The sequence below is a fragment of the Bombyx mandarina genome, chromosome 03 (genome assembly GCF_030267445.1).
Source record: "Bombyx mandarina strain Sakado chromosome 03, ASM3026744v2".
NCBI classification, from domain to species: Eukaryota; Metazoa; Arthropoda; class Insecta; order Lepidoptera; family Bombycidae; genus Bombyx; species Bombyx mandarina.
Genome location: NC_143210.1, coordinates 13802149 through 13946327, shown reverse-complemented (window position 1 = coordinate 13946327; position 144179 = coordinate 13802149). Strand labels below are relative to the sequence as shown.

At 38.6% G+C, this 144179-nt stretch overlaps 1 protein-coding gene across 6 annotated transcripts; it reads right to left on the bottom strand.

Annotated features, from left to right (window-relative positions):
* Positions 1–39072: 39072 nt before the first annotated feature.
* On the bottom strand, positions 39073–136961 carry Shaw (Shaker cognate w). 6 transcript variants are annotated; one of them, XM_089740123.1, is made up of 11 exons: positions 136683–136957; positions 110279–110333; positions 91483–91534; positions 79814–79955; positions 78606–78816; positions 73670–73787; positions 60087–60281; positions 55640–56320; positions 55086–55221; positions 53469–53591; positions 39073–50771 (listed from the first exon to the last, which is right to left on the bottom strand). In XM_089740123.1, the coding sequence occupies exons 5-11, from the start codon at positions 78812–78814 to the stop codon at positions 50374–50376; spliced, it is 1860 nt and encodes a 619-aa protein (XP_089596249.1). In that variant the 5' UTR covers positions 78815–78816; positions 79814–79955; positions 91483–91534; positions 110279–110333; positions 136683–136957; the 3' UTR covers positions 39073–50373. The 6 variants fall into 6 exon arrangements, 4 of the variants coding, with proteins under 4 accessions (XP_089596249.1, XP_089596250.1, XP_089596248.1 ...); XR_016325742.1 differs by lacking the exon at positions 110279–110333 and adding an exon at positions 51346–51603 and having other exon boundaries at positions 50633–50771; positions 136683–136956; XR_016325743.1 differs by lacking the exon at positions 110279–110333 and adding an exon at positions 51124–51603 and having other exon boundaries at positions 50644–50771; positions 136683–136956.
* Between the last annotated feature and the right edge of the window lie 7218 nt (positions 136962–144179).

Genomic DNA, 144179 nt, shown 5'->3' with positions numbered 1-144179 from the left:
ACCTTAAACAACCTTAAATAACCTTACCTTAAACAAATAGTAAAGGTAGAAAAACATCACGTTCTAAAAATGCATCGCAATAAACAGAAAATCGTTTTCCGCCGTTAATGTCGGGAATATTAAACGCAAAAACTACCGTCATATTCAGTCAGAAGGCAAACGATGAAGTACACGTAATTAAATGAGTAGGGTTCGTTTCACAGTATTAATGGTTGTAAGTGTACACGGCACGGCTGCAACTGTATTAACCTTGAATACCTTTCGGGCTTTCCAGTCACTGAATATTTGGCATTTTATTATTACAATGCAAATCAATTTTGATCTAGAAAATGTTTTTTTTTTTTGGAACGATGTTCCTTATGGAACGATGCGGAGGGGCACCGGGGAAAAACTTCCGTAACGTAAGATTTTTATTAGTAATGTAATAATAATTAATATAATATAATAATATAATATTAATTATAATAATATAATATTAATTAATAACACAGAACTGGAGACCAATAGCCTGCCTGCCAACCATGTATAAACTCCTCACCTCTATAATTGCAAACGAACTATACGAACACTGCGAAACTAATGATATATTAGCTCCTGAACAAAGAGGATGTAGGCGTCGCGCTCGGGGCTGTAAGGATCATCTCATGATTAATAAAGCAATCCTGGAAGACGCCCATCAGTGTCAGAAAAATCTTAGTATGGGCTGGGTTGATTATCGAAAGGCCTTTGATAGTATTTCCCATGACTGGCTACTTAAAGTTCTTGAATTGTATAAATGCTCACCTACTATCATTGACTTTCTAAAAAAGGTTATGCCCTCATGGAAGGTGATCATGGCGGCCCGTGGCGTGAATGGCTCTGTGACAACAGACCTAATAGCTGTCCGCCGTGGTATCTTCCAAGGCGATTCGCTGTCACCACTACTGTTTTGCTTAGGTATAAATCCCTTATCATTCCTTCTGAATAAATACATACAAAAAGGGTACAAACTTAAAAACAATACAGCTATTAACCATTTATTATATATGGATGATTTAAAGTTATATGCCAACAATAAGAACAGCCTCAAAGTTTTACTTGATAGCACAGAGATTTTTACTAGAGACATAGGAATGGAATTTGGCTTAAATAAATGCAATGTGCTTCATTTAACATCTGGAAGGAGAGCTGAGCACCAGAGCGAAGGTCACATACTGTTGAGTGGCTTAAACTTCGAACATTTGAAGGAAGACGAAAATTATAAATACTTAGGTATAGATGAAACAGGCAAAATAGATCATAAAAGAATTCAGGATCAGGTGAAAAGAGAGTACTTCAAAAGAGTAAAATGCATCACTAACACACAACTTAGCGCGAGAAACCTCATAACGGCCATCAACACTTATGCCACACCATTTCTTTTATACACGTTTGGAATAATAAACTACAAAAATAGTGACTTAAACAAAATAGATATAAAGACAAGGAAGATACTCACTTTGAATAAAGCCCAACAACAAAAAGCGGATATCGAAAGACTCTATTTACCCATAGAAGAAGGAGGCAGAGGACTTATAAATATAGAAATGTTACCCAAAACTCAGATTATTAAATTTAGGCAATATTTAAACAATGAACAGGACCAAATCATAAAAGCAATAGTTAAACACGATAAACATAGAGATAAACATTCAATACACAAAGATGGTCAAAATAATGCAGTAAGAATAGAATTAACAGAAAACAGAAACTACACCGATACTGAAATTAAGAAAGCAGTAATAAAGACGGGCATCAGTAAATGGAAAGAGAAACCGCTACATGGACAATTCCGTAGGTCCGTTATAGAGAAGGGTAATATAGATCGAGAGTATTCGTTCCGCTGGCTTAAGAAACAAATCGTGTCCCCCACGTTAGAATCTTCGGTATTCGCTATACAAGATCAGGCAGTAATTACGAGACAAATAGAAAGAGATATTCTAAAGAAATCTGTCGATGGTAAGTGTCGCCTATGCCTAGCAAAAGACGAGTCCATAGAGCATATAATCTCGGGATGTGAAAAACTGGCCGGCACTTACTATGTGAACAGACATAACAACATAGTAAAGTATATTTGGTGGGCAATAGGAAGAAAACACAATTTTGAATTATACTCGCTATGGTGGAAGGTGAATTTGACTCAACCTCAGATAAAAGAAAACAGCTCCGCGAAGCTAATGTGGGAGATGCCAGTGCAGACAGACGTTACAATAAAGCACAATAGACCAGACATAATATACATAGACAAGACAGAAAATAAAACCTACTTAATAGATATAACTGTACCATCTGACTACAATATAGGACCAAAAGAACTGGAAAAACTTAGTAAATATCACCCCTTAAAAGTAGAACTAACACGACTCTGGAATACACACACAGAAACCATCCCCATAGTAATAGGCGCAACAGGCGTAGTGGCAAAAAGTATACATAGATACATAAACAAACTGGAAGCAAATATAAACATACACATAATACAAAAACAAGCAGCCATACAAACATGCACAATAATAAGTAAAGTTTTGGGTAATACAGTTTTCATAAATTCAAGGGAGTCCGAACCTCCTCTTCCCTGAAGGTTTCAGGGCGGGAGCTAGGAACTAAACCGAGTCAAGAACTCGAGAGAAAACTCCATAATATTAATTAATAATATAATATAATCTAATATATAAAATTCTCGTGTCACAGTTTTCGTTGCCATACTCCTCCGAAACGGCTTGACCGATTTTGATGAAATTTTTTGTGCTTATCCGGTATTTATGAGAATCGGTCAACATCTATTTTTCATCCCCCTAAATGTTAGGGGTAGTCCACCCCTAAATTTTTTTTTTAATTTTTTAGACAAAATTTTTAATTTCTATTTTTTTATGATAAAACATACAAAAATACATACAATCCTCAATTTTCACCCTTCTACGATCAACCCTTATTTTTTATTTGCTAATTAAAAACTTTAAATTTTTTTGCGAGAATTTTGTTTTTATTTTGTCATGACGTAGAATAAAAAAAAACATATTACTCTGAAATTTTCACCCCTCTACGATCAACCCCTATTTTTTATTTGTTAATTATAAACTTAAATTTTTTTGGCAAGATTTTCATTTTTATTTTTATTTTGTCATGAATTAAAATAAAAAATCTGATGTTACTCTCAATTTTTCATCCCTCTATGATCAACCCCTATTTTTTGTTAATTATAAACTTTAATTTTTTTGGCAAGTTTTTTATTTAGTTTTATCATGACTTAAAATAAAAAAAATCATATTACTCTCAATTTTCACTCTTATACGATCAACCCCTATTTTTCCATCCGCAATAAGGTTGCAAGATGGCAACCAAATATTATAATTGTAGTACGATAAATTCTTATTCAGAGTTTATAATTTCAAGTTCCTTTAATTATGATTTTTTTTAAATTGAATTTGATCTCCCGCGCTCGCCGGTCGACTACTGATCAACTATTAATCGATCAGCTATCCCCACCAGGTGTCACCACTGATCCAGCAAACATCACGTAGTAGGGATGGGGACGAAGCCGGTCTCCTGTCTTACTTACTCACTATACATCATAGATTATACACTTAATATATTTGAGAGCTATACAATACTATACATTTTTCAGCCATGTTTTGTTGGTTTTATTTTTGTATCAATAGTATGTTCAGTAGGTCTGAGAATCGGCTACTATCTATTTTTCATACCCCTAAGTGAAAAGGGTTGTCCACCCCAAACATTTATTTTTTATTTCAATTTTTTGGATATATTTTTTTGTTTATAATGAGGTATTATGTGGTTAAATGAGGTTTTTATTTCTACAGTAGAATTTCCCTAGAAATCTTATTTAAGGCAACACAACGTTTGCCGGGTCAGCTAGTATTAATATAATAATTAACTGTCGATTGCACCTATAATTGAGGTGACATCTGCCATGAACTTTTGTCAATTTGTCAATGTTTTGCATTGATAATCACTTTGTTGGTGCAACTTAATAAATAAATAAATAAATAAATAAATGCACACAGTGTACGACTTAACTTTATAATGACGTACAAAAAATAACATATTTTTTATCATTCATTGACCACGATCTCAAAGCGTTCGTTTGCGCAATACGCTAACTTTTATGCAAACAACCGTGAATGAAGTGTACCACAATAAGTTCGCACGTTACCGAATGACCGTGGGTTGTTGCGAAACCTCCCGTTTTATTTTATTTATACCTCAGATAGAACTTAAAATTCATATTTTTATAAAATATGGAACTTCGTTCCTATCCGGTGCCCCCCCGGTGAATACCTTCCCCCTTCAGATGTTGAAATCTAATTTATTTTATGTTATTTTTATTGCCTGGGCTCAACCGTAATCCACAATCCTCATAATGCATACAAACGTGACGTGGCGGCATGTACTTCGAGACATTAATCAGATATCTCAATTGTGTTTTAGTATGACAGCCTCAAAATGGAAAACACGATTGCTTTTAGGCAGCGATTGACATGTGGGCACACAACACGCTCCACTAATTAAACTATTTGCGAGTAAATTTTCCAGGTTTTCGTTTTGTTATACGATACTATTCCTTAATGCGTAGGGCATTCGTGAGCCGCAACGCAACATAACCGTCAGCTCAGCGTAACTTTAAATGTCCAGTCTTTATCGATTCTGCAATGCGTCACTAAAAGGCCAAATTGTGGCCGCGTGGTCCGCTGCTATAAATAGGGCGTCGCAAGGGTCGCCTTATTTCACGCATTTCTTTTTTGGTTAGGGACATTTTACTTTTACGCATTATTTAGGTATTAATTATTTCGAAATTAAAATCTTTATTTATACTAGCTGACCCGGCAGACTTCGTAGTGCCTCAATCGATAAATAAAAGAACTATACTTTATTTAATTCCGAGAATTTTCATATTTATCTACCTTTTAAACCTACCCTCGACTTCCATGATAATTCAAGACCAAAATTAGCCAAATCGGTCCAGCCGTTCTCGAGTTTTAACGAGACTAACGAACAGCAATTCATTTTTATATATTAGAGTAAAATCCGCCTACGTAAAATAATAATAAAATCTATTGTCTCACACACACATCTCTGTGTATTACGAGTATGATGTTACTATTAGTTTTTTTATAAATGCTTCAAATAGCTGTGTCTAATTCGAAATCAACCGATTTTTATTGCTTAGGTTTGTGGGTGAGCTCACGGCCCATCTGGTGTTAAGTAGTTACCGGAGCGCATAGACATCTACAACGTAAATGCGACCACCCACCTTGAGGTATGAGTTCTAAGGTCTCAAAATAGTTACAACGGCTGCCCCACCCTTCAAATCCAAATGCATCACGGCAGAAATAGGCAGGGTGGTGGTACCTACCCGTGCGGACTCACAAGAGTTCCTACCACCTATAATTACGCAAATTATAAGTTTGCGGATTTGATTTTTATTACACGATGTTATTCCTTTACCGTGAAAGTCAATCGAGAACATTTGTTAAGTACGTACGTACTTCATTAAAAAAATTGGTACTTGCCAGCGGGATTCGAACACCGGTGCATCACTAGATACGAATGCACCGGACGTCTTATCCTTTAGGCCACGACGACTTCTAATAAATAAAATAACCATTTTACTACAGTATAATGTTTATTAACTGGAAGTCATTAGAATCATTGATAACTCCCAGCGGGATTCGAACACCGGTAGAGTCGAATCGCCCGATACGAATGCACCGGGCGTCTTATGCTTTAGAGTTAGACCATAACGACTTCAAATTCCTACTTTACGAATGACTTCCACGGTGAAGGGATAACATCGTGTGATAAAATCAAACCCGCAAAAACTATAATTTTCGTAATTACTGGTGGTAGGACGTATTGTGAGTCCACACGGTTAGTTACCACCACCCTGCCAATTTCTGTCGTGAAATACTAATGCGTATCGGTTTGAATGATGGGGCAGCCGTTGTACTGTTTACAGTATGTCTATGTCTATGTTCTATGTCTCCGTTTTTAAACGGAGACATAGAACTCATGGCTCAAGACGGGTGGCATCTGAATACGGATTGGCAAAGTTGCGAGTTTCAATATCGCGTCGTTTATTCTATTAACTATTTCGATAAACCGGCACGACACGAGAACCCTCTTATCGTGGCCGCCTGTAACTACATCCCCGATCCTACGGACCGAATGGTAAACAATCGACGACGCCCAAAACACGACATTTCGGATCCTCCCGATCCACTAACGGTGCTCTTAGGTACCTCGACCACCGGTCATGGTTGGCGTCGAACCCGTCGCTTGCGACGAAGGGCTCGGCGACTAAATTAACCCACTGAGTTTCACGTCGGATCTTCTCAGTGGGTCGCGTTTCCAATCCGGTGGTAGATTCTGCGAAGCATAGCTCTTGCTAGGTTTCATGTTAGCAACAATGTCAGGTTTGAGCCTCGTGAGCTCACCTACTTGCCCGATGGCACTGATATGGTCTCTCAAGACCATCAGCATAGGGAGGGGAAAAAAACGTTTATTTAGATGGTTAGGCGTCCAAGAGTACAGCGGTTTGCTTTGCGCAAACCTATACTATCATCTTATTTGTCAATTAATTTAACAGAATCACACATTACTTACATATTAACTTGGGTCTTGTATATTTTACTGCATTTATCAAAACGCGCGCGGCAGTCTCTCTATTGTTTTAGAATCAGGTAGCCACCGAATTTCCTCCATATCGTATAAAAGTTAACGTTAACAGATCTGTATTCGGTACCTGTATGAGCTTCACTCATGTCAAATAGAACGCAATTTACAAAGCGATACCTATGAGTTACAAAAGCAGTCCGTAAGCCCTCTTATCGTAGGGCTGTCACATCAATAGTCCGGTGAGGTGTGAATGAGTTCGGTTCGCGGTCGACCCGACTGGGTCTCATCCTTTTGTGGCAGCCCCTACCGGTAATTACCCTTGATTGACGCTTTGTAAGGTACCCTTATTGGTTTTCGTAGATGTTAAGCTTTGTATGTCGGTGTTGCTATGTGATACTTTGTGTTGTAGTCCAGTTTGAAGATAGTAATTTGATGTAATCCAATATTCCTTTTCAATGCATTAAAGCATTTTTATACTTTCTTAAGTCAAAATTTTTTGTACTTCCAACCGAAACGCTTCACGGTAGAAATAAGCAGGATGGTGGTACCTACCCGTGCGGACTCACAGGTCGTTCTGCCCCCAACTAATTAGGCAATTTTTTATAATTATGCGGGTTTGATTTTTATTACACGATGCTATTCCTTCACCAAGGAAGTTATGGGTGAACATTTGCCAAGTACGTATTTAATTTTTATAAATTTTATTAAAAATTTATACCTGCTTGCGGGATTCGAACACCCGCCCAGTCGTGTCGTTCGATAAAAACGCTCCGGGCGTCTCATCCTTGAGGCCACGATGACCTACCTTCAATAGCATTATTATATGTTTAACAGTTTCAGTTTTTTTTGAAAGATTGTTTACTTAGTTCATAGGTGGCGATATTAAGTAAAATATGTGAACTTTAAAGCTTCAGCTCCGTGTTTCAAGATGTTTCGACTTGAGCAGATGCTATGTGTGCTTACCTGGAAATCTACGCTATCTTTCTATTTATGCTCCATCAAATCGTTTATTTATATTTGACTATAATATTAACTATAATATTTATATTTATGTAATTACTTAAAAAAATATTCTTTAAATATTCACTAACTCAATGTACACAAAATTTGTTTATATATTGATTTTGAATTTTACTCATAGATATTACTTAGATAAATATAGTCTCAAATGTTTACATTACAAATATAGTTAAACACATTATTTTTACAGCTGGCGACTAACTATCTTATAATAAAAATAAATTCGAATCTGTTTTGCCAAAGACCATAATGTGGCCCAAACTTAAAAAAGGAGTAAAAAGGTTTCTTTCTCCTCTTTTAAATTATGACTTAGGAAATGAATATGAGGTAAAAAAGTTTCTTTCTCCACTTTTAAATTATGGCTTAAAAGAGGAGAAAGAAACCTTTTTACAAAGAAACCTTTTATTTCTTATGGGAAATGGCAATGTTTTATACGTAGTATTTTATCCGAATCAAGTCACTGACCTCTTCGTAACTACGTCTTAATTTACGCACTTAATTTAATAGCAATTCGATTTCAGTACACACAGTCTTATTTCTCTATTAGAGATGGGCTGAGTTAGTTTTTCCTGTGGCCATTTCGCATACACAGTAACAATAGTTCGTTCGTTTAGCGTTTCCAATATCGCTACGGTTTGTTGCGAATACCCGATTCGTTTTCCAGGCTCGTTTTTTAATCAAAACTTCAGTTGAATGCTGTATACGTTCGTTGAATGCTAAAACAATTGGAACGTGGAAAATTACGTTGCTTTTTTTTCCTATCTATGCTGATAGCCTTGAGAGGCTAATTCAGCTTCTCATTTACGTCTAGGTGAGCTCACGGGGCTCAAACCGGGAGTGTTGCTAACACTGGCCCTAGCAAGAGCAGTGCTTCGCAGAATCTACCACGGGATCGTCAACGTGACTCATTGAGAAGATTCGGCGAGAAACTCAGTGGGCTGTGTCTATAAGTTAGTTCACTCGTCGAGCCCTTCGTCGCAAGGGACGGGTTCGACGAGAACGGTGACCGGTGCTTGTGGTACCTAAAAGCACCGTTAATGGATCGGTTACTTTACTGAGATGCGATGCCTGAATGCTTTATTAAAAAGTGATTCAAGAAAGATTAAATTATTATGAAACACCGAATCCAATCTTACGAGTACTGAACTTCTCAAGCAAATCCAGAATCTTGATACAATTTGAAATTTAATTTTTTGCCAAATTTTTGTTCCTAGAGTACCTAGAGAGGAGTACCTCTGGTATTGATTGTTTACATTAAATTTATATATTTATCCAACTTTATACACACTGGTACAATGGTGGAATTAGTGGCTTGGTAATTTTCTGTCAGTCAACCAAGGGTCATGTAGAGAGTCCAGTGCATTGTGAATTTTGAAGAAAATAATAATAAATTATTGTATTAATTTTTTCGAAACATTTTTTATTGTCATAACTTCAAAATCAGTCGAAGGCTTGGCAGTCTCATCCTTCAAATCGGAAGACGCGACAGCTTCGCGGCAGAAATAGAAATGCGGACCTACAGATACCCTATAACTTTTGCAGATTCGATTTTTATGACAACGAGCATGTGTTAAGTAAATATTAGTCTGGACAATCAAATCCCAGTTTGCGAGTTTCGAATGGCGGTATAGGCCTAGATAAGTTCTAAAATACATGTATCTAAGCAAATTCTCCATTATATTGCAAAAAGCTTATAGCTATCGTTCAATGGCTTCGAAGAAAAACGCATGACAATTATTTGCGGAGATTTAGGTGTCTCGCATATTAGGGCTCATATGAACCACTTGCAAACTCAAATCACTTTCCCAGTTCCATTGTTACGGAGCACGCGACCATGATAAGGTTCCGAGCGCGCTCATAGTTAACATAAAAGTCCTTCAAAGTTCTTCGGAATCGCACGAAATTAACCAGTTTAATTGGACATGATGCTTGATTCATTAATGAGATCCTTAATTGAGTGAAAACTTTTCCACGTACATAATTGATTATACAAGTTTAGGGTCTCACGTAGAATCTTTATAATGATTATTAAACGCAATATCAAAAGTTTTGTAAGCTATTTTAAAATTGTATTAACGCAGTTACTTTTTTGGTATTTTTCTTAGTTTTGTTAGGGATATACTTAAATTTTCCACCCAGAAAGACCAGATTCTAAACATTTTTGACTCATATTCAGCAATACAATAACTGCTTTTAAATCACGTCATTTGGAGCTACAAAAGCTATTCAAGAAAATGTTATGCCAACTTTCGAGATAAGTAAGTATTGAAAAACAATGAACTGTTACCAACACCTGTCTGTAGCAAAATAGTGGGCAGGCTTCAATTGAAATGGTGTATCAATTAAAAGGGCGTAAAGTACATTTGTAGCTCTACGAATTTTCAGAAGCAGCCAGAATAGGCAATAGGCTAGGCAATAGATAGGAGATAGGGGAATGGCAGTGCTGACAAAGTATTTTCAAAGCCACGTGGTAGAATCTAATGGTGGTACTACAAACAATCCACTATACAATATTCTATAATACATCATTTTCTCAGGTTCATATTTGTATAAAAAAAAATTCAATAAAATCAATAATAAATTATAGTCCCCGAAGCGAAACGAGGGCGGGTCGCTAGTTTACAATAAATCACATCTAGGTGTATATGTTCTATGTGATAATCAATTATCTATATACTTCGGCGAGTTTAGGAACTGTGTAGGTAGGTGCGATGGTAAAAACCGAAATGATGGCATCATCTTCGGCAATTCCTCAGAGCATTCTTTGTGGAGCATTCGGTATAAAAACAGGGTGAACCGAACTCCCTCCGTAGACCCAGAGCTTCCAAGCGATCCGTGAGAATTTGGCTACCGGCAATTTGAACGATCTTCCTGTACCACGCTCTGAGCGAAGTTGTGGTGGCCTATATACTATGTAAATGGGATATATCGCGCATCCCCCGTGCCTTCATCCGTATCGATTCAAAATCTATTCTATCGTTTTAATTTTATGATAGAGATGTCACTAACTTTTACCGCTATCTTCTCAGTCGTTTGCACGGCGGTGCCACACTCCAAACTGAAACATATTACTGCTTCACAGTATAAACAGAGAGAGTGGTTGTGCCTACCCGCCGCCTACTGAAAAATTTGAATATAACCAAAAGATTCGTTTATCGTACCATCAAACGATACAATGAAGACTCTAGTGTAGATGACAGGTCAAGAAGTGGTCGCCCTCGGTCTGTTAGGACTCCAGCAGTGATAAAAGCTGTGAAGGCGCGAATTCAAAGAAATCCCAAACGTAAGCAGAAACTGTTGGCCCTTCAGATGAGGTTAAGCAGAACCACGGTGAAAAGGGTGTTAAATGAAGACTTAGGGCTTCGGGCATATCGAAGAAAAACAGGACATCGTTTGAATGCTCGTCTAATGGACCTGAGACTGAAGAGATGCCGCGCTTTGTTGAAGCGGTACGCGGGAAAAAAATATCGGGAAATTCTTTTTTCGGATGAAAAAATTTTTACCGTAGAAGAGAGCTACAACAAACAAAATGATAAGGTGTACGCACACAGTAGTGAAGAAGCGAGCAACCGTATTCCGCGTGTCCAACGAGGTCATTTTCCATTCGCTCATGGTATGGTTGGGAGTTTCTTATTGGGGCTTAACAGAGGTACATTTTTGTGAGAAAGGTGTAAAAACGAATGCAGTTGTGTATCAAAATACAGTCCTGACGAACCTTGTGGAACCTGTTTCTCATATATCTCAATAACTGGCACTGGGTATTCCAATAAGATTCGGCGCCAGCTCATAGAGCGAAGAGCACACAAGACTGGTTGGCGGCGCGTGAAATCGACTTCATCCGGCACGAAGACTGGCCCTCCTCCAGTCCAGATTTGAATCCGTTAAATTACAAGATATGGCAACACTTGGAGGAAAAGGCGTGCTCAAAGCCTCATCCCAATTTGAAGTCACTAAAGACATCCTTGATTAAGGCAGCCGCCGATATTGACATGGACCTCGTTCGTGCTGCGATAGACGACTGGCCGCGCAGATTGAAGGCCTGTATTCAAAATCACGGAGGTCATTTTGAATAAACTTTAGTGTCATAAGAATCTATGTTTTGTTAAGTTCATTTTGGTATATGAATGGTTACATAATGAATAAACTTGTTTCAATTATTTTACATTAAACATGTGACAGAATTTATGACCTGACTAGGTATATATATAAAAATGAATTGCTGTTCGTTAGTCTCGCTAAAACTCGAGAACGGCTGGACCGATTTGGCTAATTTTGGTCTTGAATTTTTTGTGGAAGTCCAGAGAAGGTTTTAAAGGGAGATAAATATGAAAATGCTCGGAATTAAATAAAAATAACAATTTTCCGGACGGATTCCTTTTATTTGTTTTAAGTTTATTTTATACAAAAGCTTAGGTCTTTTATTTATCGATTGAGGCACTACGAAGTCTGCCGGGTCAGCTGGTTTTTTATATAAATCATCTTTGCAACATTTATTTTTTATTTTTTACCAGTTACATTATCTGTCTTTTAAAGTAAGATAAAATTACGTATTAATTTTGTTAATAGCAGTCAAAATATAGGTAAACTAAAAAAAAAAAAACCAAAACTAAACTACGCTCTTTTGACGGTATTTATGAGAAAAATACTGGTGATACCAAATGATACCGCATATTAACTCAATTTCGAATACTTTTAGAAAATGGACACTTTTAATGCGAAAAGACGATATGTCCGAAGAAAGTGGGAATGCGACCCTGAACGATGGAGGATAGTCGCTGCTTGAATACCGCCAAAAATTAATAAAAAAATGTATTAAAACCGTATTTCGTACCGTAGGAATTAATTGAATTTTTTTCTAAGAGATATCACCGCTCAGCAAAGTAACTCGAAGAATTTATTAAAAAAAGACGAACAACTTCAATTTTCAGAGACGAATTGCTCTAGATTTTAATCTGAATTAAAAATCACTGCCATTAACATCTGTAGATTTCATTAGATTCGAGCTTTTGGCTCCCGTATAAATTATGAAGTATTGCTTGATTTTCAAAGACGGATCGAGGTGGATTTCAGGCGTTCTCGGTTCGATATTAAGGATCGAATAACAATATTAATGAGTTCTCTTCTTGAGTGTAAATGAACAAATCGGCGCTTTTGTATAGCAGTAGCAACATTCTCTTCGTACTTATTCTGATTAATAGCTACCATTACGGTCTTTGATTAAAGTGACTTACCGCGACGCGAAGTCTTCATCTTCATTAAACGTTTTGTCTTACTTTTATTGGTATGTATTGAGCTAAATCTATCAAATTTTTTAGAACCAAGAAAATTGTTAGTAGGGTGGGGGGTAGTAGGGGATACCACTGGTGGTAGGACCTCTTGTACTGGTGGTAGGACCTCTTGTGAGTCCGCGGGGGTAGGTACCACATCCCTGCCTATTTCTGCCGTGAAGCAGTAATGCGTTTCGGTTTGAAGGGTGGGGCAGCCGTTATAATACTTGAGACGTTAGAACTTTAGAACTTATATCTCAAGGTGGGTGGCGCATTTACGTTGTGGATGTCTATGGGCTCCAGTAACCACTTAACACCAGGTGGGCTGTGAGCTCGTCCACCCATCTAAGCAATAAAAAAAAATTAAAAACGTGCAGTTTAATAATTAATAAGTGGGAACAAATCACGCACGGTAATCCGGCCCCAAATTAGGATACCCTTTGTTATGGGTTACTAGAGACAGATTTAAACACTTATACCTGTTTAAATATATACATATAGACACTCAGACACAGAGCAAACTAACCAATTCATCACATAAAGTTGCGGGAATCCAACCCAGGACCCTCGGCGCGATACCTATACTCAGAACCGCTAACTACTCCAATACCGAGTCAGTTTTAATTAAAGATTAAATTTTGATTACCAAAAACAAATTGGCAGTTAGGTTCGAAAGAGGAAATTTGCATTCATGAACTATGATAATTACAGGATTGAATTTAACTATTTGTTTTATATTGGAGTGTATCTCGTCAGAATTATCGAAGTGGTGGCAATATCCGCATAGATGAGCCTGATTATTGAATTGAGTTTTATAAAGAAATTCTTCGACTTCACTCATAAATAGACAAAAGCCTGTTTGTTCACTATATATAGTGCATCAAAGAGGAGAAATATATTAAGGGACGCAAACAATATAAGGTTGTTTGTATGTTTACCTCTCTTAGTATCTACATAGTAAGAAGAGGGATGATTGAGGACGCTGTGTCTCTCAAAGATTCCCTTTGATGTTTATTCGTGTGTCCGTAATTAAAAAAGGGCTTCAACAAAGCGTGTTGGAGGTATATTAGTTTTATAGTTAAAGTGTCATTGGATTTTGTTCGGAAGTCATGTGCCTGAGATATTTTAAATAATTTGTTAGATGCTTTTGCTTATAGTTAAGGACAATTTTAGAGCTAAACGTCCTCCTAGATCTAGTAATTCTTTTAAGTTATTGCTTATTTGTAAATCTAGATTTATTTCTCCGTCAACAGACGGCTAAGGAAAGTATTTTACGGTAGATATGTCCGTCTTTAAATGAGGCTTGTGGAAACTACTTAAGGATAGGCAGCGGCTTGGCTCTGCCCCTGGCATTGCTGAAGTCCATGGGCGACGGTAACCACTCACCATCAGGTGGGCCGTATGCTCGTCTGCCTACTACTGGGTAATAAAAAAAGAGTATTTTGGAATATAATTTGAATATTTTTTTTTTTAAAACTTTTATTTCAAGACAAAGGTCTCATATTGTGTTAGTATTACAAATAACTTACGAACTATGTTAGTATATTAGTTTGGAGAGGCTGGGACCACTTTGAGGGTGAGTGGTTACTGTCGCTCATTAAAATCAGCAGTGCTAGGGGTAGATTCAAGCTTTTGCCTGCCGTTGAGTAGTCTCCGCAAGCCTCGTTTTGAGAAGGATATATCAAAGCACGTGGAGGCGACGAGTTCATTCTGAAGCCGGATGGTACGTGACAGAAAAAATCTTTGGAAAGGCACTGTGGATGAACGCAGCGGTTCTAGGTATATGGATGAACTGTACTCCGGTGGTGGGCGGTGCAATGGGAAGAACGAGATGAGAGAGAGAGAGGGAGAGAGAGTATTCTTTATGGTACACCAAAAAATAATAAACAGTGCGATACATTAAACACAAAAAAGTACAATTGGCGGTCTTATCGCTAAGAGCGATCTCTTCCAGACAACCATCAGGTGGAAAAGAATCATTTGGAAACGAACTACGCGCGGTGTACCAATCCAGTGAAATACATATGCGTATATGTACATATACATATACACATACCTAGTCAGGTCATAAATTCTGTCACATGTTTAATGTAAAATAATTGAAACAAGTTTATTCATTATGTAACCATTCATATACCAAAATGAACTTAACAAAACATAGATTCTTATGACACTAAAGTTTATTCAAAATGACCTCCGTGATTTTGAATACAGGCCTTCAATCTGCGCGGCCAGTCGTCTATCGCAGCACGAACGAGGTCCATGTCAATATCGACGGCTGCCTTAATCAAGGATGTCTTGAGTGACTCCAAATTGGTATGAGGCTTTGAGCACGCCTTTTCCTCCAAGTGTTGCCATATCTTGTAATCTAACGGATTCAAATCTGGACTGGAGGAAGGCCAGTCTTCGTGCCGGATGAAGTCGATTTCACGCGCCGCCAGCCAGTCTTGTGTGCTCTTCGCTCTATGAGCTGGCGCCGAATCTTGTTGGTATACCCAGTGCCTGTTATTGAACATGGTACGAGAAACAGGTTCCACAAGGTTCGTCAGGACTGTATTTTGATACACAACTGCATTCGTTTTTACACCTTTCTCACAAAAATGTACCTCTGTTAAGCCCCAATAAGAAACTCCCAACCATACCATGAGCGAGGATGGAAAATGACCTCGTTGGACACGCGGAATACGGTTGCTCGCTTTTTCACTACTGTGTGCGTACACCTTATCATTTTGTTTGTTGTAGCTCTCTTCTACGGTAAAAATTTTTTCATCCGAAAAAAGAATTTCCCGATATTTTTTTCCCGCGTACCGCTTCAACAAAGCGCGGCATCTCTTCAGTCTCAGGTCCATTAGACGAGCATTCAAACGATGTCCTGTTTTTCTTCGATATGCCCGAAGCCCTAAGTCTTCATTTAACACCCTTTTCACCGTGGTTCTGCTTAACCCCATCTGAAGGGCCAACAGTTTCTGCTTACGTTTGGGATTTCTTTGAATTCGCGCCTTCACAGCTTTTATCACTGCTGGAGTCCTAACAGACCGAGGGCGACCACTTCTTGACCTGTCATCTACACTAGAGTCTTCATTGTATCGTTTGATGGTACGATAAACGAATCTTTTGGTTGTATTAAAATTTTTCAGTATGTTAAAAATTTGAATTGGCGCGTAACCGCAACGATGCAACGCAATAACTGCAACACGGTCTTCTTTAAGCGTCCACTCCATATTTAAAAATGAGTAAAAATTCTAAAAGTATACATTTTTATTTTCATGAACAATTCGAGATTCGAATTCAATAAACTTTTTTCTGGCCAGCATTCTAAAAGAAAAGTTTTTACTGTGTGACAATTACTTATGACCTGACTAGGTACATACATACATATCGACGCTTGAAAGGCAAACATGACTAAGCGACAATAACTACTTTGTACATAAATGATAGGCAATAACCATATTCGTCGCACAAAAAATATATATATCTAGGTCTATTAAAGTAATTTCAATCCTACAGCTACTAGCTAGATTCTACTACAGCTAGATTCGTTAAAATAAATTTTGTTTTCAGGTATTTCAACTTTAAATTAGTCTACTGTAAAGTTCACGCATTGTCGCTTAGTCACGTTTGCCTTTCAAGCGTCGATATATCCGTAAATATACATACAATTAATACACAATGTATCATAATATAATAATAATTGAGATGATGGTATCATCTCGAACAATTCCTCAGAGCACTCCCCATGGAACATACGGTACATGATACCTCTGAGAAGCGAAGTCCCTCCGCAGACTCAGAGATTGCAAACAATCCGTAAGAACTGTGCTCTGATGGTGGGCGGTTCGTCCTGACTCCCAATTTCTTAACTTGGTATTTAAAACAAGCAAATTAAACAAAAAGCATTTACGAAATGAACTGATATATTTCTTTTCTTTTTTTTTTATTGCTTAGATGCGTGGACGAGCTCACAGCCCACCTGGTGTTAAGTGGTCACTGGAGCCCATAGACATCTACAACGTAAATGCGTTCTGTGCACATTACTTGCTCAAAAGCTCACAAAAATAAACAAGTGTTTTTTTAAACTTCTTAAGTTATTTCAAAGGATGCCGTATATTTTGAAACCCAACAAAAAGCTGTTTACAAATAAAAGCCGAGCTTACGAAACACTTTTTCGAACTTACAGGGAGTGGGTTAAACGGGAAAAGTGAGAGTTTTTAAACTGAGCGGAGACACATGAGTAGATATTTGAAGAGACACAATCAGAAAATAATCAAAGGTACAAGAACTATGAAAAATCTCATATACCATATATTATGTATTTTGTTTTAAATGTAAATATTAAATACGTATGATATTCGAATTTTCCATAAATACCAATTAGTCGAAAAAATACAGAACACAGTAATTTTAACCAATTTTAACACATTTTAACTGTATTTGTATTGTCATTTGATAAGCCAATTAATTTACTAACTACCATAAATCTATAGTATGTGTTAACGCCTTTGCCGTACCTGCGTGTCGTCTATAATCTATATTAAGCTAACTACTCTGTAATTAAAATATAATCTGTCTCTTAACACTTTTACGAGGAACAATTCCCGCCGTTTTTCTACCTACTTAATTCAATTTATATAAGCTTCTTGCTTCTTTACTTAATTACTTCATTTAATTCATCAAATATACAAACTAAACATCTCTACTCTAAACAAATTATTGTACAAATATAAAATAAAGTCTCGTAATAGAAAACAACGGGATTTCATTGTATCATCAGATACAGTATGTTTATGTTGCTCTTAGTATTTTGTTAGTTAAAGAAATATATTATTGAATAGGGAGTGTTAATGTGTCCGGTAACTGGTAAGCCTCCGTGGATTTTTGTGATTGTCCAGATTGTTGCCACAATAAAATTGAAGATTAGGAAAGTATCTCGTAAATAAATTTTTCGCAATTCGAAGATATGGCGCCTATTTTGCCTGAGCTGAGACCCTTCAGGGGTTGACAATCAGTCAGCTTCTTGAGGTATTCGACGAGGTCGGAGTTCCAAATTCCTCACACTGTAGTACGTACACAGTAGACCGTGGGCAGCTGTCTTATCTGTTTCGTAGCCCTACACAGATGACCGTCTGTTACTTCTCAAGATTTTGTATAATTATTGTAAGCGCGACTCTAACTTTTTTTTCCTACCTAAACTGATAGCCTTGAGAGCCTATTTCAGCGTAACCTTAACTAGTAGGTGAGCTCACGGGGCTCAAACCGGAGTGATGCTAACACTGACCCTAGCAATAGCAGTGCTTCACAGAATCTACTACCGGATCGGAAACGCAACCCACTGAGAAGACCCGGTGAAAAACTGAGTGGGCTACGACACTAAAGCTAGATTGTTCGCTGGATATCTTCAGATATCGCCACAAAAGTGATGGCTTACTAACTAACTAACTACCTACCTAACTTTTTTTTTATTGCCCTTGTAGGCAGACGAGCATACGGCCCACCTGATGGTGAGTGGTTACCGTTGCCCATGGACTTCAGCAATGCCAGGGGCAGAGCCAAGCCGCTGCCTAAAAGCTTATTAAATAGCTTAACAATTTCACGGTTTGAATTCAGATCAGTTATGTTTTTAATTTCGTGATTTGGCAATATGTTCTCTGTTAAGTTACCAACTCAAACTGAACATTCGTTAAATGTTTGAGAAGTTTTTTCTATTGCGTTTTGATGGGCTTCGAAAACTTCTTTTTCACTCGCGATAATAATTTCTTACGGTTTGTGGAAGTTTTCACAAAAAAAAAAAATGTTTAGTCCCTTTTTTGGAAATGTTTTTGAACGAGCGACTTTCGAAAGAATTTGTTGGGTTTGAGATGTTGATTTCTTGTATTTGGTTAGTAAGCCTCCGTGATTATTGCTACAAGAAGTGGAGATTGGTAGATATATGTGTACATAAATCCGCCTGAAGTTGTCTATGTAGTAGGATAGTGAGGTCAGGCTGAAATTTATAAAAATTTGTGAGATTTGAGCGCCCCCTAGTACCATATTTTTTTGTGTTACTTTGAATCTCTATTTATAGACAATATATAGAGATGGCTTCGCAATTTGTTATTTTTCCTATTTTGTACTCTCTGCTACTGTTGTACTGTATTGTTTTTTCGTTGTATTTCTCTGTATAGCAAATTCGTGTAAGTTTTTAAGGCTTACAGTTTATTTTCTGGTAAATTGCTTGGTCCTATCCAAACCTAACACATGATTTACACAAGAAATAGTAAACCTTTTTTTTTATCTAAACAAAGAAATGGGAATATCAAGCTCTGGAATGGGACTTATCGAAACTTATAAACTTATCAACAAGCAATTATCAAAAAGTAAGTAATAGTTTTAATTAACGAAGCAATTGTAAAATGTTCTGCCCTAATCCTACTTCTCTAGATCAAAAGTCACGTTCGATAGCACTGTCTTACGAAGAATATAGTCAGTAAAAGAATAAATATTATCTCTGACAAGACATTTCGTCTATTTAACCGCTAAAATAGTTTTTATATTCTATTAGAACAATTTAATTTCGTCCTATATTGTGTCCGGTTTAATGCATGAGAGAAATACCCATTTGGAATGGTCGGCTAGACGTGATTCAAAATATTTTAGACTTCCGCTCCACATTTGAAGGTAAGCGGAAACAGTCACGTACTGATGTTAACGAACCTCTGTGTCTACTGAGCGAGCTACAAGGCGAGCAAATATCCTCTTTCTTCAGGAAAAGTAGAATTCATTGAATTTTTTAATTCAATTCAACTGCGGCAATCACGTTGTCATGTCTATGTCATTGGTTCACATCACGTGCAATGAAAAATAGATAGAAATCTACTGAAAAACAAAGACCTCTAATTTAAAAATTTCCAGAGTGAATGGCACAATAGACTTTGCGTTAGAATGTCAGCGCTCCTTAACTCTATAGTTTAACACATGTTTATTAAATTTACTGATTCCAAAATTTTTGATGGGTTTTCAGTGTTTCGTTATGAGTGAGTTGGAAAGGGTACTAAGCCCCTTGACGATTCTTTTTAGTGGTTTAGTAACGATGATTTAAAAGTGCATGTGAAGCGTCCCAAAAATAAAAAAGACGTGTGGTGTCGTGGGACACTTTATAGGAACGAAGTTCCTTATTATAAAAATATTAATTTTAAGTTCTATTCGAGGTATAAAGAAAATAATTATTCGGGTATACATTTTTTATTATGATTTTTTTATTGATAAACATAAAAAAAAACTACTTTACAAAGTTATCAACTTTATTTTATTCACAATGATTTATAAAAAATATATAATAAAAATATGTTATTTTTTGTACGTTATAACAAAGTTAAGTCGTACACTATGTGTGTGCATTACTAATAAAAATCTTACGTTACGGATGTTTGTTCCCGGTTAGGGCACCCCTCCACATAGTCCCATAAGGAACTTTGTTCCAAAAAAAAAAAAAGAATTTGATGTGAAATAATTCAAACGAGAACTTAATCGCTAAATCGTGTCACTTAAACTGTGTAACACGAGAAACTACTTGCAATTTGCCGCTAATTTCCCAATAGGATACAGCCTAACAATGTAGCCCTTGGTCGGTCCTTAATTAGCGTCATACTCACTTAAATATTACAGCACAGTACATTCGCAGTTTGTGTGTCCAGTTTTGTTAACTCCACTATGTAGAGGATCGCATATATTTATGACGCGTTTTAACTCGGTTTTATGTAGATTTGTTACTCATAGACTAAGCCCGCTGAGTTTCTCGCCGGATCTTCTCAGTGGGTGGCGACGCGGTAGTACATTCAGCAAAGCACTGCTCGGGCTAGTGTTAGCAAATTCTCTCAGTGTTAGCAAATCTGTGAGCTCATCTACCCATCCGGGCGTAGCTGAAATGGCCCTCTAAGTTACAAGCGTATCTTCTTCTTCTGAGTCGGTCTCTTCATTGCTGAATGTCGTAATCTGAAATGTGGACCACTCGGTGCACAATGCTTCCCCATGTCTTCCTGTTCTCGGCAGTTTTTATAGCCTCGGTTATTGGCAGGCCGGTGAGCGTCTTAACCAGATCAGACCAGCGGGTAGGTGAGCGTCCGCGTGATTTTCTCCCGTCAACCTGACCAACTACCATCAACTTCTCCAAGTTATCGGGGCCTCTACGAGCGATGTTTCCGAAGTACGCAAGAATACGTTGGAAGCAGATAGCGGACAGCTATGTGGCAATATCGAGCTCCTTCAGACTGGATAGTTTGGTCCGGCGTGCTGTCTATGGGATTCGCAACATCCGTCTCCGAATAGAATACTAGCGAATAGTTAGGGGAAGAAGTAGATTCTTATGTTACTTTCACTAACTTATTGCTTAGACGTGTAAACGTTTAAGGTCTATTACGGAAAACTGATGAAATACATTACCGATAAATTTGTATTAATAGAATTGAAAGCGAATATGTGTATATCGATTCGCAGTTGCTCGAACAAAGAGATATCTATTATCGATTGAATAGATAGGAATCGGGGCAGTACAGATAAGAATACACGTCGCATTTAATAAATTGATTCACATTTGGTATATGATGTAGGTGTGTATTTATTTTTATTACGATATTTGTTTAAGATATGAGGTTCAGTTCAATTTTTAATAAAACATTATTTCTACTGGTGGTAGAAACTCTTGTGAGTCCGAACTGGTAGGTACCATCACCCTGCCTATTTCTGCCGTGAAGCAGTAATGCGTTTCGGTTTGAAGGGCGAGGCAGCCGTTGTAACTATACTGAGACCTAAGAACTTATATCTCAAGGTGGGTGGCGCATTTACGTTGTATATGTCTATGGGTTCCAGTCACCACTTAAAATCAGGTGGGCTGTGAGCTCGTCCACCCATCTAAGCAATAAAAAAATTTAATTAATTTTGACTTTGTGTTTCAAGTTACCAAATTTTTTGGAAGCCCAGATGAGTAGGTTCCGCCTGATAAGTTTTACTGAGTCAAGCCGAAATCATTGCACTAAGGAAAGGGTATAAGAGTTCCAGGTGACACGTCTTGTGAAGTAGTAATGCGTTTCGGTTTGAAGGCTAGATACTGGTAGGCATTGGTACTGTTAAACTGAAACCTTAAGAACTTAACTCGGTGGGTGGTGACATTTACGTTGTTAAAATCTATAGGTTTCTGTGACCACATTACATCTGTTTTACAATGTAAGAAAGAGACTTAAGCCGGTTAAAAACTAAAAACGGCCGCGTCTGAACATCGAATTAGTGGTGTAAGGAAAAAAATGCTTGTGTGTTTATAAAAAAAAAGAATATGTGTGGCGTCGTGGGACACCGGATAGGAACGAGGTTCCTTATTATAAAAATATTAATTTTACTTAAAATTATTCGAGGTATAATTCTATTCGAGGTATAAAGAAAATAAAACTGGAGGTTTCGCAACAACCCACGGTCATTCGGTAACGTGCGAACTTATTATGGTGCACTTCATTCACGATTGCTTGCATAAGAGTTAGTGTATTGCGCAAACGAACGCTCTGAGATCGTGCTCAATGAATGATAAAAAAATGTTATTTTTTGTACGTGATTACAAAGTTAAGTCGTACACTGTGTGCATTACTAATAAAAATCTTACGTTACGGACGTTTTTTCCCTGTTAGGCTACCCCTCCGAATCGTTCCAAAAATACTTCACAGCAGAAACACGCAGGGCTAAGGAACAGTTTCACAAAGCAACCATTCACCGCCGTATTTATTATACGTATTTGCCTCTTACGACCCTGGATAATTATCCCATTCGTCCACGCGTCCCGAGGCTCGGAAACCTGTCAACAACTAACTATTTGTCAACATGTCTAGACGGTTTTCTTTTGAGATAAATTGTGTTTTTATTCTCACCTTGTGTTTTACGGCGCCAGGTGGAAACGTTTCTGAATAGTTGACATTTCATTTGTATTCTTTTGCGTAGTCCGTTTTCGGTGTGATTATTACCACGAAATATCACAAACACAGATTTGGTTGTACCGGTCATTCGTTACCATACCTGATAGTAGTATATTATAACTACAACTAAAAATTTTGGAACCGAAACAAGTAAAACAAACCCATTCGCATAAACCACTGACAAGCAAAGAAATAAATAAAACACGTAAGTACATTTGTGTATATTGATTATGTAATTGGGATGATTAAATAAATCCAAATATAATATGTGAAAACTATTTCGGTACAGCAATGATACCGAATGACGACCACGACTGCTCTGATAAGAATAATTTGCACGATGTCTCTTATAAGCCCTTTCGTGATGTCTATGAGCTTCAGTAAAAGCTCAACACCAGATCAGACCTAAGGTTGTTTGAGCTTCCATGCAAACAAGCAAAGGTGTTCTAATGATTTTTTATTTATTTTTTATTGCTTAGTTGGTGGACGAGCTCACAGCCCACCTGGTGTTAAGTGGTTACTGGAGCCCATAGACATCTACAACGTAAATGCGCCACCCACCTTGAGATACGTGTTCTAAGGTCTCAGTATGGTTACAACGGCTGCCCCACCCTTCAAGTCGAAACGCATTACTGCTTCATGGCAGAAATAGGCAGGGCGGTGGTACCTACCCGTGCGGACTCACAAGAGGTTCTTCCACCAGTCAATAATTGTCAATAATCATTCAAGAATACTGCTCTCTTAAATCAAATTAATGAAATACTGATATAACGAGAATCAGAGAATTATATAAGGTACGTGATCAAACAGTGTCTGTAAATTGCGTCTAAAAGCTCTAATTCTCTGTTTGCGGATGTACCCTACCACTATTACAAGCCCGGTACTGTGTGTGACACTGTACACCAATATTAGACTGGGACCACGTTATCGAGAGGAGCGGAGAGGATTTAATACTTAACCGTAATGGTTTGAAAATGTAGAGGGAAGATGCATGTGACTGGGAGATGGGTATGGAAATGGTAGTGCGAGGTAGAAGGGGATGAGGTCGACCGAAGAAGATATGGATGGAGTGCGCACGATATGAGTGAGAGAGGAGTGAGTGTTGAGATGACGGCTGATAAAACAGGATGGAAAAAAAATGCTGTGCCGATCCCACCGTATATCAGTCTTTCATTAATTTGATTTAATAGAGCAGTATTTTTGAATGATTATTGACAATTATTGACTGGTGGTAGGACCTCTTGTGAGTCCGCACGGGTAGGTACCACCACCCTGCCTATTTCTGCTATGAAGCAGTAATGAGTTTCGGCTTAAAGGGTGGGGCAGCCGTTGTAACTATACTGAGACCTTAGAACTTATACATCTCAAGGTGGATGGCGCATTTACGTTGTAGATGTCTATGGGCTCCAGTAACCACTTAGCACCAGGAAAGGCTGTGAGATCGTCCACCCATCTAAACAATAAGAAAAGGTGCCCAAATCGACCTCAGGCGATTTCGCAGATTTACCAATCGACGGGTCACTCCAGATTTTGCCAGTATACTTGTTTGTGAATTAGAACATTGTGATAGTATAATATATTTTTATATCACTTTGTGATCGCGATATCTTATCTAAGACGTCCTCACCCGATGTCTGTAACAGGCACACTCGGAGACAATTAGAGGAAACTTTCAGTTGGTTACGGTTTAACAGATGCAACGCTATCTGCAACCACAGTTTATGGACTGCACTGTACTAATAGTACCAAATAGTTAATGGAAATATTTTAGTGTCTTTATTTTATATATTTATATTCTTTCGAGCAGTGCTAATATCATGACTATTTCTAACTCCCTGGAAGTAGTCAAGCATTCCGATTTGAAGGGTGGGGGGCAGACTTTTGAAGTCGTCGTGGCCTAAAGGATAAGACGTCCGGTGCATTTGTATCTGGCGATGCAATGATGTTTGAATCCCGCAGGCGGGTACCAATTTTTCTAATGAAATACGTACTTAACAAACGTTCACGATTGACTTCTACGGCGAAGGAATTACTTCGTCCAACAAAAATAATACCCGTAAAATTATAATTTACAAAATCTTAATTGTATTGTATAAAGTTTTTTTTTATTGCTTAGATGGGTGGACGAGCTCACAGGCAACCTGGCGTTAAGTGGTTACTGGAGCCCATATACATCTACAACGTAAGTGCGCCACCCATCTTGAGATATAAGTTCTAAGGTCTCAGTATGGTTATAACGGCTGCACTACCCTTTAAACCCGCGACGCATTACTGTTTCACGACAGAAATAGGCAAGGTGGTGGTACCTACCCGTGCCGACTCACAAGAGATCCTACCACCAGTAAACAAGAGTCCCTACTAGTAAAGAAAGTTCCTAAAGTCTAGAAAGTTCCTAGTGCTCCTATCCTAATCCTAATGGTTCGGTTGCAGGTCAAAGTCATTGAAGTTTCTACTTTATGCTACAATTCCAGGTAGATCTCCAATTTTCTAATTTCAATCATGTACGATTCCCCTGTTTCCGAATTATTTATATTAGACTATTAACATCAAAAGGTCATGGCCAATTTTAACGATCATTACCTTCGGAAGGGGCTACGCACTTTCAAAACTTGTACACCGATAGTAACAAGCTCCGGGGTACAAGTAATTAGGTTCTCCGCAAATGTACATCATTATTATGTATTATCGTTATATGAAAATTACATACAAAATATTTCTATTTGCTACCAGCAACGATGTTCTAATATTTTTTCCGGCTAATGTTTATTTAATAATCAGTCTTCTGAATGTTAGGGTGTTTTTAAAGTCTTATAGACCTATATATACTGCTGGCCACCTTGAGACAGGCAAACTTGACGTCATCGAATGAGCTGGAGTAATGTCCATTGTTGTTATTAATGTTACGCGCTGGGGTTCGGGATAAATCAAAGTACAACTAAAAACTGTATTTACTACTTAGAACACCTCACAAACACTTTAAAACTCTCAATTCGCTTGTTTCGCTTCGCTTCAGGGGATCCATTCGCTGTTTCACTTCGAGTAGTTCCATTACTGGCTAACTGCGTGCCATCTCTACAACGCTTTATAGCCTAGAACCTCATCCCTAGAATTATCGAGATTATTCCACACATCTCGAGTAGTAGTTTGCGCTATCTGTCAATGGATGGCGTTGTACTTCTCGAGCGTTCTAGATCCTTCGACTATTCGGCGATAGATGGCGTTACTCTTTACATATAACATGTTTATGGGCGGTCTTAAAATCTGATAAGTGGTAGATTCTGCGACGCACGGCTCTCGCTAGGGCTAGTGTTAGCACATTCGCTCAGATTGAGCCCCGTGAGCTTACTTATCAGTCAAAGCATAGCTGAAAAAGCCCCTTAGGCTACCAACGAACAGGTAGGGGAAAAAGCATACCTTTAAGAATTCAATAAAGTTAGCGAGATAGAAAATGGATTTATATTTTCATTGAAAAGGAATATTTCTTGCTCGTTATCCTTCGAGATTCCCGGAGGATGCGGCGACAACAATTACATTAATTGGACGAACAAAGGCGATATGGATTACGCCTTATGGTTTCGCAATAACTTTTACGCTATAAGAATATCATACTCTTCTTTTTTTTATTACATTCGTAGATTTAATAATTCTCTTTATGATTCCTTCTTCAAAAGTTTTCTTGAAAATACTTATGTGGGATTAGCTCAAAGTAAATAACACTCCTTGGGAAAAGTAACAAAATTTAATAAGATAACACACGTCGTAAAATGTTCACACACCTAATTGACGTCCGATCGCCATCTTTTTCTTTTCTCCTCCGTCCCTTTCTTCTTCATACATTCATCCCTTTCACTCTAAACGTTCCGTTTCCCACACTTATGTTAAATTTATGCGAGAGACTATTATGATTTTTTGTTTTCTTTTCACGCCGGATCCGAATTAGCTAAGAAAGATTTTAGTCGTAATATGTGTGTCCATGTTCGGCATTTACAGCAAAAGTATCGATGATACAAAATATCGGGGAATGAAAGGTGAGTGATTGGTTTAAGGGACATTTTTACAACTTTACAGTAGAGCCATTTAAAGTTTAAAATTTAGAAAAAATTGTTATAAAAAAAAATATCTTTAGCTATTTCAGTGGGGTAAGCTTCATTGAAGCTTAATTAAAAACATCGAATTGTTGATACTAATACCAATAAAAATGTTCCTTTAATGCAAAGATAAATGTCCCTTAAACCAAAAAACTTTTCACCCCTCGATATGATCGAAATAACCTGTGTATTAATCGGCAGGTGCAAGGAATTACATTGTAACTGAGTTTCAGCTACTTTTTTTTTTAGTCATATTGTTTAGGTGGGTGGACGAGCTCACGGCCCACCTGGTGTTAAGTAGTTACCAGAGCCCATAGACATCTACAACATAAATGTCGCCACCCACCTTGAGATATGAGTTCTAAGGTCTCAGTATAGTTACAACGGCTGCCCCACCCTTCAAACTGAAACGCATAACTGCTTCTCGGCAGAAATAGGCGGGGTGGTGGTGCCTACCCGTGCGGACTCACAAGAGGTCCTACCACGAGTAATTACGCAAATTATAATTTTGCGGGTTTGATTGTTACTACACGATGTTATTCCTTCACTGTGGAAGTCAACCGTGAACATTTGTTAAGTACATATTTCATTAGAAAAATTGGTACTTGTCAGCGGGATTCGAGCACCGGTGCATCGCTAGACACGAATGCACCGGACGTCTTATCCTTTAGGCCACGACGACTTCTAAATATAAACATATGAGTATATACAATTTTATTCCTTGCATGTGTCGTAATATCCTATTTTTCCTTCGCATCTGATCTACGAAGTGCCTGTCATATATAATAACATCCATGTCGTAGAGGATAGGACCCACGGGTATTTCTTTTTTTCTCACCGTAAGTAACTATTGTAGATGTGTTCATTAACAGTTTCTACGGTGAGGGAATAACTTTGTGTAATACAAAAAAAAAACGCACAAAAATCTAAGTTTGAAATTTAATAGTGGAGATAATTATCGAACCATACGAGTATCCTTTATCCACCAGTATCTTGTTTGTTTTGAACTTTAGTCAGCCTTAATTATGCCATCCCATTAGTAGCGTAGTACATTAGATGCGTTTCGGTTTGAAGGGTCGGGCAGCCGTTGTACTGTTACAAGTGAGACCTTAGAACTCATATCTCAAGGTGGGTGGCGGCATTTACGTAAAAAAAAGACATTTCTTTTATTAATTTCACATTTCTCGATAACAGTTCGTTGATCTTTGACCACAAAAACCGTACTTAAAATGCGAATAACCAAAAGTTATCTATATATCAATACGTGAAGCAAAAACTTTGTATCCCTTTTTACGAAAATTGCGCGGACGGAGGAGTATGAAATGTTCCACACTTATAGAGAATATAGAGAAGAAGTGCACAATGCTAATATATTTTTAAAATAATGCATAAAAAATACATTAAATCAATAAAGAAAATATTACACACACTACATACCATGTATTTGACGCACACACGCATGCATACTATTTATTGTCAAACTTTTGTTCTTGACGTCTGTGGTCAAATTGAGAATAGATTAAATATTTCTCTTTATTAATATTTTTTTATAGTGTAGTCTTGGCGAAATTTGTGATTATAGAAGTATAACATACAATCATAATAGTGTACAAACTTACAACTCCAATTGATTATAGTCGAATTTCGACTACTGCGGGACCTCTAGTACAGTTAATTACAAAAAAAACCCACACATTTCTCATAATTTTATTTAAAGCTCGTAGCACCCTAAGAAAAGTCTGGCTTAGATTGTACGAAGTAATGTATGCTCACTGAGCTATACCGCTAGTCTTTTGGAAAGCAGATCAACCTAAATCTAAGATCATGGACGGTTATGGTCACTCATATACATCAGTAATACCAGATGCATAGCCACTGTCTACCCCTGAGTGGTTTATTGAAACAACAATCGAGAAACGCCACGTAAAGACAACGGACTCGCGGAAAGATCGAGAAAGAATTTCAGGAGCTACGCAGAAGAATCGGAAGTATATCTTTTGAATATACAAGTAAAATTCGAAAATATCAAATATAATTATTCCGTATTCTAATTGTGCATTGCAACTGCAATTTTTATTTAATTAATTTAATAATGTCATTTTGTTGTTCTTTTCGTAACATTTTTTTTTAATTCTTGTTTTTTTATATATATTTTATCTTGTTGTGTACTTGTGTTTGTTTAAATCTAGATTCCTTAAGAAGTATAACGTGTTCCAATTCTAAAAAGAAAATAATAATTTGCTCAACTCATACTCAAGTGCATAACGATTGGTCGGTCTGATGCTGGTGTGCGCGTGACTCCGCAGGTGCCGGCGGAAGATCAGCGCCGCAGTACCGATTGTTTCGTTACTGTTAGGCATTGCTGAGCCGGTAACCGTTTCCAAGCCTGGTTATTTTTGTTATCTTTTTCAATTTTTTTGTACCTAATTTATGTTTGGAATAAATGTTTATTATTATTATTTTTATTATTATAAATAAATCAAAAAGAAATGGGAACAGTCAATTTTTTGCTTAATCTTGAATACTGAACTGTGCGAATGTACAACGGACATAGATTCTCAAGGACAAAACAACTAGATATCGTTCGCTCATTCAGAGTTAATAAATAAAAGCGAAAAACCTTTTTTTCCTTTTCCAAAAGTTTCATTAAAAATTATGTTTGACTTTTATACAGCTGCAAACAGAAATGATTCGATCAATCAGCAAAGGTTTATTAACGAGCGCGGCTTAGTTTGTCGTCGAAAGTTTAATAAAATGATAGATTGATCGCGAAGATAATGTCTTTGTCTACTGAAATGGTAAAATAGATGAGTTTTTTTGTTGTTGTTTTGTTCAGAAAAACAATTAGTTTTCGTTTAGAATTACCTATAAAAAAAATTTCATAGCGCTCGGGAAACACCGTGGAGGGGAGCTCATTCCATAGCCGGATGGTGCGTGGCAAAATAGACCTCTGGAAACGCACTGTGGATGACCGCAGTGGCTCTAGGTAGTATGGATGAGCTCTACTCCGGTGGCGGGTGGGGCAATGGTAAAAACGAGATGATGGTATCATATCAAACAATATTAACTTATGTTTTTTGAGTTTCAGGCAGATACGTATAAATAGCGCAATTAGCAATGCAATATTAAATAATATTGAGCTTAAATTTAAAAACAGCTGCCCTTAACAACAAAAGCCCTTATATCTTTGTTATTACTGAGATTCAAGAGAAATAAAGAAAATTACAATTACAAGAACATAGATTTTGCTCCCAATATGTACTACTTTAGTATTTTTTTAAATGCCATCACCCTCATTTGTAACCTGTAATAAGTAGGCATTGACGATAACACGACAAAAATATAAACCTTAAGAGGCGTAGAATTTTTCTTTAAATATGACGTGCCTTGTCGAGGGCTCGACGAGTAAATTAATCCATAGACCCACTGAGTTTCTCGCCGGATCTTCTCAGTGGGTAGCGGTTCCTATCCGGTGGTAGATTCTGCGAAGCACTGCTCTTGCTGGGGCCAGTGTTAGCAACACTTCTGGTTTAAGCCCCCCTAAGCTCACCTACACGTCAAGGCGGGACTGAAATAGCCTCTCAATGCTATCAGCATAGGTAAGAAAAAAAAGTTCCATTATAAAGTACTAAAAACCTATCTATACATCTAGTAACCACTTTTTAACAAATAGACTGTAGTGATTTTTTGCTAAACAAAAACAGGAAATAGAACAGATAATCAAAGTTTCAAAATTCAATGAAAATATGTTACCGAAAAACAATCCATAATGCACCAGTTTTATCAGAACAACAGTTTTATCCGATATCCGAGGTATCAATGTAGTTGAGCACACTCGACTTATATCTGAAGTGGCTATCCGCTCCCAAGCGCCTCCCAAGCACCCTTGTTTAGTGTTAAATAACCTTATCTCATGATGAAAATTATCTTATTACGAAAGAAAAAAATTGGTTGAATTTTTTCCTAGTGAAAATATTTAAATTGATGTATTTTGACATGAAAAAAAATTATCTGTCGAAAAACATATCGCGATCGTCAAGTTTTATTTTAATTTTAATCAAAACTGCACTATCATTTCTTTAAGTACCTGGGCCACATTGTAACGGATGATTTGTCCGATGACGCAGATTTGGAGCGGGAGCGCAGGGCATTGGCGGTCCGAGGAAACATGGTTGCCCGTAGATTCGCTCGGTGCTCCTCCCCAGTAAAAATTTCTTTGTTTAAGGCATTTTGCCAATCGTTTTACGCGAGCAGTCTATGGGTGAATCATACTCAGCGGGCTGCCAGGGTCCTGCGCGTTCAATATAACAACATCTTCAGGGTGCTATTGCGGCTGCCTCCCTACTGCAGTGCGTCGCAAATGTTTGCTGATGCCCGGACGGATGGCTATCAAGCTATAATCCGAAAAAAGGTTGCCTCTTTTTTAAGACGAGTGAGAGACAGTAGTAATGGCATCCTCGGGATGATTGCTTCTCGCGCTGATTGTCCGATCCAACATAAATGGATGTGTATAATTACCGGACAAGACTGACATATCCTTATTATTACTTTACTCTTCATTATGAAATGTGTATGATTTTCTTTTTATTTTATTTTTTCTCCAAATTAATTGACTGATTGACATAATGATAGCTAATATTGACATAGAGTGGTTACTACTGTATTGATATAATTATGTGTTTCTAATTCATTTCCTTTGTATATTTAATTAATTGAATTAGTATATTGTTCATTTTCTATTTGTATTGTTGAACTGTTTGTGTGCTGACTATTGTATTATTATTATTTTATGGATTTTTTCTGAAATAAATGTTTTATTATTATTATTATTATTATTTATATATAAAAAATGATAATATGAAGTGAAATGAAATTAAGTTGATTAATATAAAACACGGCATGGCATGGCATGAAATGTAATGAAATGAAATGAGATGAGATGAGATGATATGGGATGAAATAATAATATAATATCAGTAAAACGGTGGTTATTTACAGAGAATTTTTCAGTGGACTTTTTGGAGGATCTCGAGAAGCTACGTCCAGCGGCTTTGTCTTATTTTCCCACATTTGTGCACTTTCACAGATATTAAACAGTTAATAAACCACCGTTATTACACATTTAAACCTGAAGAAACACTAAATAGACAAAATAAAACAAATCACACAATTTCACTCCTCGCGTTCCCGCCAAAAAGTCCATGTATGTAAGTAGTTCGCGAGCACGTCTTGTTAGGGATGTGTTCAATTAGAAAAAAATCGTAATCTTTGCAGAATTGTAGTCGCTTGATACACCGCTATGTTACACACCGTGTACCTAGCTAGTACGTCTGGTAAGTTAAAAAATAATACACACTGACAACCCTCGGTAAACAGCTCGAATAATTTAAAATTGCCAGAACATCACGCCAGCAATAACCCTGCAAAGTCAAATCTCATTACGAGCGCAAAATGACTCCATTACATGTTAATTCCTATCGTTTGTCACCGTTCTCTCCGGTGCCGGCTTTCGGGAATAACTTAAAGACATACGAAGCTATTTAAAAGAGTGTAATGTTTCTGGGAGGGATTTCGTAGCGTGCGTTTCAGGTTATTAGTGCTTTTGACATGACAACGTCTTATAAATCGATGGAGCCGGCTGCACGCACGAAAAAAACATGACTCATGTGGCGTTACCTCGCTCTGAGGCGTTCCATTTAAGGCTTGAAGTGCAAGCGAGAGTGCGCAACGAGCGACAAAGAGGCACAATCGGCCTTCGCGTTCGGCAGCGTTCGACATCTGTCTCTCTCCTACTTGAGTGAGCGATGCATCCGCGTGGACAGCTGCTATACAATAATACATTTGCATGTTTTCGTCAAGTATACTTGACGAAAACATGCAAATGTATACTGTGTATGTATAAATGTAACTTTATAAAGTTCAGTGAAAAGTGAATGTGGTGTCCATTGTTTATAGCAACGATAATTGCGATATTTGAAAAATGAAACCATTCCATCAGTATTTTCTTATGACGTTGTCACGTTCAACTATCGTCAGTAAACCGACTTTACAGACAACCGATTTTTTGAAACAGTTCCACCAGTCTCCTGTACAGCTTCGCTGATCATCAGGCTGGACAGCAAGCTAGAAGGTTCAGCCTGGAGGAAGCCTCCTCTTATAGTTCACAGGACATCATCCCCTAGTGATATGAAGCACGTTACATACAGATCATTGTGTCCTACTCCAGTCAATGGAATATTAGTCGATTTGTAGATCAATTAATTAGTACGTAATTATCAATTATTAATGGTGGTAGGACGTTTGTTAGTCCGCACGGTTAGGTACCGCCACCCTGCCTATTTCTGCCGTGAAGCAGTAATGCGTTTCGGTTTGAAGGGTGGGCCGGCTTTTGTAAAAATACCATAGAGGTCATATCTCAAGGTGGGTGGCGGCATTTACGTTGTAGATTTCTATGAGCTCCATTAAGCACTTAACACCAGGTGGGTCGTGCTCGTCCGCCCATCAAAGCAAAAAAAAAAAACGTAAAATCACGAATCAGTGAACAGACACGTCATGTTAAAAGTATTCTATGTATATGTTAAGCCGAGCTACATATAAATTATTTATCGAAATTTGATTGAGATACTATTTGGATGAGAGAGAGAGAGAATACACTTTATTGCACACCAAAACACAATTTACATTCAAGAAACAGTCAAAAAGCAGATCCATTTGTACAATAGGCGGTCTTATCGCTAAAAGCGATCTCTTCCAGAGACAACTGTTTATTTTACAGAAATTCTGGAAAATATAAAAATATAGCAGGTATATTGCGGTGTACCATAGACAATACATTATTATAGAAAATAAATACATACAATAAACAGTTAAATACCGTTTACGTTTTGCGTGATCCAGTAACAAATATAAAAAAAATCATATTTTTTAATATTAATGTGTATTAATTCTTTGACTGACACGGTGGTGCAGTGGTTTGCGCCCTTGACTATTGCGTTGAGGGTCGTGGGTTCGTTTCCCACATCGGGCGAACGCTGTGTGATGAACAAATATGTTTGCTTATATATTATGTACATATGTTTAAACGTATATAAGTATATTTATCAGTCTCTGGTACCCATAAAACAAGGGATCCTAAATTAAGGGCCAGATTCGTGAATTGTTCCCAATTATTTTTATTGCTATATTTCTTCTTTGTCTTATTACTTTAGTCAGAGCGGTCGTGGTTGTTATTCAGTATCATTGCAGCGGGCAGATGCTATGTACCTCACCACTTATCCCGGTTTGTGGTGAGCCTGGGGAACCCATGTGAATAGCCGTCAACTGCCTACTATTCTATCTCCACCGTGCGTCGTTTTCCTCAGTGCTGAGGGTCGTGATCTTTACGGAGCACTTTTGTTAGGACTATGTTCCTCCATTCAGTCCTGTGGATAGCGACATTGATGCTGGATTCCAAAGTCATCTTAATCTGATGGGACTAGCGCATGGGACCACGTCCCCTAGGCCTCATTCCTTCCACTTTGCCGGTGATGAGATTTTTCCTATAAAATTTTTCCTCTAGACTCTTATAAAATACAACTGAGATATCTATTGATTTCTTTAACCCATAGACACAGCCCACTGAGTTTCTCGACGGATCTTCTCAGTGGGTCGCGTTTCCGATCCAGTGGTAGATTCTGCGAAGCAAGCTCTTGCTAGAGTCAGTGTTAGCAACACTCCGGTTTGAGCCCCGTGAGCTCACCTACACACGTTAGGGTAACACTGAAATAGCTTCTCAAGACTATCAGCATAGATAGGAAAAAAATATATATATACTAGCTGACCCGGCAGACTTCGTAGTGCCGCAATCGATTAATAAAAGACCTAAACTTTTGTATAAAATAAACTTAAAACAAACAAAAGGAATACGTCCGACGAGGGACACATCAAAGGAAAAACAAAATTGTTATTTTTATTTAATTTCGAGCATTCTCATATTTATCTACCTTTTAAACCTTCTCTGGATTTCCGCAAATAATTCAAGACCAAAATTAGCCAAATCGGTCCAACCGTTCTCGAGTTTTAGCGAGACTAACGAACAGCAATTCATTTTTATATATATAGATTGATTTCTTACCAGTTCCCCTCAGTACGCCCGTGAGATCGTCTTCCCATTTACAAGTAGCTTACGCGACTAATACTATTAACTTCGAACAATTTAAAGTTAACCTTAATTTTAGTTTCGGCCTGCTCCCCAGTCGCTTAATTGTGAACTCTAAATTAAAGTCAGCGAGCGATGTTAATAACACACTTTTTGTTATAATAATTTAGGTTCAAAAGCTGTTTAGAAGCTGGGTGTTACAATCAAAGAATCAAATAAATGTTAATTGGACGTTGTTTTAGGTGGGAGCATGAATTCGCACGTTATGAACTATTGTATTGGTATATTAGAAAAGGGCACGGCGAATTAACTTTTGATTTTATTTTAGGTATTTTAATTGGTGGTATAACCTCTTGTGAATCCGCGCGGTAGACAGGTATTGATCTTATAAGTAAAAACATACTTAACACGTTTTTACGCAAAAAATTCACGCAATCCATCCCAATCTGCTGACATATACCGCCAAACTCTACGATACCCGGTCGTCGTTCGACGACCAGGACGAGAGAGTGGTACGGCAGCACGAATAAGGCAGTGATCAGACGATCCAAGCGGAGCGTCGACCACCACACTGTATCCGGCCGGATCCGTGGTCAGCAAAAGGTCCAACAAAGAAGGATCGTGCCCCTCGATATCTGGGACACGGGTGGGCTGTGTCACCAGCTGGGAGAAGCCGTAGGCCAAGGCGAAATCGTAGGCAGTCCGACCCGGGAGGTCAGTGGTTCTGGACCCCAGCCACTCTTGGTGGTGAGCGTTAAAGTTTTCAAGAACCACCACCTCCGCAGATGGGTACTGCTCAAGCACGCGGTTAGTCCCCTCTTGCACATGCTCAAACAGAGCTGAACCTGCAGTTGGCAGATGATGGTGTGTTATGAATATATCACTAGAGAACGTCCCGCGATTTCACCCGCGTAGATCCCGTTACCGTGGGAATAGCGTAGCTTTCTACAGGTGAAAGAATTTTTGATTTGGAATATTGGATAATACGAGTATATTGATGCTTGCGCATTTTTTTTTTATCGTTTTGTTGGGTGGACGAGCTCACAGCCCACCTGGTGTTAAGTGGTTACTGGAGCCCATAGACATCTACAACGTAAATGCGCCACCCGCCTTGAGATACAAGTTCTAAGGTCTCAAGTATAGTTACCACGGCTGCCCTACCCTTCAAACCGAAACACATTACTGCTTCACGCTAGAAATAGGCAGGGTGATGGTACCTAGCCGCGCGGACTCACAAGAGGTCCTTCTACCAGTAATTACGCAAATTATTATTTTGCGGGTTTCATTTTTATTACACGATGTTATTCCTTCACCGTGGAAGTCAATCGTGAACATTTGTGGAGTACGTATTTCATTAGAAAAATTGGTAACCGCCTGCGGGATTCGAACACCGGTACATCGCTTCAACACGAATGCACCAGACGTCTTATCTTTTTTTTAGGCCACGATGACTTCAGAAGATCTATTATAGATATTATATTATATATCTATACTATTATAGATCAGCGTTTAGTTTTTAATCGTCGATATGTTATTTTCTTTATTTAATTAATAATTTTGAGGTCGTGCGCCCCTTGTAACCACACGCCCCTAGGCACGTGCCTAGTTTGCCTTACGGATAATCTGCCTCTGGGTGCCAGGGTGTGTGTTTCTTATTTTATTCTAAAATTATTTATTGTTTCTATGAATGGTGTGTTTTCCTGTCATCGAGGACAATGAAAATGTCAAGAAAGATATATATACTCGGATCTCTCTCTTTAATTATAGCGTCCTTGGTTTTAAAACTAGATTCAACGTTGTTCGCCAAGTGATAACATAATGCTACTTTTTTCTGCCATATTGCGTTCGGAAATTTCTCTGTGGGACCGCCGTAATTTTTTTTTTCCCTACCTATGCTGATAGCCTTGAGAGGCTATTTCAGCTTCACCCTAACGTGTGTAGGTGAGCTTGCGGGGCTCAAACCGGAGCGTTGCTATCCCTGGCTCTAGCAAGAGCAGTGCGTGGCAGAATCTACCACCGGATCGGAAAGGCGACCCATTGACAAGATCTGGTGAGAAACTCAGTGGGCTGTGTCTATGGGATAATTTGTTCGTCGAGCCCTTCATCGCAAGCGACGGATTCGACGAGGACGGTGACCGGTGCTTGTGGTGCTTAGAAGCACTGTTAATGGATCAGGAGGATCCGTAATGACGTGCTTTGAGTGACGTCGACGGTTTACCATTCGGTCTATAGGATCGTGTATGTAGTTTCCAGCGGCCACGACAAGAGGGTTCTCATGTCGTGCCGCCTTCTCAAAGTGGCGCAGCGATGCCGACTGTAGATACTTACTGACGGAGTCGAGCTCCAGGTTATCGCGGAGGTCCACGTTCCTCAGGAACCATGGCGCTCCGACGGCTATCCTGCAGAATCGGGATTGACTAACCTGAAGGGGTTTCAAGTTGGTGCGGGCCGCGTGAGCGAACACTACGCTTGCATACGTCATGACGGGACGTATGCAAGCTTTGTAGAGAGTTACCTTATTACGGAGGGACAGTTTGCTTCATCTGCAAAGCATAGGGTAGAGTCGTCCTAGTATAAAGGCGGCACGGTCGCGTACCGTTTTAATGTGGGGACGGAGTGTCATTCCTCTGTCGAGGGTGACGCTTAGGTATTTGACCTTCGAGTAATAATACCCACGGTATGGGCTGGCCAAAGAGAGTGATGGTAAATTGAGACTTATACTTAAAGTATTTTTTTTATTGGCCTTGTAGGCCTTATTAGTACCTGATGGTTAGTTTCTACCGTCGCCCATTGATGTCAGCAATGTCAGGGTCAGGGTAACCACTAGTTTCGCGAATTAATACATTAAAATTATTATTCCAATCAGAACACATAACCAAATCGATGCCAAATTTCGTAGGGTATCAAATAAAACACATATTAAATTCACATGTTTAATGAACAATATTTCAAGTAACTCGTCATTGTATTGTTCAAAATTGTATATATATATATATATTATATGTATATTATATTAATCCAACATGTTTCATCAAGCCCTGTTTTTATTCAACGTAAGCCTTACAACTAATTTCTTCACGAGCTTAGACATTTTCCAAAGGAACACAGCTTAACAAATATTTGTAATAAAGATTCTTTAAAAACAAGATTTTCCTGATTCTGAAAAATCTTACGTATGAAACGCACCTTTAAGATATACATATAAAACCTGTAAAAGTATGTAATACAATAAATAGCTTAAAGTTGAAATTGATTTATTTCCTAAGACGGGTAGATGAGTGAGAGATTGAGCTTGAGAAGAGATTGAGGCGTCAATTCAATGACCATCGATTTGAGATTGTTTCGAGGCAGAAATAGGATTAAACACGAAACTCAATCAGAATTTTTTTTATTGCCTAGATAGGTGGACGAGCTCACAGCCCGCCTGGTGTTAAGTGGTTATTGGAGCCCATAGACAACTACAACGTAAATGCGCCACCCACCTTGAGATATAAGTTCTAAGGTCTCAGTATAGTTACAACGGCTGCCCCACCCTTCAAACCGATACGCATTACTGCTTCATGGTAGAAATAGGCAGGGTGGTGGTACCTACCCGTGCAGACTCACAAGAGGTCCTACCATCAGTAGTTACGCAAATTATAATTTTGCGGGTTTCATATTTATTACACGATTTATTACACGCATTCGCTTATGACTATCCTTTTTAATTATTAATACACATCCAATGTTCAATGCTGGCTGACAATGTCTTATGCTATTTGATGTATTGACTTTCAATGAAGAAGAACTTGGAGTCACGTGATGACGAATGGTCACCGTCGGTGTCGGGCATCAGCCCAAACGCAGCCTATCTAGCGTATTTTTGGGCGGGCGGAACTGAGACGCCAATGCTACTAATAAAAAAAGGGTGCGTGTACTTATGTACGCGCGTAAGAAGTTATACTTTATTTTTATTAATTTTTTTTTTTTTATTGAAATTTTAGCCAATTTGAAAAAAAATCGATTAAACAACATCCTCAAACACGCATATTGGACATCTTTTTTCATGACATCGTATAAATTCGGTAATTCTCGGTACGGTTCGGAAAGTTCACCTGCGGCTATATTCAGACTCGCCAAGTTACGTCGGTCGTATTGTAATGAGCGATTTAGTGGGCAATTTAATTCTGTTAATTTTGTGTCACGGTGCGCGCGCATCGTAAAATTTTACTCTCATCAATTTTTCATAACGCGCCTAAAGAAGTATAACTTCAAAACAAATGACAATAACCGACGTTTTACAAGATTTCAAATGTTTCAAAGTGAACAATGCCTTTAGTCTTTTCCCGTGTTAAGCAAACGTTCAATAGAATGTTTTCAGTTTCCTTTTAATACAAAGTACGAGCGATGGGCAGCCACTGAGAAAACTTCGTTGAAACACGAAGAGAAAGTTTAAAATTGAATTTTTTCCATTTTGAATAAGCAATTAAAACTTCCTACGGCTCGATATTTAAAGGGTGATTTTGTAGTCATGAAGTAAGTTTTTTGAACGTGGCAACTACGACGATACATGTAATTTCCAAAAATACTGACTTATGACGTCACATATTAGCCACTGGAGTACCGGTAATGTGTTAAAATTAAAACAGGTCAAGACTGGTTGTTGCAGTGTTCATAAATCAAATTGTTATTATATTACATAATCTGGCTAGAAGATCTGCATTACAAGAGTTTATTAACAGAGAAGATATGAGAACGCAATCGCGGCTAATAGCACTGTTCATTTTGCCTCAGTATTTGCATGTAATATGTTCCTCTGGTTTTTAAATTGCTTTTCCCAATACATTATCTGGTGCACAGTGTGTGGTGTAGCGTCCATAGATATGATCGTCATGCTTAACGAAGCAATCGTGAATTCCAGTTTGAAGTTTTAGGTATGTCAATTAAATTTTGGCGGGAACGCGAGGAACGAAGTCATTTTTATAAAACGGCAACTTTGGCTACGAAAAAAGCCTATTGCCATACTGAAAAAAGAAAGATGAAAAAAAGTCAATTGACAATTGAGTCGACTATTTATCAAAGCCGGCAATGTGACTTTTGGACAATTATTGGTAAATCAGAAAAACGAATTATTGACTTTGTATTCCATTGGCAGTCACAAAGCTCTTCTGAACGACATCTTAGATAAATAACAGGTTAAGTATTAACCTTTATTTAATGCAGGTTTTGAACCGTATTCTTTGAAGGAGACGATTATATTCAAATCAATCTGTATTGACATATCAATAACATTTTTTTGTCCAAATGCACAGATTGCCACCTTTGATAATAGACGACTCAATTTAAACATAATTAATCAACTCAACTTTAAGTTTTCGAAATAGTATACAGGTAATTCATATAACGGCCGTGTTCCTAAATGGAAAATAGTCTATAAAATACTAATATTAAATAAACTTAAACGATTAGTGCGCTTTTTAATTAAAAAAAATATTTACAAGTAAAGGTATTTCTTAAATAAATCGTGACAAATGGATGAGTTTGCAGGATTTTTTATGATGCAAATCTTTTGCTGATTATACACAGTATGTTTTCAATATTGCAAATAAATCTATTAAAAAGAGTTGATGCTACTCACAATGTTATTTTTGCAAAACCCATAGAAGTTAAACTTCTTCTTGATACGAGAATAAAAGCGAATAAAAGATAGTTTTATGGCTTTTTCTTGTGCTCATTTTACTACATATGTCTGTAGTATTCATCTCTCTACATTGAATCCCATACCAGGATAAGGATCCCAATAATTTTTTTATGGCTTTTAGACATGTTATGTTGTATAAATAAAATAGTATATTTCCCTAATTCCGAAGATCCAAATCAAAAATAACATTTTTCCTAGGTGTTTTAGGGTTTCAAAAAATAATAATAACTAATTGTAAATGTTGCTCATTGAATCGCGGTAAATAATTCATAATATCCTTTACCGTGTTGTGGGATATTGTGTTCCAGGCCATAATTTTAAATTTCTCACGCAAAAACTTAGAGGCCGCAATGTATTAACCACAAGACTAACAGGGCAATGACTTCATTCAAAGAAAGATAGTTGTTTGTTTGTACATTGCGTTACGTTAGTACGACGTGTTGTATGTCTGCACCAGGGTAGGTACCATTACCATGTTTATTTCTACCGCAAATCAATCGTGCATTTCAGGGTTGGAACATACATTATACTATCAAATTGGGTTATGCACCTCTTGTCAGACACCTCAGATGAATGGAGGATTATATATTTTTTATAACTGTTTCCGATAACTACTTAATATCCGGTGGGATTCAAGTATTAAAAATGAATCCGGGACAGAAAACTCTATTCGCCATTTCGCTGTAAAGTAAGTTGCTAATAAGCCGTAAAACTGTCTTTTCACTTGGTTCGACTTCTTTGACTTATTTCTGTTTAAAAAGTGATCTAAAATGTGTGAATTCGGTTTTCCGATTAGAACTATTGATTTTGTGAGTATAAATGAACGTAATGAACACAGCATCGCCGTTATTTGTACCATTAATAATACTAATCTATGGTATAGCTTGCTCACTCTAACTCTGACATGCCCCACCCTCCATCCCCAGTGGAGGGCGGAAGTCCGGCGATTTCCACGTGACCAAAAAAAAAAGGTATAGCTTGACAATATTCTGGCCATTTGATTGGAAATCCATTTTAAATTTTTATGTGTTTGTAGCGTACTCCGACGTGCCTACTTATGCTTGTATGTTTGTTGATTTACTCAATTCATTGTCGTTTCTTCGTTTTATGTATTCTTTTTATATCCCTTATACAAGTTTTGTGATGTATTTTATATTAAAATCTAGGATATTTAAAAGTTTTAGGTCGCGAACGAATTTCGTTACGAATGTTGAATCGAAGGCCCCGGGGCTTAAAGCGCTGTAATCATGAATTATTTGAAAGGGCAACGGACCAACGGTCCATTGCTATATTTATTCAACAAGAAATTCGGACCTTATATACTTCGGTCAAAGTTCAAAGTTTAGTAGACAATAGCAATTGTTCTCGTTACATTACCAATGCATGTGTGTATTACGAGATTGTGGTCGAGGAGCTGCGGAAGTCCTGTGTAAATAAGAAAGATATTGCCTTTTGTTTCATTCGTGACCCGTTCGTGTATATATTGTGTAGACATAGTCTATTAGATGAGTGCTCTAAGTAATTGTTTGAGATCATCTCTTTTTACGATACCAACGACCAGCATTAGAGCATATTTCATCTATACTATCTGGAACCACTGTGCTCATCCAAAGTCTGTTACCAGATATCTTTTGTGGTAAGAACCATTCAGCTTTGGAATGAGCCCTCCAAAACAATGTTTTCCGAGAGCTATAACATGTTCTGCTGCAAACAAAGTTTGTAAGAGTTCACAGCGGTAGGCAACTGTGCTCATACAAAATCTGTTACCAGAGATCTTTTGTGCTAAGAACTATTCAGCTTTGGAATGAGTCCTCTAAAACAGTGTTTTCCGAGCGCTATAATATGTCTTGCTGCAAGCAAAGTTTGTGAGAGTTCACAGCGGTAGGCAGCGGTTTGGTTGTGCCCCTGGTTTAACTGACGTCCGTGAGCGATGGTGACTGTTAACAATTAGATGGGTCATCCCCCTCCTTGCGTCGATAATCCGCAATGCTGAAGGTCGTGGCCTTCTCTAACACTTTCTCCTGTATTATCCTGCGCCATTCCTGTAAATCCTTGGCTGTCTAGATAGCAACTTAGACTGGAGTATTGAGAGTGGAACTTATCTGGTCTGACCAGCATATTGGACTTCTGCCTCAGGTAGTTCTTAAAATTTGCTCCTCTTGTCTTCTTGGCTTTCTAACTCTGCCTTAAAGGACTATAAAGAAAATGGTCTGCAACTCTGATGAAGTTCTCGATGCAGAAAAGAAATGCTTTGGCTAATTCCGAAACGAATAGGAACGAATAAATTAGCAACAATTTAGATCAGACTTCCGCTCCGGTATAAATTTCGGCGTAAGTAAAAATTCTATTGCTTAAATTATATTTTCTGGAGTTTTTTTTTTTTTTTCGGACCTTAGGTGAGAACCTTGTGAGGCTATTTCAGCGTAACCTTAACTAGTAGGTGAGCTCACGGAGCTCAAACCTGATGACGTTGCTAACACGAACCCTAGCAAGAGCCGTGCTTCACAGAATCTACCACCGGATCGGAAACGCGACCCTCTGAGAAGATCCGGCGAGAAACTCAGTGGAAGTGGTGAAGATGTTTTTGCTGAGTTTTGAGTTTGTGCAAGCTTTGCTTGTAAAGGTCGTTAACGCGATTCAGATTTTTGATTACATATATTGCGCTAGTGACCTAGTTATTAAAATAATAATAAAAAATGTAACTTAAATTAGATTGTTAATAAAGGCTATCTTAATCATAATACGTCACTTTGAATTTTACTGAATTAATATTTTGTGTTTATATTTTCTTGTACAACAGATTTTTAATCTTAAAGTAAATTTGTAAAACACTTTTCAAAATAACATTTGTAACAACCATGCTGTGTCCATTTTATTGCGTCAACCTTATTGTTATCACGCGGTAATTATTCACACAGCTTAGATCACGAATAAAATTTGAATTTGGGTTCGGCCATGAAAATAATAATAATAATATGTTATAATGAATATTAAATTTATAACGATATATAACAAGGTCCCAAAAGTCAGACATATTATTTGTTTGTATATTATAGCTTGGAAATGATTAAAATGCATTTTAAGGTTCATCTACATTACAATCAATTCTAATACACGTATGTACATATCTTATTTTTATTGTGAATTTTCTTCTGAGCACAAGAAAACAGAAATTATTTCAAATTATTTCGATTATGGCAACAGCACGGAAGTCAGAATAAAAGTGGATCAGTAGTACAATCTATCTCTCTCATTCGTTCACGCCTTAAAATAGTAACGTTATGGAATCATGGTTTAAGTTTTTTTTTATTTTGTATAAAACAAATCTTATACCTTTAAACGAGCAATTCTTGTATATATATAATCTGAATCTCGGAAACGGCTCCAGCGATTTTCATAAAATTTAGTGTACAGGGGATATCGGAGGCGATAAATCGATCTAGCTACGATTTATTTTCAGAAAATTTTGTTTTATTCGTGATTTCTATAATCAACTCTTCCCGACATCTATTGGCGAATAATAAAACTATTTATCTTAATTGAGGGCAACTAACCGCTTTAAAGACACAACAAGATGGCGTTATCAAAAAAAAAAACCGAATAAAGCTCGGTCGTCATGTAGTGTTTTATAAAATGATAGAAAAGTAGATTTTCCTCAGTTTTCGCTAATTCAAACTGCTTTTGCGATTTGATATTGCGTTCTTTGAATTGTTTTTAAATCGGCTTAGACGGGACTGCGACTCAAGTGTTTGTGATCAGAAGCGATTTACAAATTTTAAGTAACAATGTCTAAGTAAATTTTAATATTAAATCAGAAATGATGTAATGTAGATTAACCTTAAAACTGCCAGAGCTAAACCCTTCCTAGATAACCACCTCGTCACATATAAATAAACATTATAGCGCTTTAAAGCTTAAAGCAGACGCTGCGAAACAGCTTGTTTCTTTACAAATACGTATGTTATACCGGTAGTTTTCCAATGACAGCACAAGAGCGCATTATGCGGCATAATGCTCAACGTTGAATGTTCCAACTACAGCAACGCTTCGCACAATCGAGCACTCTCAATAGTACTGCTCTCGCGTGATACTCGCAATCGGTATCAACTCAGTGACAGAAAATTGACAAGTGTTTTTTCTTTAAGTTGGCATTGATCGAAATTTTGTTTATATTATCGTCAGTAATATTATTTAATGTTGAAAAAAATTGTAAGGCTTTCGTTTCGTCGTAGTTTCTTAGAAATAATCAATGTTAATTAAAACTGTGCTAACTTAGCGCACTCTGCTGATGCATTTGAATACTAATTCACGTTCCAATTAAGCTTCAGCATAATTCGGCATTGTGCGTCACTGAGTCGCATTATGCTCTGTAATTGAAAAACTACCATAGTGATGTTATTTAAGGAAACACGATGGTCGCTATGTGACAGCAGGTTTCATAGGAAATCAAGCTCGGGACAGTCAGCTTTATCAGCCGACTACTATTTTAGTGCTAAGCGTTATTTGTTGCTAGGCAACGTTATAAATATAGGACTTAAAACACAATATGCGTAAGTAGAATAACAATAAAGCAATTAAAAAACGTGACATATATTTTTTTTTGTTATAATGAGACGAAATTTCTAAGCTTTTTAAATAGCGTGGTATTGTAGAAACAGGGTTTTTGAGGAGAGCAGTGTTACGCAGTGGGGGGTTCGGAGCAGAATAAAAAAGTTAGGTTCCCGTGGCTTGTGACGCAGAAGTTAATGAAAATTGCTCATCTTATCTTAATCTTTATATATATATCTTTCTTCTGTGCGTGTGTTTGTCACTGAACTCCTAAGCGGCTGGACCGATTTTAATGAAATTTTCTGAGTACCTTCAGGTGGATTCGAGAATGGCTTAGATTTACAAATCAGCCCGGCAGATGGCGCTGCAGTCGGTAACTAGGTTATTTATCTTTCCTAGAAATAATTTATGTGGCAAAACAACGTTTGCCGAGCCAGCTAGTAGTACTGTATTCACCGTTTTTAAGCAAGCAAAAATTATAAGTGGCGTAATTACTGGTGGTATGGCGTCTTTTGCAACCCACAAGTAGGCACCACCACTGTCTAACACTGTCCATTCCTGCCGTGAAACAGCAATCCGTTTCGGTTTGAAGAACGGGGCAGCTTTTGTGCTATAAAACTAAGACCTAGAACTCATATCTCAAGGTGAATTAGGGCATTTACGTTGTTGATGTCCATGGGCACCAGATGAACTTTTTTTTTTGCCTTTGTAGGCAGACGAGCGTACGGCCCACCTGATGGTAAGTGGTTACCGTCGCCCATGGACTTCAGCAATGCCAGGAGCAGAGCCAAGCCGCTGCCTACTGCTAGAACTTTGAACACACCCATCCGTCTGAGCAATGAAAAAACCTAATGTCGTTTATTTTCAATACTGCACACCCCATTTAAAGTTATACCTTTATGACGTCATCACTTTAAATTGTGTAGGTATAACAAAAACTGGAGCAGCGCGGAATGACCGAAGCCACAATAATTAATGTCGTTTTAAACGGATTTGTGTTTCGGTGTATTTTAATTAAAAGTAAAGCATTCCGACGACGAGAAAGACCGCCACGAATACAGGATTATTGTGTAACGACAATCCCGCAATTATCAGACATGAATTTTAAATGGCGACGCGGCTTAATAAATACGGAATATTAAATTCGGTAATCGAATCGGCCATATCTTAGTAGTGGATTTTAGAAAGAAAAACAACGTGTTTAAATTGGATATTGTCAGTTTTCTATACTCTATACTAATATTATAAAGAGGAAAGATTTGTTTGTTTGTTTGTTTCGAATAGGCTCCGAAACTACTGGACCGATTTGAAAAATTCTTTTTCCATTAGAAGCCGACATTGTCCCTGATGAACATAGGCTACTTTTTTTATTTATTTTTTTAATTTTAATTTTTTGATTTCATGTGTGTTTTAATGTTTCCGAAGCGAAGTGAGGGCGGGTCGCTAGTAATAATATTATAAAGAGGAAAGATTTGTTTGTTTGTTTGTTTCGAATAGGCTCCGAAACTACTGGACCGATTTGAAAAATTATTTTTCCATTAGAAGCCGACATTGTCCCTGATGAACATAGGCTACTTTTTTTTTATTTTTTTTTATTTTTTTTATTTTTGGTTTCATGTGTGTTTTAATGTTTCCGAAGCGAAGCGAGGGCGGGTCGCTAGTGTTATTATAAAGATTAACAGAGAACGTTTGGTGACTTTGGGTAAAGCGATTTTTCTGCTAGCACTCATATTAAGGAACGGCGATATTACTCGCGTAAGTCGTATATTGAGCTTGCACGGGTAGATACCAATACCTATTTCTGACGCGACCTTCTCACCGGTTTGAAGGGTTGGAACAGCCGCCATACTGGACTCCGGTAACTGCTAAACACCAGGTGAGCCGTATTTGCCAATCTAATATTGAAATAAACTTGAACTAATCGATTTCATCCAATTTCACCGGAGTAGAGTTCATCCATACTACCTGGAGCCACTGCGGTCATCCACAGTGCGTTTCCAGAGATCTTTTTTGCCACGTACCATCCGGCTATGGAATGAGCTCCCCTCCACGGTGTTTCCCGAGCGCTATGACATGTCCTTCTTCAAACGAGGCTTGCGGAGAGTATTAAGCGGTAGGCAGCGGCTTGGCTCTGCCCTTTGCATTGCTGAAGTCCATGGGCGATGGTAACCACTCACCATCAGGTGGGCCGTATGCTCGTCTGCCTAGAAAGGCAATAAAAAAAAAAAATCAAATAATTTAATCTCGATCGATTCATATTCAATTCTTTTCTTCACTATGGAATCATATTGTTGTTGATAAACCACTTGTTTGCTACCGAATGCATCTTTCTTTAGGACCCGACGGTATTGTTTAGAAAATGTGACTGATTTTGAAGACTATCTATTTCCGCCGTGACGAAATTATGCGCGAATGGGAAAGCTGTTATGTTATCTCTCTCTCACTCGTTTTGGCTTCAGAAAAATAATAGAAAAATGGCGGGCTAGATGGAATAATCTTTTTACTTTTCTGTTTTTAAAATGTCTATTTAATAATATCCAAACTAGTCAGACACAGAACAAACAAAGTGATTTTACTGCAAATTTTTACTTTGAAAGTATGAAAGAAGTTTTCGCCGAACTATTGCAATACTTTTCAATGTTCGACCTTATGTTTAAAGATGGTAGCGTCTGAACTCATGTATCTGAACTTCTCTACGAACTTTTCTGCTCAAAGAGGCCCTGTCCTAACATTACCATATGACTGAACAATATTTTATTAAGCTAAATATTTCGTCCCATTAAAAATATTCACTCCGAGAAAGAACTTTGAAAATTCGATAACTCCATTCGATATTTAAGTCTCAAACTAAACATTGAATCGGTTTACGTAAGAAAAAAAAAAAACAATTCATTGTTTAGCTATTAATTACTGATTTACTTTTCTTGATAAATATATTATGCAATTATTATTTACATTTACAATTAAATAACATCAAGATTTATAGAAAGTGCTGTTGATATGTTGTACGGTGATTCGTTTGAAAGTTTTTTTTTTTTTAATTTATTTTAAATATATTGTTTAATTAATAATATATTTTGTTTATTAGTTAATAAGATATAACTGTAGATATATAAAATCGTTTTATTCTAATTGTACACAAGTATATACAGGCTTATAATATGATAGTATTTATTTGATGTGTGTGCGTTAAGTTCTTTTTAACTGAGATGTATTTTTTTTAATGAATTTCGTTTTTCAATGTTGTTCAGCCTGCGATCGGATGAGATTTTAGCGTTTACAAAGACAATTTTTGTCACGTACCTTGGGTTCTTCTTGTCTAACTGTATTTGTAAAATTCTTGGCGATAGATACAGGACTGACCGGGCTTTGTTAATGTCTGCGTATAACGATGACTGCCTTCAATGGTTGAAAATGAATTCAATTAAATTGAAACACCGATGTTTCAATTTAATTGAATTTAAATTTAGTAGAATTTGAATTTAAAGTTTAAATACTCCACTGATGGACTCGTTGAGGGACTTTTTGGCGGGAACGCGAGGAGTGAAGTTGTGTGATTTGTTTTATTTTGTCTATTTAGTGTTTCTTCGGGTTTAAATGTGTAATAATGGTGGTTTATTAACTGTTTAATATCTGTGAAAGTGCACAAAAGTGGGAAAATGAAACAAAGCCGCTGGACGTAGCTTTTTGGGTCCATAATATCATTTTTCATAAAAATATGAACAACATAAATTAAAATAAGACATGACTTAAAGGTCTCAGTTACCAGGTCATAAAATCTCTCAAAAAAAATGGACTCGTTGATATTAAAAACTCGTTAAAGACCAAACGCACACAAATCAAACAATAATCACATCTCTCACTAGTGGACTGTTAATGTTTAACTACTAACACGAATATACTGGTCAATAATGATAATTATGTATATCAAGCTGGATTAGTACTGGAACATGCTCTGGCTTTTATTATCTGGTATTTTGGGCTTTTCTCGTATGCTGGGATCAAATTCATACATACAGTAGTTAATTTGAATATAGTCTTTATTATTAATTTACAATTATGTTAATATTAGCTTTAATTTATTGGGTAATAAATAGGGTGTGAGATGTAAACATTTTTAAGAATAATAAACGGGATGTAGCTCACGATTTTAAATGTAGATTAGGACACGTGCTAAATCTTTGTCAAAATAAATCAAAGATATGAAAAGTATTTTTTGGATTATTGAGGAAGGCTTTTTTTAAGCTAATATTAATTCTTCAAGCTTAAGGATCGCATAGCATATTCTGATTAGCAGTTGGACAGAAGGTTTAAGGTCCTTGCGAAGCTACATTATCACAAAAAAAAATCTAGGTATATAGTAAATAGTCCATTAAATAATAGCATTTTCATGGTATTTAATTATTTATTTTCAAATCTTGAAAGTCTTAGTATGCATCCAATAGTGTACAACCCATTAGTTTTTTCTGTATTATTTTTTCCTTGCCTTTTATTATAAGTCTGTCTTAAAACTATTTTTGTTCACATTCCGATGTAGTTAGAAGATATTATAAATTTATAAATCGTTAACGTCTCGGAAATTTAGGGAAAGTTGTCATTGCTTTTGTATCTACACGATATCAAAATGCAGATTTCCTGTTTCTAAATGCATGTGTGTGATTCCTTAAAAGAGCATGTTCCAATAACAATCCAAAACTTAAAATCTAATTGTGATAGGCATATTATGATTAATTTATGATGTGTTTTATAAAAACATTTATCGTAAAGTGCTTTAAACACTTAGCTACATATATTATTATTAATTCTATCACGGCCTTCAATGCACTTATATGACAAAATCTAGGTATTAATAGTATCGGAGATTCGAGATCATCTTTTTATTAAATACTTTTCACCTCATGATCATTCGTCTCCGATACTATTTGCATACATTAGTATAGCACGACACATAGACATTTCAGCAACATAGTCCCTTCGAATAAAGGAAGAATTTACTATAGTTTTTCATTTCCTTAGTTATTATTGGTCACATCTTACCATTAATGTAATGTTATGTTGATGCCGATGATTTTCTTTTTTCAATTTTCGTTTCGGTTCTTAATTTAGTCTCGTCTAGAGACTCGTTCTTGTGTTCACGTAACAACGGAGTCCTGGCGTCTGATTTGTCCTCCATCTTTTCCAAATAGTTTTCGTTTTTGTAGATGTTCACGCGAATGGTGTTGTCGCTATCGACGGAGTCCTCTCTGCTCGACGACTTGCTGTCATTTTCGTTGTTGACCTCCTCGACTTTGTCGTTATGGAAGGCCATGTTGTCGAAGCACTGAACTGGGACGATGTTAACTGATTTCATCATGGGCAGAGCTATGGCCAGTGCCGGTGACATGTCCCGGGGGCTCGGCGTTAATCGAGTGGTAACTGAGAGATCCATTCCGGGCATTAGAGTTGCAACTGTTGGTGATAAACACGATTTTAATTGTTTTTATTAATGAAATATATAACTTGACGTCGACATGCAAATAGTGTGTTAATAGATTTAAAAAAAAAAACTGGATTTAGTATCAGATCACAAAAACAGAAAGTTTTAGTTTTTAATCTGAATTCAATGAAAGTACTGATTGTTTAAAAGGAAATAAAAATACTGAGCAATACAAAACAACAGTCCACAGTAAGACAAATGACACAACATCCAAAGTGCTGACGTACACATTCTTTACACTTCACATTAAAAATGCAAAAAATGAGAACTGATATATTAACATGATTAAAGTCAATGTTAGTTTCGTGTATAGCAAAAGTGTACCGCTGTAGTTGTCTGTTTTATTGATACTTCATTTGTAGGTTTACTGTTTTGAAAATTGATCGATGTGATGTAATTGCCTGCAAAGAAATCAGAAGAAATTCACTAAAAACTCATCGACAGTGACACGGAAACAAACGCAAATAATAAAACAATTCGAGGCGTTCACCACTATTCTACGACGAAGCTAGGCTGATTCAAATAGGTATATACGTGTAACCGGACCTTTGTTCCATCCGCGATGAATGGGGGACCCTATTTGATGGCTCCGTGTGCTTGAAGACGTGCAAATGATGATGATTAGTTAGTGATGACTAAGGTAGCATTCCTGTAAGCAAATCCGTATGTGCAGGCGAAATACAAAGCCCGTTCGTTCACCCCAACGGCGTCTTTGTGTTGCTTTCTAAAGCATGTTTAAATTTTTTCTTTTGCAGTTGTTTGGTGTTGTTTGGATCATAGCTTCAAGCTCGCTACGATCACCATCTGTGGAGGATTACATTGCATAAGCTACAGTTAGTATTGTGAGTTCATGTTTAACATTTGTTACTTGGATCAAGATATTTTCTGTTTTTGCTTGAGTTATTCTTCATTTTCATTACTTCGGATCACGGTTTTTCAGCTGACTGTTTTAGTTTTGCTTTGTGTCTTGGGAAGAGTGGATGGTCCCTCACAGGGAGGTCTCTAATGTAGTGGATTGATCAAATCAGGACTACAGTGGGAGGCCCTTTAAATGAGTGCAGCAGAAAAGAATTGAGCGACGCGTTAAAACTGCCTCCTCCAAGACTACGAAACGATCAGCCACTCTGTTGAGAGTGAAGGAAAAAGTTTTGCTTTGTCTTTGAGATAGTTTTAAAATCACCCTATTAATGGACAAAAATAGTTTTGATTTTTTTAAACATCTGTTTTAGTTTGGTAAACAGCATCATATGGAATAATAATGTATTTAACGCACTTTATCTCGACATGTATGACCGTCAAAATAGTAAGTGGCCACTATCACCATAGGTGTCGAAATCATCAAAGATACTCGTATTTTAAAACCACTGCGTACCAAGAATAGTACCTGCCACAGAAAAGCCTGTCTGTATTGAGAAGAACTAATTGCTCATTAGCTTAGCTCATTTGAACAAAGATATGATAATGTGGTGGTAGCACTCAAAAATACCCTGGAGAGAACTTCTTTTCTAATGCAATAATCGTCTTCAAGTATATCCGTGAAATTGTAAATAAACTTGAGGGTGGTGATATTTTCAAATAATTTCTCAAATGGACCGGAGAACTCATGGATTTCTTCAGCAAAAATAAAGACAGAGAAAAAGGAGGTATGTTCGTAGACTCGAAAGTTCCAATTTTAGGGGGATCAGCTCAGTAGGATCCGGATTATAGGCAGTTCGCACAAGTATATTTTGTGAGGATTTAAATGGACTCGTCTTTCATACCTAACGGCTTGACAGAAATTGTATCACCAGTAAATGTAACTAAAGCAATATAAAGCAAAACAGTTTCACATTATATTAAGTATTGAAAAAAGATTATACTTTTACTATTGTATAGTTTTATAAAGATTAAATACTGCTACAGAAAATATCTTTTTCAAATGTACAACCATAATCACACCTAATGCGTCGTACCTTGTTAAGTCGATTAGATGTTTAACATTTTAGTGATAACCATTTGTGTAGTGATTTGTCAATCTCTATCGTGATTTCAGCCAATTTATGTTCATTCCTTTAAAATTTTGACAAGATATTCTAAAACGTGTTATCATACACTCAGAGTGCTTATTACTACAAGTGGTTGGTTTTTGGAGACTAATCACGTTTAGCTAGGCCGCAAGCAGATGAGTGACTATATTATAATATCCGCTCACTACACCAACAATGTAAAAAATATTTAATACATTCATTACTTCACTTTGTATAGTTAATTTAAATTTAAATGAAATTGTTAAATACTTCAAGTTTGGTAGCGTTGCAAATAACCTTTATTTCGCCCATTTTCAAATACCCGTTGGTACTTCATTGGTATGTTTTAAGGGTATCTAGACGATTTAAATGTTATCTACGAGCGCCTTGGATAGTAAATTAGTCTCCAAAAGGTTTTGTTATTTAGTTATATGGTACAATCATTGCTTAGATTAATTATCACAATTTTGTTGTTGATCAGACCATGCATATTGTTAAATGAAATATTAGTTAACTTTTCCTGTAGCCTACCAACTACCCAAATTATTTTCGGAAACCGATACCCAAACGCTGTTAAAAATAAACCGTCTTGTATTCTTGTAATACTATTTAAATATCCATAGTCTGTTTCTCATAAAGCTTTTGTTTCAAACTCATCATTACCCATGTTAGGTCCCATCATATCTTTAGGATGGTTGGTCTTAATTGCGTTCATACGTCGATTGACGACTTGAGGTCCCAAGCCAGGAGCCATTGGTCCAGCTGGGGCGGTCACTCCTGGGGCACCTAAAGATAGTTTTAGTTCCAATAAGCTACTTTTTTATCTACATACTGTTATGTCATTGTTTCCAGAGCCTTCCTTATTAAATATCTCTTGAATCTTGAGGAAAACTCGAAACAAACACTTTGTATTAAATATTTTAAAACAGGGTCAAATGCAGAGGGAACGCAATATCCATTAACATCTCCACTTTAATTTTGAGTCTCGACCTCAGACTATATTTAAACTACCAGTGACTATACTTTTTATTTGTCACTACAATTTAAAATGTAAAGTTGAAATTACGGACATTTTTAATGCTATTTATGATTTATAAAAATGTATTAATTAAATAAAACAGAAATGTAGATTTCAAAACCTTAAACTATTTACTGTTAACATGTTAGTACACATAAAGCTTCTTTATTATGATTTAAATGAAATCCTTGAATTGCTACAAGATAATGCTATGTAATGACTATAGTAAATACATATGTCTATTGTTTAACTACATAGTATAAAACAAAGTCGCTTCCTCTATCCCTATATCTGTCTGTCCCTATGTATGCTTAAATCTTTAAAATCACGCAACGGATTTTGATGCGGTTTTTTTTAATAGATAGAGTGATTAAAGAGGAAGTTTTATATGTATAATAACATCCATAAAATAGTGGAGAAATCTATAATAAATTACAGTTTCCGAAGCAAAGCGAGGGCGGGTCGCTAGTTGCTTAATAAATTACGTTATGCATTTAGACGAATGATGAAGAGATTGCAATTAGATAGACAATTTTGATTGGGAACAATTGGGTACTGCCGCACGTAACACTACTGATTACAAATTTATTACTCTTCACGGGAGAAATCTGTGGTGATCGACCAAACAATTGAATGAATTTAGTCGAAGTGACGGAATTTTTGAAAAACATGTCTGTAGTCCAGGCCGTATATTGCTTAGTAAGTAATAAGTTTTTTACTTCAACAACTCCGAATTAGAATTTTCGTCTGTGTTATAGTGAACTGAAAATACTAGCACTGAAATTAATGACAAACATACTTGACAAGAAAAAAAAACCAAGGTACTCAAACTCAAGGTACACAACAAATGTTCACGATTGACTTCCACGGTGAAGGAATAACATCGTGTAATAAAAATCAAACCCGCAATATTATAATTTGCGTAATTACTGGTGGTAGGACCTCTTGTGAGTCCGCACGGGTAGGTATCACCACCCTGCCGATTTTTGCCGTGAAGCGTAATGCGTTTCGGTTTGAAGGGTGGGGTAGCCGTTGTAACTAGAGACCTTAGAACTGATATCTCAAGGTGGGTGGCGCATTTACATCGTAAATGTCTATGGGCCAGTAACCACTTAACACCAGGTGAGCTGTGAGCTCGTCCATCCACATGAGCAATAAAAAAAGTGTCGAATGAAAAATTTAACCTGTGGTATAGTAGTTAGTGTCACTTACTACTCGAGCGACGATATGATCTATATACTAATTATGGTATTTAAACTCACGGAGAGGCGGCCTGGTTGGTTCCACATTGATGACTCTTCGCCGCTTCTTCGGGAGCTTGGCCCTCGCTTGCGTGTGTGAATAATACATGGCGAAGTTCGATACTATAACTGGAACTGGGAGCGCTATCGTCAGTACCTGTTACACAAAAGGTTTCTCACATTGAAACAACTGGAAATTGCTTAACGGTTGGCAGCTCTGGACTTATAGCTTTAAATGTTGAATCTCATGTTTTTGTGTCAAACTAGACCGTATTTTCCATTGTGTTAATGAGTTTCTGACGTCACACAACATATTATAGGCCTTTAGATCTCCTGCCTGTACTCAAACCACTTATAAAAGAGCTGAAGCCATTGAAACGGTTTTAGTGTCAAACGGTAGTTTTACCTTAGGTTTATTTATGGTTGGATGTTTGGGGCAGTACCAACAATTTCCCAATCTTTCGACCCTGGGATATTTTGTGTTTTATATACAGTGTAATCACAACACATTAGGTATAATCATATCTTAGGTCTTATTACGTCTGGTATTAAATGAAGACTGCAATTAAACTTACTCCAGCTAAGGCGCAGAGCGCTCCGACGAACATTCCAACGTAGGTTTTCGGCGCCATGTCACCATATCCAACGGTAGTCATAGTCACTAGGGCCCACCATAGTCCCAGCGGTATACTATTGAAGTCATTGTGAGGATTCGTCTGTATCCTCTCCGCGTAGTACACCAGACTTGCGAAAATCACAATACCCAGTACCAAGAAAAACACTAGCAGTGTCAACTCCTTGGCAGAAGCTCTAAAAGTCTGGATGAGGATTTTGAGGCCAGACGAATGTCTAGTCAACTTAAACAGCCTCATAATCCTGATAATCGAGAAGAACTCGAGGATATCAGCGTTCTCGACGTGAGAGGCGTACTTTTGGAGAATGAGGTCGATGTAAAAGCTCATCGTAGCTATGTAGTCGATGATGTTGACCGAGGATTTGACGAATTCACATTTATTTGGAGAGGATATGAAACGGACTAGGATCTCCAATGTGAACCACGCGTTACACACACACTCGATGTAAAAGAACGCGATGTGAGCGTTTGTCTGCACTTTGTCCAGCGCCCAGCTCTGTGTTTGATTCGCAGTCGTGACTGAATAGTTTCTGATCACTGGCACTCTCATGTCTGGATGCGTTTTTAGGCAGAACGATATTATCGATACACAAATGAAAAACACTGATATAACACCGATTATCTGGAAAAAGAAGCACGGTTAGTCACATGTTGTCTTTAGTGATTGGTACTTACCACATAAAGGTGTATAAGCTACTAGTCGTAACACCAGGAAGAATGGGGTAATTTACAAATACAAAGATATTAAATATAGAGCCAGATTAGCATAGAATTTTAGTTCAGATTGAGTAACAATTTAAATGTATCAGTGATATCATAGGATAGAACTTTCTAGAAATTAGAATCGATATTATATAACATATGCTATATAACGATGTTCGAGTTCCTTGAATTAAATAATTTATTTTTTACTAGCTGACCCGGCAGATTTCGTAGTGCCACAATCGATAAATAAAAGACCTAAACTTTTGTATAAAATAAACTTAAAACAAACAAAAGGAATCCGTCCGACGGGAGACACATCAAAGGGAAAACAAAATTGTTATTTTTATTTAATTCCGAGCATTTTCATATTTGTCTACCTTTTAAACCTTCTCTGGACTTCCACAAATAATTCAAGACCAAAATTAGCCAAATCGGTTCAGCCATTCTCAAGTTTTAGCGAGACTAACGAACAGCAATTCATTTTTATATATTATAGAGACTAGCTGACCCGGCAGACTTCGTAGTGCCTCAATCGATAAATAAAAGACTGACGGGGGAGACATCTAAGGAAAAACAAAATTGTTATTTTTATTTAATTCCGAGCATTTTCATATTTGTCTACCTTTTAAACCTTCTCTGGACTTCCACAAATAATTCAAGACCAAAATTAGCCAAATCGGTTCAGCCATTCTCAAGTTTTAGCGAGACTAACGAACAGCAATTCATTTTTATATATTATAGAGACTAGCTGACCCGGCAGACTTCGTAGTGCCTCAATCGATAAATAAAAGACTGACGGGGGAGACATCTAAGGAAAAACAAAATTGTTATTTTTATTTAATTCCGAGCATTTTCATATTTATCTACCTTTTAAACCTTCTCTGGACTTCCACAAATAATTCAAGACCAAAATTAACCAAATCGGTTCAGCCGTTCTCGAGACTAACGAACAGCAATTCATTTTTATATATCTATACTAATATCTATATCTATACTAATATTATAATCTATACTTATATAATATTATAAAGAGGAAAGATTTGTTTGTTTCGAATAGGCTCCGAAACTACTGGACCGATTTGAAAAATTATTTTTCCATTAGAAGCCGACATTGTCCCTGATGAACATAGGCTACTTTTTTTTATTTTTTTTTTTATTTTTTTTTTTGGTTTCATTTGTGTTTTAATGTTTCCGAAGCGGAGCGAGGGCGGGTCGCTAGTAGAGATATATTTATGTTTTATGATATTCCTAACTTCTATTCACAAAACTGTTGCACCAACATTTAACCTTATACATGTAACCAGTTTCCTTAAGCTTGAAACGCACAAGGGATTTTACGATAATTCGTTCGTAGGTCTCACGTTCTGAGGTAAAAAAATAATAAACAAAAATGAAAAACATTTCGAATCAACACGTTCACCCTTTCGTTGAAGAAAAACAAGCAAAATAACAAGCTGAAAACGTTAATAAGAAAAGGTAATAATTTCATTCTATCTGCAGAGCGCAGAATGTTTGCTAACATTTAAATTTTAACAAAGCTAAAATATTTTCAGCGACTCTAACGTAAAGAAATTATGGAAATTATCATTTACTCGGGAAGGTTAACGAGGACTCGTATTTGTTTAATAGGTAAAAAAAAACCTTTTTTCTTTTCATCCGCTGAAGGTAAATATACCAGCAAGCGGCGTATCCTTTTGAGTCGTAACATTTACTTAGATTTGGACTTGCAACAGTTTCACGATGGTTGTTTTTTCAGGTACAGAAAACAAAAAAGAACGCGTATTCAAATTTTATTATACTTAATCCTGTCAGCAAAGTTTTCTTAAGAAAAGCAAATTATTGAGTTGGCGCGCTGTAAAACGATACTATAATAAATATATAATATACATATTTTATTTTTATTTTTATTGCTTAGATGGGTGGACGAGCTCACAGTCCACCTGGTGTGGTTACTGGATCCCATAGACATCTACAACGTAAATGCGCTACCCACCTTGAGATATAAGTTCTAAAGTCTCAGTATAGTTACAACGGCTACCCCACCCTTCAAACCGAAACGCATTACTGCTTCACGGCAGAAATAGGCGGAGTACCAACCCGTGCGGACTCACAAGAGGTCACATGATATACTAGTAACTATTCAAACTATAGTTTTAAATGTGTACAAATATTTGATAGTAAACTTCAAAGTTCAGTTTGCTCTAGTAAGTATGAAAATCTATAAACCTCACTTTGATATATGAAATCTAAATGAGGGTTGGTTTCGAAGCAAAACAGAGACAATTTCCTCGTCACGGTTAATGATGATTAAAATGTGGCCGGAGCTAAATAAAAATGCGATGAAATTGAATTAAAATTATCTACGATAACTGTTTTAGTTGACAATTTAACTGCCAATAAACTGTAAGGACTTTTCTGTACTAAACTGTGAATTCCTTTCATAAAACGATTCAGTATACGTTTTATTTAAACATTAACTTGGAGGGTATCGAGTTTAAAGATATATTCAATTTCTTCTTAGTATTTTATGATTATGGAACGTTGGCACCACTATCTACCTTACGACATGGAGTCAAAGTCCAAATTTTATTGCATAGCTACTGTTTGCGTTGCTTCGCTACAGGAAAAGCCAAGAAGGCAGTATTCATCGATGTGGGCTCACAACCCTTCCTACCAGGGAATGTCTGTTTCCGATTGTGTAAAATAAATTATTAATCTGTTTGAATATTAATCAAAATTACTACATATCAGTTCTCGATTATAGATCAGCGATAGTCAGATCTTCATATACATACATATACGATTTAATACTCAAACTCGTAATTCTTAATTTTTTTACTGATGGCAGGACTTCTGAGTTCTCACGGGTAGGTACCACCACCCCGCCTGCTTCTGCCGTGAAGCAGTAATGCGTTTCGGTCTGAAGGGTGGGGCAGCCGTTGTAACTATACTGAGGCCTTAGAACTTATATCTTAAGGTGGGTGGCGCATTTACGTCATAGATGTCTATAGGTTCCAGTAACCACTTAACACCTGTTAGGCTGTGAGCTGGTCCATCCATCTAAGCAATAAAAAAATAAAAAAAGCGTTAGTTACTATTACAATTACTAGTGGTAAAGTGGTAATTTATCTAGCTGCCGAATACTACAAAGAAAAATTGAATGCCCACATCGACACATAAGATTGAAGTGACCGATTCATAACTCTTCTGCTTTGGAGTCAAATCCTCTTTCGGTGCGACGATTTTCGAATATTATGACTTTTCTTTCTTCAATCGAGCTGTCAGCGGTACACAGCAATCTGATTCCAATAACGACAGTCACCAATTGCGATATATATATATTATTGCATAAGTTGGTGGACGAGCTCACAGCCTACCTGGTGTTCAGTGTTTACCGGAGCCCATAGACATCCTTAACGTAAATGCCGCCACCCGCCTTGAGATATGAGTACTAAGGTCTCACTATAGTTACAACGACTGCCCCTACTCTTCAAACCGAAACGCATTACTGGTTCACAGCAGAAATAGTCAGGGTGGTGGTACCTACCTGTGAAGACTCTCATGTGGTCCTACCACCAATAAATAAATTTATTAAGTCATCCGAAATATGTTTGCAGAATCCGCTGAAGTGATAAAAATTGCCAAAAGTCTTTTGGCCAAAAAAATAGTAAATAGTATCATACCTTAGCAGCATTTGAACTGTACGGCTCATCGAATAACGACCACATTTGGGGCTTGAGATGTTGCCACCAGCTAACGGTTCCTTTTAGGTAATCTTCCTCAAATCCGAACTTACGGGCGACCTCCTCGTCAGTGGGCTTCTCAGTGTCCAAGTCGAGGCGGTCCAGGACGGCCAGGGTTTCTTGTGTGTCACGGTGCTGTAATGTAGCCCAGGATCAGTGAAATTCAGAGATTGAGATGAGGAGCGTGTTGACTATCTTTATTTCCCTACATGATAATTTTAATTATTGAGAAAAATACTAGGACCAGTTCAGAAAGAAGACGGTTCTTGGCACGTCTGGAAAAATAAGGATGTGGAGAGGATTTTTGGTGAGCCAAATATTCTGGGGGAGATGAAGGCACGGAGGCTCGAATGGCTCGGGTATGTAGTGCGTATGGAGAAGGACCGGGCTGTGAAACGTGTGTACGCGGGTGTACCGGAGGGACGCCACCTCGTAGGGAGGCCCAAGTACCGCTGGTCTGACGCTGTGGAAGGAAATTTACGTGAGCTCCATGTGTCGGACTGGCAAGGTGTTGCGCAGAGCCGGGATGAATGGCAAAGTTTATTGTCGGAGGCCAAGACCCACTTCGGGGTCAAAGCGCCAGCTCAGTAGTAGTATGATAATATGCAGCGGGTCAGTGGGTAGGGACTGGATGCAAAAGGCAAAAGATCTGAAGAAGAAAGAAAGAAAGAAGAAGAAGATAACAAGTGTGTATAGGAAACGAAAAACCTGAATTAAGTATCTTGTAGGAATTCAAATCTTCTGTCCATCAAATAGAGCTACATAGCTGCACTTAAAAAGATCAACATTCAGATGTGCTTTCTATATAGAATATAGATATAGTATATAGAACAGAACATCCACTCCAAACGATTTCTTTTATATCAGAACACAATTGCTTGTTGAGTGGTTAATGAGTTTGATCATTGGAGTTAGAGTTAGAATATTCTACATCTGAATGTATTTGTGTCATCTTTGTAATCCATTAGGATTGTTTTTATTACGCTATTAGTTTAATTTGCTCGAAGGAGAATAAGTCCTCCATAAGCCTGTTCTTTGTCGTGATCGCTCGAAGCTTGTAAGATTAATTCTTTGTTGTACATAAATAGTTCTTCGAATTTTTTTTTAATTTTATTCAAAATTCTTAAAAAGTTATGTACGTGTGCTTTGTTAATCCTTGGATAATGCCATGTGCTAAGGTAAGCCAAAGGGTGATATGACTAACTATCGGGACACATGCTATATTCCCAATCGATGTGAGTTAAAGACATTAGGGTCTGCACAAGCTTGTTCATGTCTGGGATCTAATATATATTTTGATGCTCACAGTTCCTGCCCATAACTGTCCTTTATTATCGTTAACTTAAGCTTACTTTGGGAATAGGACGGTAACGGTATTTTTTTACTGCTTAGACGGGCGGACGAGCTCACAGTCCACCTGGTGTTAAGGGGAACTAGAGTGGAGATTATTTCCGCTGGAAAAAATTGCGGGATGAAAGTTGAACTCAGTTTGTCGGCGTCTCGGTCTTTGTGTTGATGCGAAGGTTTTGTCTCATACTTACATTTGTTTTGTGGTGACGTTCCAAGTTTCTATGTATATGACGGTGTGAGCGGTGACGTCAGAGACTAATGGCGCCACATTTTTATTACGAACGATCATTCTTTTTTTTATTGCTTAGATGGGTAGACGAACATATTATTTATTGCTTAGATGGGTAGACACACCTGGTGCTAAGTGGTTACTGGAGCCTATAGACATTTAAAACGTAAATGCGCCACCCACCCTGAGATATAAGTTCTAAGGTCTCAAGTATAGTTACAACGGCTGGCTCACCCTTCAAACCGAAACGCATTACTGCTTTACGGCAGAAATAGGCAGGGTGGTGGTACCTACCCGCGCGGACTCACTAGAGGTCCTACCACCAGTAAAATAATTTCGAAAATTTCGAACAGTAAAATAAACGGATAAAACGAACCGCAAATTTCTTTGGTTTTCCATATGAATTAAAACCTCAATTATTAAAGCGATACATTTCGTGTAGTCGATTGGTTGTGACCGCAAAAATTATTGTTTCATTAAAAAACAAAGCATTGAACTCTTTTTTATTGTCTAGGTCAGTAATCGACGTCACGGTCCACTTAGTGTTAAGTGGTTACCAGAAACCATAGCCATCACTAGTATAATTCCACTCACCTTTAAACATAAGGTCTCATTTGTGTTGTATAATAGCTGTTCCGCCCTTCAAACTAGAACGATTTGTTGCTTTGCGGCAGAAATAGGCAGGGTAGTGTCACCAAGCCGGGTGAGCTCACAAGACACCCTACTACCGGTAAGCGATAAGGTAATCTATCTATCTAAATAAAAATGAATTGCTGTTCGTTAGTCTCGCTAAAACTCGAGAACGGCTTTTTTTTTTTTTTTTTTTTTTTTTTTTTTTTTTTTTTTTTTTTTTTTTTTTTTTTTTTTTTTTTCCACAGGAGAAAATCGCCGGATCCCCACCCGCACGGCAGGTGGGGTATGTGGGAGTCGAACCTCACTAAAAACTCCTGCCGCTCACAGCCGGCGCCCTACCCCGGACCGGGTGGGAACCCAGTCGGAGTTATTGAGACGGCGGGACAGGGTTTACGCAAAGCACATTACATCCATCCCGCCGTCCCCCAGACGCCGGACCGGCGGCCGCCAGCAACATGACCGCCGGTTCCCTCGGTCGACGGGCCAAGAGCCCGATTGATAGCGCCGCGCTACACCTTCCCCCGGAGCGGTCGGGGGAACGCGACCTACCACGCTGCCCCACGCCTAAGCTCCTCCCCGCACAAAGCGGGTGGAGCCCGAAGCTCTTAGGGGGCCGGGTTACGGACGGGACCCCGGTCCCGACCCCCTGCTCGGCGGCGGCGGGTTTCTGCGTAGTGAGGAGAGCTTTGCCTCACTCGCCCCGCCGCCTCCTTCTGCGAGATGGTGCACTCGCAGAAGTCGAGCATAGCCTTCCAAGACTCGTCGCCGCCAAGCATCGACGCCACGACGCCAGGCAGCGACAAGTCTGGTCCTATCTTTGCGACAAGGACACGGCGCTGCACCTCCCAAGCGGGGCAGACAGCGAGCGTATGCTCCGCCGTGTCCAGGTCGTGTCCACAATGGTGGCACCTCGTCGTCGGCTCAGCTCCTATCCGGTGCAGGTACTTTCCAAAGCATCCGTGCCCAGTCAGCACCTGCACCAGACGGAAGGTGAGGCGTCCTCGGCCACGATTCACCCAGTCATAAAAGACCGGGTAAACCGCCTCGACGGTCCGTAGACCCCACGTGGGGTTGGCCAACCGCCTCGACCACGATTCGAGCACGGACCGCCGAGAATGGGCCTTCCGCGCCCGCAGCTCACTTTTGGAGGGACGCGCCACGCCCAGAGCACGAAGCTCACTGCGCCACCGATAGTCGGCAGCGAGCGACTCCGCCTCCAGCTCCCATGGCGGCGTCCCCGCCAACACACACGCCGCCTCGAATGAGACGGTGCGATATCCACGGATGACCCTGATAGCAACGGTGCGCTGCGGCCGGCGCAGGAACCGAGCCATAGTAGCCCGATTGCGCGGCTCAGCCCATACAGGCGCACCGTACAGGGCCATCGATCGCACCACCCCAGCGTAGAGGCGGCGTACAACCTGATCCGGCCCCCCGATATTCGGGAGCAGTCGGTTCAAAGAACCGGCTGTCCTCATTAATCGAGGGACCAGCTCCGCAAAGTGAGCACGAAAAGCCCACCGGCCGTCCAACACGAGGCCGAGGTACCTTAACTGCACCCCGACCCCTATCCGGACGCCCCCAACCACGATGTGGGCGTCGACAGGTGGCGCTCTCCGCGGCCCGTGAAACCACAAGGCCTCGGATTTACTGAGCGCCACGTCGAGGCCCAGTCTCTTGATCCTCCCGACGACGAGGGCCACTCCCGCTGTGGCGAGACGGGCAGACTCTCTATAATCATCCCCCCGGGCCACGACCAACGTGTCGTCCGCGTAACAAATAACGCGGAGACCCGGGAGGAGGGCACCCCTCAGCACCCAGTCGTACCCGATGTTCCACAAGAGGGGTCTGAGAACCGACCCCTGCGGAACACCACGCACGACCGGAAAACGGTGAAGGGTCCCACCGTACCCGGTACATTCGACCGACCTGGCCTCCAAATAGGAGCCAACCAGCCGGCGGAGGTAGAGGGGCACCCCATGCCTCTCCAGTGCCCCCCCCTATCACAGACCAGGGCAGGGTGTTAAATGCGTTGGCGATGTCAAGAGACACCGCCAGTGCCACCCCACCCCGTGAGACAGCCTCGTCCGAGAGGGCCCGCACGCGAAGAATTGCATCCACGGTCGAACGGCCCTCCCGGAAGCCGAACTGCTCCGCCGACAGGTCAGGTCCAACCCCGACCAGGTGCTGAACGATGCGGGCAGCCAGAATACGCTCCAGCAATTTTCCCGCCTCGTCCAGCAGTACGATAGGACGATACCCGGCGGCTGTATCCACCGGGCGCCCCTCCTTTTTCAACAGCACAAGTCTGCCCGTCCGCCAGAGCAACGGAAACCGTCCCGACTCCAGGCAACCATTAAATAGCTCCAGGAGCCGGTCCCCTAGGGCATCGAGGGCCAAGGCCAGCACCCGACCATGGACTCCGTCCGGGCCGGGGGCCGTGTCCTTTGCAGTCATCCTGACAACGGCCACACGGAGCTCTGCCCCAGTAATATGGGGCACCTCAGCAGGGGCTTCGCCGTCGATGGCGTCCGACGGCTCACCCATAGCGGGGGGAACAAAACCCTCCCGCTCCTGCGGGAACAACGCCGAAACGATGTCCCGCAGCTGTTGAGGCTGAAGTCGCTCAGTCAAAGGGGGGGCCCACGGGCGCAGTTTACCGCGCACCAGCCTGTACGGGCTCCCCCATGGATCCGCTTCGAGCGCCTCCAAGAGTCTCTCCATGTTCTGCTCCTTGGCCCGCCTGATGGCCAGCCGCAGGGCGTCCTTCGCAGCGCGATATTCGCCGTGCAGCCGGGTCTCCTCCTCTGCGAACGCGACGGGGTCGTCGCGCCGCAGGTGACGGCGACGGCGGTGTCTAGCACACTGGCGGCTCGCCCGAATGGAGACTGCACGCAATCTCGCAATTTCAGGCGACCACCAGGGCGACTGCCGCCGTCCGCAATGCCGAGGGCCGACCCGGGGCATCGAGGCATCGCATATGCGGTGCATCGCGCCGCGGAACCATTCGGCCTCAGCCTCCACATCGAAAGGGTGTGGGTGCATGGGCGTCCACGCCGCCACCATAGAGGCCTCCACCAGGAGCTCCTTCTTCAGGAGCTTCAATGCCCACCTAGGGAATGACCGGGATGCACTCCGCGGGGGGTTAACCCCGCGAGCGCCTGCGGCCGGTGTTGGCGTGGGAGCGGAAAGATCGAACCGGATATACCGATGATCCGACAACGATTCCGCCCCCACCACCACGCCCCAGCCGAGGATGCGCTGTGCGATGGACGAGCTCGCGAACGTCAAGTCCACGATAGACTCTCCCGTCCACCGCACGCATGTCGCGACCGAGCCCCTGTTAACGATGCAGAGATCGGCCGCGACCGCCCACTCCTCTAACAGCCTACCACGAGCGTCCGTGGATGGGGAACCCCAAGCGACAGACTTCGCATTGAAGTCCCCCGCCAGTATTACCGAACGGGGAGAGAGGTGACGAGCGATCACCTCTAGCCCGTCCAGAAACCGCTCGAACTCGACGGTAGGCCGATTTGGAGAGAAGTACACCCCGATCACGACGGTATTTTCTAATTGTACCGCGACGATCCCGGGGCCCCTGGTCACCATCGCCAGGGGAGGAATCATCGCGGATCTTCTTATATGTATGGCCGCCAAGCCATCAACGTCCCCAAACCAGCAGTCGTCCGCTGGGGGAACGAAGTACGGCTCGGCGACCACAGCCACGTCAATTGACCACTCCGCCATAGTCTGGAGCAGCATGTCCTGAGCTCCGGCGGAGTGGTTCAAATTTCCTTGGAGGAAGCGATAGGTGTGATCCATTAAACCTGGACCACATCCATCGCCCCCTCCCCTACTCTATTGTCCCCGCTATCGGGCTCGAACGCCTCAGCGGGGGCCAAAGTGCCAGCCGGTGCTCCCCCGGCCGACCGCTTCTTTTGGCGACGCTTAGCTTGGCGGCGCCAATTTCTAATTGCATTTTTGCCGGCCGGGGGGCATGCCTTGCCCCCGGTCCGGTGGTCAGCCTTGCGTCCGGCCGCCGCACATAACGAACAATGCGGCGCAGCCAAGCACACGGCCGCCTTGTGTCCAGGCTGACCACAGCGGAAGCACAGTCCGCTGCGGTCAACCGCACTCACGCACCTGGCGAGGCAGTGCCCAGTGCTGAAGCACCTTAGGCACCGCCAGGCACGCGGTTCTAGCAGGCGCACGTGGGCTGCTATCCAGCCCACGCGCAACCTGCCCGGATCCCCCGACGGTCTCCCGGGCGGAGGAGCAGCCAGGGCAACGGCCGCCTCCACCGGGCAACGTACCCACACGGAACCAGCCCCGGTATAACCGGAGCGCAGCTCGCCTACTGTTATGTTCTGCAGGGCACAGTTGCCCTGGGCAGCGACGGCCGCCGCCACCTCCTCCCTGGTGGTGCAGTCGTCCAGGCCGGTCACTTTCAATTCGGCCATCTTGACCGGCCTATGCACCCGCACCTCCTCTTCAGGCAGGACCATACGGAGCCTTGCCGCCAGACGCTCCGCGATGCCGGGACTATCGGCAACGGGACATTCTAGCAGTTTGGCCCCATTGGCTGTCTGCCTACAGCGGAGGCCCTCCCCCGCCCCGATCTCATCCAGGTCAACTGCCGCGCGCGCCCGAGCAATGACATCTCCGTATGTCATGCCCTTAGCTTTGGCAGCCGGCAGCAGCGTTAGGACCACTGCCGCCGACCGCGGCGCGCGCGGTTGCTTCTTCGTCGTTTTTTTTTTGTTTTTGTTTTTAGCGGCTACAGGCGCCCGACCCTGATGGGGAGCAACCTGAGCCGCTGTAGCCGCTGGCGCTCTACCAACTTGTGCAGCTGCTGGTGGAGCCTTCTTGGCACCCCGCCGGGCCACCACGTTCCACCCTTCGTCCATGTTAGACGGGGGCGGAGGCAGCGGACGAGGCGGGGGTGCTTGCGATGGGCACTTCGCGTTGGTGCCCCCCCCCGCTTGGTTCTATCCCGTCCCGGGCCCAACCTAGTGGCTGGAGCCCGTACGGGGGCGGGGCGAGCGGCTGGAGTACCCGACACCGCGGCATATGCCGGTCGCCGAGCGTCAGCCGGAGCAATGAGCTGCGCCTCGAGGGCCGCCAGCCTGCCGTCCAGCCTTTCTAATACAACCTGGACGGTGCGACTGATGACCTCGTCCAGGCTGAATTTTCCAGTCAGCTCCCGTGGCCCTACGAGTGCTTGCTGCCGCTTGGTAGCGGTCATCTCCCTAGTGCGTGGCGACGGGAGACGTGGCCGCTGCTCAGCCGCGCGCGGTGGCGGCAGCACAGGCCACCCATCGCCAGTCAGCGCCGGGGAACGGCGCTTCTGAGGCGCCCCGGCGATACATGACGTCGCTGCCGGTACATGGGCCGGTGGAGTTCGCAACCCAGTGGCCCGGGGCAACGCGGGCGACGGCGTCGATGCCGCTGCCTTACTCGAAGCAGAAGCCTCATCATCAGGCTGCTGTTGGGCTTGAAGTAGTGCTCGAAGCCTCGAATTCTCCGCCATCAGCTGTACCACCTGGTCATTGGCGGAAGCAACCGAAGGCAGAACCTTCGAGACCTGCGAGACTACCTCTCGCAGCTTACGGCCAGCGGCTTTGGTCTTAGTGCCGTTGGCCGCATATGACTTGACGGTCCTCATGGCCCTGTCTATGACCAAGGCAGGGTCTTGAAGGCCGCCTTCTTCCTCCTCTGTCGTTCGCCCGTCCAGTGAGGCGACAGAAAAACTCGAGAACGGCTGGACCGATTTGGCTAATTTTGGTCTTGAATTATTTGTCGAAGTCCAGAGAAGGTTTTGAAAGGTAGATAAATATGAAAATGCTCGGAATGAAATAAAAATATCAATTTTGTTTTTCCTTTGATGTGTCCCCCGTCGGACGGATTCCTTTTGTTTGTTTTAAGTTTATTTCATACAAAAGTTTAGGTCTTTTATCTATCGATTGAGGCACTACGAATTCTGCCGGGTCAGCTAGTGTTAAATGAAAATTAAAATAATATTGAATTAAATCCCGAGAACTTCGACAAACCACTATTGCTATGAGGGCAAGGAGTGTCTTCTAGGGACTTGTGTTATTGTTATTGTTGCTTTTGTATTGTTGATTTGTATACCTATATCGGCGCAACATTACTACTTAGTCAACTAAGATTAGTTAAGGTTAACTGTTTCTTTAATATTGACATTGTTGTATAATGTAAGTCCAACCCGTGTAAACAATTGCTTAAGACGGTATTCATAAGAATTCGTGACTAAGCTACCGACACTTTCAATCATAAATACGTTTTTTTTTTTTTGTTTTTTATTCCTTAGATTTGTGGACGAGCTCACAGCCCACCTGGTGTTAAGTGGTTACTGGAACCCATAGACATCTACAACGTAAATGCGCCACACACCTTGAGATATAAGTTCTAAGGTCTCAGTATAGTTACAACGGCTGTCCCACCCTTCAAACCGAAACGCATTACTGCTTCACGGCAGAAATAGGCGGGGCGGTGGTACCTACCCGTGCGGACTCACAAGAGGTCCTACCACCAGTATACGAGTGACTATTGTCGCACAATACATTTCGTCTCGAGCAGCCGAGCGAGGCAGAGCTCTCCGTTGTTACTGTTGTACGCTTGAAATTTAATAAATGGAATTAATTGGAGAAGTGAGTCTTATTTACGGTCACTATGGAAGGTAATGACAACGACTAATAGAATGACGTCAGTGTCGCTGACGTCATCGTTCGTAATAACAATGTGGCGTCATCAGTCTCTGACGTCACCGCTCACACCGTCATATACATAGAAACTTGGAACGTTACTACAAAACAAAATTAAATGTAAGTATGAGACAAAACCTTCGCATCAACACAAAGACCGAGACGCCGACAGGCTGAGTTCAACTTTCATCCCGCAATTTTTTCCAGCGGAAATAATCTTCACTCTAGTTCCCCTTTCAATGCTAAACGGGAAACAAAGAAAATTCAATTTCATTTCCCCTTTCGAGAACCGCTAAAGCGCATTTAAGCTTTAAGCACAATGCAGCGGAACGGCTTAAGTTGACTTACATCGATAAAAGGACTTCAAGCATATGCATTGCACAATAACGTTTTGCCGGAACGTGGGCTTAAATAAATAAAAAAGAAAATTCAGGAATTTTGTTGAAATGAATATCAGGCCCCTGAAATTGCGATACTTTAAGACAAATATTTTGTTTGTATGGAAACTAGCGACATCTTGTAGCGGATGCCCCTAAGCTTATATGTTGTTAAAGTTAAGGCATTTAATTATTGTATAACTAAACACAGAACATAAAAAAAAGTCTAAATAAGTCTTTATTTGTTATAGACAAATTGATTAAATTTTATCAATTTGTAGTTTCTGACAATTTACAAAATCCTTCATTGAAAATAAAATAGAGGATGGGTAATATGTTACTGCCATCTACAGGAGCAATGAGAAACTAACCGAAGCGAAGCCATCTAGTGGCCAACGCCCATAATCATTTTTTTTGAGTGCTCGAGTTGCTTAACTATAACTAATTTATATGTATTTATCTATGACCCGCCCTCGCTTCGCTTCGGAAACATTAACACACATGAAACAAAAAAAATAAAATAAAAAATTTTTTAAAAAAAGTAGCCTATGTTCATCAGGGACAATGTCGGCTTCTAATGGAAAAAGAATTTTTCAAATCGGTCCAGTAGTTTCGGAGCCTATTCGAAACAAACAAACAAACAAATCTTTCCTCTTTATAATATTAGTATAGAGTATAGATAAGTATTCTGCTTTGTGAAATAGTTAAACAAGATCGCATTTGAGCTTACTTAACATTTTAAATAGCTACTAACAAAAATCGTTTGGCAATGAGAGGAAAAAAGCCATCTAACCATTTTGTCTTGGCCTATTGTAGTTAAAATTTCAGAAAATATAATTATCACTGACTGTAGGGTACTATTACTTTTTAATAGACCTTTCAACTACGAGATCCACAAATTACAATCGTCATGCACGATATCCTTTATAATATAGTTTTTATGTTATTTAATGCTCAAACATATTCATTGATGCAGTAAATTTTCAGTCATCAAATAGTTTATCGGAAAGTCAAAAGCCGTTAAAACTTACTATAGAGTTTCAGTGCTTTATACCTTTTCTCGTTCGTGGAGGATTTTGCTACGTCTGAGGTTTTACGAACAACGTGTTAGTTTTTGTTTGATATTAAATTGGTGCAGCCACCGATGTATCTTGGCAATATTCCGAGCGTTATTAAACTTACTTGTTTTTTTTACTGCCATAGCAGGATTGTATGGTTTTTTTCATCGTGTTTTCAAATATTTCTTTCGTAAAATCTATATGGACAATATTCTGTTAGATTACTCTTCAGAGTATATGAGTACGGAACCCCGGTGATTTCTAACTATTGTTGCAATATTTAAAATTCGTGGTAGTGCATTCTGTGGTCAGTATTTTTTTTTTAAATTAATTGTTCATCCCCTGGGTGTTCCGTAAGCGAGGTATTTTGGACTTGAGTAGAGTAAAAAACTGCTTATCAAACTGCATGTCGCTCAATAACCAGTGTCTTCAGATGAGACAAAATCCAAACGAGATGCACAATGCGTGCCTTTAGTGCTAAGCGCATCTCTACGCCACTCTACCACAGGGCGAGATTATCAGCGTCATCGAATGGTAAACAGTTGATGTCGCCCTAAACACATCATTACGGATCCTCCCGATCCATTAGCGGTGCTTTTAGGTACCACAATGCACCGGTCACCGTTCTCGCCGAACTCGTCGCTTGCGACGAAGGGCTCAGCGAGTAAATTAACCCATAGACACAGCCCACTGAGTGTCTCGCCGGATTTTCTCGGTGGGTCGCATTTCCGATCCAGTGGTAGATTCTGCGAAGCACAGCTCTTGCTAGGGGTAGTTTTAGCAACACTTCCGGTTTGAGCCCCAAGAGCTCACCTACATACTAGGGTAACGCTGATATAGCCTATGAAGGCTATCAGCATAAGTAGGGAAAAAGAAGCGCAAAACATCAAACATTCTCCTGAGTCAGAACCAGAAACAAATGACAATATTAGACAATTTACCAAGTCTCTTGAGTTTTTCGGACAAAGAGTTATCTGAAGAAAGCCAATTAACTCTTCAGACAAACTTAACTCGCCGCTTTTATTAGTGTATTAATTTTATTTCGTACGATCTCTGGCGTATCTCCGTGTAGCGCGTGTTTCAGAATTCCAATACTATTTCACTTGGGAAATGAGGTAACCGAATTATTTAGTAGATCAAAGGAAATTTGAGTATCATATTATGCGGATTACAAATTATCAACAGAGTACTCGTGCGACTGTTAATTATTCTCTGCGATAATATCCTTAATCCCCTCTATATTAATTTATAAATATGGCTATTATTATTATTATTTTTTCTCGACGTATTTACGACGTAAATGCGCCACCCACCTTGAGATATAAGTTCTAAGGTCTCAAGTATAGTTACAACGGCTACCCCACCCTTCAAACCGAAACGCATTACTGCTTCACGGCAGAAATAGGCAGGGCGGTAGTACCTTTTTTTGAAGTCGTCGTGGCCTAAAAGATAAGACGTCCGGTGCAATAGTGTTGAAGCGATGCACCGGTGTTCGAATCCCGCAGGCGGGTACCAATTTTTCTAATGAAATACGTACTCAACAAATGTTCACGATTGACTTCCACGGTGAAGGAATAACATCGTGTAATAAAAGTGAAACCCGCAAAATTATAATTTGCGTAATTACTGGTGGTAGGACCTGTTGTGAGTCCGCGCGGGTAGGTACCACCGCCCTGCCTATTTCTGCCGTGAAGCAGTAATGCGTTTCGGTTTGAAGGGTGGGGCAGCCGTTGTAACTATACTGAGACCTTACAACTTATATCTCAAGGTGGGTGGCGCATTTACGTTGTAGATGTCTATGGGCTCCAGTAACCACTTAACATCAGGTGGGCTGTGAGCTCGTCCACCCATCTAAGCAATAAATAAATTAAAAAAAAACCTACCCGTGCGGACTCACAAAAGGTAATTACGCAAATCATAATTTTGCGGGTTTCACTTTTATTACATGATGTTATTCCTTTACCGTAGAAGTCAATCGTGAACATTTGTTGAGTACGTATTTCATTAGAAAAATTGGTACCCGCCTGAGATTCGAACACCGGTGCGTCGCTCAACACGAATACACCGGACGTCTTATCCCTTAGGTCACGACGACTTTTAAGAGGCTATTATTTAATATTGAGGATTTCAGATGGTTGGAATGAATTTAGTCTCGGAGGAAAGTAGTGTGGTACCGAATATAAAGAACATTATAATTCCTACATTGATCCAAATATTCCAAAACGTTCCGTGAGATCTGGATTAATGACAATCCGAACGACTTTCTGTCGGAGTCAAATGGAAATACTAGTTTTTTGGGTATTCGAGCTTAGTAAAGTAAAGAAAGCAGTCAATTTGGCTTCCGAATGTCTCCGATACTGAACATAGAAATATTGATCCTAAATATTTTAAAACTCTTGATAGGGTGCAGGTATCCATAAAATTGAAAGTGCCATGATAAACGGCCTTCCTTCGCGGTGTATGTAAGCCTGTGTCTTCATGGTTTTAAAGTCAACTAAATCCAATAACTTGGATATCCATCAATCATATCAGATTAATATCTAGAGTAGTTTCGATAAACTGGTGCATTTTGGACATAGCAATTCGAAGCGAAGTATATTCGATTGCCATATCCAGCAGTGCTTGAGCTAATGACAACCATACCAATGATTGAAAGAAATAAATGACAAAGCTCTGAGGATATATGCGTTTAAAGTTATATTTATCAGAATGTTAATTTCGTATAAGAACTTTAATGTTATCACTATAGTGTTTTCTCTGTCTATTATAACAGATTTTGATTCTTTTTCGTTATTTGGCTGTAATAATCAAACAACATTGCTTTTCGTTGTTTTGCTGTACTTTCGTTATTTACTGGTGCTAGGACCTTTTATGAGTCCGCACGGGTAGCTACCACCACCCTGCCTATTTCTGCCGTGAAGCAGTAATGCGTTTCGGTTTGAAGGATGGGGCAGCCGTTGTAACTACACTGAAACCTTAGAACTTATATTTCAAGGTGGGTGGCGCATTAACATTGTAGATGTCTATGGGCTCCAGTAACCACTTAACACCAGGTGGGTTGTCCATCCATTTAAGCAATAAAAAATCAAGCATCAGCTACTAGTTTGGACAACGACTGTGCTGTATTGGTTATATTTATCTCTAGTACTACCTGTGTGTAAGTCATCCAACAACACGGCTCCACCTGGTTGGCATCCAGACCCCAGAACTCCAGCTCTTCCTCAAAAAGTGGACCGCAAACGTCTGTTGGGTAGTGCAGTTTACCCGTCCTGTTAAATAAATGAATATTAAAATTGTTTTATTATTTTAGGTCGGTTAATAATTGCAGGGGGAGCTTGTGAACTTAGGGTTATCAGCGCAAAGACATCACGGCGCAGTTTTTCTCGTATTTTTTGTTACCTTTTCTCTGGTAGCCTAAGAGGGTATTCCAGCTACGCCCAGACGGTTAGGTGAGCTCACGGGCTCAACCTGAGAGAATTTGCTAACACTAGCTCTAGCAAGAGCAGTGTTTTGCAGAATCTACCACCGGATCACGGTCGCCTAAGTAATTAGCGACGGCCACGATAAGAGGATTTTCGTGGCGCGCCACTTTGTCTAAGTAGCGTTTTCTTGTATAGGTTGGACAAAAGAGCTCACGGTTAACCTTTACCAAGATTGGACTCCAGTATAGTCACGTCACACGAATAGGTCTAAGCAACGTTCTCTTATTGATTTCTATAAATGAAGAGGAAAAATGTATTTTCTTCTGGGAACACAAAATCCCCTACCGCAAACATTTCGGTTTCCCATCACTTCTTCAAACAATTACCTCGTGAAACTACGTTCAATTAATTCTTGTATTCCAATGGGAGTTAACCTTTATGCCCGCTATTAATGAAAGCGATGTAACTAACACGGTATTTTGTCTCTCTCGATCTTCTGTGAACTTGAATGTCCATGACAAAGACAAAACACAATATATATGTTCCTATAACATGTAATGATTATACATCTCTAAACATGATTACAAATGTTCTGAACTAAAGTCAAAGTGGGAGATAAATTAACACTACTTCAATGAATTTAGAACGGTGATTAGCCCAATCCAGGTCAGTGCCGAATTTTAAGTCTTAAACTTACCAATATATCTAAGCGAAGTTTCACGAATGGATATCAATAGAATTAATTTCGCTCTATCGGTATAAGGGCCTGTTGAAAGAGACCCTTATAAAGGACCAGACATACATAGAGGTTAGCGATAGTGTAAATGTTTAGAGTCTGTGATAGATAGACGACGTTTAGGGTAGTATGATCTTGTGGTTGAGTAAACAGATAGAAATTTTAAATGGAATTGGAGGAGAGACATTTACTTTGCTAAAATTACAGAATAAATTGCATAGTCACATTATACATATGTACATAAAGGAGAAACGGATAAGGATCTAAGGATAAACACTATTTTAGCTTTACGAGGAGGGAAATCGGCATCTAAGTTATGACGTTTTTACGACTTTTTCAATTTTCTAGTTAAATTCGTTGAAATTCCAAAAAAAAGAAATATTTTTTTTTGGCTACTCTAATGTTTACGTTCATAGTTTTTTCGAATGGATTTACAATAGTGAAACTTAGCTGCAATTAAATATAAACATTACAATTCAAAAAATAAACCAATCTTTAAGACCTACCTACTAAAAATTTTTTACTTTTTTATATTTTAGGAATTAACTAGTACTTGTACTAGCCCGGAGGTCTTTTCAATTTCACCAGGACAGGTGGGCGAGCAAAGGCTCAGCCAGATGGGCATGGAATTTGCTAACAGCTGCTCGAGTGCCTTCAAAGGAGACCTAACAACTCAAGGGCAGCTGCTTCGCGAGTGAATCTACTGACGAGAATCTACTGAGAAAATCCGGCGAAAAACTCAGTGGGCTGATGTTTGGGTTAGGTTGCAAGTCGAACTCTTTACCGAGATCGAAAATTGTTACTGAGGCTTTATTTCAATCTTGAAGAAGACAATAAAGTCACAACAGTTGATCAAGGTTATATAGCGCAATGATAGGTCGAAACATTGAAAATATAATAACGAAATAAATGGAATAAACTTGAGGTTTGACTACAAAGTGATCCGTTTACCCTATCTAACAACTTAGCTGGAATAATTTAATTAGATAATTTCCGTCTTAAGGTAATATTTTTGCCAGCTTCTCAGCTAGAGAGCAATTTCGACAAATCTTTTTATCCCCTAATTAGATTAAAAACGACGAAAGCTTGATAAATTTACTTACTTAATTCAGCGTATTTTGTTGTTTGCAAAAATAGGTAGGTAATGGGCCACTCGGAATGAAGTTCCTATTAGAGCTTAAGAGACATCATAAAGTTACTACACCTTCACCTTCGGAAGATAAGTTTTTTAATTGCCGAATAAATTCAAATCCTACCTGGGCAGTGATTACTGGTACTCTCCACGTGAGATACGAAATGAAAGTTTCAACTGTATTTTAGAAGATTCCACAGTTCAAACTGTAATGCAAAAATACTTGGTGACAGGAATAGAGAGGACGGTGGTACCTGTCGTTGAGGTACGGTACATGTTACCGCGATTTATTACAATAGAACAAAAGCAGGCGTTGCGAGCACAAACTTTATAACTAGCTCTTTTATTTTTTTATATTACATTATTTTTGCAACTTGGATGTCGGAATGTATATTTTTTTAATTGGCCTTATAGGCGTACTACCATACCTGATAGTGAGTGGTTACCATCGCTTATGGACGTCAGCAATGCCAGAGGCAGAGCCAAGCCGCTGCCTACCGCTTAATACTCTCTACAAGCCTCGTTTGACGAAGGACATGTCATAGCGCTCGGGAAACACCATGGAGGGGAGCTCATTTCAAAGCCGGATGGTACGTGGCAAAAAAGGTCTCTGGAAATGCACTGTGGATGAACGCAGTTATTCTAGATAGTATAGAAGAACTCTACCCCGATGGCGGGCGGTACGATGATTATGAATGAAGGTAAACACGAAATGATGGAATTATCTCAAACATTGCTAGGTTATAGTTATTTGAATAAGAGTCTTCGGAAATAAAATACTGTTTAATCTGATTCATAATCGGAAAGATGAACCACATGTCGTGTTTTCAAATAGACCACTTGATCATGTATCAAACAAAAGCCATCTACATCGATCATTCGTTCCACGTTATCAATGCTGCTACCGTTTATATGAATAGAGCTTGGAGTCTTTGTGTTTGAATGTATTGAAAATAATTTCTGTAGCGACTTGGGAATTTTGAAAGGCTCCAAGATAGGCGCATGTTTAAAGGAAGCGACGGTATTGGTGAAAATCGAATGAGTCAGGCGAAGCGACATTTTATAGATAAAATATTTTTGGTTTTTGCTTTAATATTTATGGATGGGCTTAGAAATGGATGGATTAAGAAGTCGATGATAGAGGTTTAACATAAAATTTAGAACTCTACTGAACCAAATTTATTTTATTGTTATGTATTATGAAAAACGAGTACCGATTTAGGGCCCATAAATACTGCGGTTGTCAACCACCGATGTGCGACCTTTGTGGTCGAGCCCTTAGCGGCTGATTCACTAACTTAATTTTTATGTAAAGAACGTGGATTTTAAAATAAAAATTACACTGTGTCACAAATATTTGGAATTATTTGAGTAAAAGTTTTTATCATAGTTGTGGTTTGTTATTTAGCGAGAAATTTGCACTCAAAATAAATACATAAGTGAAACACTATTTGAGTCGACTATTATCAAAGGCGGCAATCTGACTTTTGGACAATGATTGGTAAATCAGAAAAACGAATTATTGACTTTGTATTCCATTGGCAGTCACAAAACTCTTCGGAACGACATCTTAGATAAATAACAGGTTAACTATTAACCTTTATTTAATGCAGGTTTTGAACCGTATTCTTTGAAGGAGACGATTATATTCAAATAAATCTGTATTGACATATCAATAAATTTTTTTTGTCCAAATGTACAGATTGCCGCCTTTGATAATAGACGACTCATTTTACAAACACTTGTAATGTTTTGGATGTGTACAATATTATAATAGTTACAGGAAACGGAGAAAACGAGGCTAGGCACCAGACGATAACAATGTTATTAATACCCATTACAAAGATTTTAATTTTATCTTAAACTTAAGTAGTAGTAGTAGTTTTATTTATCCAAATGGAAAGGCAAAGGTGTCGTACCATACAGCCTAATCTTTTATATATGTTTATATTTTATGAAATATGACACTATGAAATGAAATGAAGTTGATTAATAATATGAAACATGACATGATATGAATTGAAATGAGATGAAATGATATAATATGGGATACTTTTATGCAAAATGATAATATGAAGTGAAATGAAATGAAGATGATTAATTTGAGACATTAATCAACTGGGATGAAATTAAATGAAATGAGATGAGATGATATGGGATGAAATATAATCTCAGTAAAATGGTGGTCATTTACTGAGATATTTTCAGTGGACTTTTTGGAGGATCCCGAGAAGTTACGTCCAGCGGCTTTGTTTCATTTTCCCACATTTGTGCACTGTCACAGATATTAAACAGTTAATAAACCACCGTTATTACACATTTAAACCTGAAGAAACACTAAATAGACAAAATAAAACAAATCACACAACTTCACTCCTCGCGTTCCCGCCAAAAAGTCTCTTAAACTTAAAACGGCGCGCGAATCTGACAGTAGTTCTATTTTTCCAACTGCAAAGGCAAAGGTATCATACCATACAGCCTAATCTTTTATATTCTTTTTTATGAAAAAGGATAATATGGAGTGAAATGAAGTTGATTAAATCGAAACATTAATCAATTGGAATGAAATGAAATGAGATGAGATGAAATAACCGCAGTAAAATTGTGTTTATAATTACGGAGACTTTTTCAGTGGACTTTATGGAAGATCCTGAGAAGCTACGTCCAGCGGCTTTGTTGTTGTACGATAATTGGTGTTTCAATCGAGAATAAAATTTCAGTAAGATTCAGAGGCGTTCGATTTATTTTGTAGACTGGTCGGTTGAGTTAGTTTTATACGCTACAAAACCAAATTTACCTGTAGTAGTTGAGGACTTGCGCGAAGACCCCTGGGTGTCGGTCGAAGAAATACTCGTTGAGCACCGGGTCGTAGTTGGCGAGCGCCTCCGTCAGCCGGGACAGCCGCGTCGCGGGGATCTTCTTCAGGGTCGCCTTGTAAGTCTCGTGTCGGATACCACCCACGTTCAGCACGACGCGATTCTCCGCGTCCATATTTAGAAGATTCATTTCTGGCGGGAAAAATTTAATTTTCGTTGCTTTTGAATTTTTAATTACAATCTAATTAACGTTGCAACTGTAACAAACGTCACTGATTAAGTTTCCTCTCCTTTGTCTTAACTACTCATAAACATAATTTATCCTTTTAAATAAAATTAAGTGATTTGGTTCGGATGAGCAATGAAGACTCAAATGAAAAAGGAAAGGGATTTTTTTTTTTCAATGTTTATTTTAATATAAAATCTGTCCCACTACAAAAGAGATGTGAGCCTGTCTGACACACTACTTACTACTCTAAGCGTGTTGTGGATAATAAAATATACTTTTAGGTTATTTAGGAATATTATGTTCTTTTTTTTAAAATAAATTATTTGCCTTAAAATATATTTTAATTCTATCTTTTTTTCAATGCTTCTCTTTTTCCACTGAGGTAACTCTTTTTTTATATCCAATGAACTCTTCAATACAAGCTTGATATTAATGCACTCAGTATATTGAGAATTTTCAGTCTCACGAACTCTTGTACCGGTCACTGCTTTTACCAAAGTGCCCTTGATTTCTCCGGGGACCCCATGCATTGCATTCTTTATTACGCAATTGAGGAGTGTCATGTAATTCCGCGTACTCAACAAGCTGGAATTCGGAAATTTCGTAAGCCGAGAAGGCTTCTCTGTAAATGTGTTGATCATTTTAATGGAAATCGTGAATAATTCAAAAGATTCCGAACGAAGCTACTTCACAGGATGTCAATTAACCTTTCGCTACTTGGGCATATTTAGGAACTGTGAAATGTTTTTTTTTCTGAAAATTTAATTTGGCTATTTTTTCCAGTTAATTAATACATGGTTCATAACGAAATTTATTAAAAGGTAATTAAATATGTATTGAAAACTTAAAATACACACTATTCTTGGGAAATACGACATTGCCTATAATCCAATTTCTATTGCTTTTGTCAATGAAATCATTAAGTTGGCACCAACTTATATAAACAAATAGGATAATTACTCGCAATCTCCTTACTCCTTCTCAGACCAAAGAGTCAGCTACGGTGATCGGCTTTGGCCTCTTCTGGACATCACCACTATGAAGTCATCTTCAAGCGCACCAAATCGTCCCCGAACTGACATTTCTGGTCGTCGTGGAAATCCTAGAATAGAAATAACTTTTTAGTAGATTTATCGTGGACAAAACTATGTAATGAGTAATTGGGGATCACAGTAATGGGTGGCGTTTAAAGCAAGACGTTTTCTGATATGGAATTTGGATCCGTAGTTATTGCTAGTTGTAATATGTGCTTCATTCTCGAAGGTTAGGTTTTCACGGTTCGAGCCTCCTACGAGGTCCCTGCGCATAAGGCGTGCGGGGTATGTGAGACTCAACGATCTGCAGGTGCTGAGAGCAGATCACGGGCCCAAGGATTTTAGGGCCCACCCGCTAAACGACTCCCCTGTACTCTTACACCCGACGTCCGATCTCCGTCCGGGGTCAGAACCCGGTCAGAGTAGGGGGGCTCCCACGGTCAACACTACAACCAGACATACTGTAGTATGCATTAACATTTCACAACTTGAAATGTGCCGGAGGTTGAGAATGCTTTGTTGGTTCGTTGCTGTCAATGTCTAAACTGTAAAAAGTTATCATTAACCTGTCACACAATTTTTTAAATGACGGTCGAACCGCTGGATTACCAGCCCATATCTTAGGGCTGAAGGAAAAAGGTCTACCAAACAAGTCTATCGATTTTACACCCAAGCGCCCCAATCCCCTTGAGAACTCGAAAAAGGTTGGTTCGTGGAAATTATGCCACTTTCACCTTACAAGATATCGGGATGATTATTATGTAGATTATGCGAATAATGTCTAGCAAAGTAATCTTTACAATGTTTTTTATAGTATCGTAGACAAAGCTCAAGAACTAATTTTCGAATAGGTAACGGACTGTTTCATAATTTATATGATATCTAGAGAGAAGAAAAAAGAATGGGATAATTTGTACTGTTGTACATTTCAAAGCATAGAGTAAAAATATCGATTGCACTGAAAAATCGATTATCCAATCTAATAAATTCCCATTCCAAGAATTCTAACTTTTCAAACGAATACATAGTAGAATAATTTATTTCTTTTCAATATTATTGTGTCTCTAATAATTAAGTCGCACGTACATTTAGAGATACGATGGAATTGTAAATGTACAATGAAATTCCTTAGAACTTGTTAACTCGAAGTTATTTAGTTACAAAACAATTAACAGCAAACGATAGGACGGGGGGTCGTAAAATTCGACCTTGACACCGAACGATTTAGGTCGACTTTCATTTGAACGGTATAGTTGTATTGATTGGACGATACATTAAGCGAATGTGTAATTTTACGATCCATAGTTGGAAGTTTTGTTTCGTTTTCACAATAAAATAGATAGTTGGTAATTTTCTCGTAATGTGTCTGTGTTTCGGGGTATTTCGAAGTCGGCCGTTATTCCTTAGGTTTTATGGGAGGGACTATGTATTTGAAAATGTTTTGTTTGTACCATTTGTGTTTTTTTACTTGGCACGACTGCAGCTTTTCATTCTGGATGGTGTTAGTTTATTTTTGACAGTGAAAAGTCAAAACTCACACTTCTATTTGTATTTGATCGGAGTCCATAGAGCACGAGAATACTTTTGCCAATTTAATACTTACTATTGGTGGCCCATCAGTCGAAATTCGACCATCACTATTAATTTATATTATAAGTTTGGACATTATTATGATTCTATCGTCAAAGATTTTATTACTTCTATGATCACAGATTTCGCCAAGGTTACACTATAGACAAATAATATTAAAGACAAACAATATTAATCTATTTTTAATTTGACCATAGACCTTAACAAAAAATAAAAGAGTATCGTGTGTAGGTCAAATACATGGTAGTGTGTGTAATATTTTTATTGATTTTACGTATTTTTATGCATAATTTAAAAAAAGAATCTGTAAATGTCAGAAATTTCATATTCTTCCGTCTGTGCAATCTTCGTAAAAAGGGGTACAAAGTTTTTGATTTACGTATTAATATATTATATATTATTATAGTACACTTCAGTAACTATTATTCAAATCAAATAAAAAAAAGTTTATACCACTAACAATTTGAATTCAACTTTGTTATTTGCACACAAAAGTTTCCTTTGAACCATCAAAGAAGTTCAAGTGGTCCACCGATTATAATGTAGGCGTGTCGTCGAAAAATTTTCTCATCAAATTCACGCAAATTAAAAAAAAAGAAAAAAAAGTAGCCGGGTATATTCCTGGCGTCGGTTGATTAACTAAGTTTGGGTTGCCCTGGGCCGTCCTGATTACAATTCGATAGGGTTAAGTTTTCAATCATAACTTGATAATGGCTGCCGAGTGAAAATCGTTTAAAGAGTTTTATTTTGTCGTTCTAACAGGTTATCAAATTGAGTAGCCATATATTTCAACCCTCAAAATTTTGAATTTTTTTTATATTTTTTTATTGCTTAGGTAGCTGGGCGAGCTCACGGCTGGTGTTAAGTGATTATTGGAGCCCATACACATCTACGAGGTAAATGCCGCCACCCACCTCGAGACATAAGTTCTAAGTCGCAGTTTTAACAGTACAACGGCTGCCCTACCCTTCAAATCGAAACGCATTATTGCTTCACGGTAGAAATAGGCAGGGTGGTGGTACCTACCCGTGCGGACTCAAGATGTATGTAACTACGCAAATTATAATTTTACGCGTTCGATTTTTATTACACGATGTTATCGTTAATTTTTATTTAATTAATTTAATAATGTCATTTTGTTGTCCTTTTCATAACTGTTTTTTTATTTTTTATTATTCACGTTCTTTTTATTTTTTAATATATTTTACAATGATGTGTATTGGTCAGTCTGATGCTGGTGTGCGCGTCACTCCGCAGGTGCCGGCGGAAGATCAGCGCCGCAGTACCGATTGTCTCGATACTGTTAGGCATTGCTGAGCCGGTAACCGTTTCCAAGCCTCGTTATTTTTGTTATCTTTTTTATTTATTTTTTGTACTTAATTTGTGTTTGGAATAAATGTTTATTATTATTATTATTATCTGAATCTGAACTGTGAATTGTTAAGTACGTATTTTCTTAGAAAAATTAGTACCCGCCTGCGGGATTCGAACACCGGTGCATCGCTTGATACGAATGCCCCGGGCGTCTTATCCTTAAGGCCGCGATAATTTCAAAAAGTGTTATTTCGAGCGCAATCTTTTTTTTAATTTTGCTCTTCAATAGTATTTCTGGCAATGACATAAGATGAGTTATCTCTGTTGACTGCCAACGACTGATTACTCTACAACAGCTCACTAGGAGGAAGCAAGCGGAATCGTTGTGGCGAATTGAGGAATTTGAAATTCAGAAGTATGTAGCTTAAACTAGAAATGTGCCTAATAATGATAACTCACCTCAGAAAATACACGCTCTTGTGAAAGTTATCTTCTTCACTTTTACTAACTTCTAATGAAAGCATGTGGTTCAGTTTACAGCTTTCCCGACACTGGCGACTAACTTTAGTAGCAGCAGAGTCAAGGGCGCTGACGATTTTTTCTAACTTTGTTTAGAGGAGAACATGTCATAGCGCTCGGAAAAATTCGGTGATGTCATAGCAGAAAGGATGTGATCAATTCGCATCGCAATCAGTTTCTCAGGGAACTTAAGGTACAAAATGTCGTTAATTTCCATAGCTCAAATCCTATCTTTCTTATACATTTAAACGAGCAATTCTTGTATATATATAATCTGAATCTCGGAGTCGGCTCCAACGATTTTCATAAAATTTAGTATACAGGGGATTTCGGGGGCGATAAATCGATCTAGCAACGATTTATTTTCAGAAAATGTTGTTTTATTCGTGTTTTCAATAATCAACTCTTCCCGACATCTATTGGCGAATAATAATACGTTTTTTTCTTAATTGAGGGCAACTAACCGCTTCAAAGACACAACAAGATGGCGTTATCAAAAAAAAAAAAAAAAACCGAGCAATGCCCGGTCATCATGTAGTAATTTTAAAAGATGGAAATACATTTTGACGATTTGATGGTTTTGGTTTTTAACTTAGTACGCAGATTACTAGACGCGTGAACTAAGCGTATCTTTATAATATTCATGACGAAATCAATTACTTTAAATTACTTACTAAGGGTACCAGATATTCAGAGTTGATAAACTGATATTCAAGAAGAGTCAGCATTCGGTCAATTCATTATCTTTCAACACCAGAGCGGCGTGAGATGCAAACAAAAACCGCGTAACACCAAAGCAATAAATCATCCACTGACCAGAACAGTCTAAACACCAACAAAACTGGTCTTTATCTACCCCGGATTTCAAAGCTGGGGTCGTCTCTAGTACATCATCGTTATCGACTCGACGTTATGTCATCTATACTAATATTATAAAGAGGAAAGATTTGTTTGTTTGTTTGTATTGAATAGGCTCAGAAACTACTGAACCGATTTAAAAAATTCTTTCACTGTTTGGAAGTTACACTATTCTCGAGTGGCACAGGCTATAATCTTTTTTGAAAAAAATTAGGGATCCTTACTAAAACCCCAATAATGTAACCAAAGGTATAAAATAATTACCTAAAATATTCTTTACATCGCGTTCCCTGCGAAAACTATTGATGATAGAATAAAATAATGTACTACGACTTTGTAGAATACATAGTTATGCCGCAATAAGTGTTCCTTTATTTAAAAAAAGTAAAACAACGTCAAATATCGTTGAAATTTTTGTTAAATACCCGAGCGGAGCCGGAGCGGGTTGCTAGTCGACCAATAAAAGTCTTTCGCGGTCGTGATTAACGATTCCTAATTCACAATTTATCGAGGTGAACCCCGAGGTTTCGGTGTGTATCAATCAATACTTCATAATATTTGTCGCTGTTGTACGGTTCTTCATTGATTGCGGTCGGTTCATTGATCGATTTTATTTATGTGTTGGGCGTGATGAAAATGACCAAAGATTTTGGTACATAAATAAACGCTGGTCTTTTGTTTTTTTTTATATTTGCTGTAGACTGCGTCACGTTTTGTGTCAAGGATTTCTATTAAGAAATTAGATTTCTATTAAGTTGGACAGTATTTGCAAAGTATATTATAGATGTGTTTTTATTCCAAAAGCTCCTACTTTACTGGTGGTAGGACCTCTTGTGAGTCCGCACGGGTAGGTACCACCACCCTACCTATTTCTGCCGTGAAGCAGTAATGCGTTTCAGTTTGAAGGGTGGGGCAGCCGTTGTAACTATACTTGAAACCTTAGAACTTATATCTCAAGATGGGTGGCGCATCTACGTTGTAGGTGTCTATGGGCTCCAGTAACCACTTAAGACCAGCTGGGCTGTGAGCTCGTCCACCCATCTGAGCAATAAAAAAATACAAAAATCGGGCTTTGTTGGATATCGGTGCTTTCAGAAAAGAAGAGGGAGAAGAAGAAGAACGAACTCCTCTTCCGCTTCCAATTCCTTCTAGGGTGCTACGCCTTGAGAAAGGCGCAAGAAGCAACGTCGTGAGCGTTAGCAAAAGTCCGCTTTTGCCGGCACCAATCCTAATTATCGTCTCATTACCTCAAGATCTCAAGACCTTTAATCCATTTAATTACAAATATCTTAACGCTTAACAAAACACCATTTCAAGTCTCGACCTCACGATCCCCGACTCCATTAAAGCAGTGAGGATTAAAATTATTACGAAATTTAATTCCTGTTTATCTTCATTAAGTAAGGCTCTTAACCGGAGAATTTTAGGAATCGCCGAAGTTTACGTAAATTTAATTCGGACATCGTCACGAACAAACCCGCCAGTTAGAAATACTTCGTATTCAGAATAAGCTTAATGTTGCGAAGGGTCTAGTTAATGATGTCACGGATGTAGCTGGTAGACTTTGGAGGAGCAGTGTAAGGATTTTCGTCGATATGGGCATTTTGTAGTTATAGCAGATCCTAAAATCGTAAATGCAGTCATGCTATAAGTCCACTACGCAATGGCTGTACTACCATTCAACATTATGCATTCATGTTTTAATTTTATAGAACAAAAACCTTTTTATATTGATTGTTCTTTCATGTTGGCCCAGTTCGGTAGTTGAGCTGCTTAATCAACTTTACGGTTGTCAACTTTAGAAACAATGGAAGCTATGAATCTTTTTTTCTTCGAGTAGGGCGCCTAACCTCCTACGAGGTCCATGCATAAGGGGCACATGGGGCGGGATTTGACGGTTTGCAGATATTTTGAGTAGACCGCCGGCCCAAAACCTTGGGAGTCATGGAACCCAACAGTCTACTTTTATTAACATCTATACTATATTTACTACTTTAATATGGTAGTATTATAAAATAATCTTTTGAAAAAAATATCAATTTAGCTATCATATTACGATACGGTTTAAAAATAATTATGATTTTAGAAAATGTGGTTGCTTTTTTACCGGACAGATGAGTAAACGAACTCATGGTCCATTTTGGGTTTTAAATGGTTGCCGAAGCTCATAGACTTCACAACGCGAAGGCTACCATCTACTTTGAAACAAAAAAATCCAAGATTGAAATATACCTAGTCAGGTCATAAATTCTGTCACATGTTTAATGTAAAATAATTGAAACAAGTTTATTCATTATGTAACCATTCATATACCAAAATGAACTTAACAAAACATAGATTCTTATGACACTAAAGTTTATTCAAAATGACCTCCGTGATTTTGAATACAGGCCTTCAATCTGCGCGGCCAGTCGTCTATCGCAGCACGAACGAGGTCCATGTCAATATCGGCGGCTGCCTTAATCAAGGATGTCTTGAGTGACTCCAAATTGGGATGAGGCTTTGAGCACGCCTTTTCCTCCTAGTGTTGCCATATCTTGTAATCTAACGGATTCAAATCTGGACTGGAGGAGGGCCAGTCTTCGTGCCGGATGAAGTCGATTTCACGCGCCGCCAGCCAGTCTTGTGTGCTCTTCGCTCTATGAGCTGGCGCCGAATCTTGTTTGAATAACCAGTGCCTGTTATTGAACATGGTATGAGAAACAGGTTCCACAAGGTTCGTCAGGACTGTATTTTGATACACAACTGCATTCGTTTTTACACCTTTCTCACAAAAATGTACCTCTGTTAAGCCCCAATAAGAAACTCCCAACCATACCATGAGCGAGGATGGAAAATGACCTCGTTGGACACGCGGAATACGGTTGCTCGCTTCTTCACTACTGTGTGCGTACACCTTATCATTTTATTTGTTGTAGCTCTCTTCTACGGTAAAAATTTTTTCATCCGAAAAAAGTATTTCCCGATATTTTTTTCCCGCGTACCGCTTCAACAAAGCGCGGCATCTCTTCAGTCTCAGGTCCATTAGACGAGCATTCAAACGATGTCCTGTTTTTCTTCGATATGCCCGAAGCCCTAAGTCTTCATTTAACACCCTTTTCACTGTGGTTCTGCTTAACCCCATCTGAAGGGCCAACAGTTTCTGCTTACGTTTGGGATTTCTTTGAATTCGCGCCTTCACAGCTTTTATCACTGCTGGAGTCCTAACAGACCGAGGGCGACCACTTCTTGACCTGTCATCTAAACTAGAGTCTTCATTGTATCGTTTGATGGTACGATAAACGAATCTTTTGGTTATATTCAAATTTTTCAGTATGTTAAAAATTTGAATTGGCGCGTAACCGCAACGATGCAACGCAATCACTGCAACACGGTCTTCTTTAAGCGTCCACTCCATATTTAAAAATGAGTAAAATTCTAAAAGTATACATTTTTATTTTCATGAACAATTCGAAATTCGAATTCAATAAACTTTTTTGTGGCCAGCATTCTAAAACAAAAGTTTTTACTGTGTGACAATACTTATGACCTGACTAGGTATACATAAGATACTGATAAGAAAAAAGATCTAAATGGAAATGAAGAAGATCTAAATGGAACTAAAGCTGTATGGTCCAAATGCTGTGACGAGCACTAGTAAACGAGAACTAGTAAATGTGTGAAATTTCTTAAAAGATTTGTTAGTTAAATTCGTACCTTAGACAGACCATACCTGATCCGGTGGACCGAATGGTAAACAGTCGATGTCGCTCTAAACACGTCATTACGGATCCATTAACGGTGCTTTTAGATACCTCAAGCACCGGTCACCGCCCTCGCCGAATCCGTCGCTTGCGACGAAGCACTCGACGAGTAAATTAACCCATAGACACAATCCACTGAGTTTCTCGCCGGATCTCCTCAGTGGGTCGCGTTTCCAATCCGGTGGTAGATTCTGCGAAGCACTGCTCTTTCTAGAGCCAGTGTTAGCAATGTTCCCTGTTTGAGCCCCGTGAGCTCACCTACTAGTTCGGTGACTCTAGAATAACCCCCCGAGGTTACTAGAATAGGTAAAAAAAAAGACAGATTTCGTCTTTTTTGTTATTTTCGAGGGTAAGCGAGAAACACTGAAGAAGAGAGTTCATTGCGGAGCGGTAATGCATAGCAAAGAAGAACTGTGGGTAAGCGCTAAAGGTGCGCCACCCGCTTTGAGACATAAGTCGTGTACTTCGCAAGGACTGATCCATTTCAAACAAAATAGTAGAAATAAACAACAGCTTTATAAATAAATTAATAAACAATCTCAAACCAAAGAATAGTCTCGAACTTGTCCCTTCAAGCGAAGAGTAGGCAGATAATAAAACTTTCTCAGTTTCAAGTTAACATCTCTATGAAAATATTAAGAGGGTGACTCTTGGAAATATGTACTTTTTCCGTCTGTCCAGAGGGAGAGATGTTATTTTTCGTTTAGGTTACACAATATTCTCGGGAGTACAGGATCGGCGTCGGAGCGTTTAAGGAAAGGCCTTCAAATTATTTTCGTATGAAATAATTTACCTACAGAAAATTATGATACATTCTATACACTTAACACTACATGTAGATCAGCTACCTCGTGGTCAATTGTAGTTAGTAACTGTCCAGTTGGATTATTGGGTTAATCAACTCGTCACGGTGAAGTAGGAAAGATCACTGGGTCAGCAGAGCTCTTCCATAAAAATAATCCAGATCTAGAAATATGAAATATTTGAAATAGATCTCTGATTGTATATTGGGCTCAAATCCCGTGGTAGATGAATGGTAGATGATGATCAGTGAAGCGATCAAACAAAGCTTCACTAGTGATAAATAAAATAAAAACGTAATGCCAAACCAAAACCTCCTGAGTCCGATTCTGTAGTGAATATAAAAGCGTGGCAGATGTTCAAAAGAGGTATAAGATGTAATAGGTCCCAGGCGAAACAAAGATATTTTCAATCTCCAGTTTTTTTATGTTACTCGGGTATATTCAAAACCGAACCTTAGTGTTGTAGCGTTTTAGATCAAAAATGTCTTCACTTTTTTAGAATTTAATAAGTTACTTTATGTGATTTTTGGTAGCTATAGTTATTAATTAAGATATTATACAGTAAAGGGACAGTATTTTCATAGCTAAACTAAGTGTATTTTAGCTGACTTCAATAACGGCTTTTTCCCTTTTGCGTTTTAATGTGTTCAATACCTTTGCAAATAGTAGACCATATTATTATGCTCCTCTGAACTGCATATGTGGTACAAAATATAATAAATACAAGATGAAGGTCTTGAGTAAGATTGTAACGACGGGGTAACGCAAACCCGCCACCGCCCGAAACATGTCTTGTGAGATCCCTTGGATCCATTCTCGGCGCTTTTAAGCTCGTCAAACTCGTTAATTACGACCAAGAGTCCGACAACCGAACTAACCCATGGACACAATCCACTGAGTTTCCCGCGGATCTTCTCGATGGGTCGCGATTCCGATCCGGCGAAGGTAGATCTTGCGAAGCACTGCTCTCGTTAGGGCTAGTATTGGCCAACTCTCTCAGGTTGAGCCCGTGAGCTCATCCGTCCGCGTGTGTCTGGCATAGCTCCCTAGACTTCCAAAGTATAGGTAAAAAGAAAAGTACTACATTATATACAATATGCCATCATTACTTTATTTAGCAAATACAAGATGACAATGATCGCGTGCCAGTAATCTTGATTGTTTCAGAATTTCATATCTGAGACTTTATCCCACTCTCCAAATATATTTTTTTTTATTGCCCTCGTAGGCAGACGAGCATACGGCCCACCTGATGGTGAGTGGTTACCGTCGTCCATGGATTTCAGCAATGCCAGGGGCAGAGCCAAGCCGCTGCCTACCGCTTAATACTCTCCACAAGCCTCGTTTGAAGAAGGGACATAGCGCTCGGGAAACACCGTGGACGGGAGCTCATTCCATAGCCGGATGGTACGAGGCAAAAAAGACCTCTGGAAACGCACTGTGGATGACCGCAGTGGCTCCAGGTAGTATGGATGAACTCTACTACGGTGGCGGGCGGTGCGATGGTAAAAACGAGATGCCGGTATCATCTCGAACAATTCCTTAGAGCACTCCCCATGGAACATACGGTACAAAATACAGAGGGAACCGAAGTCCCTCCGCAGACCCAGAGGTTCCAAACGATCCGTGAGAATGGGATAATAAGTCTTGTCTTTCCTAATTTTTGTGGATGGACGCATTAGTGGTGGATGGTCTAAATTATTGAGCGATTACCTCATTGAACATTTTATTTTGGGTCCAAAAAATATTGCCAGATAGAACCACAATTTTATTTCTCCAAAGGAAATTGAGACCTAAATCCTGGCCCTTAAAGTTGCGATCGGTTTCACCGCACATAAATCAGAACCCTAAAACTGACATCACAACAGAAAAGACGATAAAGATTACGAGTGTCACAGTGCACCCTCGAGATTACTCATGATTGCTAACATGTTGTCATGTTGACGGTGCTAATAAAAGAAACGCCGCCACAGAGTTGAATCTTCCGAAATGAAATTGAACGGTTTGAAGTGGGAAAAGTTTTTCTGGTGAATTATCAAGGGAATAAGATCTTCGCTTAATATTTAAGATTCCTAGACTACTTTGATTGACTGATGCAACCAAGGCTTTGGTACCAATTCTGGGGTCTATACCTGCAAATTTCTGAACGATTTTGAAAGAGCTCAATTAGGTGACCACATGGATACCACAGTTTTGCCGAGAAGCAACCTTGCGTTCGTTTCAGCCCTAAGGGTAGGCTAGTCGCAACGGAACTGACACTCTAACCTGATGTTTCAAGGTAGAATTTATATTATAACCTTCAAAACATTCATGAATTGAATACTCTGTTAAACAGATGTTGTCTGCTGTCTGAGCAAGCGTTACAGTATTCGTTTGACTGATCAAAGACCACACAATACCGCTCCAAGGTTAACTAATTTTAAAATTTCGGTAGGCAGCGGCTTGGCTCTGCCCCTGGCATTGCTGAAGTCCATGGGCGACGGTAACCACTCACCATCAGGTGGGCCGTATGACCGTCTGCCTACAAAGAAAAAAAAAAAACCGTTCTGTAAACAATAAAAGGAAGCTAGCTTAAATTTTGACCTTTAAAAGATTTAATCTAAAGGGTTCAATGTGGCCTTCACTCGGATGACTTACGACCAGTACGCAATATAAAACTGTTCGACCGCCGTAACTTTCCCGGAAGTACACGTTGGGACCGGGTCCATTGACCCGGAATCCTGCAAATAAAATGCTCGAACCAACATTGCGAGTAGATCGTAACTTACGTGTTTACCGCGATCCAGAACGCTGTTGATAGGAGCCGTGCTGCGCTCCAAGCTGAAACAAAGAAAACGTTGTATTAGGAGATGAATTGGGTATTTGTTTGTTGTGTATGGGCTGATGAGCTTGTAAGGTAAGAGCCGACAATCATATTCTTACTAGTAGCAGAGCATCTTGAGAGTGGTCAGGTACCACAACCCTGCCTATTCCTGCCGTGAAGCCGTAACGCGTTTCGCTTTGAAGCGTGGAGCTGACGTACTATAAAATTGAGTAAGACAAGGGCACATAATGTGCGTAGACATTCAGAAGACTAATATTGTCATCATGATTGAAATATCCTTGCCATCTTTATCAAATTAGGTGCTGTTGCGATCGTCCTTAAAGCTTCGAAAAGCAATTCTCATTTTAATCTGAAAGTTAGGAGATGTTTTAGTATTGCTGTGATTAGTAACTTTTTGGCGTCACTTAGAAAATTTTCTGACACGGTCATGCAAAATAAAACCGGCCAACGAAAGGGGCGCAGTAAAGTAAAACAAAATGAAGCATGGAAGTACTGACGCAAGATTTGTCTATAAACCGTTGGGCGAGGCTCGGCAAATAACGCGGGCAAACATTCACGACCTTCACCCTGCAAATTGTGCGGATGTAGACTCAGACGTGTACGCGAGACACGGCCTTAGAGATACTGGATATAACTGATGATTTTATAACCTCTTTTAGAATTTATTGGCAAAAACGGAGCCACAGGAGCCCATAGATATCCTAATTTAAAAATGCGGCCACCAAATAGTTTTTACTACTACTACCGAATATTGCTTGGGAATGTCATAGTAGTAGCTTGAGAAGAAACGCAGACCCGTTCATATCTTCAGCTATAAAATATGATCAGATACCTTGACTAGGTATGTAGGTGATGTAAACAGATTTCGCAAATTTAAAATAAAATGAATACCAATTGATTTTACAATTACTTTCCTGTTTGGTCTCTGTATTGCGTTTTAAATAAGTTTAAGAACCACATTTTATTTATACAGATTAATCTTAAATATAGAGATCACAGAGGTATTCATTGAAAATAAAAAATGAATGGGAGAATTATAGGGGCAATGTTAATACTAAACTATAATATTGCGGTTGTCTATCACAAAGCATGCCTGATATTTTTGAAAATTCAGTAATGATATTCGTTAAGTATTTTCGATCTTTGCCTGTGATGGAGTAAAACAAACCAGCTCATATTTTCAAATGAGAACTGCTGTAACCTTCATAGATATGGCTAAAATCGGTGTAATTTATAACTTTTACCGATGCGGTCACTATTATAATACTTAAGCGTCTCGCTCTTTCTCCAATATCCAGTTGACTTATATCTTTGTTAAGGTCCGCATTTAACTATACCGAGTATCTGTATGGTCTTATTCAAAGTCTAGAATCGTGTTTATTCTCATTTTGATGTAATTGAACATTTTATTGTTAGACCTGTCCGATATTTCTTGTTCTTTTGTATTGTTTTCTAAACGTCCCAGTGTCATTTATTGGTTGAAGCGTTCCACAGTTGATGTTGGTACCTGAGTGAAAAACTTCGATCAACAGCGCACTATAGTTCCAGCAAATGAATAGATTTCAAACGTATCGTTGTTACAAATGTTTGAAGTGTGATGATTAATCGAACCCGCAATATTTACAAATTCCCGTAATTTGTAATGATACGGCGTAAAGTAAGCCAACAAGCTCCATGCGGTGTATTTCTGATGCGAAGCTGTCATGTATCCAAGTTTGACGGTTGCAATTACTTGCAATTACACTATAAAGGATTTGGTTCTTCAACCTCATGTTGCAAGATGGATGGTGGTAGTATCGTGATATCAATGGAGACCAATACACCTGGTGGGTTATCACCTTTACCTTACCATTTAACTAGTACAACAAAAAATGAAATCCGTGTGACTCACACAGTAGTATAAAAAGAAATGATCAGCAACTATAAATTTATTTTTAAACAATACAAGCTATTCATTCATTAATTTGTAAGCAACTAGCGACCCGCCCTTGCATCGCTTATGGAATTATAATTTATTATTGATTATGAAAATAAGATGGCAGATTTTTTTCTACTTACTTAACACCTATCGTTATATTTTGGATATTTCACACTATATCTTTATAAATTATAACCTAGGTGTTATTCTGATGTGTAAGCTATATTAATGTAAAGTTTCATCAAAATCCATCCAGCAGTTTTTACGCGAAAGAGTAACAAAACTAACATCCATATATTCTAACAAACTTTCGCGTTTTTAATATCAGTAGCATTTAAAACAAGACCCAAACTAATAAAGCTGTGTAGCTTCAGCAAACGACTTGATATATGATTTGGAGAAACAAAAGCAATTTCTTTAATAGACACATTTACCTAGTCAAAGTCATTTGTTAATTCAGCTATGTCGTGACCGGTTACAGAATATTAGAAACTAAAAGTTAGTTCACGATTAATAAGATTCGTGTTTTCGAATAACCGTTTCGCGTGATGGTTGAAGGAAACCTTCAAAAGATAGCATTTTAATTTTTTGTGAAATCATTACTATTACCTAATTATTTTGTTGAAAATTTAATTTATTTATTTATTCATTTGGGAAACAAACAGTACAATACAAACATATAATATTTAAAAAATTATAGCTTAAACAATAACAAAAAATGTTTCCACAATCAAAATCACATATAAGTAGAGAGTGAACAAGAAGGGAAATTAAGAAATTTAAATTACAAAAAAACAAAAGCAACACAATACGCACATATTATTTTATACATCAACTATACTACTTATCGGGCTAAATCACCTTATAAATGTTTTAAAATAGCTTTTCTATATGCTACAAGTGACAAGCAAAAGATGTCAGCATTAGAGAACTCGAGAGAGTTCAGAATTCTTCAGGATTCTCTCTTGCGAGAGTACAGAACTCTCGCAAGAGAGAATCCGGTGAATTCCTTAGTCGCCCACTAAGGGACTCTCTAGAGAATCCGCAGTGTATTATACCATCGTTCTATGATCGCTAATTGACATTTAGTGGTGATAAGGGTATATTTGACCTCATCATCATTATTACGAAAACTACCGCAGTATGAGCTCGCAATGCTAATAGCCGTCTCCAATGGAGGAACATCGCTGGAGGCGCGGCGGCCTTGAAAGCGAGCAGCGATGACGAGACGTTACCCTTTCCATCGACAGGCACGACTTCTCTGCCAAGAGTATCCGACTAGGAAGAAAAAGAAGGGTATATTGGAAGTACGCGTGGGTAGGTTATTTAACAATAGCTAGTCTATACTTTCACTTATATTATTATTAATATAATATTATGAAGAGGAAAAATTTGTTTGTTTGTTTGTATTTAATAGGCTCCGAAACTACTGAACCGATTTGAAAAACTCTTTCACTGTTTGGAAGGTACACTATTCCCCAGGGACATAGGCTATAATCTTTTTTGAAAAATATTAGGAATCCTTACTAAAACTCCAATAATGTAACCGAAGGTGTAAAAAAATTATTTAAAATATTCTTTACATCGCGTGCCGTGCGAAAACTATTAATGATAGAATAAAATAATGTACTATGACTTTGTAAAACACATTATTAATTACAAAAAATGTCGCGACAGCATATGTCTAACTATTAAAGATGTGCCACAATAAGTGATCTTTTATTTAAAAAAATAAAACGACGTCAAATATCGTTGAAATTTTTGTTAAAGACCCGAGCGGAGCCGGAGCGGGTCGCTAGTAATCAATATAATGTTTGTGTTGGTTGTATTGTTGTCTTCTTATGTGGATACAGTTTTTGTTTTTCTCGTAATTTTATTTTTATTTGTAATTTTAATTTGTAATTGGTAATTATTACATTAATACGGGTTTGCTGAGTGCATATAAATATGTCATTTACATTGCAATCCAGATTAGATTTAGGTACTACTTGTACGATTTAGTTAATATGTACTGTAATGATTGGAATTTGTTTTGTGCATCAATAAATAAAAATAAAAAAAAACACCTCATTTTTGAAGATGCACTCTTTGTAAAGTTCCATTAAGTTAACTTAATTCTGATTGTATTGAAGCTTTCTAGTAATTTTAAATACTACGTTTAATAGTGTGAAATAATTAAATTTTAGCCTTGGATCACCATCAGCCCTGAGGCGTCCATTCCTGGTCATTGGCATGACCATTGCCACAACGACTGATTTTGACCCTATCCAGTGAGTTTTAGTAACTTCCGTCAGTCATCGCTCTACCTTCTTCGTAAAAGTTTTTTTTTTGCATTTACATTATATCGATTCTGTTTCAGAAAATGTTTCCAAAATCTTCGCTCACATTTTCGTTAATAAACTGAATATTTTTCTGTCGTAGAACAAATTACGTACTTCGGCCACATCACTCGTAGAGGCCCCGATAACTTAGAGAAGCTGATGGTAGTTGGTCAGGTTGACGGGAGAAGATCACGCGGACGCTCACCTACCCGCTGGTCTGATCTGGTTAAGACGCTCACTGGCCTGCCAATAACCGAGGCTATAAAGACCGCCGAGGACAGGAAGACGTGGGGAAGCATTGCGCATCGAGTGGTCCACATTTCAGATTAGACACGACCTTCAGCAATGAAGAGACCGACTCAGAAGAAGAAGAACAAATTTCATTCGTAGAACCAGTTTACACTTTTAGCGGTCGTTCTTCATTCACAACATAAATGATTTTCATTTTATATAAACACAATTCGGAAAATCTTTAAAACTTATTCTACTCTATTTCTACTACTAAATCTTTGGAAGCTCACGTTTTCAAGTCGTGCTTTCATGTAAATAACAAGTCGGGTACAAGGTCGTTTAGACGAGTCAATCTACTTTTAGATCGCCCCTTTTAAGGCGCTACGTTTTGTGTAATGCTCTATCTTTTGTCCCTGATGTAAGGAGAGACGTTCTAAATTTTAAGGTTTTATTTATATCTGTGTGCAAACCTGTATGTCTGCCTATAACCTTATAGCTATTCATGTATTTTAGATAGCATTTTGGGCGCTATGGTGGTAGGCTTTGTATAATATTCCGTCTTTTGTTAACCCTTTTTTTATTTGTAAAATAGAACTGTGTGCTTATCTGTCTATCTATTACATTATACCTACTGTAGGTGTGTGAATTGCGATATGGTTCAATTTGTAAAACAAAAAGGCTCCTAGCTGTTTTTTAATAAACAAAATACTAGTTGCTTAAATACGTAGTGGAATCCACAAACATCAGTGCTGTCACCCACGACTTTCAAGCCTTGAGATATGGAGTTGAAATACAAGCTATATTTTGTAACTGCTACTCCAGCCAGCTGTGTAGGACTTATGACAAGTTCGGGGCAGGAAGAGGTAGACTCTTATCCCATCGCGACGGGGCATGGCCACTCTACCACAAAGCGAGATCGTTAGCAACCTGACCGCGAGACGGTATTAGCTCCGATTTCGATTAGCAGAGTATTTATTAGTCGCTAGGTAGGTGGTGCAATAAACCCTCTTGTCGTGGCCGCCGGAAATAACATGCTATGCTAAACAATCGACGTCGCCCGAAACACGTCTTATCGGATCCTCCGGATTCACTCTCGGTGCTTTTAGGCCTCTCAAGCACTGGTCACTCGTCGAACTCGTCAATTACGACGAAGAGTTTGACGAGCGGGCTAACCCTTAGATAAGGCCCACTGAGTTTTGAGAGGGATATTTTCAGTGGGTCGCGGTTCCGATCCGGTTGTAGATTCTGGGAAGCACTGCTCTTGCTAGGGCTAGGGCTGTTAGCAAATTCTCTCAGGTTGAGTCCGTGAGCTCACGTACGCGATCGGGTGTAGCTGGAATAGCCCATTAGGCTACCAGCAAATAGGTACGCAAAAAACAATTGGGTAGACTGTTTCTATTAACTCGTGTGAGCACAATCACAATCTACTTTGGTATTTTCTCACATATTATTTCACCGTCGAAGACCCATTAGCTATTTATTTAGAAACATTGTTATATGCCAACGTAATTTGAGCCCCGGCATAACCTCATCACTTAATATGAATACAGCAAACATTTTACCTATTTTACGCCACGCCGATTTCATTGAAGAATGGTTGATTCACAGCAAAAATAGTGTCAAACTTGCCCAAAATATATACGAAGTGAATTTATGATTTCGTAGTTTCTCCTACACGATGCTTTTTTTTTTGGAACTGTTTGTGAGTACATTTTAGGTATTTTATTTATATAAAATTTTATAACACTATAATCACACCAAAGTAACTCATAACTCATAATTTAACATAGCTAAAGGCTGTTTATGATTACATTTTAGGTAGGTATTTTATTTATATAAAACTTTATAACACTACAATCATACCAAAGTAACTCATAACTCATAATTCAACATAACAAAATAACTTTTTTAATAAGATATTGTAACCCGAACTGTCTAGTACATATTACCAATATTACATACAAACGAACCCCTATTACCATCAATGATTAGGGTGTACCCACAATGAAAACTATGCAATATACCACTACTATTGCCAAGAAACATTTCCTAACCAAATCTTAATTCCAAACAAAAAAGCCGGTTTTATGTTTCAAACAATGAAACTCGCGACATGGGCCGTGGTGTTTATAGTGCGTTGCTATGGCTACCACGACTGAAACTCAACGTGCGTGTGATGATGCCCTCAATACTTCCCTTTTGCGTGACCTTCCAGCCCTTATTTAGGGCAGTAAGTCTACCATTTATATACATACGTACGCTGTATTAGGCGGATAAAATAATCCACTCTCAAAGAGATTTGCTTGCGCCGTTGAATTGGACCTATGTTAAGGTGTTAGAAGATTGCAAAATCAATTGGCCTCATTTCGAAGAGTACTATAAATAGTACGGGTGCCAATACACGTCTTGGCGAAATTTTTTGTAGGGCCATCGTTTTTGTAAGACAGAAATGAAATACCAAATAATAATAAACTACAAATATAGGAATCAGACCGAGAATACAGTACCAGTATTTCATTACTCATGTATATTTTTGCAAGTCCTTGTCTCCTTCATTGGCTTTGGTAAGGTTTACGACATTACGGATACACAAAGACTGCAGTAAAGAGATTTATTGCCTATTGTAGTTGCTAATGGATTCGGGTCCTTCATCCGATGGATGCTGAGGTTAAAACATTACATAGCGTCTTTGTTAAAACAATATTTGCTAAGTGCACTTTTTGGATTTTTTCTACATTCTTCTTCTTCTTCTTTTTTGTATCCACATACGTTCAATACTGGACATAGGTCTTCCCAAGCCTCACCATAATACCTGGTCTTCTGGTTTGGTCTCTGCCAGGCTGCAACACAATATCTACGTATTACTTAGGAAATTACAATAATCCCATTTGATCAGCGTACCTTTTACGCACCGTTTTTTTTTCACAGTCCCACAATGAATTATTATTTTAAATTCCATTACATGTCAAATCATACATTCAAAGCCCGCTAATTGGGAGTTGCGGAGTTTGATTCGCTCTACACTCACTGTATATTCGACTGTTCAAAGTTTAATGCGATTCTCTGCCAGTGAATCTAACTTTGTCTTTCCATTGTGATAGAATGGTTAAACAGTTATGAGCTGCAGTCTCTGAACTTCTGTAATATTTAATATTTAATTTACCAGAGGATTATTACACACAAAAAGGAACCGTCCATCCATGAACACTGAAAAGGTAATGGGGTTAAAAAATTTAATATGGATTTTATGTATCTGCATTGGATTGTTAAATTGAAAATTATATGCTTATTGCAAATAAAAAACTGTAAAAAACTTCAACTTCATTTAGTAAATTTGTTTTATGAAACGTGAATTAAACAAATAGTTCGTATAAGCTATGAAAAAACAAAACCCTAAGGTTTTAAACTTGCAAATTCAGGCCAACGAATGACTTTTTTATAACATTCTAATGGGTCCATTTTTCGACTGATAGAGATTGGTCGTTAAATTGATGGCAATTAGTTACATTTTCGGCTGTGTCATGGTAATTATATGAGCCTTTTTGAAAAAAATCTGTCAGGTTATTTATAATTTGAAGTTATGTAGCTAGCCCCGGTAGCAAAGGATCATAAGGATGAAAAATCATAACTCATAATTCATTATCTTGGGCTAGCAGCTCAAGTTTTCCTGAATTCAGAATTCCTGGCTAGGTAGATAAGACTCCGCGCATGTTTACCGTGCCATATATAGTACCTCATCTTACATTCAATGAAGACTTTCATAGCCTCTTCAATAATAATTAACTAATAACCTCTCCACTCGACTACGCGAAATAAAATCAACAAGCTAAATGAAATTCAAATTAGTGCTAAGTTCGTTATGGTTATATCAGAGATAACGGCGGGTGAACATTATGTTTTAGTGTATTATGATAATGTTAATGTACACAATGTAATGTTTACGTTGTTGATGCTTATGGAATCTGCTAACTTAGCATCAAGTGGGCTGTGAACTCGTATCATGGCTTCCGTTTACATGAAATAAAGTGCAGTCCACGCATGCGAAGCTGCGATACGAAAGTTAGTAGGCGTTTTTTTTTTTTTATTGCTCTTGTAGGCGGACGAGCTTACAGCCCACCTGATGGTGAGTGGTTACCGTCGCCCATGGACTTCAGCAATGCCAGGGGCAGAGCCAAGCCGCTGCCTATCGTTACGTACTCTCCACAAGCCTGGTTTGAAAGGAGCTTATTCCAAAGCCGGATGGTACGTGGCAAAAAATATCTCTGAAAAGGCACTGTGGATGAACGCAGTGGCTCTAGGCGTTAACGCAGTCAAGATCAATTTGCAATAATGTGTTCGGAGCACTAAGACTTGAAGTGCATCGTAACGTTAGCGTAGAAGAGATAAAAGCTTTTAGTTTCCAATAAAATGAAACGTACAATCTATTCGCTCACAAATAATCGAAGCCACTAGTGCCTTTTGGCACTTCAAACAAAATTCGTTCATAATCTTGCTTATAATATACAAGCTTTTGCTCGCGACTTCGTCCGCGTGGGATAGTTCCTTTGGCATAACGCTAAATTTTACCCGCGACTTCATTTACAGTACTCAGGATTGGAACTTCATTACTGAACCGGTAGATGGCGTTGAAGAAGCTAGACTTTGAGATTTTTTGACAAACATTTTTTTTAATTTTTCATCAACAATTTTTATTTTTTTATTTTTTATTAAAAAGTATCCTATGTTACTTCTAATACCTCCAAGAATATGTGTACAAAGTTTCATGATGATCGGTTGATTAGTTTTCCCGTTACGCTTTCACAAACAAATTTACATTCACATTTATATATTAGTAGGGATTATGTACCATAAACTATGCGATTCAATCGTGCTAAGAAACATGAATGCAATCAAACTTACGATATGCGCCGTGTGACTCAAATCATATATTTTGTCTTGTCTTGTAACAATGGAAATAACCGATCTAATATTTGAAAAGATACCTTATGAGATCGTATGTCTAACGTATTGTTGTGTTATAAACACTATTATTTAACGAATAAGCAAGCCTTGATACTGTACAGAGCCCTAAACTGGTGGTAGGACGTCTCTTGTCACCACTTCACGTATTTCTGCCGTGAAGCAGTAGTGTCTCAAGGTGGGTGGCGCATTTACGTTGTGGATGTCTATGGGCTCCAGTAACCACTTAACACCAGGTGGGCTGTGAGCTCGTCCACCCATCAAAGCAATAAAATAAAAAAACTTTAACAATAGCATAAATACCAAGTGATCCCTTTTACTGAAATAATAATCTACTAGAAGTAATCTACTAGAAGTAGTAATAAACTACTCGATGAACGAATTAAGGTTCTTTAGCATTACGAGTCTTTTGAAAATAAATAAGGTAATTTTGTAATGCTTTAGTCTTTTTCCTCATTCAAGATACTACAGAAGCTGTCGAGACGAAGGCTCACCTCAAATGAGATTATGACGTTTTCCCTCGAATTTTTTGTGTCACAATTTTTTTGGCATTTGATCTAAGTAATGTAATAGGATAAGAGCTCAGAGTGTCTGTCGGGATAATACCGAGAATATTTAAAATATACAGGATTACGTGTGACCCTTTTTACGAAAATTTGTTTAATTAATTTCGGAGGGTTCAGAGTTGTGTCGTTGAGAAATTTAATTGAATTAAATAAAGTTTTTGGGGTTTTCTACAAATAGTTAATACAAATTTTTAGATTTAGATGAAATTTCTTTATGAATTTGCATCTTTAAGTCCAAGGATCTTTAAATGGCAACTTCATCGCTCATTGACAGAAGTGATGCAAGGATTTTTCATACGTTATTTGAATAATGAAATATCATAGCAGTAAAGAGAAATGAACATTATTCCAGAGCTTCATAGTGGTTTGTAGAATAGCCATCTTAAAACGATTGCAGTATTTCCAGGTATTAACCATGCTTTCCAATGCGCAAAAAGCAGAAGAAATCATCATTTTGTGAAGTCATCGTAGTCTAACGGATAAGGTGCCTAGTTTATCCGTATTAAGCGATGCGACTATGCCGGGGTTAAAATCCCGCAGACAGTTTTGAAGGTTGGGACGAGATAGTCATGTTACTACGCAATTGAGACTTTAATCTCCTATCGAAGCCAAACTTATGTGTCTATGGGCTCTGGTGTCCAGCTCACACCAGGTGAGCCATTAATTACATACATACGGTACCATACGGTAGTAAATTTTAAGTACTCCACGTGCTACATGGTATGCAAAGCACAAAAGGTACCAGACTCTGAATAGACCAAAAGTTTCAACGGTCACAGTTACCATATTAGTGTACTGTAATAAACTTACATCCATACTATTTTCTATGTGCTTTAAGCTGTTGGCAACGGTTTGGCTGTGCCTCTGCTATTGCCAATCTCCATGAGCGTAGAGCACAAACAAACAAGTAACTGATAATGCAGGTCCACACACACATCTGTAGTTTGTTATTTGTACTCTCGGGATATTATGCTCCGAACACATAAAAGTCAAACACACTTATTCAACAATATAATAATATAAGATGTGTACAATGTTCTATTATAAAGTAAAAAGAGTAAACAAGTCGCTAGGCACTACAAGGCACAAATTAAAACTAAATTAATAATACGTTTTACAATCAACTTAAATCGACGCGCGCGAATCTCGCAAACGCTGACGTCACGGGACACCTGCGCGTTCGGGAACCCCGATCGCATCCGATGACGCCCGAGTGCGACCGAGTGTTGCACGCTACACATCATTCAAAGTTACTTAATTAGATTCTCAATATCAATTTCAAATTTTGTACTAACTAGATTAAAAGGCACATCTCGATACGCCTTCGGAAACATCGGAAAATTGAATAACAACATAATGTAATAGATTCTGATAAATTGAACTCGAATCAAACGAACCTTAACAATGTTTTCTTTGAATTTAACTGGAGGTTTGATGATCAAACGAAAAGCATTTTCGGTGTTATTGGTTGATTTTGTATTCATCATTGGTAGGGTAGGTACGTCTATCGCTCTGGTTGGAGTTATCGATGCTCAAGAACAACGCTGGAGATACGACTATCTGACTGACAAATGGTTTTTCCAAATATCCCTTGTAGAAGGATACGACTTTGCTTCTAAACAAAAATTAACTCCAAGTCTATGGTTTTTTTTTATGATGACCGTATTACCATTTTCCTCTAGACCATTTCAGCTTTAATTAGATGGGTAGGGGAACATGAGATCAGACTAATAACAACTACCCTAGCTCCATCGAAGAACGCTTTGAAGGATAACGCAAGTCAGTTGCTTAGCGGATGCATCTACTACTAATTGAAATCGTAACATACTCAGAAGTTCTGCTAATAAACTCAGTAGACTAATGCAGTGGGGTTGGGTATCATGTCCATTCCTTCGAAGAAAATGATGACCTGTGTCTATGCGTGCTTTAAATGATAATAGCGCTTAGCTAACTAGCAGATAATTAACTAACTAATAACTAACAGATTTTACGAAGCAGAACAATGCAGGTCGACCAAAACCACCAGTACTCAAAGTTTTCGAAGAAGATTTATCTAAATCAAGCCCTAGCTGTAACAAATTAACAATCAAACCACGTATCAGAGAACACTGTAACAAAATTAAGAGAAACTTCGAACGGTTAATATAAGGCAATCAGTAAGCTCAGTGTTTTCTTCAGAAATCCAACAACAACTAAATTGCGGAGCTAATGAGCTCCTTCAGGGAAGGTTTCTGTCGTACTATCGATATAAGGGGCCTCAGTAATAAAAAATCGATTATTTTTAGAAAATATCGATTATCATAGCGAAAAGTGATCTGATTTCACTAGTAATGAATGAAATGAGCGTTTTCTAATAAGTTTACTCTTTTTTTTATTGCTAAGTTGGGTGGATGAGCTCACAGCCCACCTGGTGTTAAGTGGTTACTGGAGCCCATAGACATCTACAACGTAAATATCGCCACCCACTTAAGTGTATAATCTATGCCACCCACCTTGAAATATGAGTTCTAAGGTCTCAGTATAGTTACAACGGCTGCCCCACCCTTCAAACGGAAACACATTACTGTTTCACGGCAGAAATAGGCAGGGTGGTGGTACCTACCCGTGCGGACTCACAAGAGGTCCTACCACCAGTAATTACGCAAATTATAATTTTGCGGGTGTGATTTTTATTACACGATGCTATTCCTTCACCGTGGAAGTCAATCGTGAGCATTTGACAAGTACGAATTGCATTAGAAAAATTGGTACCCGCCTGCAGGGTAGAAAGACGTATTGTTAAAGGACAAGAGGAAATGCAATGTTACTGACGAATATGTCGAAGACAGAGCGAAATGGAGGAGAAAAATAAAGATAACTGATCGCACCACCGGGATGAAAGATAAGAAAGAAAGAAAGAAATCATTTATTCGCCAAGCATAGTGAAAATGAGTTATTACATAAATTAAAAGCAGCGTGTATGCTTTGTCATTATTTGACATGCGAATTTTAGTGCAGTGCATAGTTATAATATTATATAATTTACCATTCATTCATCCAGGAAGGGATAGGAACAGAGAATTATATTTGTAGTAGTCTAGGACTCAAACATAAAAAAAACAGTGATGTTATTTTATCACTCGCATTACGTTATTAAAACTTTGGCAGAAAATCAACCCTAAAATAATAATACATCATAACGCATTGTTCGAAAACATTCAGCTAAATCCGAAAGACCCTGAATTGTCACTACATAAAAAAAAAAAATTCTAAATATAAGTTACTGAATCAATATTTTTCAGCTTTATATTGAAACCAGACTGATACGTAAGGGTCGAAGTTATTTTGAGCGTATTTTGTAAATATTATTTTGATTGATTTATGATTGATATTATATAAATGCATTAATGTTTTGACGTAAAAGTATAGATGAGTTCGTCTAATTGATTTAATGGGATTATTTTAAATATTTCAAAAACAATATGTTGTAATCTAATGTCACTCTTACCTTGAGATTTGTCGCAGTACAAACTGCATCGGAATTAGGGCCTCTTTTAAATTGGATTTTGTCAGAGGCAGAGCGCTAAACAATCATGTGAGCTTGTAATATACAATTAAGATATTAGAGGTTTGAGGCTGTAAGAACCATTTTATGTTATGACATCACATTTATCACGGCTGTGTTGGAAATTAACCGCTAAAGGGCCACCAACTATTTGTTGAATATGATCCGTCAATTAATCGTTTCCTTAGATGCATTGATTTTGATTTTATTTATTTCGTTTTTGCTTAGTCATGACTAACTAACATGGATGACTAGGAGGCTAATGAAATACATGCATGTTTGATCTTTGTATAATTTGCGTTGCTAATACTACTGCCGACAGAATTAGAATATTCTTTGGTGTTTCATTAAAACAAAAATATCTAAAAGTATGTTCTTATGCATAATTACAAATTCAAAACCGAATGGAAAATTCTAATAAAATCGAGCTCTCAATGATTGTTACGCACAAAACAAACTCGCGCATTACGTGCGAAGGACGCATAAAGCAATCGCCACATTATGTTTATGTTTTAGTACAGTATTCAGTTTTCAGTTAGAATGTATACGTTTTAAAATAATCCGCTTTTAAAATATACAAAAAATTTGTTCTATCAAATCGATTTCTCCAGAATCATTTTTCATTGGATTTTGGGTGTTTTCCGAGATTGACGTTCGATTTGTTACATTCGTATAATGGTTTTGTGTTGATGTTTCTTATAGTACTAGCTATTTGTAACGATGAGTGATTGTTTGAGTTACGTGGGTGTCGGAAGACGTATTTTATCAGCAACAGGGCTAGCTGTTGTTGCTGTGGTGTTTGTTCAAATTCAACGTGTAACTACGATTTCGGTTAGGATATCAATTTGCCATTATAGTTCACTTCATTAGTCCAGTATTTAGGGCATTTTACAGTATCTAGACTTGATTTCTCTTCGAAGTTAACGTCGTAGGACATTTATATTGTGCTGACTTGTGTCTGCCAAGAGTAGCACTTTTGTTTTCCGTGTGCTTCGTAAAAGGCGACTGTTGGAAGCAGCGTTTCCTGAGTATCATATCAGAGTTGAGCAATTGCCAATTGATGATACGGCATCTTGTAAGCCCGCACGGCTCCATCACCCCACCCATTTTTGCCGTGGAGCAGTAGCATTCCGGTTTGAAGCTGCCTCACAACGGCTGAACTATGGAATGAAGATTTAGAACGCATGACTTAAAGTGGGTGGCGGCACTTACGTTGTTGATATCTATGAGCTTAATAACTACTTAGCAGCAGATGAGCTGTACAACATTCTAAAAAAGTAAAAAAGTAACATGTCATGATTGCATTCAGTAGCATTGAGCAAGGTAGTTCATAATAGGCGTTCTGAATTATAAGCTTTAGAATGGTGTCATTTGGGTTTATTTTATAAGTGAGAAGAAGTCTCATGTTGAAGTTAAACTCCATCCGTCTCTCATTCCTGATCCTGCGGACAGAAGGGAAAGCAGTCGACGTCGCCCCAAACACGTCATTTCGGATCCTCCCGATCCACTAACTGTGCTTTTAGGTACCTCAAGCACCGGTCATCGTTCTCGTCGAAACCGTCGCTTGCGACGAAGGGCTCGACGAGTAAATTAACCCTCAGACACAGCCCACAGTTTCTCGCCGGATCTTCTCAGTGGGTCGCGTTTCCGATCCGGTGGTAGATTCTGCGAAGCACGGCTCTTGTTAGGGGTCGTGTTAGTAGCGTCATCAGGTTTAAGCCCCGTGATCTCACCTACTAGTTAAGGCGACGCTAATATAGCCTCTCAAGGCTATCAGCTTAGGTAGCAAAAAAAAAATCCGTCTCTGTGAGTGGTGGGGCTTAGTTTGTAATTTGGGAATCAAATCGTACTTAAAACCTGAAACTGAATATATTTACAGTGTCTTTCGCGAGTAGCTCGATTCGGGTCTCCTTTCTGCACATTCCCGACACGATCGTGTACATGTATCCTGGGTAGTGCATCAACAAACCTAAAACGGGAGCCTCAAATCCCAATTGCTTCTGCGGATACAGCGCCATAACTATTTACCGCAAATCTTCAGTGATAGACTCGTTTCCATCTCAACAAGTCTGTCTTCATTACGTTGTAATAATTCCATTTAAATCTATATTATTAATATACATGAAGCAAAAACTTCGTTTGGAGGAGCACAAAATTTCCAACACTTATAGAGAATATAGAGAATGAGAGCAGAATATGCTAATATTTAAAAAAAAAAATGCATTAAAAATACATTAAATCAACAAAGAAAACATTACACAGACTACCATGTATTTGACACACTCACATATAGCCTTTGTTTATTATCAAACTTTTGTTATTGCTTACAGTCTGTGGTCTAATTGAGATAGGTTAATATTGTTAATCTTTAATATTATTTGTCTATAGTGTAGTCTTGGCGAAATTTGTAACTATAGAAGTATAAAAGTCTTTGACAATCGAGTGGAACCATAATAAAGTTCAAAAAAATATATAGCGGTAGGCAGCGCCCTGGCTCTGCCCCTGGCATTGCTGAGGTCCAAGGGCGATGGTAACCACTCACCATCAGGTGGGCTGTATGCTCGTCTGTCTACAAGGGAAATAAAAAAAACTTATAATTTCAATTAATTATAGTCGAATTTCGACTACTGCAGGACCACTAGTACACTTAAATGTACTAACCAAAGTTTTAATGTCGTTCAAAACAAAATTATCGTCTCGACGTACATGTGTCAGTTTTTATAATATCATGACGGTATGCAAATATATTGTGAGAGCTATTTACGTGCGAAAATTAAATTGTGAGCTCGTTGAAGGCGCTGTGCCTTAAAATATTATAGGCGATTGTTCAAACCCATTTGGCTTTTTTCTCTCAATGAATATTTACGTTTTGGTTTTCTTTGGAGTGCCTTTTGTTGTTTTAAGATAATGTTGTGCCATCAGTACTGATATTATTATTCTAGTATTATAGTATACTAGTCAAACTCGGTCCTCTTCAGTGGCCAATCTTTGTTTTAACTTTGATCTAAACGCTATCAAATTTCATTGGATCACCTGCTAGACCAATCTGAAGATGCCCTGAATTTTTTATCGAAATCGACCCGACCGCTTTGGAATCGTGTATCCATACTATATAATATTATAAAGCTGGAGAGTTTGTTTGTTTGAACGCGCTATTCTCAAGAACTACTTGTCCGATTTGAAAAATTCTTTCAGTGTTAGATAGCCCACTTATTGAGAAAGGCTATAGGCTATATAACATCACGCTAAGACCAATGCAAGCGGAGCACCAATAAGTAGTGTTTCAAAATCAGGTTTTTTTCCTTTTGAGAGCATCCACTGCGTGTGCTGCGGAAACGGTTAAAGTTTCGCTAAAAAAATGTATCAGAGAATTGTTCCCCTTTAAAAGATCTAAAAAAAAGTCCGCAACAACTTATGTTTATATATTAAGGTTGGCTCACTATGACGTTTTTTATGATTACCAAATTTGTTCTAAAATAAAGCATTATTTGTGAACTATTCCACGCGGACGAAGTCGCGGGTAAAAGCTAGTACACATATAAATACATACATGGATAGTAATACTATATTTCTTTTTCAATTTATTCATAAGTCAGCCATGTTGCGGTTTCTCTGGAGACAGCTAACTAAAACGTAAATCGAACCGAACGAAATGTAAGAGAATATTTTAACTGTCAAATCACGTGACTTCCAGAGGCCACGATAAGATATCAAACGATAAAAAGTTTTCTGTAAATAGCTACTACGTCTCGCGAGAGCCTTATCGAACGTAACAACTAAGATCACGCGAACAAATACAATGCAGACTACAACACAAATAACCGAACCAAACACAGGAAATATGGTTTCCTCATAAAATTCTTATAACAAATAAATCGATACACCGAAATGAAAATGTTTATAGCATAATTTTGTTTATGTAAAAACTTATTTCGGGATCGCAATCCATTGTTATGTTGTTACGAAATAGTTATTTCGCTAACAGGTAATGCCGAATGGGGCGGTGAGTCTGGCCTGTTTCGGAATGTCGAAGAGTTGCGGCTGATACTGTATGCGGGCGTTCCCAAAACGTTCTCAGATAATCTATACTAATATTATAAAGCTGAAGAGTTTGTTTGTTTGAACGCGCTAATCTCAGGAACTACTGGTCCGATTTGAAAAATTCTTTCAGTAACCCACTTATTGAGGAAAGTTATAGACTATATAATATAACGGTAAGGAAAATACAAGTTGAGCACCAATAATTTTTTTTTCAAAATAGGTATTTAAATAGCTCCTTAACATTCTATAATTCAAAAATATTTTCATTTTCTACATAAATGAAGTGGGGGTAAAATTTAGTGATTTCCATATCAATAGTTGTTGTTTAATGTGTAGATTGAGCCCGTGAGCTCAGCTACCCGTCCGGCCGTAGCTGGAATAACCCTTAGGCTAATAGCAACTAGGAAGGGGAAAACATTTGTGTTATAGCTTTGGATCAGCATTGTCTTACAAAGAAAGACGAATTTACAAGTTCGGTAGCTTAGATTCAAATGTGACACTTATAGTGAAACAACGAACTGCTATACGGAACTGAGAAAAGATCTTTTTAAAAATGATTTGGAATGATTTGGAAAAATGAAAGGACCACCGCCCCGACTATTTCTGCCGTGAAGCAGTAATGCGTTTCGGTTTGAAGGGTGGTGCAGCCGTTGTGACTATACTGAGACCTTAGAACTATATCTCAAGGTGTGTGGCGCATTTACGTTGTAGATGTCTATGGGCTCCAGTAACCACTTAACATCAGGTGGGCTGTGAGCTGGTCCACACATCTAAGCAATAAAAAAAAAATTTGATAAAATAGATATATAAAGAATTACGACGACAATGACGTCAACCGTGCCGTGTGGAATTAGGAATAGAACTGCCTGGATACGAGGGGATGGTTCTTTAACAAAGGATCGTGAGTGCTGATGCTATCGGTCATCGTTCTCGTCGAACCCGACGAAGGGCTCACCCTTCAAACCGAAACGCATTTCTGCTTCACGGCAGAAATAGGCAGGGCGGTGGTCCCTAAACGTGCGGACTCACAAGAAGTTCTACCACCAGTATCGTTATTTAAGCAAAAAAAAAAACATACAAAAAAACTGAAATTTACCCTACAGCCCTTCAAGTCTGCAAGAAAATAATGAAATCATTGAGTAATCTAAATATTTACGTACCACGGCTACTCTCAAAAGAATTTTCGAACAAGCCACGCACCAATTAACGCTTCGTCTGAAAACAAAAGAGTATAAATCAATCATTTTATTAATAAAACTATCCGTCTATCAATCAATTTGAACATCATTCGAGCAACAAATGTGACGTAGACTATTTCACAGAAACATATTCAGGAGCTGTAAAACCATAACCGAAAAAATATTCACGGAAAACTAGATCATATTGAGGTACTACATAAGCAGTAAAATCCTCTGAATAAAGATTCAGCTACAAGGCACGAGAACTGACTTATATCGTACATTATTTAGTACGTAGGATTTCATGGGAAAATAAACCTTATTGGCGCGGAAAATAAGTAGAATATTTCTTTTCAAAAAGCAAATGGTTTTGCTGTTTCATGCTCTTCATTATTATGTATCCTACGTCGTTCGGTGACCAGATGGTCTCGGGGAACTTAGATTAAATCTTGTTGGGCAAGTTTCTACTCTAATATTCTTATTAAGAACTAATAATGCCTAAGAATTTGTCGGCCTGCCAAATTCACTGGGAAAGTATTTTCTTAGTTTTTCCTATCTTTTGCTATTGGTACTTATAGGTAGGTTAGTATCAGTACTTCGGCGCTCTTTTTGATCAGGGGCAAATTGAAATGTAGTTTTCTTTTATGGTATCAAATAATGTACAAGTCATAAGATCATGGTCTGGTCAGTCTTAGGCGCTGGTACTTGAACTGGGAGGAAGCCATGATTTTAAAGGCTATAGGCTCTAGGGATCGCTCTAAGCAGGTATGACCGGAAGTGACCGTGGTCTCTTCTACTCTAGTACTTTTTTATTGCTTAGATGTGTAAAAGAGCTTACCCGCCTGGTGTTGAGTGGCTACCAGAGCCCGAAGACATCTACAACGTAAATGCCACTACACACTTCAAGACATGAGTTTCAAGGTCTCGGTTTTTACAGTAAAACGGCTGCTCCACCCTTCAAAACGAAATGCATTACTTCCTCACGGCAGAAATAGACAGGGTGGTGCTATCAACCAGGGGGATTCACAAGACATTCAACCACCAGTAAAAAAATCTAAAAAGTCTGTATATACTTATATGGCGCGATGGCGTCATTAGTTCTGATCTGGAAGGCGGAACAATGAAACTTTGACTTCATATTGTAGGTTCCATTCATTGACATCTATGCATACTTAGTACAAACTAGATGATGACCGAGCTTTGGTCGCGTTTTTTTGATAACGCTTTAAAGACACCACAAGATGGCGGTGTCTTTAGAGTGGTTAGTTGCCCTCAATTAAGAAAATTAGTATTATTATTCGCCAGTAGATGTCGGGAAGAGTTGATTATTGAAAACACGAATAAAACAACATTTTCTGAAAATAAATCGCAGCTAGATCGATTTATCGCCCCCGAAATCCTCTGTATACTAAATTTTATGAAAATCGTTGGAGCCGTTTCCGAGATTCAGATTATATATATATACAAGAATTGCTCGTTTAAAGGTATAAGATAATGCCGTGAGATTATCCGCTAATGTATACCAAAAACGTGTTTAGGAAGTCCGAAATACACCAATTCCCCGAAGGTACTCCACAAATTTAACATAACAAACAAGAACAATCCGTGCGTGCGTATACGAACCTTGGAAACAACAAAGGGGTTACATTTACCCCCTTTCCTTGTAGGCTCAGAGCGAGGGATTGAAACTAAACAGTGACACGTTCCTTAGGATTGTCCGAATCGAATGGAAATTAGTGAAGTTTTAATGTGTTAACCAAATAGTGTTTACTGGTGGTAGGACCTCTTGTGAGTCCGCGCGGGTAGGTACCACCGCCCTACCTATTTCTGCCGTGAAGCAGTAATGCGTTTCGGTTTGAAGGGCGAGGCAGCCGTTGTAGCTATACTGAGATCTTAGAACTTATATCTCAAGGTGGGTGGCGCATTTAAGTTGTAGATGTCCATGGGCTCCAGTAACCACTTAACACCACGTGGGCTGTGAGCTCGTCCGCCCATCTAAGCAATTAAAAAAAATAGGCCTTAATCGCGAAGTCGTTTGAAATAAAGGCAGTCTTTATTTTTCTTCATCTCTAATAGAATATTTAATGGACCTGAGTCGTTGTTCACGGGAAATTCTTTTTTTGATCGGATCAAACGGAAGTAACATTTGTTTTAATCATTTTCTTTGGCTACAAAATAATATATTTATAAGCCGCTTTCTGTTCTAATTTATTATGTTACTAGCTTTTGCCCGCGACTTCGTTCGCGTGGAATAACTAAAATTTATTTTAGCGAAACTTCAACCGTTTCTGCAGCGCACGCAGCAGAAGCTCTCAAAAGGGAAAAAAGCCCGATTTTGAAACATTCTTTATTGTTACTCTTATCTTAGCGTGATGTTATATAGCCTATAGCTTTCCTCAATAAATGGGCTACCTAACACTGAAATTATTTTTCAAATCGGACCAGTGGTTCCTGAGATTAGCGCGTTCAAACATTTGTATGTTTCTTCAGCTTTATAATATTAGTATAGATTATAATTGTCACACGACGAAACAATATCACAATCTATTTTGGTTGTTTTATCAGTCCAGAATGGCACCGTCCCATATCTTCTTGTGGATGATTTAATAAGTAACTAAGAGCATCAACGGAAAATGGCCAACTCTATTGTGCTAGCATACTGAGATCTACAACAGCCGTTAACTGGTTAGAGCATAATGGAAGCCCCCACTGGTCTGACATCTTGGTTGTTCTTGGCGCAAAGTAGTTATATGAAGGGAGATAATACAGTACTATTGATACTTTGAGGTGGGCTAGGATCAAGTTCGGATGTCTAAGGCCTTCGCCAGCCATGAGGTCTTGTGTTATCCCAATGCTATCAAAAGAACTTAGAAGCATGGTTTCGTATTTCAAATTAAGACAATGTTCAATATTATTTTCATCTAAATACAACCAGGGCCACGCCGAATATCAATTAACGTAAATAAATGTAATTACAAGAGAAGAAAGAAAACATATTTCTTTGTTTATATTATTATGTATTACAATTCCTCAAATTATAATTCCCTCGGGCTGTTCGTTACTGTTTTCGGTTACGCTCAAAATGATTTATTAATGCTATTTTTCTTACAGTGACGCAAATCTTTTTAGACAGACGTTCGTAATTCGTGTAGTAAGCAATGGTGATCGCCCTAACACGCGTGCTATTCACCAACGTGGATTAGATGATCCCTAGTTTTGGTTCCAATGCTGTCATTGACGGAAGCATGCACATGAAAATAACAGTAGTATGCTTATATCGGCTCAATGAGTAGTAATGCGTTTCGGTTTGAAGGGTGGGGCAGTCGTTGTAACTATACTGAGACCTTAGAACTTATATCTCAAGGTGGGTGGCGCATGTACGTTGTAGATGTCTATGAGCTCTAGTAACCACTTAACATCAGGTGGGCTGTGAGTTCGTCCGTCCATTTAGCCAATAAAAAAAAATAAAAAAAGCGTAAAAATTCATTACAGATACAAATTCTGTAGGTATCAAATATGGAAAAAACCATATGCAATAAGGTTCAAACTGAAAAAAAATTAGCTGATAGAGCGAATATTAGTTTAAATAATATATAATATAACATATAATAATATATTTATGTAGATGAAAATTGCTTGAACCATATTGAGATACCTACCTATTATGAGCGAACAAGAAATGAATGTTCTGTATCGGAAAATCGAATTAAATTTCACCTTTCAATGGTCGGATCGGATTTGGTCTGATGAAAAATCAGGTGATGCGGATTTCACAGGCAGTCTCAATACGATGCGACGCGTGAGAGGAAATGTTATCTAATGTTTAATATAATATTTTCAGAGAAGTAGAAAATTGTTCATTTTTTTGTTCAGTAGTCAAATTATTGTTTATCATAGAAGATTATTGTTTTTAGAAGATTATTATAGAGTTAGAAAGAAGTTTATTATAGAACTAAAAAGAATAAGGACTTTTTTTTTGACGTGACAACGTCTTATAATTCGATGGAGCCGGCTGCACGCACGAAAAAACATGACTCATGCGGCGTTACCTCGCTCCGAGGCGTATTTTCTCATGACGTTGTCACGTTCAACTATCGTCAGTAAACCGACTTTACGGACAACTGATTTTTCTTTTTTTTGTTGCTTATTTGGGTGGATGAGCTCACAGCCCACCTGGTGTTAAATGATTACTGGAGCCCATAGACATCTACAACGTTAATGCGCCACCCACCTTGAGATATAAGTTCTAAGGTCGCAGCATAGTTACAACGGCTGCCCCAATACCGAAACGCACTGCTTCACGGCAAAAATAGGCGGGGTGGTGGTACCTACCCGCGCGGACTCACAACACGTCCTACCACCAGTAAATCGCTCTCATAAAGTAATTTGCTCTAATAACCTGACCAATATCTATATGATAAACAAATATGAAGCTAATGGTTATTTAAGTTTGCCTCTTAAGCATTTGTTTTTAACTACATATTTTTATATCAGGACAAAGTTGAGTGAGGCAAGAATTTTTTTGATAAATTCACGATCAGTAACTCCAAATAGCGGACCGTGTCGGAGCCACACTAGTGCGATATAAAAATCTAATATTCTCTGATCCTCAAACTCAATTGACCAGGAAAATATTGGTTGAAGTGAACTGGTCGTTCGAGACGTTATTATACATAGTTTGCTCCGAGATGAAAGAATATTTGATCTTTACGAGGGTATTGGAGGATGAGATTGAGATTGTCGTGGGCGATTTCGTGTCGTTAAATCTTTGTTTTTTTGTTGTTTTTTTTGCAAACCAATAAGTTATATCAAAATAAATTTAAGTACTAAGTCCTTTTTCAGGCGAAGCTATGTTTGAAGAGTACTTAACGGTAGGTGGCAGCTTGGCTCTGCCCCTGGTATTGCTGAAGTCCATGGGCGACGGTAACCACTCATCATCAGGTGGGCCGTATGCAGGTCTGCCTACAAGAACAATAAAAAAAATGTAGATTTTTCTGGTTACACCAAAGCTCTACAGTAGAGGTAGAAAGTCGGATATTCGGGATGATTATGCGAGAATTTTTAAGGTAACCTATAATTATATTGATGACAACTTCGAGCAGGCGTGCGTCAACACCAAGACAACACTTACCCTCACGTGTGTTGTGACATGGGGAGAAAGTTTCAATTGTATTGTAATTAAAACTATCCTGTTCTTCCAGATAACATAATCCTTTTACGCCAGAAATAAACAAAATTAATAAAGTAAGAGTGTACTTAGAGATAGTTTTTCGACTTTCTTTCGACTCATCACCGCAGAAGAGTTCTAAATTATCTATCGTGTGCGTTACTATTATTTCTGCCCCATATCATCAGATGACTTGCCTCATGTTGAGCAATCATCGGCTTTTTTCCTTTCGAGGCAATAAAAAACTACCACCAGTATGTTCGTTACTGTAATGCATTTAATTGTTTTTTTCTATTCGGTTCGACATTTATCTTAGAAACTCTCTACTTACCATTGTTCGCTTAGGGAAGGTTTTTGGCGTTATATCGGCATCAACAGAGAAAATAATTCAATGAATTAGTAACCTATATACATTTACCAATAGGGGCAAGGTAGCTTGTTTGGAATTCACATGTATATCACACAATATAAGAAGGATAACATATCTCCTATGTCATTGTCTCCGACACAATATTTGTATAGTTTTCCTGTACTCAATAAGGAAATGTATTATTTATACGCAAGAGCCGGATATTTTATTCTTCCAATATGAATCGGACAAATTTAGCAATTGAGTTAATAATAAAATTGATTGGTACCTAAACATAAGTATAAGTGGAAAACGTGCAGGCTCCTAAAAACGCCTCTCCATAAGTATATGTTAATAAAAATTTATAAATCGTCCGCATTTCATTTTTCATTACGCAATTTCATATCCTTCATTGTGGAAGTCATCCATAAATACGTTATAGGTAGGTATTTGCTTGGAACAATTGAAATCTGTTGTAAAATCAGAAAAGTGCGTTAGAAAATCTTATTTCGGTATTTTTGTTTACGAACGCGGTCGTTGAAAGAATGAAATTTTCGATTTCAACCAAATGTGCTTCTTCATCTAACCGGACGATAATATAATGTTTTCTAAAAAAACATTGCATTCCACTCCACTAGTCCAAACTGATATTTTTTTCCGACCTATTTTGATAGCCTTGATAGGCTATATCAGGCGTTACCTTAACGTAGAGGTGAGCTCCCGGGGCCCAAACGGGAGGTGTTGCTAACACTGGCCCTAGCAAGAGCAGTGCTTTGCAGAATCTACCACCGGATCGGAAACGCGACACACTGAGAAGATCCGGCGAGAAACTCAGTGGGAAAGCTAAAAATTTAACCATTTTAAACATATTAAGTCGTCGTGGCCTAAAGGATAAGACGTCCGGTGCATTCGTGTTGAAGCGATGCACCGGTGTTCGAATCCCGCAGGCGGGTACCAATTTTTCTAATGAAATATGTACTCAACAAATGTTCACGATTGACTTCCACGGTGAAGGAATAACATCGTGTAATAAAAATCAAACCCGCAAAATTATAATTTGCGTAATTACTGGTGGTAGGACCTCTTGTGAGTCCGCGCGGATAGGTACCACCGCCCTGCTTATTTCTGCCGTGAAGCAGTAATGCGTTTCGGTTTGAAGGGTGGGGCAGCCGTTGTAACTATACTGAGACTTTAGAACTTGTATCTCACAAGGTGGGTGGCGCGTCTACGTTGTAGATGTCTATGGGCTCCAGTAACCACTTAACATCAGGTGGGCTGTGAGCTCGTCCACCCATCTAAGCAATAAAAAAAAAAAAAAAAAAAAATATTTATATACATATATATGATATATATAATCATCACATATATATCATCATCTGACATCACGTCAGCATTTTTTATTGTGATTATTCATCATCATCAGCCTGGGCCGGTCCACTGCTGGACATAGGCCTCTCCCGAAGCTCGCCACTGAACCCGATCTTCGGTTCTACGCATCCAGTCATTGTGATTATTGAAACGCCATAATAGCCGTGAGCGTGGAGAACGAAATCGAGCTATGAAAATCTGGTCAGACACCGCGAAGGTCGATCAGACAAACAAACGCTGGCCCAAAGAAAACTTTCCGTTTAAAATAACACATTTGGATATCTTAAGAAACGAATCAGGTGATGAGGGTGCGCCGCGGTGGAGGCCAAGCGTAATTGAGGCGTACAATCATGAGCGCGAAGCGTTTTGTATGCAAATTGTAGTTTTTTTTTTTTGGCGCAACCAGTTTAATCTGGTTACTCCAGTTCGTAGATTGTGATTGTATCATATAATCCATAGAATGTGATTGCGGCCGCCCACCTTGAGATATTTGGTCTTATGGCTTTCAGGCATTAGGTAGATTAGGGTAAGCACGAATGAACGTAGATGTAGAAGGCGTACGTGAAGCAATCAAATCTGATATATCTTGAGTCTAATTTGGAACAGCGTCCCTGTAAACGTGATTGGGACCAAACATTTTGATCCATAAATTAAAACCAGCTCAGTCTAGCTCCAGAACCCAAGCCCGGTTTTCTAGTAATTCCGAAATGCAAAACGAAACGCACAACCAAATTGTACCCACCAAAATGTACAAAGTATTTTAAGTCTTATTTCAATGTAATAAAAGTAAAATACGGAATGGCGCAGAAGGGGGAAATGTCAAAGTTTTTTGGCGAGTATGCTAATTATTAAGCTGAAATGCTCGTGCAATTTATACGAGCTTAAAATTTACTCAAATTTTTTAAGTGAAAATTTCTTTAGCGCCGTTGTGATTCGAAATTTGGCAAAATAAAGAAGCTATACTAAAAAAAGATAAATATATTACGTATATCTATAGGATTTAGCCTGCGAAAGAATAAGATTTTTAGAAAAAAAAAAATTGCTTAGATAGGTGGATAACCTCACAGCCCACTTGGTTACTGGAGCCCATAGACATCTACAACGTAAATGCCGTCACCCACCTTAAGATATAAGTTCTAAGGTCTCAGTATAGTTACAACGGCTGCTCCACCCTTCAAACCGAAACGCATTACTGCTTCATGGCAGAAATAGGCGGGATGATGGTACCTACCCATGCGGACTCACAAGAGGTCCTACCACCAGCAATTACGCAAATTATAATTTATAGCATACTTCTGAAGGTTTCTCATCTTCTTGCTTTGTTTCTAGTTCATTGCTTTGTTTCTAGTTGAATTATTAAGATCGAAAATTCACTGCGATACTGATTTGGACAGGGAATTGTTCTCAGATCTGTATGGTCAACAAGCTCTTGACCAAAGTTTCAGCTGAAGAACTTTAAAAACTTAAAAAGTGTCTTACTCAAATGAGCCTTTACTTGTCTACAGTCTGCAGTACCTACTCTACGTAACGTTACTTACGTAAATGGAGGCACGATGATAATTTCTATTAAGAACTAGTAGATAGAAGTTTTCAATAAAGTAATTATTAACTATAAATCCAATACAATGTTGTATTTTGACGATTTGACGAAAACCAGCAAAAATGAAATGGCTGGAGTGAGCATTGGATTCCCACTTCGAACTATCTTGTATATTATCACTGACTTTGAAGTATGTTTTACCAAACACAAGTGCTTTGATGGTTTTCTTAAACATAGGAAGGATACAAACAGTAGATGTGAAAGGAAATAGATCTTCAGGCACCACGTTGAAAATGGGTGTACCTCAGGGTTCCATTTTGGGTCCTTTTTTATTTCTAATATATATAAACGATTTGCCTAGTTTTATTGAGTCCCGACATGAGGTCGTATTATTCGCAGATGATACATCTTTATTATTTAAAATTAAACGACAATTACAAGTCTATGACGAAGTGAATGATGCGATTTCGTGTGTGGTTCATTGGTTCCGTATCAATAACCTATTATTGAATAGTAAGAAAACGAAATGTATTAAATTTACTTTAAAATGTATTAAATCATCTTTAAATGTGAGACAAGTAGATTGTGTAGTAGATGTAGTGAGTAGTAATGTAATTGTTTCTGAGGAATCATTGGAGCTTGTTGAGTCAACCGTATTTCTTGGTATAACAGTGGACTCCAAACTGCAGTGGGGACCTCATATTCATAAATTGGCGAGTAAGCTTAGCTCTGCAGCATACGCAGTAAAAAAAATTAGAACGTTAACAAATGCGGACACGGCTCGTTTAGTTTACTTTAGTTACTTCCACAGTGTCATGTCCTATGGCATTTTGCTATGGGGCAATGCGGCCGATGTAGAAATGATATTTATTCTGCAGAAAAGAGCTATACGTGCTATTTATAACATGCACTCAAGGGAATCCCTGAGGGAAAAATTTAAAGAAATTAAAGTTCTCACTATGCCATCCCAGTACATCTTTGAAAATTTGATGTATGTTCGTAAACATATTGAGGAGTTTCCTAAGATGTCGGACATACATAATAGAAATACTAGGAACAAACACAAGCTTGTTGTGCCGATGAGTAGGTTACATAAGATACGAAATTCATTCGGGTGTTTGTCTGTGCGCCTGTACAACAAAATCCCACAAGATGTTCAGAACCTACATATACATAGATTTAAGAAAACTGTTAAAGAACATCTGTGCAATAAAGCTTACTATAAAGTCAATGATTATCTAGAAGATTGCACAAAGTGGGAATGAGTTGCTCGCTCCGGGAATTTCAATATTGTAAAATTGTTATGTTATAATTACTTATTGTAATATGAATATTTAAAAAAAAAAAAAATTAAAATAAAAATAAAAATCTAATATTTAAAAAAAAAAAAAACATGCCCGCTGAGTTTCTTGCCAATTCTTCTCAGGACGGAGGCTAATTCTTGTGAATTGGCGGTAATTCTTTTGACGTTCAACAAGTATGTACTTTCATTTATGTTGAATAAAACTTTTTTGATTTGATTTGATTTGATTTGATATTATATATTTCTTAAGCAATTTATCAATCATATCGTTGCGTGAAAGGCTATTTGGTTAAGGCGACATTTCGCTTACTACACGATTTATCTTTGTATTTAAAGGTACGTTTTATTTGGTATCAGCATCAACAGTTTGATGTTTTTAATTGAACTTCAATTAAATTTACTCCATTAATATAGCTGAAGATATTTTTTGTTATGATATTTTTTCAAAATTTTTAGCTTTGGCTCTCCTGCAAATCGTTATATCTCTTCTCTCTTGGACCGCGTTGTCCATTTTCGTAGATTTATGAACTGCATTCAACACGGCGCTCTCGCGTTTCGGATATAAACACAACATTTAAATATTTATAAGAAAATAGTTTACTTCGAAAATTAGCATGCGCCGTTGGCTTAAAACAATTATTTAGTTGGGTCTAATTTACTATTCCGATTATACGCTGAGGTTATTTTTATTACGACGAGCGAAGCTCAGAGAATCTGGAATCATTTGAGACGTAAATTTGGTTTAATTAAAAACTTGTTAATAGTTCAATCTAAATGATGATTGATCATGAATTATCTATTTTGTTTAGCGCAGAAGTGCAATTGTTAATAGAATCATAATGCTACTATCAGCAGCGTCTATCTAAACAAAATAATATCAGTATTCTAAGGGTATAATTTCGACGGTAATTAACTAAGTAACTGAGTATTCATCCGAAGGGACATTTTCGACTTGCTGGATCGGTCACTGCATATTTTGGGATAGGCGCTTAAAGCATCACAGAAGGTATTTTTAATACGCTTTTATTAGCTTCAGACGTATGTACGTTAGTATGTAACGGAATCTTTGAACATGATTTTGAGCCCCTTCGAAACGTCGGATTAATTCGAAATTTGGCATACTTATTAAGGACCTTATTACAGTTAAATATTGTAAAAAATTGAAATTTAACTAAAAAATGAATAGTTTAAAAAAACTAAAAAAATAGGCTTTTATAGAAAATCCAACCAAGAAATAGAAAATAAATTTTAATAAATTTGAATAAATAATAGTGTAAGAAAAAAATATTTTATTGTAAAAAAGCGTAGGGTGCTTTTCAGGATATTATCAAAATACTCTTCTACTCATATCTGTTCATAAAATATTTATAACTACTGATACCATGCACCCCACGCTTTTTTTTATAATAAAATCATTTTTTGTTACACTATTTTTAATTCAAATTTATTAAAATTTATTTCCTATTTTTTAGTTGAATTTTCTATAATGCGTATTTTTACTTTTTTTAAACTATTATTTATTAATTAAATAGAAAGTGCCTGTCATAGCGCTTACGAAACGGTGTGGGCTGAGGTTTATAACAGAAAAAGATGGTGGAACATTTACTGTGGATGAATGCAGTGGTCGCGGTCATAAAGTCGGGGTCTGGACGTTTGGATTAGCTTCGCACGAGCGTGTTCCCCGTGTGGGTGTGGCAACATCAAAATGTTTCTTAGTAGGCTTTGAAACGCAGGGCTTGTTCTTTTCAAATTGTTTGCACATAGCACAGAATATTTACAAAGATTTTGAATCAGTAAACTTAATAATGATAAACAGAACTTGAAGAAAACGATATGTTTAGCCACCCAATTATCAATGAGCTGTTCGTATTACAACGCAATAGGAAGCCATGAGCTGGGACCATTTGAAAGTTATAATCACTATAACATAATTAAAGTCAGCTGATGCTTGGGATCAACGACCCCTGTGATCGAGGATCACGTCTTTAAGCTATCGTCATTGGATATCACACGATTCAACTGCGGCTGAGTGATAATGGTTGCCGTTTGCTAATACCAGAGGTTCAGCCAAGCCTTTTGAATATTGTCCGAACATGGATTCCTTCATTTCTTCCGGCAAAGTTCGTACACATCCTGGATAATTTGACATATGTTGTCGATTTCTCACGATTATTCCATTGAATTTGGTTTTGAATGCAAATAATAATAACTGGGAATGAATCACGTCCTAATTTGGGATTCTTAGTGTTATGGGTACCAGAGACTGAAAAAGTTACTGTTCATCACGTAATGTTTGCCCGGTGTAGAAATCGAAAAACAACTCTCGGCGCAACAGTAAGGGGCGCCAATTACTCCATCGCCGAGTTAGTCAAATATTGATTAACCTCACTTTATTGATTAAATCGCAAAATAAATGTTTTTACATCAGACAACAATTAAATCGGATCTCCATTTACTAATAAAACAAATTGAAATATTGTTAGATTAAATCTCGGATGTTCCCATTAAAATTTCGTTTGTACTATCCGTCCTTTATCTGGTCTTTTGTTTTATCGTATCCTATGGGTACCGAAGTATACCAGTTCATCGACCTTAATCGTACAAGTACTTGCAAGAAAACTGGATAATGTAAGTGTAAATAATCAAAATACGTGAAGCAAAAACTTTGTATCCCTTTTTACGAAAATTACGAGGACGGAAGAGTATGAAATTTCCCACAGTTATAGAGAATATAGAGAAGAAATGCACAATGCTAATTTTTTTTTAAATAATGCATAAAAGATACACTAAATCAATAAAGAAAACATTACACACACTACATACCATGTATTTGACGCACACACGCATGCATAGTATTTATTGTCATACTTTTGGTCTTGACGTCTGTGGTCAAATTGAGAATAGATTAAATATTGTTTGTCTTTATTAATATTTTTTTATAGTATAGCCTTGGCGAAATTTGTGATTATAGAAGTATAAAATACAATCATAATAGTGTACAAACTTACAATTCCAATCAATTATTATAGTCGAATTTCGACTACTGCGGGATCTCTAGTATAGATAAATTGACTGCATTTTCTATGTAATTCATGAATTAAAGTATTAACTAATGCATTCGGTTTAGCAAAACAATCGGTCAGCTTATGTAACAAAGCATTGTAAAAAATGGTATTATGCAGAAAAAAAAGGAGTAAAGGCAACCTAATCCTTTCGCCTTGGGATGACATCTCGGAACGCTGCTTTAATATTAAAAAAAAAACTCTTAGCAATGACATGGGTTAGAAATATAGTTGTTGAAGTGATATGGCGAAACGTCATGAGTAGAAGACACTCGGCTACCTCGATCGTTGCTATATTTCTATCATTGCTATATGGATATAGACACTGACAGGGATCAAAATATAGTTTTTATCTGCAATTACTCATCGCCCTACTGCTGCATTTAATGGTCTAGGTAAGCTCTCCTGAGCTTAACAAAAAAAAAGATGCGTGGTGTCGTGGGATACCGGATAGGAACGAAGTTCCTTATTATGAAAATTTTAATTTTGAGTTCTATTCGAGGTCTAAAGAAAATAATTATTCGGGTATACATTTTTACTATGATTATTTTATTGATAAATATAAAAAACAAAAAAAAAATCTGAATATTAGTACCCCCATTCTTTGAATCAATTCTAAAAGTTTCATGAAATATAGTACAGAGCCGCATATTACTAACTAAAAAAGCTGTGTTGAAGTGATAAAATCCCAACCAAACAAAGGATTGCGTAGTTCTTGCTGCTGTCAACAGATGGCGTTTAGCCAAAATATAAATAATAAAAATCTTACGTTACGGACGTTTTTTCCCGGTTAAGGTACCCCTCGGGATCGTTCCATAAGGAACCTCGTTCCAAAAAACACCCTAGGAACATGTATTTTTTATTAAAATATATGAGTGCAGTTTTTATGCTCATAAGTGTACGATTTTCATATTCAAACATGCTTCGGGTAAAGGTTCCCCTGAGAGATGGGATGTGAATAAGCAAAAGGGTAAGAGTACATTATTATATTTACATTAATTTATAAAGAAAATAAGAAATATATTAATTGAAAACTTTTACGAAATTTTCGTTAAATAGCTCCATATAGTTGTAAAATTAACATTGATATTATGTTATGTTAAGTTGTCGTCGTTTGTGTCCACAAAAATTGTATGTGTATTCCAAATACGGAAATAATAATAATAACTAGTGATCCCCTGGTAGTCGAAATTCGACTATAACTAGTGGAAATTATAAGTTTGTACACTATTATGATTCTATTGTCAAGGACTATTATACTTCTTTAATCACAGATTTCGTCAAAACTACACTTTAGACAAATATTAATAATTAGAAAACAATATTTAATCTATTCTCAATTTGACAGACTATAACTGACAGACTGCAAAGAAAAGTTTGACAATAAACAAATAGTATGCATGCGTGTGTGTGTCAAATACATGGTAGTGTGTGTAATGTTTTATTTATAGATTTAATGTATCTTTTATGCATTATTTTAAGAAAATATCAGCATTGTGCACTTCTTCACTATAATCTCTATAAGTGTGGAAAATTTCATACTCTTCTGTCCGCGCAATTTTCGTAAAAAGGGATACAAAGTTTTTACTTCACGTATTAATATATAGATAAACGCGCGATTAAATATATAATAAGATAATTAATTACGACTCGCTTTTTTTAATAGAAAATACTTCATTAATACATATTTATTATTACATATTTACTGGTGGAAGGACCTCTTGTGAGTCCGCGCGGGCAGGTACCACCACCCTACCTATTTCTGCCGTGAAGCAGAATGAATGCGTTTCGGCTTGAAGGGTACCGTACGGACTCACAAGAGGTCCTACCTCAGTAATTACGCGAATTATAATTTTGGTGGAACCTCCTTCACCGTGGAAGTCAATTGTCAACATTCATTAAGTACGTATTTCATAAAAAAAATTAGTACCCGCCAGCGGGATCCGAACATCAGTGCGTCGCAAGATACGAATGTACCGGACGTCTTATTCTTTAGGCCACTACGACTTCGCCTTTTATAAGATAGATATATTGAAATTGATCTGATGTCTCTAAACGTGTGTCGACTTTGAAGATACGTTAAGTTTCCTAGTGACTCCCTTAATAAATTAGATCGTCCATGTGCCGAGCGCAATAAAATAAATACTCAGAAAGTAAATAATTCGACAGGAATAAGGCGGTGCTTTTAGGTAGGTACCACAAGCGCCGGTCACCGTCCTCGTCGAACCCGTCGCCTGCGACGAAGGGCTCGACGAGCCAATTAACCCATAGACACAGCCCACTGAGTTTCTCACCGGATCTTCTCAGTGGGTCGCGTTTCCGATCCGGTGGTAAATTCTGTAATTTTTTGTTTTGTTTATTATTAGTGTAAATGCTCGGACAAGGAATTCATAGACACTACATACAGGTCGAAAGCGAATGCTCATTTTAAAACTGTATAATATATTTCACCTATGACGTCACAGGTTACATTTTTATTAAGTTCAGGCTTTATTTTATTTTATTTTTATTGCCATTGTAGCCAGACGAGCATACGGCCCACCTGATGATGAATGGCTACCGTTGCCCATCGACTTCAGCAATGCTAGGGACAGAGCCAAGCCGCTGCCTACCGAAAGCCAAGATGGCTGCTCGTAAGTATGAAAGCAAATCTGGTCGTCCAGTCGAGCCACAATGTAACCCGTATCGAACTAATCATTCAAGCCGAGTATTAACCGCACAGAATCGCTGCAAGATCACACTTTACGACTCTATAAAAGACAAAAATCTGCTTTTATTGCCAAGGATTAAACATTATTGCATCGTAAAAATGCTTTAATGCGCCCACATTGCTAGGATGTTTACCTGGCGTCTTCAACTGATCTTGTCTCTCTGTATTAGTATTGGTTACAGGAAAATATCTATTTTTTTTATTCTGTTTTTATTGCTTAGATTGGTGGACGATTTCACAGCCCAACTGGTGTTAAGTGGATACTGGTGCCCATCATCATCAACAGCCCACAGTCGACCACTGCTGGACATAAGACTCTCCCAATCCACAACACTGAACCCGATCTACGGCTCTTCTCATCCACTGCTTGCCGGGCACCGTTTGGAGGTCATCGCACTACCTCATTGCCAGTTTAGCTTGCTGATTTTTTGAGCTATGTCGATGACTTTAAATCTCTGTCGAACAACCTCATTCCGGATTTATCCTTCAGAGAAACTCCGAGTATGGCTCTGTCCATGGCTCGCTGAGCGACCTTGAGCTGACGGACCAACCGTACTGTGAGTGTCCATGGAGCCGATATACATCTACAATGTAAATGCGCCACCCACCTTGAGATATAAGTTCTAAGGTCTCAGTATAATTACAACAGCTGCCCTACCCTTCAAACCGAAACGCATTACTGCTTCACGGCAGAAATAGGCAGGTTGATGATACCTACCCGTGCGGACTCACAAGCGGTCCTACCACCAGTATTTCTGCTGCGAAAATATATTTGAAAAGTAGCGTTAAAAATATCGAGATTCAGCAAAAAATTTAGGCAATCTATCAGCTAATATCCTAAAATCGATGCGCGCGCATTGGACCGTCGGACGTACGGTCGGGTTAACCCAACGAATAGAAACGCACGCCTGAGTAAAGACGCACCCGCCGGAAGATCTCCCCTTTGAAGTAAAAAGTGGGATACATTCATGCTTCCCAAATAACAAAACGTCAGCTGCTAGTAGCTAAACTTGGGATGACGTCACAACGTATATCCGTAAAGACGATAAACCCTCAACAGCACAAATCCCATTGGGAGACTGATTTATGGCACTATAGTTTGAGTCAATGGTAAACTCGTGTGGGACCCGATCGTCAGATTAGCTTATTGTGTTGGAGCACGCGAATCGAAATATTGATTCGTCTGTTCTTGTCTGGTTTTGACGTGGTTGGGTAGTTGGGTAGCCTAGAATAGCAATCTCAAGTGGGTGGCGGCATTTTCGTTGTAAATGTCTATTGGCTCCAGTGACCACTTAACACCAGGTGGGCTGTGAGCTCCTCCACCCATCTAAGCAATAAATAAAAATAAAGACATAAGTGGGGATTATAAATAAATTTGGAAAAAAAATAAACCTTATGAATAAGCCTTTAAAAATTGATTTCGATAATGAGTATCGTTTATTGTAAAAACCTAAAAGCAAAGGAAATTAATGTTGGCATATCTTTTCAGAGGAACTAGGCAGAGAGTGATGGTAGGAATGCGTTGGATCGTAAGGAATTTTGAACGCCATGCGACTATTCAATTGGAATGATGAATGTGTAGACGAGAATTTGGTGGTTACGATAGTAGATAGATGATAAGATAAAATAATGAAAAGTAAAAAAAAATGCTTTCGTATATAATAATATATATGATAACTGACATAATTTCGCTCATCCAAGCACCGCGATAAGAAACAAGTTGTGACAGCGATGTCAAAACAGGGGAGTTGTCAAAAGAAGAGAGAAAGAGGGGAGTTGTCAAAAAGAGAGTGTTCTGTTTAATTTATCTCCGCGATTCTACACATGAAAGGTATTTATGGCATAGTAGTTTTCTATTGTAAAAATATTTTACTCCGATATTAATCGCAATTTTGCTGATCCTTCTTATATGATAGCTTAGAGATTAAATGTGCGATAGACAGGAGCGATGGAGACTGTTGTGTTTAAGTATTTTTGGGTATCTAACAACATCTTTAAGCTATTAGGATTGTTCAAAAACTGTTTATCGTCAAGCATTCACGTACAATTCATAGACTAACATTGGATCGTTTGGTGAATCAGCGCGCGGTTCATCTCATATTAAGAGGTCAACCGAACTCATAGGTATCTGAAGGTGAAATCCAAACTTTTAGTGTCAAGTAGGGTACCGATAAAAAAAATGCAGTGCCTATGGATTCTAGTCATTGGTGAGTGTGGGTTCGTAAATTAAACTCCATATAATTAAGCTATTTTCAGACATGAGGTTTGGAGTCTTAAATTTATAGTACAACGGCTATAGACGGTCTATAGAGGCTAAAATTATGCACCCTATTGATTTTTGTTGACACGAAGAGTATCTACAATAGACCAAAAAAATGCCAGTTACACGTCATAGAAGTGAATGCTTCAGAATTTTTCAGACTCATTTTCTCGTAGGTTAAATCACATAAATATTTGAATCTTATCGCGTTTCAAGTATCACTTCTGTTTCGTCTAGTTTCTAAACATACAACGGTGTAGAAGAATTGTTCACTTCAAAAAAACGTTTTTAATAATAGTTGTGCTTTTCCGTTTCGAACCTATTTTTTCTTTTTATTGCTTAGATGAGTGGACGAGCTCACAGCCTACCTGGTGTGCAGTGGTTACTGGAGCCCATAGACATCTACAACGTAAATGCGCCACACACCTTGAGATATAGTTCTAAGGTCTCAGTATAGTCACAACGGCTGCCCCACCCTTCAAACCGAAACGCATTACTGCTTCACGGCAAAAATAGGCAGGGTGGTGGTACCTACCCGCGCGGACTCACAAGAGGTCTTACCACCAGTATTTTTTAAGTACAGTTGTGCTTTTTCGAATCTGTGATCTCTCACTTATACCGATCAGTTCGGAGAACATATTCAAATCGATTCACTACTGGAATTCCCATCAAAATATTCGGAACGAAACTGCAGCTCTTGTTTTATGAAATCGCCGAAATTCCATCAATAAATCATCGGATATTCGGGTATCCGCTTCGTCCGACACTAATCCCCGCTGGACGTTACATTGTTAACTTTAGAATAACCTAAATCCGCGGATAGACGAGAAAACTAACTGACTTTTAACTGAATTTTGTTCTAGCAGAATATACTTCAACTTGAACTTTATAACTTAAGTTACGACGAGGGAACCGCGGGCGTCTTTGGATGACCCAATAATTAATGTATTATATTGTAATTAAAACTACTTTTATAGCTTTAATGGCTACGTACTGACGTTGTACTGGTGCGCGAAAACTGTAAAGTATCTGAAAGGTTGGGATTAATATAATGAGAATACATACAAAAAGACATAAATGGAGTGTGTGAATGACGATATGAGAGAGAGAGGAGTGAGTATTAAGATGACGGCTGATAGAAGAGAATGGAAGAGAAAAATTTGCTGTGCCGACCCCATCTAGTGAGATAAGGTGGAGAAAAAGAAGAAGAAGAATACATTTACGAATTATATCGTAACAATAGTCTTAATTATGAGTACGACTCGCTAAAGTCAATGAAATTGAATGATTAGATGTTATCTTGATTACGTTGCAGTATTAAACTAAACTTCGTTTGATATGTTTTAAAATATGAAGTTGGTTGTTGTAAATGTAGATTTTTTATGAAACTATTAAAAACTACTTTAGAGCTTTAGTTTGATAAGTTATGATACCTCCCCGGGATGTCGTCGGCCTGCACGGGTAGACACCTCTATACTTTACGTCTAAATCGCAAAGCAATTATGCCTTCTTAATCAGAAAGTGGGATAGTGCTTTAATAATTCATTTACAAAGCTTATAACTACAACACGAATGCGACGGATCAAGGCGAAGTGACAAGAACTCTTTGTCCCGCCCCGACGGTTGTCTCTACATGGTTAGCAGTTGTTGAGTATAATCGTCTAGAACTGTATATATTCAGCGTCCATGTCGTATGCATTAGTGGAGCTCCGTTGTCGTGTTAATCTATCTATCTATATATATATCAAAATGAATTGCTGTTCGTTAGTCTCGCTAAAACTCGAGAACGGCTGGACCGATTTGGTATTGAATTATTTGTGGAAGTCCAGAAAAAGTTAAATAAATATGAAAATACCCGGAATTAAATAAAAATAACAATTTTGTTTTTCTTTTTATGTGTCCCCCGTCGGACGGATTCTTTTTGTTTGTTTTAAGTTTATTTTATACAAAAGTTTAGGTCTTTTATTTATAGGTTGAGGCACTACGAAGTTTGCCGGGTCATCTAGTGCAAAATAAAAACTGATTAATTTGGATTTTTTTATTTACCGCCACCCTGTTACGTGATCCTTCGCTCTTAAATACACACCCTAGTCGTGGATAGGCCGTCTAGAGTACAATACGTCTCCCGATGTCCTTTATATCCTTGTTTGCGTTCGTCGCCTGTTTTGTTCGGGCATCGGTCCTGTTTCGTTATAATAACGCGGCGGAACCTTTTATTCGCGATTCCGAAGGCTGGGCTATTGAATTTTAAGCGGCTCCAAGCGAAAAAGTTTTTGTTGTCGTAAGAAAATTTATCGAAGATCTACCTTTGTTATTGGTGGGCGATGAAAGACTAAGCGTGTTGCATTCACGATTCAACAAACCTTTATTATATTTCGTGTGGTAATAAATACTTTTTTTCTTTTTTTTATGATTGAAGGATTACTGGTGGCCCGTAGGCCTTTCTAGTTTCACCAGGACAGGTGGGCGAGCAAAGGCTCAGCCAGGAGGGGTGGGATTTGCTAACAGCTACCCGAGCGCCTCCAAAGGAGACCTAACAACTCAAGAGCAACTGCTTCGCGAATGAATCTACTACCGGATCGGAATCGCGACCCGCTGAGTAGATCCGGCGAGAAACTCAGCGAGCTGATTCTCTACCGAGAATAAACGCGGCACGGTCACGGACTGATTTTATATGCGGGCGGAATGTCATCGATGCATCCAGGGTAACGCCCAAGTACTTGACCTTCCTGGCCCAGGGTACGGGTTGGGTAATCGCGGGTGTAAGATTCCTCCTCCTAATCCGGAAGGAGATCCGTGTGGAGCTTCCGCTCTGAAATAGCACCGCAGTACATTTCGCTAGGTTGATGTCTATGCGCCATTTTCGGAACCACTGTCCTAGAGCTAGGGCTGCGCTCTGAAGTTTCTTCGCGATCAGGGACTTGTTTCTACTCGAGGTAATAAATACTGTTATATCGTTCGATACAAGCAAACCATATTCTTTAGCACTTTCTTTTAAAACTACAAATGAACGTAAAAACGCATCAGTGTGTGTGACAGAGCTTTCAGAGATAATAAAAAGACTAATTCCTTTTAAAGATATCTCTATGAAATTTAAAACGAGACGAGATATAATTGGGAGTTTCTAATTCCTTGGTAACCCTTTACCTACCCTTACGTACCGTACCCTTTTAATTTTATGGTACTTCTCTACCATCTGTCTGTTGTAGGATTTTCACTTGCTTAGCTTTATCTCGGATTCCTTCATTGAATTCTGGTAATAGCTGCTGCTATGGCGAAAATAGGGCGGAGCGAAAAATTTAACGATTTTTTTTTATCCTACCTAAGCCGATAGCCTTGAGAGGCTATATCAGCGTCGCCTTCACTAGTAGGTGAGCTCACGGCGCTCAAACCTGATGACGTTAGTGTCTACCATCCCTTATCGACATCTATAATGCCGAGCAATTAACCAAACCGCTGCCTTCAGCTGGATACTATTTCCAAACCTTGTCTGAAGAGAGAGAAGAGAAAGTGCTGAAGAAGCAAGATGAACTGTCGTTCATTCCACAAATTTCAAAGATACTACCTATACTTTTATACTAATATTCTAAAGAGGAAAGATTTGTTTGTTTGTATTGAATATGCTCCAAAAGTACTGAACTGATTTGCAAAATTCTTTCACTGTTTGGAAGCTACATTATTCCCGAGTGACATAGGCTATAATCTTTTTTTAGGGATCCTTACTAAAACTCCAATAACGTAACCCAAGGTGTAAAAAAATCACCTAAAATATTCTTTACAACGCGTGCCCTGCCAAAACTATTAATTATAGAATAAAATAATGTACTATAACTTTGTAGAACACATTATTATTCACAAAAAGTGTCGCGACAGCATAATATGTCTAACTATTATAGTTATGCCGCAATAAGTGTTCTTTTATTTTAAAAAATAAAACAACGTCAATTAATATCATTGAAATTTTTGTTGACCCGAGCGGAGCCGGAGCGGGCCGCTAGTTTATAATAAAAAGGAATCCATTTTACGCACCGCTTTACTTAACACATTGAAACAACAGTGCTGTAAAACGTCCGATTATCGGGTTAGCGTGGCTCGGAGCGTTCGTGGATTCAACTTCTTAATTGTAGCCACTGATTAATCACCTGTCACTGTCAGGAGGCTCGCTAAGTCCTGCTATTGTTATATTAATCATAACCTGTTCGACGATGTTGAAGGATCATTAACTTAGTTTTGGTTTTTTGGGTGAAATCCGACTTTTCTCTTTTATGTAACTACGTGAATATTTGCGTTGTAATGCTTTCATAGGTTTCATGTTACTAATCGCGTAATCTATCTATACTAATATTATAAAGAGGAAAGATTTGTTTGTTTGTTTGTTTCGAATAGGCTCCGAAACTACTGGCCGATTTGAAAAATTCTTTTTCCATTAGAAGCCGACATTGTCCCTGATGAACATAGGCTACTTTTTTTTATTTTATTTTTTTGGTTTCATGTGTGTTTTAATGTTTCCGAAGCGAAGCGAGGGCGGGTCGCTAGTATAATATAAAAATGAATTGCTGTTCGTTAGTCTCGCTAAAACTCGAGAACGAGTGGATCGATTTGGCTAATTTTGGTCTTGAATTATTCGTGGAAGTCCAGGGAAGGTTTAAAAGGTGAGAAAATATAAAAAAGCTCGGAATTATATGAAAACAAACAATTTTGTTTTTCCTTTGATGTGTCCCCTTGATGTGTCTTTTATTTATCGATTGAGGCACTACGAAGTCTGCCGGGCCAGCTAGTCTATACTAATATTATAAAGAGGAAAGATTTGTTTGTTTGTTTGTTTCGAATAGGCTCCGAAACTACTGGACCGATTTGAAAAATTATTTTTCCATTAGAAGCCGACATTGTCCCTGATGAACATAGGCTACTTTTTTTATTTTTATTTTTTTATTTTTATTTTTTGTTTCATGTGTGTTTTAATGTTTCCGAAGCGAAGCGAGGGCGGGTCGCTAGTTTTAAATAAATATGATAATGATTATACAATAAATTGTCAAATCGTTTTTAGTTTTATAAACTCTTTTTTTTGTTTTTTTTTTTTGCCTAGATGAACAAAGACAGCCTGCCTAGTGTGAAGTGGTCACTGGGGTTCATAGACATCTATAACGTAAATTTCGCCACCTACCTTGAGATATAAATTCTAAGGTCTCAGTTTTTATAGTACAACGGCTGCCCCACTCTTCAAACCGAAAAGTATTACTGCTTCACGGTAGAGATAGGCTGGGTGGTGGTACCTACCCATGCAGGCTTACAACACGGTCTACCACCAGTAAAAAATTATCGTATCACATTTTGGCCTATGTGGTATTGTGATGGTGTGTCTATCACATTGTCAAGCTTCATCAGAATCCGTCCCGTAGTGTTTGCGTGAATGAGTAACAGACCTCCATGTATAGTAACAAACTTTCGAATTTTTTATATCCATAAGATATAATTAACGATGCGAGACTTTGAAACTACTCGTCTCTAGTTTATTAAAAGTTTTGCAATAACGATTAAAGTTTAGTTGTTCGAAAGCTTTAAAGCTTTTCTAATGTCGGTAATTAAAAAAAAGTCTACATAATAATGTACTTGAATCATTAATATTGCTTAATAACTTAATTACGTGATACAATAGAGGGCACCGCGATTTATGAACTCTTCACCACAAATAGTTTGAAATGTGCTTTTTTATTGCACACGGTATTAAAGTCTCAAGTTTGAAATAAGATTTTTTTTATTGCTTAGATGGGTGGACGAGCTCACAGCCCACCTGGTTTTAAGTAGTTACTGGAGCCCGTAGACATCTACGACGTAAATGCGCCACCCACCTTGAGTTATAAGTTTTAAGGTCTCAGTATAGTTACAGCGACTGCCTCATCCTTCAAACCGAAACGCATTTCTGTTTCACGGCAGAAATAGGCAGGGTGGTGCTACCTACCCGTGCGGACTCAGAAGAGGTCCTACCACCAGTAATTACGCATATTATAATTTTGCAGGTTTGATTTTTATTACACGATGTTATTCCTTCACCGTGGAAGTCAATCGTGAACATTTGTTAAGTACGTATTTCATTAGAAAAATTGGATTCGAACACCGTCTTATCTTATCGTCGTCTCGGACGTCTTATCCTTTAGGCCACGACGACTTCAAAGACGAGTGAAAATACTTATTCAGATGTTTTTGTCTAATTTAAAATTCCAAATCAGTGCACGAAACACTGGTCTGATCATAAACATGTGTAACTTCTTAGTTCGACCAATTTTCACTAAAACCCGAGCATTAGTATCTCATTAGCGTTACTGAATTAATTTCTAGCTACAAACACTTAGCCGGGGCTGTTTGCTTAGAGCTCTGAGGCTTCAATGACCTCCAATACTCTACTTGAAGAAGATAATTACAGATAAGTTTGGCAAACTGCTAACTATTAGTCGTAGTCTTAACACGTTGACATCGTACCACACCTACTTCAGAGTAATCTCGGTATTAAGGGCAAAATACTTTACCAAGAACAAATGGTTGAGTGGATCCAATTAGTCATCGAGATAAGAGGTATTTACTGGATGGGGATGGACAGCGTTGATAGATCATGGACGAGCTCACAGTCCATCTGGTCTTGCATAGTTACCGGGGCCCGTAGATATCAACAAGGTAAATGCGGTCATTCCTCTTGATAGAAAAGTTCTAAGTGTTAATTTAAAGAACATTTATACAGATATCGGTAATGTTAGAGCCTAGAACTACCGATAATTGTTACACGTTAAGCTTTGCTTAGAGAGGTACTACCATTCTGCCTATTTCTGCTAGGAAGTAATCAACACCTTCCAACTTTAAGTGCGGGCCAGCACTTACCCAATAATCTTTAGTTTATCTATACCTATAATTAAAAAAGTTCGTATTTTTTTATTGTAAATCGGTAAATGAGCTTATACGGCATCCATCTAGAGATAAAATCGAAGCTTTCATTGTCGTGTACACAACTACACGAGTTAAACGATTAAAGGATAGACTCATAAAGCCCTTCACGTTGCCATTTCTATGAGCTCCGATGACTACTTGATACCGATATGTGAGCATAAATGAGCATGTCCCAGTTCACTAGAAGGTTAATTGGTTATTGTGGCCCATAGAAACTCAAGTTTCAGCAGATTTTTCCCGGCCTTTCAGGATGTAATCCACAAGTGCTTTTCTCATCGTGGATGTGGCTTTTAACGTCTTCTATCCGCAGTTCATTCACTGGGGCCTTTCCGGCTATGTATAGTAGGGCATGTACAATAAGGCCTTACAATGAAATCCATCCAGGATACTTTTTGAAAACTAAGAATTTCTTCTCTTTGAAGAAGTTTCCTCCTCCTCCTCGCGTCGTTTTCCTCATTACTGAGGGTCGAGACTCCCCCGCTGCATCAGTTTCTCCCATACGACTTCCCTCCATCTGCCGCGATCCTTTGCTTCATGAAGGGCATTATGGAAATTGATGCTCAGAGAAGATCGTACTTGGTCCGACCATCTCGTGGGACTGCGTCCTCTGGGACGTTTGCCATCTACCTTTCCTGTCACCATCAGCTGTTCAAGAACTGCTGAAGAAGTTTAAGGTAGTCAAAGTCAGGTAGTCAAAATAGGCAGTGGTTTGGCTGTGTCGTAACCATTACTAATATGCGTGAGCGACGCCAAAAATTTACGTTCAGGTGAGATTGATGCAGAGATATTGTTAAAATCGTGGAAACTATTGTAAAAGTTTAGAAAAAAATGTTGTCTGTAATAAATGCGAATTGTATTTTTTTACCATCACACCGCCCGCCACTTGAGTAGATTTCATCCATACTACTTGAAGCCACTGGGTTCATCCACAGTGCGTTCCCATAGATATTTTTTCCCACGTACCACACGGCTTTGGAATTAGCTCCCCTCCACGGTATTCTTATGTCCTTCCTCAATCGAGGCTTGTGGAGAGTACTTAACAATAGGCAGTGGCTTGGCTATGTCCCTGGCGTTGCTGAAGTCCATGGGCGACGGTAACCATTCACCGTCAGTTGAAAAAAGTTAGAAATTTATCAATTTGTTGTTCTAATGTTTCAGACGAATAAAGTCGAGCTTGCATTTTTTCCGTGTCACTAACTTTTCTTGACCTCATTTTCGGCATAGTTAATTTTACAGTAATCATTTTTTTGTGCTAGTGGCAGCGCGCGTACTAAGTGAAAACTTTATTCCGAAATTAGAATTTGATTAGGTTTTTCTATATTAATTATGTTTGTTTGTTTTATTTAAAATATAGATTATAATAATACTTAGAAACTTTTTGTTGCGAGGTTTTCCATTATACTACCTGAAAGTACTATTCTACTTTTGTTTTTGTGTTTCAGATATTTCTTATTAATTTGCTGACGCTACTGAAACTTAATTGTTTTGTTTCGATGAAATAAATTAAAGGTTTTCACGAAGAGCTTTTTCGAGCGAAAGGCTTAAGTAAAAATTCAACCCTATGCATTAAATTCGACCCTTTTTTTAATTAGGTTGCCACACGTCCGCCACGGTCAACATTCGTCACGACGTGCTACTTAAAAATATTACTTCAACTAACGACACGCAACAAACCAATTTAATTTACGAACCTGTATTAAAATGTAGACCCTTCGTTTCTCCTAAAATCGCACTACGATCCACATTAAAAAAAAAAAAAACAAAAAAAAAAAAGAATAAGACACTACAAAAAAACACTCGTCAAAAATACACGGATTTAAATTTTCGAAGCTTTGTATTTCGGTGTGTTGGTTCGTGCATTATTAGTGCTTTGATTGCTGCCGCTGGGGCGGCTCTTGGCGACCGAAGCGGCCGGCAGTCGCGAACTAACTAACCCCCTTTAACCTCCAACGCATGCGCTCCGACAATTCACAGACACATTTCGTTCTGTAACGAACCGAAAATGTATCTCAAACTAAAACAATATTTAACTCGACGACGAGAGGTCGAATTTCGTTTGTCACGTGAGGACTGCGTTTTATTTCTTGTCCCTATCCCTCTAATGACGGCCACGTGCATTTGAATTTTAATCGAGTCGCGATTCCTGTAACCCTGTGTTCATATGCATTTATTAAATGATAGCTATGACGGTGCACAATAATCTAAGCTAGAAAAATACTCAGGTCTCACTTTGACATGGAAAAAACACATTTAAAACAAATATATCACACCTCGATCCATTTACATAGGATTTGAAAATTGTATAGTATCTAACAGAAGAGATATACTATTTAGAGTCCTTTGATTGAACCTTGATCAGTGTGCCTGGTAGAAATGAATATCTACAATATCATCTAAGAAAGGCAGAAGAATCCGGCGTGCTTTTAAATTGAGGGGAAAGTAATAATATAGAAAGGGTTTACTACAGGTTCAATTATTGGAACATAGCCTGGCGACTTTTGAAATTATTTTCCGTTTGTATGTTTGTTTATTTGATTCCGCATATCTTCGAAATTACTATACCCAGTCTTTCCATAAATACTGAGACTAAGGAAAAAAAAAATTATTGGAAATAACATTTATTACTTTTACAGTGTGTTAGTTTAATACATAAATATAAAACAATTTCAAGCATAAAAAGGTTATTTGAAGTGATCTCCATTGGCTGCAATACAGTCCTTTAAACGTTGAGGCCAGTTATCAATAGAAGCACGCATCTTTCCATGGGAAAATTTTTCACTGTACTGTTTAATCGTACGGATTGTTTTAGGGACTCCAAATTATCATGACGTTTAGAGCAAGCCGTACTCTCTAAAACTGACCATAAATCATAATCCAGCGGATTAAGATCGGGACTAGACGACGGCCAGTCTTCAGCTCTGATGAAGTCCGAAACGTTCGTTTCTAGCCAAGACTGCGTAGACCGAGCTTTATGACCTGGCGTCGAGTCTTGCTGGAAGGATCATTCTTGATTATTGAACATGGTGCTGTTAAGGGGCTTCACTACCTTCTCAAGAATGGTATCTTGATACACTTGTGCCGATGTTTTGATACCTTTTTCACAAAAGTATGGCTCAGTCACTCCTTCATAGCTAATACCCCACCAAACCATCACTGAAGTCGGATAGTGCCCACGTTGCACTCTGTCGACTAATTGGGAAGCTTCCTTAGAGCTTTGAGCATAAATACAGTCATTTTGTTTTTTTAAATGTTGCTCAATTGTAAACATTTTCTCATCCGTAAACAAAATTTTTCTATGACCTCCCTTTGCGTACCGCTTCAGTAGTTGTTTCGATTTTACCACCCTATTCTCTTTTAAATTATAATTATCAGCTAAGAAATGACCAGTACGTATCTTATAGGCTGCAAGTCCTAAGTCATCTTTTAAAATATGTGACATGGTTCTAGGTGCTATCTTCATCTCCTGAGATAAAATCTTTTGCTTTCGGACAGGATTTCTTCGAATTTTTTCCCTGACTGCTTTGACCACCTTTTTCGTACGAACACTACGTGGACGGCCAGATCCTGAGCAGTCCATTTTATCCTCAGCAAGCGTCTCCAGCACCACATCTCATCATATAATATACTATTAGAGGCGACTCCCTCTTAAGTCAAAGTCGATGGGCGGAGCCATTGACGACGAGCACTCACGTGGACTCGTGACGTCATCTGGAGGGGCAACTCGTCATCTGGAGGGGCAACCGACCGACCAGCGGGGACATCACGCCACCTCGGATCACTTTGGCTGGAAGCGCGCGCAGCGTTCACTTGTCTTAGGTTTAATATTCTGTGTCGATCGTTCCTGCCCACTTTTGTATTTTTTTTTATTTATTTAAATTATTAAGCCGTTGCTAAAATCAGAAGTGGGATAGGGCTTGTGCCCTATCCGCTTTTGGGTTATCCTGGCGTACAGTTTATTTTTAAAATTTGCATTAAATTAACAACGTAATGACCGATATACGTGTAACTGGAAGCAGGGTAGGAGGACGCTCGCATTCGCCGAATGTTCGAGACCAATATTGGAGAATAATATTGGCGCGTTTAATTGCTTAAAACTCAAATGTGAACGTTGCGCGTGAGTCGAGCCCGCTAGGGTCGCAGATAGAAGACGCACGTCCCTCGACCGCGGACGGTGGTGGCGCCGGACCCGTGGTGGCGTTGGGAATCACATCACCGCCGCCGTCAGAGTCCCGCGCGTACGACGCTACAGACAGGATCATCGGAGCATTAAGTGCACTGTCCAAAGTAAGGTCGAACCATTTTTATATTTCTAATTTTGACCCCAGCGTTAATGATATCGATTCTTGGTGCGAAGTAGATTTTTTTTGTCGGATACCCTCTTATGAAATGTAATAAATCACCAAGTAACTAGCTCAACGACTTTATCACAACCGACCTTACGGTCTATTTTTATTGACGCGATAGAACATGCTCGAGACTGAATGCTCAGTTTCGATGGGTGGAAATAACATTCGAAGGGTTCAAAATGTTACTAGTCGGCAACACACTCCATCAATACGTCAATTAGACAACAGTCCGACTGTCCAGGTCGGTGATCATGCAAACGGGACGCCGTGTTGCTCCATCGCCGTGTCGATTGTACCCGCGTTTGAGAATAGATGTAAAATAGTTCCACCACGCGTTGTGACAATAAAAAGGCAACTACCACATCAGCACGGAAGTTAACCGAATCCATTAGATTCGTAAATTCAGATCTAGCTCATGGTTACTTTATTTCTAAGTTTTACCCTGCCGTGCAATACATAGACACATTGTGTAAGGAAGTAGAATGGACTAGATCCTTAACTGGGAAGGCACTGAGTATTTGTCACGAGTTTTGGGCTGTCTTAAGAGTGATGAGCGTACTTGGTTACACGTGTGATTGTCTAGTGACCGGACGTGGGGTAACTTCGTAAAAGACTTTAAGCCGTTGTGTCCGCGAAAGTTAGAGTATGCCAATATTCTTTATAATGCTATGCAATTAGCATCAGATTGCTTTGCCTCATACGTCGAGTGCGCCAGGAGATCGTTGCTCTGTATTAAGATGGTCAGAGGTCTGACTGACAAACTCGGAACTTTAATAATGATACGGGGCATAATGGGCCCTCTGGTTGACTCGCGAACGCTAGTCTACAGATTCACGAGTTGATTTAATTTTTGGTGGAGGTCAGGTTAGGCCGAGTCCTCGTAGTGTTCAGGCACTAGTTGAGTCACCAGTGACGCGTAATGTCAAACATTCTTGGGGTTGACTGCATGCTTCCAGAGATTTACGTGGTAACATAGTTCACGTAGATGTTGTACCGTGGTAACATAGTTCACGCAGAGATTTACGTGGTAACATAGTTCACGCAGAGATTTACGTGGTAACATAGTTCACGTAGATGTTGTAACGTGGTAACATAGTTCACGCAGAGATTTACGTGGTAACATAGTTCACGTAGATGTTGTAACGTGGTAACATAGTTCACGCAGAGATTTACGTGGTAACATAGTTCACGTACATGTTGTAACGTGGTAACATAGTTCACGCAGAGATTTACGTGGTAACATAGTTCACGCAGAGATTTACGTGGTAACATAGTTCACGCAGAGATTTACGTGGTAACATAGTTCACGTAGATGTTGTAACGTGGTAACATAGTTCACGCAGAGATTTACGTGGTAACATAGTTCACGTAGATGTTGTACCGTGGTAACATAGTTCACGTATATGTTATGACGTGGTAACAAAGTTCACGTAAAGGTGTGACGTGGTAACGCAGTTCACGTTACGAGTGTATTAGCTTGACATGTTAACTTGGCCATGTCAACCAGACTTTACTCTCACAGTATATTATACACCCGATATGGTAACAGTGCCGTGTCGTCAGTACATCTAACGTAACTCAACAAGAGCCTACTATACATGAACGCACTGAAATGTGATGTAAAATGCTCACAAAAACTACTAACTTTTACTAATGGTTCATGGTACCAAAATCATGATTGTAATGCAAACAATCTATTTCTATGACGATATCATAGAACACCCCGATAGCAACGCTGTGCACACAGTGAGTCCTGCATCGTCAGAGATTGAAGACGGTCATGACATCGAGGTGAACGTGGACGTCCACCAGTCAGGAGAGGCCGTATTAGAGGCGACTCCCTCTTAAGTCAAAGTCGATGGGCGGAGCCATTGACGACGAGCACTCACGTGGACTCGTGACGTCATCTGGAGGGGCAACTCGTCATCTGGAGGGGCAACCGACCGACCAGCGGGGACATCACGCCACCTCGGATCACTTTGGCTGGAAGCGCGCGCAGCGTTCACTTGTCTTAGGTTTAATATTCTGTGTCGATCGTTCCTGCCCACTTTTGTATTTTTTTTTATTTATTTAAATTATTAAGCCGTTGCTAAAAATACTGAATTCATTTGTCCGCTTGTCGTAAGGCTATTTTTGAATTCGTGAGTACATTGTTTGTACGCACTTATACTTCGAAAAGTTGATACGTGAACTTTGAACTCATTACATCAAAAACGCCTATTAAATGATTTTATTGTAACAATGTGTTTTCTATTCAACTTACCTGACTCGAAGAAATCTATCTACTTATCTATATATATTTATTGGCTAATTATTTGGCTAATTATGGCTAATTTGGCTAATTATGGTCTTGAATTATTCGTGGAAGTCCAGGGAAGGTTTAAAAGGTGAGAAGATATAAAAAAGCTCGGAATTATATAAAAACAAACAATTTTGGTTTTTCCTTTGATGTGTCCCCTAAATGTGTCTTTTATTTATCGATTGAGGCACTACGAAGTCTGCCGGATCAGCTAGTAATTTAATAAAAAGAAAAAAAAAAGAAAATCAGAAAGGACTGGACAAAAATATGTACGACCCGTGGTGAAATAACAAAAATACACTATGAGAATCAAATCCGGGATCTTACTTATAGAATACGTAGTAACTAACCACTGGACCACAGAGGCTATGAAACACGAAGGTAGTACGAAATTTAATAGAAACAACCTAATCTATACAACCTAACTCATGAATAACTATACTGAGATCTTAGAACTTATATCTCAAGGTGGGTGGCACATTTACGTTGTAGATGTCCATGGGCTCCAGTAACCACTTTACACCAGGTGGGCTGTGAGCTCGTCCACCCATCTAAGCAATAAAAAAAAAAAAAAGAATAAAGTTCCAAAGATTTAACTAATTAAAATTTAACCGTTCAACATTATTCGTATAATTAAGCAAGTAAAATGACTGTAGCCTTTAAAAGTCGAGTTAATCTGGTATTAAATTGTAAAGCCATCCTTTCGGAATACTCCGTGACTGAGAACCGGTTGTAAGGATTCTTTTATTGTAATTGTCCTATTTATTTTATTACCCGACTGCGTAAATGGGGGATTATGGTTTTAAGGACGCTGCGTAGCTACTGTTTTGTTATAGACGTTACTGATGGTAGGACCTCTTGTGTGTCCGCACGGATAGGTACTACCGCAATGCCTATTTCTGCCGTGAAGCCGTAATGCGTTTCGGTTTGAAGGATGGGGCAGCCGTTGTAACTATACTTGAGACCTTAGAACTTGTATCTCAAAGTGTGTGGCGTATTTTACGTTGTAGACGTCTATGGGCTCCAGTAACCACTTAACACCAGGTGGGCTGTGAGTTCGTCCACCCATCTGAGCAATAAACTTGCTTGTGATCGAAGTTTCAATTGCATTGTACTACTGCTGTATCACTTTTCGCACCGCGTCACTTCGCGGCAGAAACAGGCATGACTGCGGCACTTATCCGTTTGTAACCACAAAGCCGCCATCATTATCTATACAAATTAAATTGCTATTTATAATTTAGGAACAAATACAAGCTACAAAGTTTACGAATTTGCGGAAATCGTAGTTAATTAATTGGGTAAGTTTTGCACGTGCCGGTACCGCGTTCTTGCCTCGTCACGTGGTGTTGTCTATGGACAATTGTTACAAAAGCCCGTGCTTTCACTAGCCTAAAACGTCGAAACCAGAAAATACGCATTGCAGTCGCTTAATAAATTACACTGGAATGTTCCAAGCAACGGATATTCATGTTTGTATGAGACAAATTCTTGTGTTAATATAATACATACGAGGGCTGCACTAAAAGTATCGGGAATGGAATATTTCCACTGTTCCTGTCATATTAAAATCTTTTTAATTGAAAACTCCTTGGTTTTAAAAATCGAATACCATTTATTTATTTACGAGTAAAAAAAGATTCTCGGTCTTGTCACGAGGTTTTGTCAAACTTGTTTAGTCGTTGAGAAAATGGAATTGACTCGAGAAAATTCAAGAGCGATGATTTATTATGACTTTCGAAGTGGTTTAACACAAAACCAATGTGTTGACCGGATGATTTCTGCATTTGGTGATGAAGCCCCATCCAAAACCACAATTTATCGCTGGTTTGCTGAGTTTCAACGTGGACGTGTCAAGCTCAGTGATGATCCCCGTCAAGGTCGTCCAAAAACTGCAGTCACCCAAGAAAACGTTGATGCTGTGCGTAAGCTAATTGAGGAAGATCGACATGACAAGATCGACATACCGCCAAATTCAGGCAGCTTTAGATATGGGCATGAGTCAAATACAAATAATCTTGCATGAACAATTAGGTGTAAAAAAGTTGTTTTCCCGATGGATACCGCATTCGCTCTGTGGAGAGCAAAAAGCGGCTCGCGTTACTTGGTGCGTCAGAACTCTCGAAAGATTCCACGCAGGATCCTCAAATGCTGTATACAACATTGTATCAGGTGACGAATCCTGGATATACGCGTACGAACCCGAAACAAAAAACCAGTCACGAGTTTGGGTGTTCGAAAATGAGTTAAAGCCAACAAAAATTGTTGGTTCACGGAGTGTTGTAAAAAAAAATGGTGGCCACGTTTGTCTCCAAAACTGGCCATGTTACGACTATTCCTCTTGAGGGACAAAGAACGGTTAGTGCAGAATGGTATGTATGCTAGCATTTGTTTGCCACAGGTCGTTTCTGAACTCCGTAAAGAGAACCGCAACCGCCGCATCATCCTCCATCACGACAATGCGAGTTCTCACACCGCGCACGGAACAAAAGAGTTTTTAGAGCAAGAAAACATAGAATTATTAGACCATCCGCCGTACAGCC

Coding starts and splice junctions, on each gene's coding strand:
- Shaw (XM_089740124.1), bottom strand. CDS start 78,814: ATGAATCTTCTAAATATGGACGCGGAGAATCGCGTCGTGCTGAACGTG. Junction 60,282..73,669: donor GTTGGATGACTTACACACAG/GTAGTACTAGAG, acceptor GCTACATTACAG/CACCGTGACACACAAGAAAC. Junction 55,222..55,639: donor CGCTCTGCGCCTTAGCTGGA/GTAAGTTTAATT, acceptor TTTGTGTAACAG/GTACTGACGATAGCGCTCCC.